The sequence below is a fragment of the Lissotriton vulgaris genome, chromosome 6 (assembly GCF_964263255.1).
Source record: "Lissotriton vulgaris chromosome 6, aLisVul1.2, whole genome shotgun sequence".
In the NCBI taxonomy this organism is placed as follows: Eukaryota; Metazoa; Chordata; class Amphibia; order Caudata; family Salamandridae; genus Lissotriton; species Lissotriton vulgaris.
In genome coordinates, this window is record NC_141694.1 from 854,120,397 (window position 1) to 854,264,575 (window position 144,179).

Consider the following 144,179-nt stretch of genomic DNA (forward strand, 5'->3'; position numbering starts at 1 on the left):
GAAATACAGCGATACTATAAATGATAGTACCTTAAAAGGCAGACAGTTTGAATCAATAACCACTCTAACTCACTGAATAAGGTATTCCTTACGATGGACTTTTGTGTTCAAATTACTCTGATAACTTTTCATCCTCATGGCACTCTATTGGGCCTGAAAATTATTATTTCTAATTAAGGATTTTAACTACTGGTACGGAATTAGTGGGGTATATGTCTAGTAGCTTACCATCTGTGCACCCTTCAAATACACCTAAAGAATCAGTGTTCCTGAGAATAAACTTGAAATTTTAACCACATGGCTGCTAGGCGTTTTCCCGTCCTGCGCTAAAAAATCTAAAACACCATACATCATGACGAGCTGGCCTTGTCATCCGCGCACGGCAGGTAAGCGCCATGACGAGCCCAGCTCGTCATTAGCTTCGAAGGGGTTAAAGAAGAACTAACTCAAAAATTGCTCTAATGATTGTACCGGACAACCTGCTGACTTTGTCTCTGAGGGTCATTGGTTATTGAAACCCGCTGAAAGCACTCTATGCAAGTCATGATACGGCTCTGTTGTGTTGTTAGTCACATGTGTTTTTTTTCATTCCCTTTTGTTGGTGAAGAGAGCCAAGCAGACTGGGCGCTCTTTACAAGAAGCATCCTGAATCTAATGGGGCCCCAGCAGAATCATGAGCTCTGCTGTAGCATAGTGAATCTCTTTACTTACAGATGGAGATTTCAGCTGCTGAAAGCATCTGAAATCTCTGCTTGAAAGTGCAAGGAAAATTAAGGAATTCATGGAGAATCAGACTACGAATTATAGATTATCCTGATAAATTCTCAGGATCCAACTTGTAGGGACTCTCTCCCTAGAGTTGCTCGAACCTCCATTATAGGTAGCTCTGGAGTTGGGGGAAATCCGGCCCTTTCAAATGCCATTCAATCCACAATCTGGAACATCAGCACACAGTTTGAGATGAATGGACGGTCAATCCACGTGCTCAGATTGTTGAGATTGATCAACCTTTATTGCCTTGAAGATCAAAGACTCACGCTCACCTCACGGATTGTTGACTTTCCTCCAGATCAGTAACTTTGCATGGACTTCCTCCACGTTCAATTACAAATATCCTGACATCTCTTTAGACCTGGGATTATTAGATCCGCACACACTTGGTCTGATAGTTCTGGACCCAGAGACAATGGACGCTGTTTCACACTGGTGAGGCCGCGAACAGGAGCACAGCCCAGCCCCATCCGACTCTTGCAGCAGAATGGGTAGAAGTAGGGACAGTACTCCGCATAGTAAGGCTGCAGCCGGCCCTGACACTATGCCAGAGTTGACACCTTGCACGGCTGCAAGACAGATGTTGGATGTACCTTGGTGCATAATACCATTGGCTTTGTAGTCATGGGTATATTTCTGTGTAATGTTTGGAAATATTTATACTTAGACAGATGCAATTATTAGACTGTACTTATTTAAATCAAATGTGTCATTTAATTATAGTTATGCCATTTTTTGAAGCACGCTTTTGTATTAAAAAAATACTTTTTTATCGACTCACAGTGCCTGTATGACCATTATCTTTTTGTATACTGGGTGCCTTTAGACCTCTTATCTCCAAATAAATACAATGGGGCAAGCTGTGCATTATCAGATGATTACCGAAGAAAACTATGTCAGTGGAAATTTGATGTCATTTTTAACAAGGATATGGATTCAGTGAAAGTGTAAGAGATTGACGGACTCTGCACTGTTAAATTCATTTTTAAACCAGAAATTCAAAATGAAATAATATCAACGAAGCCTGACTACAGCTGGGAGGGCACTGTGAGGATTTCGGAGTGCTTTGGGCAGATTCAGCAAAGTGGTAAGCCAAAATAATAAAACAAATAATAATAAGTGATCTGATTCATGCATCTGCCGCCTAGGTATATTTAACTAAACATTTGTGTGGTGTTGTGTAACTGCTGTCATTGATTCTTAAAAATATAGGGGTCCGATTCACAGAATGAATTTAAGACTAAATCCTAAACTTACTACAATTTGGTATTCACAGAATGCACTTACTACTATCTGGTATTCACAGAAAGCACTTACTACTTTCAGGATTCACAGAATGAACTTACTACTTTCGGGATTCAGAGAATGAACTTACTACTGTTCGGGATTCACAGAACAGACTTACGACTACTAACTTTACGTCCGCCGCCGGGCCATAATTTCCACCACCGGGCCAGATTTTACGGCACGTTGGCGGACTTTACGGCAAATTATCGTAGACTCCAATTACGGGCCGTAAATTACGATTACGGGCCGTAAATTACGATTACGGGCCGTAAATTACGAATACAGGCCGTTGGTCATGTTAGCAAGGGGAAACACCTGGCCAGTCCACCCATTCCCCAGCATGGATCAGCTGACACACAGCAGCCAATCCCAGCCAACAGCTCCATTTTGCCATGGTGTATGCTGCCACTGCCTACCATCCCCCACCACGCTCCAGCTGAAGCTAATTAACACTAATTGACCAGTACCACAAAACACATAAAAGCAGCACACAGTGAAGGAACAGGTTTGGCCACAGAGAGACTGTTATTACAACGCTTCCAGTGCCAGAGAACATAGAGATGAGAAGGAAAAAAAAATTCACAGCAGAGGAGACCACCATGCTAGTGGAATACATAGTAAGGCACCACAATCGCCTATATGGGCTACCACCATATTGCACCAGTGGGGCACAGAAGCAAGAACTATGGCACCAGATAGCCACTGCTGTCTCAGCCCTGGGGGTGAAGAGGCGAACTATACAGGACATAAAAAAAAAGTGGCAGGACGAAAAGCAGAGGGTCAAGGAAAAATACTCCAGGATAGAACTGCGCAGAGTCCTCCCTGTTGCATGCCCTGGACCCCGCATCCAGCTCGCCCCACTGGAGGAGGATATCCTGACAACAATACACCCCCACTTGGTCCATGGGCTGCCTGTCAGTGACGTCCGCCACGTGGTACCAGGTAAGTGGAATGAAAAGAAAATGTGCATGAAGAGATTGTCTGTGTTACACTGTTATAGTGATCATGGAAATTGTCGTAAGTGCATATAAATATATGGTTAGTCAGAGACTCATGTGTCACCCATTACGTAGCACCACAAGTCCCAGAATCCTTTGCATCAGAAAAGGCTAATACCCCCCTCACCCAATTAAAAACATGTGCACAGTACAGATGCCATACATACACAACCCAGCTAATTCAATAACTGTACATATTGACAGAAAATGTGCAATGACAAATGGAAATTTTAAATTAAGTTAAATAAATAAATTAGCTAAAGACAAACATTAGCAGGGAAGCGCCAGTACCAATGTGACATGTGACCAATTCAACCCTTGCGCAAACACTGATGTGTTGTGTACATATGGTGGTGCACTGTGGTGCAGGGATAGACAGATGTGTGTTGAATCTGATGGTGTCTAGGGGGGCTTTGCTGAAGTTGTGTCGCAAGAGCGTTGCAACTCCAGCAATATCCATGCACTGCCCATACCTAACGTGCTGTGCCACTCCTTACGTCTGCCTCAAGTATGCGTAAGGTTGCGTCACAGCAGCCTCTGATAAGTGATACTGTGAAATCATGTAGATCAGTGTTTCCCAAACTGTGCTCTGCGGACCCCCAGGGGTCTGTAACACATTTCCAGGGGGTCCGTAGGCAACAGTTTTAAAAGCACAGAAACTTTCTTGTATAATTAGCAGCTTTCCAGCAACAATAAAAGTGTCAAGAGAATGCCAGTGATTAATGTACCTGCTGGAGCATGAGGAGAATGTTGTTCAGTGGCAGATGTAATTTAACTAATGTAGAACAGAGAGTAAATGTGCCTACTGCAAAGAACGTATAAAATGCATCTTAAAAAGCAGTATTGTATGTACCTAGGTTTGTGGTTACTGCTTTTGTCACAGAGATTCTTTTGTTACTGTGCACTTCATGAGTGACAATCGTAGTCTAGCAAAGGGACCTATAAACTGTCATCAAAGAGCTGCTTGCAAACTGCATGGTACCAGTTAGTAACTTAAATTTTCTCCCAGTTATTAATTTTCCTGATGCTGCTTAAAAGAAATATTTGGGTGGAAAAACATTTTGTATGCTACAGCCAATACTAGCCACTGTGTCATGTTCTGAATCCTGAGTTTGTGCTTTTCCAGACCAAGCACTCTTTAAACATTTTATATACACACTGATTTACATGTACGATTCAATGTCTCTATATGTGTGTGATGTAAAGTGCTCTGACATTCTACATTGGTATGAAAGATGCTATAAAACAAATGAAAAACATTTGACAGAGTGCCTATTACTTCAATATAAAACACTAAGGGCCAGATGTACGATCGGTTTTAATATGCGCGAACGGGTTCGCTAACCCGTTTGCGCATGCAAAAACCTATTGGGCCATGTACATAGCCGATTTCGCGAGTTGCAATTTGTTTGCAACTCTCTAAATAGGTTTTGCAACTTGCTATTTGGAAGCGGCATTCCCTTCCAAATAGCGAGTCTCAAAACCATGTACAAATGTTTGTGGTCGCAAAACAGTCACAATTACCACCTACTTCAAGTAGATGGTAATGCATTCGCAAATGGGAAGGGGTCTCCAGGGGACCCCTTCCCCTTTGCAAATGCATGCACAATTATTTTTTAAGGGCAGGCAGTGGTCCCAGGGACCTCTGCCTGCCATGAGAAAATGTATAGACAACTTTTCATTTTCTTGATTCATTTTATTAAATGCATTGTACACAGGCAGCATTTTCTTTTCAAAACTACTTTATTTCAAAGCTGTCCCCGACATGGTGGCCTGCAGAGCCCAGCAGGCCACCATAACTGGGAGGGCTGGCATTCCCAATGGGCTTGCAAATTGCAAGAGGCTCAATAATATTAATGAACCTCGTAATTTGCGACCCCATTGGGAATCCCAGACAGTGTTAAACACACTGTTGTACATTTCATTTAGAGACTCGCAATTTGCCACTCGAAATGTGTCGCAAATTGCGAGGCGCTAAATTAAATGGTCGCACATCTTGCCCCACAATCCTTAGTACTTTGAGTATTTGTTTTGTGTGCACACGTGTGTATTTTTCTCAAATTACTGTTAAAATGATTGAAATTTAACTCATACAAATTGCATGGGGGTCCCCGGCTTCCAGTGGTAACTCAATGGGGGTCCTCAGGAGTCAAAAGTTTGGGAACCACTGATGTAGATTACACTGACTCACTTGGACGCGGCATATTCCAAAGGAGTGCACACCCTGCCTACCTCCAAGCTGACGTTGCGCAGGGCCTCACAACATGACGATTCACCATAGTAGCATCACTTTGCGAATAATCCTAAATGTGTTGTCTGTTGTACACCACAGTTGTGTCACAGAAGTGATGCAACAACAGTGTAAATATTTTTTCCCAGGGGCTTGTAAACCTGCCACAAAAGTCTCCAAAAAGTACATCACCATGTGCCGGCCTAAATCACAAAGCAGATGGTGAGAGTATCCTCTGATGTGAATATGTCCAACACCCATCCTGTTGTCCAATTTCCAATCTGCCACGCCATTACATCCCCAACACACCACTGCTCCTACCTGCCCCGTCTGCTGCAGTTAAACGCAATAATGTTATCACACAGAAGATATGGGCAAATCCCCGAAACGTTACACAAGCACATTTCCCATTTGTCTACTTTTCTCTCTTCTCAGCCATTGACACATCCAGCCAGAGCACCGACAACTTCAGTAGCAGAGGTCACCGCATCGCATAGGAGGAATCGGCAACGTACCGATGAAGGCATGTCAACCACACTAACTGGTAAGTCAAAGTGGACAGGAGATGGTCAAAATGCATACATCGTCAGAAGACAACAGAGGGACAAATAGTGCCCAGCTATGTAAGACAACCATTTATGCTACATTTGCTGCATTACAATTGGAGATGTCAATGGACATTCACCTTTAACATATGACATTTGTGAACAGCGAAAGACAAATTATAAAATGTCTTGCCTCATCATACCTTTGTAAATGTGGTACACAACATGTATTACACCAACAGACCCAGAACGGGGAAAGCAATCCTGTAATCGAGGGCCACAACAAGTCAAAAGGGTGTACACACCATATTGTAATAGTGTTTGTAGACCTAATCAAGAAGTAGCATTTGCACCGATACGGAAATGAAGACCAAACGGGGAGATACCAGTCTCTGTAGTATTGACAATGCATACACTGTCCAACTTCTAATCTTTCATACATACTTTGTTCAGCACAGTCCACACAGCTGATCATGTACTGCGTACATTGGATGGATAATTTCTGGACATCAACAAAACACGATAGTGGACTTTACCTCTGGATTCGTAGGCATGTCATTGTGATATAGGCAGCATCAAGGTAGTGGGCCCAATCTAAGTTATATGTGGGATCACTTATTACATAATGTATGACACACTTCTGCAACGGTGGTGACCATGACTGCTTGTGCCCGTCCTGTGCCAGGAATCCAATGCATCACATGTGGCAGCAGGAATATAAAGTTGCCAAACAAACTTATCATTGTAGGTCCAATGCGGTCCTCCCATAACCCCAGACGCCCACTGACTTCTGCTACTAGGTTGGACTTCACATCTGTCCAGGGACCACAGACTGCTCCGGTGCTGGGCCAAGGTAAGTCAAGCTTGCTGAATGCTTATTAACTGTGCCTTTCACCTTGACCGTATGTGTTGTTCAACACTGTTATCCTGCATCACAATATGCTCACATAGGGCATTTGAACACATGGCCGATCAGAACCTGGTGGCAAATGAGATGCTGACACAAAATGTATGCCAAGTGTGTGCACAATGGACATACGATAGAACAATGTGTCATAAGAAACGTCCACAACACAACAGGCTTGCAAGTCAATGATATGCTAAATCCCTAGCAAAATTAACATGGTCAAATCAATATGAAATTGGCATGGCTGAGGCACACACTGGTGCCAGTTGTGTACCTGTGAGATGGGTGTAGGGATTGCTAAGGTGATTCTTCATACAGTTACACCTGCAAAATTATTTTGCTGAAGAGCAACAGGATAATCCAGTGCAGGTGCGAAGATGCAAAGCTTCTCACCTCATCTGCAATGTGTGATCTAAACCAAATGTTGTCTTCTGCTTGCCTCCCTTCTACCATATTCACATGTAGAGGTGAGTGTATGAAATATGAGGTTTGGATGTCTGCTGCACACACAAGACACTATCTGTTGTCATGTAAGTAGTACCATGATGTTGGAAATGGAGCATGGGAACAGAGAACACTCAAAGGATGGACATTAGTAATCTGTGTTCTCTCATTCAATAAGGAGCTGTGTGACCTCATGGGTAGGGAAGCACATATGGGCAACATCAGGCCCCTGACAATTGCACATCTCACACATGAACTCCTTTCTGACTTGTGAACAGACAACATTACACCCATGAAAATAGTCAGTCACAATGGTAAGGGTGAAATCAGTAACCTTCTCATACAAGTCCGTCAGTTGATGTGTCATCTTATTGATGTCAGTGCCGCATGGCTGTAAGCTTGCAAATGCTGCTTGTGAGCAGGTGCCCACATGTTAAGTCAATGAGCTACGCATGCTGCACAGCGTCCTTGATTATCCACAAATGGCTAATGAGAATGTAATTTGTTCTCATAGCTACAATCTGTTGTACGAAAATATGGACATGTATTTCTCATCACAGGTGCTGACAGGATGAGACCACTGCAGCGGACACCATCCCGGGGGATGCATGACATCTTGGCTGCAGCTGTGAATCTGTCACGTACCTGTCCCTCAGGTAAATCGGGCATGAGGAGTGTCAACAGCTTAGATTACAAACCCATTACAGAGATCGAGATTCCCTTCTATATGGAATCAACAGTTGTTGATTACAAAGTGAAATACAGACCAGGAGTGACACATATGCATGTCTGTCATTTGGTGAGGCAGATTGTTGCGAAAGTTGTTACTACCCTCTACAGCTATGTCTACAACAACTATGGTGAGACAGGTGCAGCAGGATACACCAGGAGGGAACGCAAAGGGACAGAGAGTTGTGGCTGGAACTGGTGAGTTTGCTAGTATCATGTAGATCTCCGTGTAACACCTCAGGGCTATGGTGTGAGCGGCCATTTGTGGTGGTACCCAAACCAGATCACATGATCCTCATCTGCTGATGCAAGGTGCAGTAAATACAACCCTGGTGTTGCTGCACATGTAATACCTGGTCAATCACCAATACAGTTGCTACCTCTGTGTTTCAGATGATGCTTAGGGAGAGGCTGACAGACCGACAACCAGTGCTGGCCGACGGGAAATCCGAGGGGAGAATCCCCTGATCCTCAAGGCAGCAATGTCAGCTGCAACTCATGCCCGAGAGGAGGAGGATCAAGATCAAGAGGACGTTGCCTTTGAGGAGGATGATGAGTACATTTTCTTTGACTCCGGGGATGACAATACTGACGTCCCCGCCTCACATCTTCTGACAAGCAACGCCCGTCTGCCTCCTCTCAACCCATCAATACCACGGCAAATATCAAAACAGACACGGCTACCACACATCCACTCACAGATATCACTCACTCACAGCCCTCATGTCCGGGACCGACATGGTGGTTCCCCTAGCCACTCTTCCCTACGCAGTGAATCACTGCCATTCTCTCCACCATCTGTGGGAAGTACCAGCCCTGTTGTGGACCAGGTATCCCCTGGGAACCCTTCTCCTGCCCACAGACTTCTACCTGCCAGCCCCCCTGTTTTTGAACCTGCTCATCTCATCCCTGGCAGACACCAGCAGAGGGGGCCTGCACATGACGATGGTGGCCAGTGGGAGCAGGACTTCTTCCGACAGCAGGCAGATGTGAGGCAGGACATTCGGGCCATAGGGGCTACCCTGTCCAACATTTCTGGGTCCCTGCAGGACATGGCCCAATTCCCTCAGGTGGTGGACAGGGTGGGCCAAGCTTTGGATAGGATGGATAGCACTTGGCAGGAAATCTCTAGAAATATGAGAGACCTGATATCCATCCAAAGGGAAGAGAGTGCAAGACACCATGCCTTGGCCATGAAGATGATGGAGGGCATGATGAGAGTGAGTCTACCTTCACGGCCAATGCAGGGAGGGGAACAATCATGTCGGCCTGTAGGACAGCACATCCCCACACCTGTAACACAAACTGCACAGCACCACAGCCAAGGTACACAAACACACCCGCACCCTGCACAGTCACTCCCACCACCCCCACTACCTGCCTGAAGACCACCAACCTCTGCACAGTCACTCCCACCAACCCCACTACCTGCCCAAACACCACCAACCTCTGCACAGTCACTCCCACCACCCCCACTACGTGCCCAAACACCACCAAACTCTGCACAGTCACTCCCACCACCCCCACTACCTGCCCAAACACCACCAACCTCTGCACAGTCACTCCCACCACCCCCACTACCTGCCCAAAGACCACCAACCTCTGCACAGTCACTCCCACCGCCCCCACTACCTGCCCAAACACCACCAACCTCTACACAGTCACTCCCACTACCTGCCCAAACACCACCAACCTCTGCACAGTCACTCCCACCACCCCCACTACCTGCCCAAACACCACCAACCTCTGCACAGTCACTCCCACCACCCCCACGACCTGCCCAAACACCACCAACCTCTGCACAGTCACTCCCACTACCTCCCCAAACACCACCAACCTCTGCACAGTCACTCCCACCACCCCCACTACCTGCCCGAAGACCACCAACCTCTGCACAGTCACTCCCACCACCCCAACTACCTGCCCAAACACCACCAACCTCTGCACAGTCACGTCAACCACCTGATCAACCAGCCCTTGTCCAGCCACAGACACCTAATGTGCAGACACCATCGGCACATGCACCTCTTGATCAGCCTGGACAACACCCACAGACAGGAAGGCGACAACCTCGACCTCACCCCTCACCGCGTTCCTCCACCCCACAATTGCCGAAACGCAAACATGACCGCCATTGAAATGGCTTATTTGTTTGGGGCTCCTTAGGAGTATTTTGACAATAAATATCTACTACAGTAATATCCTGTTGTGTACTATGTCTCTTCTGACGATGTAGGCATGTGTGTGTGTGTGAGACAGGTACAAGTGTAACACATCATAGCAACACGTTGTAGTGTGCATAGCATATGACTTACTAAATGTGTGTCTATATTTGGGAATAGACATTCAAAATGAAGTCAAACTAGTCAGACAGTGTATAATTCTGCAAAGTTATTTATGTAGGAACACAAACAAACCGTCCGTTTGGAAGTGAGAAAGGAAAACAAATGATGATCTTAAAGCAGAAGGAGAAGGGAACTTAGACTTGGGTGGGGCAAAACAAATATAATACGTCAGGTAGCGTCATGGGAACCAGTCTATTCACAAGGGGAGAAAGAAATCTTTGTCCAAAACAATGTCTCAGTCCAACAGTCAAGTGTCTTTTTGGTCATCATCCAGGAGCACAATGTCTATATCCTCAGGGTCGGACACATCCACACGTCTGGCCGATGCAGGAACAGGCACCACACGGGAACGTGACACACGAGGAGTATGGGGGGAACCAGTGTGGGCCAACGGACAGGGGGACACATTGACGGTGGTATGGGAAGGCACTTTGGAGATGAAAGACGTAATGGCTGTGTTCAGGGACTGGACTTGGGTGCCGATGTTGTCCATAGATCGGACTAGGTGCGCTTGCATCGAGCGTATCTCCAGACACACCTGTAGCAAGATGCGAGCGGACATGTCAGGTTGACCCTCGACCATCCAACTAAAGTCCCCTGGCACAGCCACTGGAGGAACAGCACCGGCACGGGGGGGACACAGAAGGGACGTGGTGCCTCAGGTCCGGAGTGGATGGGTTTGGCTTGGCGGCTAAGAGGAGGGGGACAGGTATCAGGGGATTGAGCAGTAGCCCCCGATGGCATGGGGGACTCTAGAGGTACGGTGGGGCAGATGGCAGGCCCAGATTGAACGTTGGGCTGCCCCGGGGACACCTCTTTGTGACCCACTGGTGATGTACGTGTGGGTGAGGGGCCATCCCCCACATCATGGTCCGAGGTGTCCGGTCCTTCACCCCCCCTTCAATGTCCACAGCCTCCACCGGGACATAGTACCAGTGTCGTGTTAGTCTTCATCCCGGGTGGGTGAAACCCTCTGGCCTGCAGATGTTGATGGCCCCCCTCCTCCTCCTCCTCCTCCTCCTCCTCCTCCTCCTCTCCTTCATCGCTGGTGGAAAGAGGGTTTAGCTGTCACCAAACTGATGGTCTACTTCTCCGGACTTGTTCCTGCGGATCTCCTGAATCATCAACAGTGCCTGCAGAAGTGTAAGCAAAATCTTGATGTGGTGGTTGTTCCATGCATGACGCTACACATACATAGAATTGCCTAGGTCCAAATTTGTTTATCTCAGATCACACTGTACAGTTATCAGGGGGCGATTTACAACTTCTGGCGCATCTCCGCTAATATAGTAAATTACTATGGGGTAACCCAGTATCCCTCAGAACCTGGGCATTATACACAATATAAACAATGGTTTTGTTGAGCAAAAGATTTCTTCTAGTTTTCATGTATTATTTCATCGGTTTCTTAAGCTGCAGTGTCAACTTGCTTTCAATTTATCAAAAAACGAATATGAAAACGCAAATCCAAAACAACCAATAGGGTATGAAATGATTATTTTAAGAATTCAATGTCATTCATAGTAACACTGCATTCAATATATACATTTATAAATTCTACAAAAATGGCGCATCAGAGTAAGGTGACATATTAGTTCAGTGATTTATCGTGCAGTGAGGTTGTAAACAGTGAAATTTGTACAAGTGAAGGAACAATTGGGTGCTATCTCCAACAGCGTGATTACAAAATTTGTTGGGATCCAATGTGGTCTAGGTCTTCTGTCCAACGTGCTCCGGATCACTTCCACTGCATTGTCTTATGGGATGGACGTATAAAGCGAGGATACATCTAGTGTGACGAGTATCTGACTTTTGTTATCAAATGGCTGCCCTTCCAAGAGTTGAATTATGTGCGTACTGTCCCTTACATAGGATTTCGTTGTTGGAACCCAAGGCTGCAAGAAATGATCAATGAATTTGTTCAATGGCTCCAGGATCGAGCCACAGCCAGATATTATGGGTCTCCCAGGCGGTTTCTCCAGTCTTTTGTGCACCTTGGGTAGGGTATATGGTTGGGATTCTGGGTTCTTGTTGGTTTAGAATATCCCTTTCGCGTCTACTCAAAAAGCCACAGTCAATGCCCTCCTGGGTTGCCACCTCTATCAATCCTCTGATTTCTATAGTGGGATCTTTCGAGATTTTACGGTAGCTTTCCTGCACTCCAAGTTGTTGCTCAATTTCCGTGATGTAATCATCCGCGTTCTGCAACACTATCGCCCCGCTCTTGTCGGCTGCCTTGATTACGATGGCATCGTTCTTGGCCAGTTTGTTCAGTGCTGTCTTCTCGTCCTTGCTGGTATTGTATTTGATATACCTCTTCTCCTCCATCAACTGCATCACCTCTTCTGTGACAATTTTCTAGAATGCTAGAATCCTGTCGCTCATCATGAATGTAGCAGGTGTGAAGGTAGACGGTGGTCTAAATTTTGTGGCTGCACTCTCCACTGTGAAAGTATTTTTGGTGAAAAAGTATTTCAACCTAATTTTACGAAAACATTGCTGCAGCTCTAGTTTCATTTGGAATGTATCCGGAACTGCCGTAGGTACAAAGGATAATCCTTTCGCTAATATGCTCATCTCAGCTTGTGTCATGTTGTAATCCGATAGAATAATGATTGGGTCAAGGTTGGATATCCCAGCCTGTTGGGGTAATGCCACAATATTCTCAGTCATACTTAGGTTTCGAGCATCATGAACGTCATCGTCTGTGTTGACTTGATCCCTTACTCGGGTCTGGGCAGTTAAAGTAAGAGTCTGTGTCACTGTCACAAGATCCACTTGTATTTGTGGCACATCCTTCTCTGTCTGTTTGGTATTCTGTGTGGTCACTCGGGTATTCTGTTCCATTGCCTCGTCAGATTGGGGTGTATTAATGTCTGTTCTTATGCACCCCTCTACTGTGCCCGATGTAATTATCTCCGGGTTAGGCTGGACAGGTAATATATTGTGACTGCACTCAGCCCCTCTGTACAATTCACTAGCAGTATTTGGGATAGGTATGGTGCCTGGCCCTCTATGCTGCCAGACGGGGTCTACCATCTGTACGTTTGTCTCCTTGTGGAGATTTCCCCATGGCCCTCTGGTTGGTAAAATCTGACTCTGGAGGGTCTTTCCCTTCCCCATCTCCTTGGTCTGTCCCAACCCTGTTGTCTCCCGCCCCCCCTGTTGCCTCTGGGGTGGCTGTCTCCTAAAAAATGCTGGGCTCCCTGTTGTTCTGAGTTGCTTGTGGACGGTCTGTCTGGTTCAGAGTCAGAGCTGCTTCCTACCGAGGAGTCAGAGAAAGTGTTGAACCTCCTTGGGCCTTGCCTGCCCTTGTTCGTGAAAAACCCTTGACTATCCTGTTCATAATAGTTATCTTCCAGATACGGGTATGTGGCCTTTTTATCGTAGTTCCTCACGTCCTTACTCAATTTGTCCAATTTCCTGCCTAATGTGATGGTATTAAACTCGGCTAGTGTTTTTTCGGCGCGCTCAAGTGCCTCCTTGGCATTAGTGAGGGCAGAATCTCCCAGTATCTCACTTTTTAGTTCCGCAATCTCCTGCATAAGTTTCTTTACGTAGTCAATGGCCGTTTCAATTCCAAGCACCATCCAGTGCCTGGAACAGTTATTCGCCACGTAGCTAAAACCCTCACGGAATTTAGGTACGTCTATGAATATGGTGGGTTCGTTTCTCACCTGGAGGCCTTTGGGAATGATATTTGATTCTAGGTACTTGGTCAGAACATGACCATGGAGGCGAGACCTGATTAGCTTCTTTTCTAATCTTTCAATTTTAGCAAGTTTAGCACTTAGACTTGCGTCTGCAGGTAACCTCTCACTTCCCAAGAGGAAGTTAGAGGCACCCTGTTCCTGAATGAGTCTCGCTATATATTCCTCACTGTAGGACAGGGTTTCCTTATCTGACATGCTCAGAGATACATCAACTCACAGTTATACACACTTTCCTTTTTTTTGGCAAACAACACAAAGTGAGAGTAAAAAACCCTCGCAGGTATTTACCTGCACTCAATATAGTGAATTACTATGGGGTAACCCAGTATCCCTCAGAACCTGGGCATTATACACAATATAAACAATGGTTCTGTTGGGCAAAAGATTTCTTCTAGTTTTCATGTATTATTTCATCGGTTTCTTAAGCTGCAGTATCAACTTGCTTTCAATTTATCAAAAAGCGAATAGGAAAACGCAAATCCACAACAACCATTAGGGTATGAAATGATTATTTTATGAATTCAATGTCATTCATAGTAACCCTGCATTCAATATATACATTTATAAATTCTACAAAAATGGCGCATCAGAGTAAGGTGATAGTGACATATTAGTGCAGTGATTTATTGTGCAGTGAGGTTGTAAACAGTGAAATATGTACAAGTGAAGGAACAATTGGGTTTTAAAAAAGGTGGCCAAAGCAGTATTCAATTGGAAATATTCCTATGTGCCACTACAGTTGGCAATTGTTGTGGAATATTCCGTGTTGGTCCAAGGACTTCTTTATCCATCGGCGTTTCGACCCTGATGATGCCTGATTTGTGGCTCACAGCGGGTCTTCATCAGGACTGGGGGGATTATAGTTGGATAGGACTGATGTCGCCTGTTAAATTAATTAGAATGGAGTCAGGATTTGCTTATAATTTATGAGTCAAGGAGCGAGGCTAATCTTAATACTCGACTCACCTCTGGGGTGCCCGTATGTGATATGGGGCACAGACCCAGACTTCCACCGGTTCAATGGCAGTGTACTCTGGTTCCAGTGGGCATCTATGGAGACATATAGACCTAATTACTGTACGTCCCCTAACAAACTACTAGGTAGTCCTCGGTATCGGACTGGAGTGTTGCTTACCCTAGTTCGTAATTCAATGGCGCAGACTCTTCATGCGTGTGTCTTCTGTACCTCAAAAGAAAATACATAGGGGGGCCATTAGTTACATCCACCCGCACATTATTTTCTTAATGCATGTATAAGCTTCGTCAGACTGATCGCACTATTCAAATATCATGCGTATTAATCATGCGTATATTGAGAGCTGGAATAGGTTTAAGGTCATTCTCCCAATGATGATTAAGATTAGTTGCTGCCATGCATAAATCAGCAGTTTGGCCAAGCTAACTAAGCGCAACTCATGTAATTATTCAAAGTTAGCATTTGTTGGGTCTGAGGGGCTCTAAACTACCTTTTGCGATATACTTGGTCCGACTAGCGTTGCAGCGTCCCGTTTCCTTCTCGCTCGCAGCGCGATGCATCCGTCATTCGGCTCTCGGCTTGTGAAACCAGTCAGTTCCGGTAACCACAGCCTGGAGGACGTTTCTACGTAATTGATGGGACCGGTCGCCTAGCAACTGTAAACAACCCGAGTCTGTCAGGAAACTGACTACGTCATGCCGTCTCTCACAGGAGCGTTAAACTAGCTGTTAACCGGGATCTACTATTGATGTATAAGGGCCCCTTAATGTCACGGAATTGAGATACTTTGCCAGTTTGAGGCAGATCCTTTAAACAATTTATATTAACACATTGCTTAAAAAGTGCTTTACGGTTTTCACAAATTGATTGCATAATCACCTTCAGTCATACACATAATGCATTATCTTAAACGTACTCCAGTGCCACGAAAATAAAAGAAATTACTACCTCAGGGTACAAAGCGGCACACTGTGGCGCTTGGGTGGGCAGATGTGTGATGCATCCCCGGTGGAAGAGCTGAGCTTTGCTGGAGTGGCTTGGCAAGTGCGAACCCGCCTCCAGCAAGGCTCGGGGGTGCACGATCGCTAACATGCTGCGGCAATCCTTACATCTGCTTCAAGCAGGTGCGTAGATTTGACTTCGCTTGGCCCTAATAGTGACTGAGTGAAATCTTGTAGTTTCACTCAGCCACTTTTAGGATGCGATCCTGCACCGTATGCTTCACGTTGTAATAATCCAGCAGCATGACGCTTTGTGTGCTCCGCCGCTGCGTCACTAAAGTGACCCAATGGCGGTGCAAAGAGGCGCAAGTGCCTTGTTGATCTGCCCATCAGTCCTTATGGACTAAATGGTGGGTGGGAGCACACTGCCTCACAGTCCCAGCACAGTTTGCCCCTTTGCATCCAGGTATATGCTGTGTACAGTACTAACTAACTCCTGAATCATCTGTGTTTGCTGGGAATGCTGCCAAGTTATTCTCAGGTCACAGTAACACTCACAGGCACACAGCAAACCAAGATGATTTACTTTGCTCTCTTTGAAACTGCTGCTCTCTACTGATGTAGCGCTCATTCCAGGAACACATGTCTAGGGATATACAGCAAAGTCAGCAACAAATTTGGTGTATGACTCCAGATTATTCCAAAGTAAGTTTGGAATGTGTACTGCATTTACCAGGATGCTGGGACTGTGAGGCAGTGTGCTCCCAACCCCCATTCTGTCCATGCACTTACATTACATGTATGCACACTGTCATATTCTGATTTGAGTTTGACATGGACATCTCATGTGTATTTTTGTGGCTTGCGCAACTGCATTATCCAAACCTCAACCTTGGCATTGTTGTGATCTGTGTGTCGTGTCACTGCTGCATGAGTGGAGAAGCGTGGCTCAGTGGTTAGAGGCGGCAGACCCAGAAGCTGAGATCGGCCGTGGACCAGGGTTCGATTCCCCGCCTTGGCGGGTCTCGGGCTCAAAAATTCCACGGAGTCGACAATTCTCGCTCTGGTGCCTACTCGACTCACGGGGTCACACTCTGCGACTCTGGGCAATAGCTTGCTTAATCTCCACTACGGCCCCTCGTGGCGGGATGCCTGGCTTTCACCTTGTGGATACCCGGCCGGGGTATCTCACAGGGGAATACCAGGACGGGTTCCCTAAGCAAGCGCCTTGAGGCCCCTGGGTTAAAGCGCGCTATATAAATCGAAACACATTTACATTTACATTTACATGTGCCAGTTCAACTACAGATCTACCAGAGGAGAACATGAAGAGTCCAGATAAAATAGATATTGGCCATTGATATTGATTTGCAGCTATTTAACGTCTGGACAAGTGTCATCTGCTTTGTAGCATTGTATGGGACAAGACAAATGTGGGTCACACATCCACGTGGGGTCTGGAGTACTCCTCTAGCTACATTGTGTGTCTAGCCTTTTGATGTCCCCACATATCTTCGGACAATCCAGTGCCACATAGTGGCTTACTTGACTAACAAGGTAGTACAGTACACCGCTGAACAGTGGTGGGCGGTTGTGACAGCTACCTGTACATGTAAAATGTCATACAGGCCACTGAGGGTAAGACGTCTGTCAGTGGACACACCTTGCAGACCTATGAAAACTTGTGAGTGATGCAAGGATCTCAATATCTGTCTTGATTCCAAGGCACATGATGATCTGTCTCAATTGGAACACAACGCTACAGGTGCAATGCTAATCACAACGTCCAATCCCCTATGACCTGCCATGTGCAGACTGGACAGTCTCTGTACCATCGCTCATCCAATGCACACATCCGTTATGATAGACTTGGTACAATTGTAGTGGTGCTGGCAGAGCAGAATTCAATATGGATGCATGAGTGTGGCTCATTTACCCAGTTGTCATGAGAAAATGACGACTCCCAAACTGCACTCTGGCCTGTATACTCCATATGCCACAGTGTGCCTCTAGAAACTTGGTGACTGCTGCTTGGACATGGAATTGGATAATGGAGGCATGGGACACACAATGGTACAGCACTGTTTCACTCACATCATACTCCCAGACTCATATTGCATATGATGCACTTACTAGGTCTATGCTGCTCGTGCTCCTCCAGCTGAGCATGGAGGGTTGGCCACGCTGCTCGCAGGACCCTCCTGTACAGTGGTGAGAGGCGAGGACGATGTACATGGTGCTGGGAGGACAGGCCAGCCAGCTCCGTAGCCTTGTGACGGGTCCATTGCTTCAGGTCCTCCCAGCGCTTGCGGCACGCCCTAGCCCTCCTGGTGGACACTCTCACTGCACTGCAGTGCTCGGCGATGTTGGCCCATAGCCTGCCCCGGGCTGCAGTGCTCAGATGGTGCTCAGGGTCCCCATATAGCTGATGGAATTTCTCCAGCACCCCCTCCACCAAGATGTCCAATTCCCTGTCTGAGAAAGGGGGGGCTCTCTCCTCATATTCCTCAGCCATTATGGGGAAATTGGTCAGATGAGAGCAGCAGGATGCCTGAGGATCTGATCAGTGATAGAGGATGACTCAGAATGACCACAAAATAGCTGCCAAGTACTTCCTGTAATGTATTTCCTGTCTCCCACTTCATGTATTACCTTGCCTGTATGCAATGATGTATTCTAGTTTATTTTCGTAATTTACGGGCCAAATTCGTAGTTTCCGGTTCCGGAGCGTCGTTTACGCACACGGGCATTACGATACGCTGCCGGAAACTACGATTTAGCGCTGTAACTTGCGAAAATGACCCGGAACACATTATTTCATACAGGAAATGTTATACAGGTAGTAGAAGACAGGAAATACATCACAGGAAGTATTTTGCAGCCATTTATTATTCATCCTGGGCCATCCACAATCAGTAAACAAATCCACTGCCATCCGGTTGTTCTGATGTAGGGGAAAGTGAAAGGACAATGCAGGTGTGATTCATGATTATGTATCAAAAGGGGGAACAGTTCATTTCATGTCATTTATGCACTGACAGGGGGTAGGGGGCTGACAACATCCATCCCACTTTCCTATTCTCATACTTTGCATTATGGGACATGTAGTTCATATTGAGTACTCAGTATCAGAGTTGAAAGAAGTGTTATGTAACATTGGTGTGGAGAAGTGTGGATATGTCAGATACATATGGGGGCAGCTATACGACCCCTGTGTGCCCCAATTGCGCCACAGTAGCGTAAGTTTAGTGGCGCAGCAGCGCTACGCCAACTCCATGCTGTGGGGTATCTTCAACGTGACGCATCTGTGAAATGTGTCATATTGTAAGGCCCTGCACCGCAGTTGTGCGTTCCTGCACAGGGGGGGGGGGGCGTTCCAGCACACATACGCCTCCGAACAGTGGCAGCGTGAAATGTACAAAATTACACTCAGTCATTTTCATGGCCATGCTGCGTCCCAACCCTGCACCTGCTTGTAGGGGGCCTGAGAATTGATGCAGCATGTTGGGCATCGGCTCGCCGCTTGCCTTGCTGGAGCTACGTTGTGCTTGCGACCCAACTCCAGTGGTGCTTCACCTTTATGACAGCATATGCTTCACGCTTCTGTCTATACTTGGCCCACAGCGCACAGCTTTGTAAATGCGGCACAGCCATGATGGCGCAAGGGATGTCTGCTGTGAGGCACAATTACTAGGGCATCCGTGCTGATATGCAGAGATGCAACTCTTATTGTAAATCTGACCCATGGTGCATGATTATACCATGACATCATCACTCACATTCTGGGCCCATCATTTGTGGGGGAGTCAATTCTCTAGTGGTCATAGGCCTGAGTATGCAACCTTTTGTGATTTGGTGACCCATCCTTATGAGGTCCAGGTATGTCTCTCAGGACATGTATTGTTTGTCATCAGCGTGAATAGTTTGTTTAAGGGATGTCCACTATGCTGATCGCTGACATGGGCACGTGACCTGAGGCACAATCCACCTTTTGACTACTGTCAGCAGCTGTGATTTGCATGCAGTTAGTGTGGTTTGCAAAGTCGTCTCAGGGTGGGATTTATGGACACTGTTGTGTCTGTCCACATTTCATCATTGACAACAGACAGCAAACCACATGTTGTTGTGGCACTACAGGTTGCTCATGCAAAATACGTGGGAACTAGCAGATCACGGACTTGCATGCCCTGACGTCGGTCATGTGCAATAGCCCGGTCTCCCACATTCAGAGCTAGCCGAGGATCCAGAGGCATGTGTAAGCCATGCATTAGAGCAATGTTGTGCAAAACACAACAGGCTAGTATGATCTTGCACACGACTACTGGGGAGTACAGAAGCACACCCCCCGTACGGTCGAGACATCTGAATCGCGACTTCAACAGACCAAAAGTGCGCTCGATGATGGCTCGAGTACGTATGTGTGCCCTATTGTACCTACGCTGAGGTACAGTGTTAGCCCGCCTGTAAGGGGTGAGGAGATGTTGAGAGAGTGCATACCCAGCGTCGCCTGAGGAGGGAAGAATGGGCAGTTGTTAACATTTCACAGAACATGATCTATACGTTCATACATGCAGTGTCTGTTGGGCCATGTTTCTTATTGTACAATCGTTACTATTGGGGGGCATTTAGACATTTCAATGATGCATATCACTCATTTTCAGTGCTTGGTACTTACCCAGTAGCCACATGTTACCAAATTCTCCAGCAGCCATACGCCGAGCAAGAGGTGACATGCGGAATATGAAGCTGTCATGTGTACTGCCTGGGAACGCTGCATGCACATTGATGAACCTTCCACTGGCATCACAGACTGCTTGGACATTGATGGAATACCATCTGTGTCTGTTGCTGAAGATGTGTGCAATGTGGCGGGGTGGCTGAAGGGCCACATGGGTGCAATCTATTGCACCCAGCACATGTGGGAATTGTGCAAGGAGATAAAAATCTCTTGCTGCCCTTTGTCTCATGGCCAGTGTATATGGCATTTTGATGTAGTTGGGGGCTCTATCAGTGATGCATCTCAGTACCTGATGCAGGCACCGCGACTGGCTCGCCTGGGAAATGCCCACATGGTCACTGGTGACCCTTTGGAAGGACCCAGTAGCAAAGAAGTGGAGGGCAGAAAGGATCTTGAGGTATGCTGGTATTGCATGTGAGCAGCAGATCACAGAGTCAAGTTCCTGCTCCCACTCACATATCATTTCCAGGATTACTTCAGGTGGGAAACGGTACCTGGCCCTTACATCCTGGCTGGACATTCCAAATAGGTTGATCCTCTGCCTGTAGATCCTCTCTGCTCTCCTCCTCCTCCTCCTCAATAGTTTTGCCACATGGCAAGGGGTAGTGCTACAAACACGTTCAGTGACATCCTGAAAAGGGATTGTTTGTGTCTGCTCTGCATTCATACGTGCTGCAGGGCTGGGATTGGCTGCTGTGTGTCAGCTGATCCATGGTGGGGGATGGGTGGACCTTGGCCAGGTGTTTCCTCTTGGCTAACACGACAAACGGCCCGTAATCGTAATTTATGGCCCGTAATCGTAATTTACGGCCCGCAATCGTAATTTACGGCCCGTAATCGGATTTTGCGCTGATATGCCGTAAAGTCCGCCAAAGTGCCGTAAAATCCGGCCAAGTGGCGGAAATTACGGCCCGGCGGTGGAGGTAAGGTTAGTAGACTTAAGTCTATTCTGTGAATCCCGAAAAGTAGTAAGGTCATTCTGTGAATCCAGAAAGTAGTAAGTTCATTCTGTGAATCCCGAAAGTAGTAAGTGCTTTCTGTGAATACCAGATAGTAGTAAGTGCATTCTGTGAATACCAAATTGTAGTAAATTTAGGATTTAGTCTTAAGTTCATTCTGTGAATCGGGCCCATAGCGTTTTGCATGCTCCAGTATCATGAGCTTAAGTCTGGAGGCCCATGAAATAATTCACATTAATACGCAGTGACAGTAAATGTATGAGATACTTATAGGCTGATATATACAAGCAACACCTTTACTTGCCTGGAGAGAAGAACTGAGGGTATGTGCAGAGGTATATAGTCTTCAAGACACCATTATTTTCTGGACAGATTTTATTGAAACCTAAAGGCTCTGCCAACTGGCAAGCACAGGGCGACCTTCTAGGCAGCAGGGCTCTATCCAAGATTCCTTGCACAACCAGTTGAAATTGACCTTTAAACATTGATTTGACTCTGAGACAATTCCAAAGTGTGACATTGTCAAGCATAAGGCAAGATTCTGGTAACAGTTTGACATACTGATTTTTCAGACAATGAAAAAGTAATACCAATACCCCAAAAGTGAGTGAATTTGGAAACAATATCCATGAAGTTAGGCAACGTTTTCTGATTTCAATCAACTTTGCCTATGCAAAGTTTCCAACCCTGGGCTTACACAATATGGCTGTTTTCCAATTTAGGCTGAACCATGAAGCACCGGACAAGTTGTTGGATCCCTCTTCCGCGTTATATCGACATTCAGAAGGATAAAAATAATCTTTGCTTTTTCTAAACCATCTTTATGACAGGATATTAGGGCCATATGTATCAAGCCTTTTTTAATTTGCAAAGGCCGAAACTCGCCGAATTTCGGCCTTTGAGAATCGCAAAAGGCTACTTAGCATGAATTGAGATGTATCAAACAATCGCATCTTAAAGAACCGCAAATACTTGCGATTACTTAATTTGCCATAGCATTTAAGGAATCGCAATTTTTCGTTTCCTTAAATGCTATGTATGAAGCATTTTACTCTTGCGAATTCAGCTTAAGGAATCGTAATTTACCACCAACTTCCAGTTGGTGGTAAATTGCGGTTTCTGTTCAAAATACACTAATTTGTATTTTTGGTTGTGGCATGTGACGCACATACATGCCCATAGGGCATGTATGTGCACCATATGCACACACATGTAATTTACAGGGGTGCAGCAGGGTGTCCTTGAGACACCCCTGCACCCTTGCAATAAAAGTCTCAAATTGCGATTAGCAAATTGCGAATTCGCAATTTGAGAATTATTTGGAAATCATTTCTTTTGAGCCTCCTGGCCCATAGGAATGCTTTGGAAATTATTCCTTAATTGCGAATTCGCAAAATGCGAATTCGCAATTAAGGAAGATTAAGGAATCGCTAATTAAAAGCGAATTTCTTCATACATACCATTTTGCGATTCCTAAATAGCGATTTCTTAAAAATCGCTATTTAGGATTCGCAAAACGGAACTATGATACATATGGCCCTTAATGTCAAACTATATTTCTGTGTACAATATTGTGACATACAACTCTGAATCTAAATTGATTGAGTAGAATGCTGGTTGAATCAGAGAATCCCACACTAGGAAGGGAGTCGAGACTCTATGAATGATTCAGTGATGATGCGGCAGGGCTGCAGTGAAAGCAAGATGGCAGATGATTTTATATTTTAAAACCAAGACTGTTCAGATAGACACAGTTTTCCAGGGTGTATATTCTGAACCCTTAATCGTGAGCTACACATAAACAGTGTGAAAAGTGAATTAATAAATAAAGCTATTGTATTGAAATGAGCAAACATATTTCCTGCTGTGCTGGTGCCATGTTTAGTGTGTGTAGCTCACACATAGGGCTGTTTTTGGGATATAATTATGATGAGAGTCGTTGAAGTTACCTTTAGATTCTGTCTGGATCACAACAGTAACGTTGACTGGCAGCTGTCACTCCACAGGATAGATCCAAGACAGAATAGAGCCAAGGCAGGGCAGTGTCCTGAAAAGATACTGAGATAATTTGCAAAGAGACACTCATTGCACATGATTTCTGTCATCTTTTTGATGTGCGAGTACATGGAAGTTATTGTGTGCTTCTGTCATTACGCAAAGTACCTCTTGAAGAGGATCTGAACCCCAAGTTCACAGAACACCCGCAGCCTGACAGTACAATTATGATGCATTAGGGATTATACCTTTCAGGTCATTTGTAAAGTTGTCAATATTTCTTGCTTCTCTAACTCGCTTTGCTATGTGATGCCACCTTATTCTTCTTTCCCATTTTCATGAGTTCATTTGTTTATGTGGTTCCGAGTATATCAATGTTGCAGATGATATTTCTTGTACCTGCATGTGATTTTTAGCCTTTGTAGAGGCATTTCGAGGGGATGTATGACGGAACCAGAACAGCATTTACAAGGAATGCCTTTCTCACGAAAATGTAAATATTTTACAGGTAAGTATAAGCCCTTTTTATAAATATGTATACTTGTGTGTGTGTGCGAATCCAGTAGGAAAAAAAAACAAAGCACGGACTCCAGCGCTTCATTTGTTTTGAGCCCCCATGTGTGCCAGGTCCGTGGGAAATACATATTTATGTAGCGGGGCCAGCACCTCCCCGGGGCTCTTTGTAAAAAATGCATGGGGGTCTCCTGCCCGCCCAACCTGCCCCGGGGACTGCCACCTCCGCGGAACATTAAGTCATTTTGGGCGGGGGGCCTTGCTGACCCCCACAAGCGCCGGGGACTGCCACATCCTGGGGCTTTTCAAAATAAAATGTGTGTGGGGAGGCTCCTGCCCCCCCACACTGCCCCAAGGACCACCACCTCCCCGGGGCTACATGCTTTAAATGAGGGGACCAAGCGGCCCCTCCCCAGCCCTGGGGACTAACACCACCCTGGGGCTACCTTTAAAAACTATGTGTGCGGAGACTCGAAACCCCCAAACTGCCCCAGGGACAACCACCCCCCAAGGCTCGCTTTATTCAAATATGGTGTCCATTGCGGACCTCCGGTCCCGAGGACCAGCACCTCCCTGGGGCTATCTACAAGATGGGAGGGAGGCTGCGCGGACCCCCTCCAGGAGCCCTCCTTGGCCCTGTGGACCGCCCTCCCCCCCCCAGTGCCAGCTCCAGCAATGTCCCGGGTTGCCCAACCATAGCATAACAAACTTCTACTTTGTTTCATTCAAGCTGGAGCAGAAAAACTGCTCTTGTTTCTATGAAGCAAGAGCAGATTTGCTTTTGGGCAAAAGGAGCTGCATGTTAGCAGCACCTTTTGTCCAAATGCAATGCTGGCTCCCACAGGAGATGGGCAGCCGGAATGGACCACTGGGGAAATGGGGCTCCCCCCACAGTCCCCAACATGAGGCCAGTCTCCGGTAGACGGGGTCCTGGGCCCAAAAGTGGTCCAGAGAATGGGGGCCATGCAGCCTCCCTCACGTAAAATAAAAATTAAAATTAAAAAGAGGCAAAGCCCCGGGGGATGTTGTCCCAGGGGCTAAAAAAGGCCCCAGAAAGGAGGCCGCGCTGTCCCGCTCCTTTAAATGTAGATTTTTTTTAAAGAAATGTGGCCTGGTTGGGGTCCCGGGGGCCAAAATCAGCCCGGGAGGGAGCTGCCAGGCCCCGTTTCCCTTTAAAATATACGTCCCAGGCCCTGGGTGATGGGGTCCTCAGGGCCCAAATAATATTAAGAGAAGTGGGGCCACACAGCCCCTCTTCTAAAAAAAAAACAGGAAAGAAAATCCTGCATCTCACCGGAGGCCCGCCCCATCCCTGCACCACTCTGCAAACATGCCTCCTGGTGCATTCTGGGTTGGGGGATTAAGTCCCCATTAATCCTAAGGATCCTTAGGGGTCAACTAGCCCACCAGGTACCTCCAGTAAGCAGCACATAGTGGGATTGCTGAGAGGGGGTCCGAGGCCAAGCCCCTTTTTACGCCACTCTGCCAACGCACCTCTTGGTGCACTGCTGGTGGGGCGATGAGTTCTTCTTGTGTCCTGAGGACCCTCCGGATGCAAGGGGACTTCACCCCCCAACCAGGAGCACGCCTGGAGGTGCATTTGCAGAGTGGTGGAGAAAGGGGGAGTGGCCTGTGTCCACCTCTCAGCATTTCACTATCTGGGGCTTACTGGAGGTATCAGGTAGGACAGTTGGCTTTTAAGGACCCCGAACAGAGAAGAGGACTTTAATCCCCATCCAAGACAGCGCCAGGGAGCACGTTTGCAGACTGATAGGCAAAGGGGGGGTGGCCTGCTATGAGAACTTATCAATTCTCCTGTGTGGGACTTACTAGAGGTAATAGGAGGGGTAGTTGGCCCCTAAGGTTGTCCTTGGGGGCCAACTACCCTCTTGTTACCTCCAGTAAGTCCCACACATTGGGATTGCTAAGAGATCTTTGGAGGCCATGCCCCTCATTCTTTACCAATCTGCAAACACACCTCCTGGCAAACTACTGGTTGGGGGATAAAGTCCACTATACTGTTGAGGGACTTTGGGGGCCAAGAAGCCCTCCTGGTACCCTCTGTGAATCCTCTGCAGCAAAATTCCTGAGCACTGGTCAGAGGCCCAGCCCCCTTTCTCCACCTCTCTGCAAACCTGACTACTAGTTAAAGAAACATTAGCAAAGCACTAGGTCTTGCATTTGTGAGTCAGGGCTATTGGCGTTGTAAATGTAAAAGTTTGTTACTAATGCTTGTTGGAGTGGATTGGATGTACGTTGTGTGTAGTGGAATTATGTGGTATATTGTACAGTGAAATTATATGGATAGAAAGTATGTGGTATTCAGTGTATAGTAATTATGTATAGTGGGATTATCTGTTATGCAGAGTAATTAATTATGTGGTAAGGTAGTCTGTGTTGAGGAGTGGTAACCTCAAGTTTAGTCTTCTTCATTTCAATAGAAGCTAAACTATAAACTCAATGAGACAAAAAAAGAACAAACCACTGAGGAGCACTTCTGGACCTAGTGGAGGGATGAGCAGGGCCACTGGAATCACACGAATGTTCGCCTGCACCAATTTTCGCATAGTTGGACATTTTCCGCATTTGCCGCACAATCCATCATCTGCTGCATAATCTGCAGATTTGAACAAAAAAACCTTGTTTCTAGCTCAAACGGCTCAAAGTTTACCAAAAATTCAGTGACAAGTGTTACAGCATGGTGGAAGGCCCTTTGCAAACCTGGAATGGTCCACTGTTACTTATTGCTAAATGTGGTTGTTAAATTGGTACTAATGATTGCTGGCTTCTTTCTGTGCCTCCCTTAGCTCTTTCTACATTTCTCTTGCTTCTTTGTTCACATTTCTTCCTTTTTCTGTACTACTCTCGCCTCTTTCTGCACATCTCTACCACTTTCTGCACCTCCCTTCTTTCTGCACCTCTCTTGCTTTTTTCTGCACCTCTCTTGCTTTTTTCATCTGCACCTCTTTTGCCTCTTTCTGTGCCTCTCTTGCTTCTTTCTGCACTTCTCTTGGCTCTTTCTCCACCTCACTTGCTTCTTCTGCACTTCCCTTGCTTCTTTCTGCAGCTCTAATGCTTCTTTCTGCACCCTTTTCGCCTCTTTCTGCACCTTTGTTGCCTCTTTCTGCAATTCTCTTGCCTCTTTCTGTATCCCTCTTATCTCATTCTGTACCCCTCTGGCCTCTTTCTGCACCTCTTTTGCTTCTGTCTGCAATTGTCTTGTATCTTTCTGTACCTCTATTACTTCTTTGTGCACTTCTATTGCTTTTTTTGTGCACCCGTCTTGCCTCTTTCTGCACCTCTCTTGCCACTTGCGTCACCTATCTTGCCTCTTTCTGCAGTTCTCTTGCCTCTTTCTACACCTCTGTTGCTTCTTTCTACACTTCTGTTTCCTCTTTCTACACCCTTCTTGCCTCTTTCTGCACCTCTGTTGTTTTTTTCTGCACTTTTCCTGTTTTTTCTGCATGTATGTATGTATGTGTGTTCTTATATAGCGCTCGACTTACCCTAGGGCATCTCGGCGCTTGCCTTGGGAACCCGTCCTGGCTTTTCTCTGTGAGATAACCCGTACTGGGCATCCCCAAGGTGAAAGCCAGGCATCCCGCCGCTGGGGGGCCGTTGTGGAGATTAAGCAAGCTAATGCCCAGAGTTGCAGAGTGTGAACCCGTGATTAGAGTGGGCACCGAAGCGAGAATTATCGAGTCCTTGGACAATTGGGCTCAAGACCCTGCCGCGTCGGGAATTGAACCCTGGTCCCGGGTCTGACCTCTACTTCAGGGTATGCCTCCTCTAACCAGTGAGCCACACTTCTCCGTATCTCTCTTGCTCCTTTCTGCACCCCTTTTACCTCTTTCTGAACCTCTCTTTCCTCTCTCGCCTGTTTTTGCAACCCTCTTGCCTCTTTCTGCAGTTCTCTTGCCTCCTTCTGTACCTCTATTACTTCTTTCAGAACTTGTCTTGGCTATTTCTGTACCCCTCTTGCCTGTTTCTGCACATCACTTGCCTCTTTTTGCCCCTCTCTTGCCTCTTTCTGTACTTCTTCTGCCACTTTCCGCACCTCACTTGCCTCATTTTGCACCTCTCTTGCCTCTTTCTACACTTCGTCTGCCTCTTTCTATACCTCACTAGCCTCTATCTGCACATCTCTTGCTTTTTTATGCACCTCTCTTGCCTCTTTCTGCACCTCTCTTGTCTCTTTCATCACGTCTATTGCTTTTTTCTATACCTCTGTGTTTCTTTCAGCACTTCTATTGCCTCTCTGCACTTCTCGTACCTGTTTCTGCACCTCTCTTGCCTTTCCTCACTTCTCTTGCCTCTTTCTGCACCCCTCTTGCCTCTTTCTGCACCTCTGTTGGTTCTTTCTGCACCCCTTTTGCCTCTTTTTTTATCTCTCCTTCCTCTTTCTGCACCTCTCTCACCTGTTTCTGCAACTCTCTTGCTTCTTTCTGCAGTGCTCTTGCCTCTTTATGCACCCCTCTTGCCCCTTTCTGCACCTCTGTAGTGTCTTTCTGCACTTCTCTTGCTTCTTTTTGCACCTGTCTTGCTGCTGTCTGTAACCCTCTTGCCTCTTTTTGCATCCTTCTTTCCACTTTGGGCCCCTCTATTGCTTCTTTCTGCACCTCTCCTGTCTCTTTTATCACTTCTATTGTTTCTTATACCTCTGTGCATCTTTCAGCAATTCTCTGGCCTCTTTCTGTACTTCTCTTGCCTTTTTCTGCACCTCTCTTGCCTGTTTCTGTACCTATGTTGCCTTTTTCTTCAACTCATGTGCTTCTATCTTCACCCTCTTGCCTTTTTCTGCACCCCTCTTCCCTCTTCCTGTATCTCTCTTGCCTCTCCTTATACCAATGTTCCCTATTTCTGTACCTCTCCTACCTGTTTCTGCATCTCTCTTGCCTCTTTCTGTACCTCTCTTGCCACTTTCTACACCTCTGTTGCTTTTTTCTGTACTTCTTTTTCTTGTTTCTGCACCTCTCTTGCTTCTTTTTGCACCCTTCTTGCCTCTTTCTGCACCCTTCTTCCTTCTATCTGATCCCTTCTTGCCTCTTTGTGCCACTCTCTTGCCTCTCTCTGCACCCCTCCTGTCTCTTTCTACAACTTTGTTGCTTCTTTCAGCACCTTTGTTGTCTATTTCTACACTTCACTTGCCTGTTTCTGTGCCTCTCTTGTCTCTTTCTGCACCTCTGTTGCCTCTTTCTGCACATCACTTGCTTCTTTCTGCACCCCTATTGCTTCTTTCTGTATCCTTCTTCCCTCTATCTGCACCTTTCTTGCCTCTTTTTGGCATACCAGTTCTGTCCCTCGACCTCCCTAGCCCCAACCTAACCCTCCAAATACCCCAGAATGTCTATAGCGCATCATTCATGCGCTTGTGCCCTTGGAAAAGAAATATATTAGAAGCATATTGTGGTCCAAGGCTCCCCTTCTCCTTGCTCCCACCAATACCCCCCAGCTCAGCTTATGTTTGTCTGTGAGCACTATCCCCACAGCTTTCAGGAGCTATTGTGGGAGGCTGTGTCCTTGAGTACTGTCTCTAAAACTCCTTGCCTCTCCTGCGCCATTGTAGTGGCGTCTGGTCCCCTCAGTAGCGCCGGGAGGCACCTCCTCTGAAATCTCGGCCATTTTCCACGTAGGGGTTTGCGATCTGTATTGGGCGCTGTCTCCTGACTTGGATGTTCCAGGCCTAGAATCTTACATGCGTCCTGCAGGGACCTGAGTTGGTGGAGCTTGCCGTTCCATTTGAAAATCAGCCCAAAACGATAGACCCAGGAATATACCACCCCTGATCCAGCAGATGCACAGTCACCATCCGAAACTCCCTCCTTTTCTGTAAAGTTATTGGAGCCAGGTCCAGGTATAGGGCTATGGGATGGCCCTTGTACGTGAGCAGGTGATTCACCCTGGCTTCCCTTAGGATACGCACCTTGAATGGGAAGTCCTGCAGAAATGCCAGGATGTCAGGTGGGGGAGCGGGTACCTTTCTTCTCAACGCCACTCTATGTGCCCAGTCTATGCAAATGGTAAAATCCTCAGAGACCCTCAGTATGGTCTGCAACAGATACCGAACCATGTCCAAGCCCTCCTCGTCCGAAGGAACTCCCTTCATACGTATGTTATTCCACCTGGAGCGGTTCTCTAGGTCTTCCGCATGTGCTTGGAGGTCAATCTGCTGTTCCCGCAACCGCATAACTACTTGTTGGAGCTGTTCTAGTTCCTCTTACCTGGCTTGGTCTTGGTCCTCCATTGTAGCCACTCATTCTCCGACTGCATCCACTTCTCGTCGAATATCTTTCATCTCTCTCGCGAGGTCTCCTTTCAGTACCTGGAAGTTGTCCCGTAAGGTGTTAAACAGTGTCTCTAGGAAGGAATGAATGACCGAGGCCTCCGCCCCTCCACCTCATGATCCAGTTGCGTGGACGGCAACATTTTGCACTCTCCTCCGCCCGACTGCGGGGTTTTGGTCAGCATGTCCTTCAACGTCCGATCTTTCTTCCCTCGCAGCAAGGACATACCGGCTTCATGATTGTGAGCTCTGTCCGAGTGGCTCTCTCTCCCCCCTCTAAACCGTTTGTGTGAAGTTAGAGGCCTTGTGTTGTGCTGTTCTCAGCCACAAGGTTCTGTCCTTAGCTGCTTCAGTTTAACACCACCTCTCCCAGGGGATTCTTGGTCTTAGTCCTGCACAGTCAGATGCTGAGGTCCTGATCCTGGGATGTGTGGGCTGGCTCTCCACTCCAGCGCCCATCGTGGCCTCTTCTACTCTCGGCGGAAGGAGTGTGCCTGGCTGATCTAGATCTGGGAACCCCGGCCGCCTGTCATAGTGCCGTCTGTGCCCCCTCTGGTACCGCAACAGGCCGTCTCCAGGCGGATTTGGATTGGTCCCTGTTCACTATTGCCCCAATGGCGTCGGGCTCCTACTCCGGTCGGTGCCAGTGATGCATGGCCTTCTTGGCTTGTTGGGGTCAATGACTCGCCTCTGCCTCCCGAGGCTGCTCCGCCCCCCTCTACTTTGGGGATTGATGTGCGCTTCCAGTAGAGGGTCCAGCCACCTATGTTCTCTCATCTGTCCCCAGGATATGGTATCTCCTGGAGGCTCTTCTTTCCCTTTCCCCTTGATAGTGCTCTACCACCCCGGGTAGCACCAGTTTACCGTTCACCTCTTCCTCCCCGCCAGGAGATTCCCTTGGAGTGCTCCAATGAAAGGCCCAGTGCGTGTGGATCCCTTCTTCACCCCCATTGTGAACCCTCTTTCTGCGCGCTCTGTCTTCCCACGCTTCTTCTTTCTGCTCCAGACCCTTCTTCTGGCTGGTGCTGCCAGGTGACCCTTTGTGGTGTTACTTCAAGCTGATGAGCCCTGGTGCCGTGCCTCGCCGCTCCTCATCTCAACCCACCTTGAGGTCCGATGCATCCCGGCCGGCTCTGCAGTGGCCAACCGTCTCCCTGCACCCGGCCTCCCGCTCTCTGATGTCCCCTGGGCTGGAGCAGCGTCCTAGCTGCCGCACTCACCTATAGGCCTCCGTCTTCCTCTCCTGCCTGCACCGGAGGGATCAGCCACATCCCAGCCTCTACAATTTTCATCCGGAGTCCCCTTCAGAGCACAGCGCTGATGAGTTCACCTTGCCAGCAACCTCCTTCCATTGTCCTCCAGACCCGGATCTCTTGGCTCTTGAACTCCCCCTTCTACTCTGCGGGATCTCCGCCAGTCGAAGGCTCTGGCCGAATCATTGCCCGGTGAGTACTGTGTGGATGAATGCTCTGCTGTTGCCACTTCTCCTTGGCTACTCTCGACAGGCCCCAGTTCCTCGCAGCTCTTACAGGCCTCTCCTCTCCCACAGGTCATCAGCGCTGGGCCCCGCAAGCTATGAGCCTGCCACTTAGGACCCACTCCGGACCTCTGGGTTGAGCGTGGGCCCTCTCCTTGCCCTGACCTCCCGCTCCCACTGAACGCCTTCCAGAGACCTCCGGACCTGAGTAGCTGGGCTCCGTTGCACCTCTCGAAGAGTCCAGCACGGTGTAAAGCCCCCTCCAGCCTTCTCACGTCAGGCCACCTTTTTCTCTCTTTTGGCTCTTTCTGCACTTCTCTTGCTTCATCTGCACCTTCCGTCCTCTTTTTGCACATGTCCTACCTATGTTGGCATAGTTAGAAATTTTCATTTAAAAAACCTTAACCCCTTCGCTGCTCATGACGGCTCAGCTCGTCATGCAGTACACTGGTCGTGTGCTTATGACGAGCTGAGGTCGTCATGAACAATGGGGATCTGAATATTTCAGCACCCAGCGGGAATTCCCTTAGCAGCCAAGGTGTTAAAAATTCATTAAAAGAAACAGAGATTTCAGGGACGTTATAGTTAGGAATTAGAATTTAAAAAACATAGAAATTCACTGGAAAAACCAGAGGTTTCAGGGACGTTATAGTTAGGCTGACATATAACTCAGAAAAAAATAAAGAAATTCGGCCATTATAGTTAGATGAGCTAACTATTACTTGCGCCCCTGCAATGCAATGCTGATGATGTCACATATTACATCACTCATGACATCTCAAATGACACCACTGATGACATTATCCACTTAATATCTGATGTACCTCCTCACACCCTAATATAACCTTTCATGCACCCACTCTAAAATACAGACTACCATTCTCGAAACCATAGACACACCAATACCAGTTAGTACACATCCACTCACTGATTCATAGGTCTACACACACATCCACTCACTCACCTATACAGTCACTCATTCATGCAGTCACTCATCAATTCAGCCACTGATATATGCACTCATCTACCCTTACAGACACTCACATCTTGCCACTCACCCACAGAATTACTCACACACCTAGAAATTCACCCTAAGAATCAATCACACTGCCATTTACTCACCAATACAGTTATACACACACCACCTCATGTATTCATACAGATACTAATACATACTTACTCTCTTATACAATCACTGACACAAGCACACATTCATCCATACAACCAGTCTCACAATCACTCACTCTCACATATAGTCACTTATATACTCTAACACTCACATATACTGCTTTTCACATATGTAGTTACTCACACATATACCACTGAGACATCCATACACTCAATAACACAGCCATACACACAGTCACTCATCCATACAGCCCCTCGCAGATGCACTAATGAACCCATTCACACAGTAAATCACCCACTCACACATCTATGCAGGGAGTCACCCCCCACCCACCCACACAGACACTTAGGCACCCACACAGGAACTCAGGCAACCAATCATTAGCCTATATAGACACTCAAAACTACTCACCAACCCATGTGCCACTTACACACTAACTGACAGACTGATCCAGACATTCACAAAGATTAGTCATTCACTATGACACGTTTAATCCCTCCCTTATACAGTCAGTCAGGTGAACGTCATAAAACGTATTATTCCAATTATGCCCCCGGGGTGGGGTTTGCCATAGTGCATGCACCGAGACCTTTGTGACCGGCACAATCAATATGTCCTGATATCTGGCACACTACAGGGTCACTCATTCTGACTCCTGTCCAAATACAAACCAAAAACAGATGACCCCTTTTTCTTTGCAGAGGTGTGGAGACTAGCGGATATGATAAGGCCTGGGGTGCTTTTGTGAGGGGGCACTTTAAGACAGTTTTAGACCCTGATGCTGAAAAGATCTAGTGACTCCTGAAACAAGGACCTGAAGACAGCTGCACAGTTATGTCTACTAATAACTGACAATGATCTCACGGATAGTTGGTGCTTCTGACAAGTGAATAGTTCTGAGGGCACATATATAGCAGCTACACACATCACATGGTCACAAATTGACTACTGGTTGGCAATGCATGATATTGATAACTGGAAGCCTAGTGTCACGCACCTGCTGTGGACATTGTCTGACCATGCTCCAGTGGTTTTGTTGGAGATGGGCTTTGGTGACTTTTTTTGCACTCCCAACCTTGTGCCTTTTTCTGTACTTTTCCAATGTTTGCCCTCTGAACCCTTTTGCATTTTCATACTCTCATGTTCTTTTCCAATCTTGTTTTACACACCCACACTCATCAGCCCCACACAAACCAAGCCAAATACCACACTATCACTACCACACCAACAACCACATGCATGCATGCTACCAAAAAAGCTTTCGCTCGTCAAGCACACCACCAAGATCTGAGCCACACGCCGGGCATCCTCACCAAAACATGGCTCAACCCAGCATCAGCATCTGACATTGCCACAGCCATTCCGATGGGGTACAAGTTTACTCACCACAACAGACCCAAAAAAACAGGTGGAGGTCTAATCATCATTCACAAAGACACTGTGAAATGATCCATATCCACAGACACTAAGACACCATTCATGGAGCACATGCATTTCAAACTGCAAACAGATAGCAAAACCTCCACCAGGGAACACTCACATACTGTTTTCCTGGACCACGGACTGGCTTCAGCAACTTCTTCACAGACTTTATAACACCTCTCACCATCAGAACCAAAGAGTTCATCCTTCTATGTGATCTCAGCTTCTACCTAGATGACACCATGGACCCAAATTTCTCGGACCTGCTTAAAAGCCTAAACATCATTGGACTCTTCAAGCTCGTCCAAAGCACAGCACATACTGTAAAACAGACTCTAGACTCTCTATTCATATTCACCTCCAGCTGCAAGATCAAATTCAGCCATGCAACCACATCTACTCAATGCAAGTCACTGCTTTAGAAAGACACAGCGCACCTGGTCTTCCAGTAGAGGGTCCAGCCACCTATGTTCTCTCATCTGTCCCCAGGATATGGTATCTCCCGGAGGCTCTTCTTTCACTTTCCCCTTGATAGTGCTCTACCCCCTGGGTAGCACCAGTTTACCGTTCACCTCTTCCTCCCCGCCAGGAGATTCCCTTGGAGTGCTCCAATGAAAGGCCCAGTGCGTGTGGATCCCTTCTTCACCCCCATTGTGAACCCTCTTTCTGCGCGCTCTGTCTTCCCACGCTTCTTCTTTCTGCTCCAGACCCTTCCTCTGGCTGGTGCTGCCAGGGGTATACAACTGTTACAACAAAGTTTTTACCATGCACTACCATTACAACGCAGGCATTACCACGCATACCATTACAACGCATTGCGCTGGGGGGCGCTCTAGGATAGGGAATAAGTATAATTTTATATCCAACACCTTCCCTAGTATCCACGGGAACTGGAGTTGGAATATAAAATTATACTTACCACTATCCAGCACCTCTAAGCGCTATGCGTTGTAACGGTATGCGTTGTAAATACCGCGTCGTAATGGTATGCGTGGTAAAAGTATGCGTTGTAACGTCATACATCCGCTGCCAGGTGACCCTTTGTGGTGTAACTTCAAGCAGATGAGCCCTGGTGCCGTGCCGCGCCGCTCCTCATCTCAACCCGCCTTGAGGTCCGATGCATCCCGGCCGGCTCTGCAGTGGCCAACCGTCTCCCTGCACCCGGCCCCCCGCTCTCTGATGTCCCCTGGGCTGGAGCAGCGTCCTAGCTGCCGCACTCACCTATAGGCCTCCGTCTTCCTCTCCTGCCTGCACCGGAGGGATCAGCCACATCCCAGCCTCTACAATTTTCATCCGGAGTCCCCTTCAGAGCACAGCGCTGATGAGTTCACCTTGCCAGCGACCTCCTTCCACTGTCCACCAGACCCGGATCTCTTGGCTCTTGAACTCCTCCTTCTACTCTGCGGGATCTCCGCCAGCCGAAGGCTCTGGCCGAATCATTGCCCGGTGAGTACTGTGTGGATCAATGCTCTGCTGTTGCCACTTCTCCTTGGCTACTCTCAACAGGCCCCAGCTCCTCGCAGCTCTTACAGGCCTCTCCTCTCCCACAGGTCATCAGCGATGGCCCCAGCAGCTATGAGCCTGCCACTTAGGACCCACTCCGGACCTCTGGGTTGAGCGTGGGCCCTCTCCTTGCCCTGACCTCCCGCTCCCACTGAACGCCTTCCAGAGACCTCCGGACCTGAGTAGCTGGGCTCCGTTGCACCTCTCGAAGAGTCCAGCACGGTGAACATCATCACCTATAGTTACACAGCCCAACCCTCTTCCAAATATACATGAGACCTCTTGCAAAGATCTACAGATCATACAAAATACACATCATCTCCCACACTGATGATATGCAGCTCATCTTATTCTTGTCAGACAACACTAACACCACCAGGGACAACTTCAGAACTTGCATGATCAGTGTGGCAAACTGGATGAGAGAAAATTACCTGAAGTTCTACACTACGCGGACAGAAGTGCTGATCTTTGGGAACAAGAGTTTCCCTGGGCTTCCTCCTGGTGGCCCACAGAGCTAGGCCCCACATCAACTCCGATGAAGCATGCCAGAAAGCTTGGTAGGACTCATCCTAGACAACAAACTCACAATGGCATTATCTCCATGGTAGGAATACCACCATCTAAAAATGCTAACCATCTCCTGCATGAGTACCAGCTTGTCTTCAGATCAGGTAGCAGCATGTAGACGACTGCCTTATACATAGTATACAATGTCCTCTAGATCACAGATGAAGAGCCCTGTCTCCTGATATTGACAGACCTCTCAGCTGCTTTAGACCCAGTTGACCATTACATCCTTATACACACCCCAGCGGCGTGAGTAGGTTTCACCAGCAATGTCCTGCGCTGGTTCTGCTTCTACCCTTTCAAGTAACAACAATCAGCTCACATGGACATCTCTTGGTCACAAATGACTCCAGTGAAGTCCAGGATGGCCCCATGTTCCATAGCTTGGTTCTTTGAAAATTGAAAACTATTTCTTTCAAAACGTAACTTCAGAATTGCTGTTCACGCCTTTGTACTCTAACATCTAAGTGGTGGTAATGCCATGCTCCATGGCCTATGAGGATTCCACAATGGTAAAAAAAAAATATATATATGGATTTGTAAAGTGCACTTGTCACCTGGGAAGGTATCCAGGTGCCTAGCTGGTGAGTAGGAAAAGTTTAGTTGAAGAGCCAGGTCGTCTACATGCTGCTGCCTGATATGAAGGCGGGCTGGTACTCATGCAGGAGATGGTTAGCAACGATAGAATCTCGGAGTTGAACAAAGTCTGCTTTGTCAATGATTTTGCAGATGAATGGTAGATGAGTGGTGAGCCGGTATTTGGCATGGCCATCAGGGTCTAGATTAGTTTTCTTTAATAGTAGAAAAATCTGGCCTGTCTTGAGAGCTCATCAGAAGATGCATTGAGAGAGGGTGTATCTTGTGAATGAAGAAAGGCATTCTCAAAGTGTAATTTGAATGTCAGAGTTATCATTTGTTGTATGAGGAACTAAATATCAATAGTGTATTTTAAAAAGTAAGGTATGGCAGATTCACAAATTTGTTTTTGCTACAGACAATGTTTGTGGCATTATAAGGGAAACAACAGTAAAAACTGCCCACTTCGACATTGAAGGTGCTAAAAACTGCCTCACACATTGATCTGTCAGGCCAGCGCACCAGGCACTGCCTGTTTGCACTACAGTCCAGTGCAACCCTGTTTGTCACATTGTGCACAGTATGAAACCTCCTTTTCCTATAATGTACACAGGCCTACACTTTAAACGCCCCTTCCTATTATATTTCACATGTGGTCTGTTTTAAGAAATGCTTGTCAATAGGCCTAAACCTAGTGTAATAACAATCCTCTCATAAAGACCGACAAGAAATAATGCAGGCCTACTGCGCTTGTCATAATTTTTCATAATAAAGAGACCAGACCTATAGCATCTGACATAACTATTCCCGGTGAACCAAATAGGCCCTGCAGCCATGATCCTTGTCTTTTTGCCATAATTAACTGAGGCTCACAGTATCAAATATAATCTACACAATACAATCACTAAGTTTCAGTGAAAGCACACAACTTCTACTTAATCAAATCCTGTAAGGAGGAAGATCAACAAGTTGGCCGAGCCAAAGCTTCTTACTCAGTAGTGCTTCTTCAAGCTCTTTTTCTGTTGATCAGGTAAGGTCTGTACAGAGCTAAAATAGAGATGCACATCAGCGGCTTAATGAGTGTGTTCCAAACATTTACATCGTTTGGAAGGTAAAATATAAAAGTTTATCTGACAAATGCTTTAGGATGTATGCAAAATCTATTAGCAACAGAGCTATTAGGTTGTGCCTATAAGCACAATCCAAATACTAGAGGAAAAAATACACTTAGGCACCAAAGAAGACTTTCTGTTATTCGGAAGGGTGAAACAGTTGCTGCTTAGGTATGTGCTACACTAATATTCACATGCACACCTGCCCATGATGCTGTCTGTGATTCAAGTCATAAATGAGCTGTAGAAGTCAAATACATACATATGTGAGATGCAGTCAGAAGCTTTAGTACATGCCATGTTTTGCTAAAGTCAAAACCCATGTTATGCTAAAGCTTTGCTAAATGTATTACGTATTAGAACATTAGAATGTTGAGAGCTCCATTGAAGACAAAGGAGTAGGTCAGGGCTTACAATGACTGGTATAAGCACAGAGCACCAACTTTCCAATGTTTGTCTTCATATTTCGCCCTTTTTAATTTAGAACACTCTACCCATAGAGGGTGAATGTTCTAATAGCCCTATAGCCCTTCAGGCTTCAGCTATACATGTTGTTGAAGGCCCTCTCCCTCATTATAGTGCTTCGCCTTCGGCTCAGGCCCAAAATCCGTGTTCAGGGCTTTTAACAACCGGTATAGCTCTCGGCAGCGGGCTGTCATGATATAGACTTTGCTCATTCAACAGCGTTGAACAGAGCAGAAAAAACTAGTTGAAAACATTTAGGAAGAAAATGCACCACAGCGTTTTATTTTCTTTCTTCTATCAATGCTTGCTTACACAGAGGCATGGCTCTGCAGCTCACTATTGACCCCATTCCACGGTCAATAGCCCTTGTTCCACTCCAAAAGTGCCTGCAATCATTTGAAGTGCTTTAGCATATCAAAAGGTGTGTCATGAACCTCTGCACAGCTAACCGCCGTGTTTCAGCGGGATACCAATGTTTTCAGACAAGATGAATTGCAGCTTTAATGCTCTTTCACTCCCGTTCTCTGGGGCCGCAGATCTTGCAAACACAATGCCAGCCTCACGCCTTGATCTGAAAAGAGGGTGAGCGATGGGCGATGGAGTTGTTTTTAATCTAGTTTCAGATTCACTGAATTGCTGCTGTCTGGGTTTTGAGAAGGAAACGCTGTCACATTTCCAGCCACAGGTTTGTCTGTGATTAACCTACTACTTGGACTACAGAAGTTGTGAAAATATATCCAAGAAAAAAGAGCCTATTTTCATGGATTGTTTCTGAGGCATCGTTCTGTTTCAATCCATGTCATTATGCGAAATTGCAATAGATAAGTGCTATTCCAAACATAATGTGAGTTCAATATGTCACGTCCACGGCATCATGAGAGCATGCTGTTGCCATGGAAGCAGTGCTGCTTTCAAGCCAAATAGGTGTTCCTGTTTTTGAAAGGCGTGTGCAGGTCTATGCTTTAAAACCTACCAGAGGAAGCCCACGAAGGAAAAAAATGGCATGGAAAATAAGTTACAAAAAGAAAGTAACTAGATTGCATAGCATCGCCTATATTTAGGAACACCTTAATTTTTAAAGACATCTTGCAGCAAAAGTGTAAAAATAAGTTAAAGTATTTTCAAAGTTCAAAAAGCATATTTCATTACCATGTAGAATCTTTTCACCTCAGTACATCAGATAGCAAGCAGTGCATTGAGAAGTATTATTTTAGAGATAGTTTTCAAATATGAAATTAGAAATACTAATTCTCCCCCCCCCCCCACCCTGACAACGATGATAGTAGTAAACTAAGAGGCAAGCAAGTTTTCTTCTGTTTTCAGGGCAATTCAGCCACTAGATGTATATGATTTTCTTACCCTACATCCACCTTGCCGCAACCCCTCCCCCTACCAATCCCCCACCTAGATGTCATCAATGCGGCCCTTGGTCCCGTCACACACCAAACTTTTTAGCCCCTGGGAAAATGTTTGAGAGTACCCATGATTTATGGTATATATGAGCATATCTTATTTTGTTCAGGTTTTCAAGATGCTATCGGTTGGACGTAGGAGACTAGCTGAAAAGGTAAGAATGTAGCAATTAATATAAAGAAGGTAGAAACTTTTGAGAAACCTGGGTCAAGGCGATTCTTTAGGTAATATTATATTCTATATTGCTATTAATGATTGCAATGTTCATCCACTGAGTTTATATGTCGTAGAGTCTCCCACCCCATTGAATTCATTAAGGGGTCGGCAAGAGGTCACAGATAGAGTGCGCTATATTTTAATTAACTTCACCTTGACTCATCTTCAGGGTCACTGGAATTATAAGGCAGAGGAGGGACAAATTAAGTGGCAGGGTTGACTAAACTATGCTCCATTATTATTTGGAGATTTCTTCACTTTTGAACACTATCTGGGTAAAGGAAACACCTCATCAGTACTCATTAGTACTAAGTTAACACCCACATCCTATACCAAGCAACGGAAAGAGGACCAATCACCCTTTGTAAAGGGCATTTCATTGTTTGGCAACACGTGATGCAAAGTATTTAGAAGCGTTTGATCTGGTTGAGTTCCAAACGTTTATTTGTTAAATTCTGCAAACTACGCAGCAGCTGATGAATTATGTGCAAACCATTAATTGTGCAGGAAACCCATCAGTTGCAGAATTGCATAATTCCAGTGGCCCTGCTTATATTTTAGGTCCCCAGCATTACATTAGGGGACTCATAGTGACTAGTATGTACTATCACACAATTGTATTTAAGACTCCAGGCGCTCCCCCAATATGACTACACAATATCTATCACCCTACAGGTGAACCTCTTCCCTTTGCTGATGTACTATCTGACCTTCTTACTCAATCGACACTTTCTAGCTCTAAAAATCTCTTCCTAGGAGACTTAAACCTTCACTGGAACGTGCCCGAGGACCCCACTATCAAACTTTGCAATAGGCTTCTTGAGATTAATGACCTCAAACAACTCTGCCATTCCCCAACCCACTCAAAAGGGGCTACTCTTGACGCCATCATTGCAAGCAAAGATTTGGCATCCCTATCTAAGATCATCCCTATCGATTGGTCTGACCACCATCTCAAACTGTTCTCGACCTTCCCCTTAGCCCGCCCGCCCCATCTAAAAAAAACAAAAACTAAATTTCAACTAGAAACCTTAATCTTATCCCTCCATGGTGTACTGGAGGGCAAACTCCAAGCTCAACTTTACTGCACCCCTCCCTCTCTTAATGCAAATGAGCTCACTGAGCACTATATTAAAACTGTCTCCGAGGTCTTAGACCAACTTGCACCACTCAAACAAAAAACTAAAAAAATATCCCATCCAAATCATGGTTTAACTCAGACCTCAACAATGAAAGACGAGCACTTAGACTGGCTTAAAGAACTCGGAGACAACACCCTTCCCCCTCCAATCTTGTCCTCCTTCGAACTGCTAGATCTACCTACAAGAGACACATTTTCTTTGAAAAGGCATCCTTCTTTCGTTCAAAAATCGCCCGTGCCAAAAATAGACCCAGAGAACTGTTCAACATTTTTAGAAACCAAACTTCCCCCGCCCTCCTCAATTTGATGGCCACCACTAGCAAATCTGAAGAAATTGCGTACTTTTTCTACGAAAGAATCACCAGAATTGACCAATCCTTCATGTTAACTCAGATCTCTCCCAACCCCCAATATACCCCTGCTTCTACTCCAACACCCTACCCTCTGATCCTACCCCCTACCTCCTCCCGCACCAACTTTCTGCACCCCTCCTGAAACTGCCCTGACATAACACAGCCCAAAAACAATGCCTCCTGGCAGAATTTCCACCCAGTTTCCAAACTAGAAGTCTGTCCAAATAAAACTGTCCTCTCACACAAAAGACCCTCTCCTGTCTACCCTCGTCCAAGATCTTAAACACGTTATTGTCCCTTATTGGACCAATATCATCAACTCCTCCCTTTCCTCAGGGTGCGTCCCTGTCTCCCTACAACTCAGACAAGTCACGCCCATTCCGGAAAACCCTAAGGCCGACCCTAACAAACCTAATAACCTCCGCCCCATCTCAAACCTTCCCATTCTTTCAAAAGCCCTTGAAAAATGTGCCCTTCTTCAATTGGATGAACACATTTATACTTACAACCTACTCAAATGCCTAAAATCCGGCTTCCGTAAAGGCTGCAGCACTGAAACTGCATTGCTAAATATAATTGATGACATCCACCATACCCTGGATTATGGTGAGTCCTGCCTACTCATTCTGCTTCATCTCTCTGCGTCATTCGATACAGTTAACCAGTCAACCTTACTCAATACACTTAAACTTCGTTTCGGCCTTAATGGAATTGTCCTCAACTGGTTCACCTCCTATTACCAACACAGAACCCAGAAAATCAAAATCCATAGCTGCCTCTCTAGCCCTACTCATGTCTCTCTCGGTGTCTCCCAAAGATCTATCCTCTCTCCTATTCTCTTCAACATATTCATGGAACCCCTTACCCTCGTACTTAAACAAGCCGGTATTAACTTTCACCTGTATGCCGATGATACCCAACTGTACTATAAAATTAAATCCTACTCAGATGTCCTACACCGTAACACCGCCCTTGCTAGTATACAAACCTGGTTCTACTCCAACCATCTCAAACTAAATCCAAACAAAACTGAGATCATTCTTTTCTCCCATAAAAACAACCCACTCCCCATCCAAATATGGATCACAGAACTTAGTGCCCTAAAATGTTCACTCTCCTTATCTGAATCAGTAAAATCCCTTGGCATCACCATTGACAGTAAGTTAACACTCAATTCCCATATGAAAAACTCAGCGAAAGGCGCACTTTTCACACTCTAACATCTCAAAAAATTCAAACCTTTCATTCCAGCTGAAGATTTCAAATCTGTTGTCCAATAATTAGTCCTCTTGAAAATTGACTATGGCAACTCTCTGGCTACTCTCGGGATCTCCCAAAGTTCACCTTGCCGCCATCAAATCTGTTGGCAACCTAGCTGCCAGGCTGACAACTGACTGCAAGCTCTCTGACCACATCTCACCTGCACTTAAGACCCTTAATTGGCTTTCTATCGAAGGCAGATCCTCCTATAAAATAGCCTGCATTACATACAAAGCCCTTCATCAAAAGACCCCGCTTTACCTCTCAAACAAACTCAATAAAGCGGGCAGTACCCGACTGACTAGAAGTATCAACTCTCTCCTCCTTGTCCTCCCTTCATTAAAAAAGAAAGCTGCACAATCGTGTTCCTTCTCTGGTAAGGCTGCCAACATCTGGAATGCCCTCCCTACAGATCTGCGACTCAACCCTTCATATACCATTTTCAAAAAAGACCTTAAAATGCACCTACTCAACAAATACTGGGGTCCCTAATCCTTCAATTACCATACTTGCTACACTCTCCCTTCCGTTTTTAAACCCTGGCCTTCCCCCCTCTCTTCACCCCGCTTATGTCGACCTCACCTATTCACCCCCTTCCCTACCCTTCTTCACCTTTTTCTCCCCCTTCCACCCCTTTTTCGAACACTTAAACTCCCCCCTTTTTCTCTCCCCCAACCCTTACTTCTTCACAAAATAATGAGTCTACCTCCTTTATACCGTTTAGTTGTAATTACACTATTCACGTTTTGTTTCATAAATAGTGACTTCTTTACAATTTTTATTTGATTCAAGCTATATTGCTCAATGTGTTCCCTTAGTCCACCGTTTTCTTAATGCTTCATTTGGATACCTCTGTTTTGTAATCCATTTACTATTGCCATTCCAAAGTAAAGAGCTCTGATACCTCCCGGGTGGAGCCAGCGATATATAAAAAAATATTTTAAATAAATAAATTCTGTGGCACTGTAACTTATGCGTGGGCATCATTTAGCTATTGTAAGGGGTTCCAACTGTTATTTCCACGCCTACCTCAATTTTAGCTCACATGCATGCTTATTTTCTGCCTAATAGAATTTAAGGTGGGTCAAGGCCTGTATGTAGTCAAATTCACCAGGACCAATAATCCCACGAAGTGACTTCATTTTATGTCATATGTGAGTGTAAACATGTGGTTTGCCACTTTATCCAACCCTAAAGATTTTTGAGGTTTAGAGTTTTAGTTTAATACTTATTGTTTAACTATAAGCCTTACAATAGTTAAAAACTAGGAACAAAACAGTAAAAAGTTCAAAAACATATGCAATGCAATCAACTGTATGACATAATAACAGTTGAGCAATGTATTCCATTCCAATAAAAATAATCAGATAGTTCATCAATACATAAGAGAAATAAGTAAAAGTGCAAATACAGACACACATTTAAAAGAGCATACAGTTCCGACAATAATTAGCAGCTTAATGCATAATGGTATGTGTGTAAAACCACATAAAGAGAGAAATAACTCTGCATAGGTTATCTGGAAAGGTTGATGCCTAGAATGGTGGGCAGGTCTCTCAAGCGAACACACGCACCACGTAAAAATGATGCTACGGAGTTAAAGGCATATATGTCACCCGACCTAATACAAAGTGTCAGTGTCAATTTAATACATTGAACTCAGCAGAATTTAAAAGGTGGAAGGAGTCATTGTCACCGTTCAAGGTCGTATTTTTTGTAAAACAGAATAAAACGAGTTGATTAGTCCAATCCTCCAGAACTACAATCACAGTGGTCAGATCCAGATGTGTTCCTATGTATTTGAATTAAATATTCCCTGGTCTGCAGAATACCCAGCAAGGATGTCACATACAATGCCCTCTTCAGTTCCAGGTATATCAGATCCAGATACACAATGCAAAGAGAACCATAAGCGTTATTGAAGTTATTACACAAGATAGATCCTGGCTTCAGTCGGAGGAGCATCCCAGAAAGGCGGCAGTGATGAGGCAGGCACAGCTGTCGGGATTATGCTATCTCTTTCCAATGTCTTTTTCATGACGAGAACCCTGCCATGAAAAAGTTCTCAGAAAGGGTTTTGGGGCCCAAACAGGGCCCCTGGCCATTGTAGGCCAATGGACAGTGTCCCTGGGATCACATGTAGTGTTCCCACTCACCTACGGGGACCTTGTGCCATGGACAACATGGTGCATGGCACACAGTGCACTGATGTGCAGAAGGTGCTGCATGGTGCCAGCATGTGCTGTTGCCCTTTTCCATGGCCGCAGCATGCCGTTGCCATGGTCCTGATGACATTTTGACCACTAGCTCAGCAGTCAAATCGAAATACAGCAGTCAGACCACCACATGCTTATCGGCCAATCTCCCAACCGCCGGCTGCTATTGGCTATCGGCAGTCTGACTGCCGACATTAAAATCAGGCCATTGGTGTGGCATCTTACTTTATGGTGTTTTGAGATTGTGCTCTTCCCCAGCCTAACATGCCTTTTTTAGGCTAATCTTCGAAAACCATTGTGGTGTCACTTCCTATCTATGGGATCGATCTGGGTTTTCCTGTTCCCACACTTGTCTAAGGGTTACATGTTCCCCCCACCAGTGATCTGTCAATCAGTTGCTTCAGGCCTAGGTCGAAGTGCCTGTGTGACCACCTATTTCTGACCCAGGGTTGAGCAGGAGGTCATATCGGGTGAATTAAACAACGGAGATGCAAGTTTATTGTTATTCGCACATATATAATGGTGTACATCAACATAGTATGTATCAATATTAACACTCTGAGCATGAGTGTTGTGTGCCAATCTGCAACCTATCTTGGAGAGGGCCTTAAGCTGTGTGGCTACATGTTGGTACAGATGGACTCTCTTAAGAGATATATTCACTTGCCTTGCAAGTATCTTGTATGATTATATACCCAACAGTACAGATATGATTTATTGAACTCACATTGTGACTTGACGATGGAAGGGGTCAGCATCTCCAGGTACGGGTGTGAGGTGCAAAATAAAACTGCATGGCAATTTAAGTAGTTAAAAAGTTCAATTGGTTGAAGGATATTGATTACTTTAGTTATAGTCTGAATTGTTTTTTAAAGTTTGCTCCTGTGCGAAAATGGTTTGTTGTTTGAGTGGGGTGTGAAACCTGCTCAAGCAACAGGAACAATCGCTGTCAGGGTGAACCACAAAAGCCACTAACCTAACTTGAGTTTAACCATATGGTTGCTTGTCACAAAAGCAGTCAGGCTTAACTCAGAGGAAATGTGTAAAGTATCTATGCAGCACACAAACAGTAATAAATACAACACAAGAAAAATCCCACATCAATTTAGAACAAGATAGAACATTCTAATAAATAATTTGACACCAAAACAACAAAAAACTAATCAGTAGAACCAGAGTTGTGAATTTTTAAAGTTTGAGGTAAAAACTAGTGCCTAAAAAATCAAAGCACCAATGACAAATATAAAGTAAAACAAAATATGGCCGACCGTAATGGAGCCAGAGTTAGATATTAAAAGTGGATTGGGCCCGGTCAGCAATTACCTTTGGGCTTAGAAGAAATCTGAAGAAAACATCTATGAGAAGGTAGAAGTTTGGGGAGACAATGGACAAATTTGCAGTGAGGATTTAGAAGCTTGAATGTAACCTCTTTTTTGGAAGTCGAAAATTCTCAGCGGGACGAGGCTAGAGACTATGAGAGTTCCACGAGGATGGATACCCCTTTGGTGAAGGACCACTGAACAGGATATGCTGCTGCAAAGAAAAAGCATCAACATGACAGCTTACTCGAAACAACTGCATTGGCCACCTGTGAAAGAAAGAATTCTGTTGAAGGTCTTCACTAACACATGGAGTTTTCTATGGGCTAGGACCACAAAAATCTTAGAGCCAGATTCAAACATTATGTCACCAACAGATAGCTGAGATATTCTAATACGAACCTGCTACAAATTCACAAGTTTCATAGGGCTAGAGCACAAGGTAGATCTTTTGCCTATTGGGCCTCAAAAGCATGGAATAAACTCCTCTCTTAACTCCATTTAATGAACTGTTTAGTAAGGAACTCAAAACCAGTCTTTTCGCAACATTTGCGTATAATAGCTGTGGATGGTCTTCATTTCTGGACAGCGTAGGGTCACCTACCAGGTTAGCTCTTGGAGCTTTACAAATACCAGTTAGCCATTCATTCATTTTGAAGTTTTTAATCAGTTTAATTCGTTGAATATTTATTTAACTTGTGATGTGACTAGATATAGCTTTATAATGAGATTGCAATATTTTATTTTTGATTCATATGTTAAGTAAATGTGGTATGTGGTCAGAAGGCTGCAAACCGTGAAGAATGCTGCTGCCCAACTTTTAATAACATCCCTAAGCATCAGTCTGACACCAGGGATCTCAGAGACCTCCACTGGCTTCCCGTGGAATGCTGAGTACAGTTTAGGAACCTTTACATTATGCACAGGGCAAATATCAATAGAGGCCTTCTACTGCTAAGATCTTTAGCCTCCCCATATCTACCTGGGAGATCCCTCAGATCCTCTTCAGCTTACCTACTGATGGTCCCTAGGATCCATAGAGTCTGATGAAGTGCTAGATCTTCCTTAATTTTGGCACCCATACTCTGAAATTGACTACCTCTGGCTTTGCATCTCCTAGAGCTCGAGCTTCCCTTTTGCAAAGCTTTGAAGACATGGCTATTTAGCAATTATCTCCCTCTCAGCTATCTATGATCCACCTGTGTCTGTTTGCCTCCCGTTAGCCATGTGTTGTAAAAAAATACCATAGTATTTGAATTAAATTTTTCTAAAAAAAAGCAATGGTTGGTAAATGTATGGGTTGTTAAAAACAATAACAAATGTTTTGTTAAAGGGGAACATCCTTTACGACGCGGATTTTACTCCGCAGTACCCTTTCAACGCGTCTTTTACAACGCAAGTTGTAACCACGACTTGCGCTGGAGGGCGCTACAGGACAAGGAATAATTTAATTTACTATCCAACACCTTCCCTACTGTACGTAGGCTGGTGTTGGAATAGTAAATTAAAAAATTCTTAAGTCCGCACCCCTACAACGCAAGTTGTGGTAACGACTTGCATTGTAAAAAACGCGTTGTAACGGTACGCGTGGTAAAACCATGCGTCGCAACGTCGTACATCCTCTGTTAAAATATGTATATATTTAAAGTTATTAAAACTATTTTTGTTCGTTGGTGTTGTTTTCAATATGTTTATTATTTTCTACATACTTAATGGAATTGCTATATTATTTTCTCAATATTATGGTATTTTAGATATTTTTTACTGCAATCTTTTTGTTAGCGATATTTGTGTGTTTCTTCTTTGAGTATAGAGTGATATTTTGATAACCTACAATTATTTAGTGGTATTATGATAATTCAATATTGTGAATTTTGCATAAGCACGGAAATTAGCAATCTTCTGAGGTGCTCCCATCCACATCTTTGTAAATTACCCCAAATGTCACAAAAATATGCAGTGTTTCATTTCTTTTTGGGGCATTTTCAGTGTAGGGAATGGGAAGGTATAACAGAACCAGATTCAAAGGCAGTTAGCCACAGAGATAGGCAACAAGCGAAAAACAGCATTCCAATAAGAGAGAGAAAGAGTGAGGGGGAGGGAGCGAGAAAGAGAAGGAGAGAAAGAAAGTAATAGAGAAAGAAACCAAGAGGGAGGAGAGGAATACAGGAACAAGATACAGGGAAAACCACTCAAAGAGAGATCTACGGGCCAATTATGATCTCGTCCAGAAAGCATTCTTACTGAATCGGTCCCAGAATGCCTTCCGGGCGACTCGGATTGGGTGAGTCTGAATGGGCGATTTGGATGTATACGGATACTTCTGGGTATGATTCAGTCGGACTCCCATTGACTTCAATAGGAACCTGTGTTCCGAAGGAGAATACAGGCTCCCATTGAAGTAACGGGTGGCTGGGGAAAAACTTGCGCCCTGTGGCAGGCACCCCATGGTGCCTTGCGCACTGTGCATGGTTGGAAATAGGGGTCCCTTGGGTACTCTCACAGGCGGCCCGATCTGGAGGCCTCAGGTGAAGGAGTGCCTGCTACAGGCCCCCAAAGACAGATTCTGGCAGCTGATTCATTCCTTTTAGAGAGACTGATTTGGGATGGCTGTCCGATTCAGTCATTGTAATCGCTCACTCGGAAAATGAGTCCATATAGCTGTACGATTCGGCTCCGAAAGACCCAAACTATCTGAATGCCTCTCGGAACCAATTTGGACAGCCCTACTGGTTTACGGGCATCGCAACCGGTCGTTGGGAACTGTATACAATTTGTCGGTAACAAGGGTTCCGAATTCGATTCAGCAAACCCAAATCCAATTCAGAACCCTTCTGAGAGTGATTGTATTCAACCCTTTAGTGTTCTATCCAGTTAATGTGAAGATGAAGAAATGAGATGTGCAGTATCCTGTCGTGACAATGTATATCTGTGTTATTACAATGGAGTGAACATTGAGCTATGAGGGACTGTGATTGTTTTGATAGTGTTTGGAATGTTGTGTGTGGTTAGTTGGGTGGGAGAAAGGTCATTTGGGACAGTTGGAGGAGGATGCAACTGTTAGAAAATGTCCTGATGTCCAATATGACCTTTCAACTAATTGGGTACATGTTACTCTACATAAGCCAATGATTCTTACAGTTAAAGCTTCCAAAGCTGCTACTAAATCTTGGTGATAAGGATGGGACGCTACGGATGCATGCACAAGATCTCTAGGAAAATGGGGATGGTGTTCTGGGACTTTATGGAAATGAGCCCCAGGACCAAAAGTGATTAACCAAAGGAGTTTGCCCTCAAGTCCACCATCAAAAGTCATCAACATTTTCTGCCAGGCTGGAGAAGTCCAGTGAGAAGGACAGTCTGAATGGAATTTCCCTGGTGTTGCTAATGGATGACGATGGCCAGTGTTCTTTAGGTCATTTAGATATTTTCCTCTACTACATTTACGATGAAGAACAGCTCTGTAGCAGAAAGTAATTAATGTGTTTTTGATGATGTTGTCACTTATTGAGGAGCACTTTGTGGGAAGTATTTCGCCTACTCTAACACCTCATGACTCCAACCTATAAATTAAGACTCCCAACTACACCTTTACAAACAAATATTTTAAATTCTACAACCATTTCATTACTCCCTTGCTTCCCACTCCACTTAACTGCATTATGACCTGAGCCTCTCTGGCAACAGCCTACACAATCTGCTCAGAAGCCTTTATCCATTTGACTCTTTTGGCATCCTCTCCCTGAACACTACTGTCCTCATTTATGAAGATTTGGCGTAGGGCAGGATTGCATCCTAATTATCTAATTCCTGTCCTTTCCCCCAGCACTGGCGTCATTTCAGCAGCCTAGCGCTAACACAGGACCCTCCTCACCATGGTGCAAGGGTACCTGTGTTATTTTTCAGGAGTGTGTTGGTGCATGAAGGGGAATTTTCCTTCACAAAAACAATCCTGAGAGGCTTTTCACTCTTTTTATGTGCACTGCCGAATGCAGCTCACGTGCAAAGAGGAAAAAAACAATGAGAAATAAAGTTATTTTTCCTCGGTAAACCTTCCCTGGGGTAAGGTTTTGGTGCATTTCCAGGTTACATGTTATTCAAAATCTCAGGAAGTGTTAAAATCCATGGGTGTTGTGTGGGAACACCCACTGCAACACCCATGGAATGCCTCCCTATTACAAAGTAAGGAAACACCACCCCACTTGGGACCCAGCCATATGCAAATCAGTCTTGACCCTGCTCCAAAATGGAAGAATTCAGCCCATACTGCCAAGCCAGGACCTCCATGGCCCAGAAACAAGCATCCTGGGACTGGTTTTGGGGTTGCACATGACTGACTCCAAACTGGGGTGGCATGTTAAGCAAAACAAATGATGGATCACACCCAGATCTTTGTGACTGGGGGTGAATGTTAGTATTGTTCAGATTTCTGTCCTTCATTTGTTCTTTTTGCTTTTGTTGCCCGAGGTGGGAAGGGTATACCCAGACATGGATCATGTGCTCACTATTCCACTGGATCCAAGATAGTCTGGCTGATTAGGTGTGATGCCCGAAACCAGCCCCAGGATGCTTGTTCCCGGTCCAGGTAGGACCTGACTTGGCAGTTTAGGCTGGACTGTTCACATGAAGAGAAGGGTCAAGACTGATTTGGATATGGCTGGGTCCATACTGGGGTGGTGTGGTAAGCCAAACAATGATGGCTCAAATCCAGATCTTTGTGACTGGTGGTGAATGTTTGCATTGTTAAGCATTCTGTCCATCATTTGTTCTTTTTGCCAATGCAAGTCTTTAAGCATAGCAAGTCTCAAGTGAACTTCGATTGGCCTGTTGTAATTGTGATTTACCAAAATAGTCTTAATCTATTCCAATCCATTTAACTTCTAAATTAAAGATGTAATTATGTATGCAACACAACCTCAGTAAAATCGACAGGTTGAGAGATATGCATAGTGCTCAGTTAATGCAGTACTTAGGCCAATAAAGGACCATTTGGGAACTAACACTTGCATAATAGAGTAAGCCATCCAATTCCCAGTTTTAATGCCCTGATTACTAACCACTCATCTTTGTTACTTCAAGTAATATTCTTCCTCACGCCAGTCCAAATACAATAAGGCTTCTATCACTCACACAGACTTCACCAATATGAGAAACAAACTACAGCGTTGCCCTTCCAATGCGGCCTATGCAGGAAGTTGTCAATTGAGAATTGTATGGGAGGAACTGATCTGTGTACACATCCTCAAACTACCAAGCTTTTGCAAGCAGTAGTAGTTTTTCCCTCATCCTCTCCAAATGAGGGAGGATGAGAGGGAAACCTAGTACAGTGACGAGGAGGACTATGATTTAGAGTAATTAAGATAAGCATTGAGTGAACAAGGCATTATCTTCCTCGTCCGACTTCCTCCTCCCAATCTTAATACAATTTGAATTTTCCCAAGTCCATATGCTAAAATAATTGCTTAAAATAAACCACCATTGAATGTGAAAGTACAGAACACTGAGGATTTATTTGCAATTAATGAAACAAGAATCCATAAGCAATAATGGGACTGTTGAAAGAACGGAACCTTTAAAAGAAGAAGAGATCACATTCCCAATTCTTAACCTTAATGGGAGATAAATGTGTGTGGAGATGACCAGATGCGGCCACACAAATGTAATTTAGGGAGGTCCCCTTGAAAATATCCCAAGAGGAAGCATCCCTCTGGTGGAAAGGCCCTGAACACTGGTAAACAAAGAAACTACTGCCTTCTGATAACAGAACTTGGGTCATGCTGGAGGGTTTGCTGGAATAGCTAGTATCTGCATGAATTTGTCAGCAAAGGGACTACCATTACCACGTCCCCTGCCACAAAAGGATTGATTGACACTTTTAGGAGCGGAAGCCCACCTCCGAACTGCAAGTCTGCAAAGACAAGAAAAGACACCATCGTCAGTGATTGACCAGCAGCGGAAAAGACTACGTGGGAGTCGTCATCATTGGGTTATAATGTTATTTGCAAACTGTATTTCCTGCCGCAGGTTTCGGACTTTCTTTGGTTGACTTTTCACTAAGTTTGGGAGGGATGTAGTGACGCACAGTCAGCATTCTAGTGTTGCAATATGGTGTAACCCACACAGAACACCCACCCACCACATGCGTCATCAGTCAAATGACCCTGCTAATAAAAGGGGCTGAAGGCACGGGCTCAGGGCCAGTTGTACCACCCCACTTCTGTGTCCTGTGTGTCCATTATTAGCGATGCGGGACTAGGGCCCTCACATCAACACATGCACCACGCTTGCAATATGATTACGAGCTAATTTAACCTCTTCATTTGCAACAATTATTTCCCAGTTTTTAAGGTCCAAATGCATAGCAGAGAACACATGTCTGTGAAGCTCACCTCGTCCGGGCGCACTTTAATTTAGTGCATAGACAGCAAATTACTTCCCCCTTCTTCTTGTCTGCCAGTCTTGAATTCAAAGGTGTTAATGTGTATGGGGTTTGAAAAGAGCGAGGCAGGGAAAAAGTAAACCCAGGCATTAGAAAGAGACTCGTTTGTTTTACTCTTGTTGGTGGTCTCCATTAAAATAATGAGGAGAATGCTTTTCTCCCTTTAACCCCTTGCATGCTGATGACGGCCCCCATCCGTTATGCACTGCGGCGCTCATGTGCTGATGACGGCTGGGGGCCGTCATAAACCCGCCCACTCGCGATTTTGCCGCACAGGCGCAGAATCGCTGCAGCATGCAAGGGGTTAACGTCTGTTGCAGCGTGCATCGGGTCTACTGGCATGTATCGGACTTGCAAGTATGCTACTGCAGAAACGGATATCAGAAATGCAAATATACGTTTTTTCCTTACCTGTCAGGAGCACATTGAAATTGCTATGGCAGACAGAGAGAGTGTGACAAAAATGTTGTGCACTTGCCTGCAGAAGCAGGTTGCTGGTAGTCAGTGCTTTACCTGTACTGAGTACCTGCACTTCTCACCTTTCTTCTACTGAGTACTGGGACTTCCCCTTGTGTCAAGAGAGTACCGGCTCTCCTAGGGGCATGCTGGGATTGAGCTCTGGGGTATGGGCGCGTGCATGACAGTTAATGCCGATTGTATTCCAGAGGCATCTTGCTCCTGCAGCCTTACACTCTAAGTGACAGCGTGACAGGAGTAAGGACAAGTGGCTTGACGGCTAGAGCTCCTGACACTGTCAATTATAGTATAAGGTTGCATCACTGGAATACACTCACCATTATCTGTCAGAGCACCTAATACCCTTCATCCAATTTCGGCTTGTGTGTGCAAGGCACAATTGATACTTTTTTGCAGTTATATATAGCGCACATTTAACAGCAGGGCATTCAAGTGCTTTACATGAGAAGCAGAGGTTCTACATGAAACCATACATGATTCTGGGCAAATCACTGACATCTCCTTGTGCCATAAAAACAAAAAAGAGTCTTTTTTCACATAAAACTGCTGCTTGTGATGTAAATGCCCTCGGGTCAATTTCACGCTATATAAAATGACAAAAAATACCAATTATGCTGTGCATATATGAGCTGAACTTAGCCAAAATTATAGCGAAGAACAATGGTACTCAAAAAGGCCACATGGTCCTCGGGTAGCCTAGGCTAACACTACTTTGAAAAGTATTAAATCAAAAAGAACTGACAAAAATAAAATGTCCAAAAGCGACTTCTTGCGCAGTATATGCAGGGACAGAAGGTTGAAATTATCTCACATTTATTAACGGCATAAATGGAGTATCACTTGTTTACAGGGTGTAGTTCCGGTGCTCATACAAAATAGTGGAGGTGCGTGAAGTGAAGGCTTGATGACATTTGAAATTACATCACATTGACAACAATAGATCAAAACTCCAAATAATTCAATGCAATTAAGGAGTTTTGGTTGTAAAAAGAAGTCAACGGCGTTTCAATCTCATTTTCTAGAGATCATCATCAGGTCAACAAGAGTGTGGGCAAGAAGATTCAGGGTCCGCATGGGGTAAACGTGCCTGGGGGCCCCCAAGGAAGGATAAAGCCTTAGGATACGGAGAAGTTGCGGCACGCCGAGCAAGGCGTAGGGGCGTGATGTCAGAGGAGTTATTTCCACCAAAGGGTTCAGTAAGATCAGTCTGATTTGAGACAGGATACGGAGCAAGAGACTCGTGGGATAAGGCTAAGCACGTCCTCTGCGGTCGGAGGCGTGGATTAGTCAGACCGCAGAGGAGGTGCTTTGACTTATCCCATGCACCTCTTGATGCGAGTCCTGACCCGAATCAAACCAATCTTATGGAACCCTTTGCTGGAAATGCAAGGCGCCACCCCCTTAGGGGAGTGGCGTCGTTAGTGGCAGCCAAAGGGCCGACCCCGTCAGTGAGTCACTTCCGGGTCATTCGACCCGGAAGTGAAGGCAAGCAAAAAGACCAATGGAAGCAGGGCTTATTAATGCCCCGGAAGTAGTCGGGGGGCGCGAGGCTTAAAAGCCTGCGTCCATCTTGGGGACCCCCTCTTCGTCCACTGACCGCCCAGGAGTCGGACGTCTCGTGAAGAAGGCATCGTGGGACAAGGCATCGCGGGACCGTCGCGTCGAAGTGTAGGCAGTGAGGGTCTATCCGACTCGCTTTAGGTTAGTGGGCCATTGCAGTGTGTTGCGTGAGGGTGCAGTGGTATGCACGCGTGAATGGCGTGCGAGTGTTTTGATGCGCGAGAGAGCGCGAGACGGAGGTGGGGAAGCGTGCGGCTCGGGTGCGCGTGTGAGCGTGAACGGGTGGCAGGCATCGCGAGTCGCGTGCGCACGAAAGGCTTCGGAGGGTGTGCGTGGCGGACGCTTTGCGCGGCTAGGGTCCTTAGCGCCAGCATCTCCCTAACTTACTCCGTTAATATTTAAAATAGTATGGATCAGTATGAAGCGTTGTGTTCGGGGAACCAGCGCCTTATGTAAATCCTAGGCTCCGCCCAGTAAATGCAGCCATCAACACGATCGTTAAGGTAGCGGAGGTCACTGGGTGCAGCTTGTTTACATTAGCGGATCAGCCTCCAACAGTCTACCAAACCTAGTGTATCTAAAAACCCACCTAACTAAGACCGCGACCTGGTGAGGTCTCTGGGGGGGTAGCGATCTACACTACCGGAGACAACTGAATTGAAATCTCCGCCCAACACCAGGATACCTTCCGGAAGCCCCAGCACCACAGGCCCAGGATCAGCAAAAGTCAAGGTCTGTAGACCAGGTGGGACATATACAGAAACCAGCGAGACAGTCCTATCCTCCAACGTTCCTGTGAGAGCAGCGTAGCGCCCCCTGTCGTCAAGAATCATGTTGTCTATTTCCAAAGGGAGAGAGTTGTTGACTAGGATGCCCACGCCCCTTGAACCAGTAGTGAACCCAGAGTGTACAGCAAGATGATATCCTCGCCGATTCATGGCTTGACAAGTGTTTCCAATCAAGTGCGTCTCCTGCAACAACACAACATCAGGGGAGAGGCGTCTCAACAGTTGCAACACTACTCCCCGCCTTATCCTATCCCCCAACCCATTGACATTCCAACACAGTATCTTCAACCCACTACCCTCCATCCCGGAAATGAATGCAGAGTCCTCCCCATAGCGAACACAGTACCCAGATACAAGAGTAACACAATACGTTACCTTGAGAAAAAGTAAAACATGCCCAAACTCCCCCTTCCACCCCCCAACATGAACCCGTTATAATAACCCCCACACTGCATCCCCAACTTGCAGTGTGCCTGTCGCCCTAACAAAAAATTAGTCTACAAAAAGAAACCCGGAGGAGTAAAGAGTCCCACTTCCCCCAGCCACCCTCGGGTATACCATCATAGATCACATAAGTATGAAAGAACTGAAACCGAGCTGTATGGTATTTTAATTGTTCGGAAATCAGGGACCACATTGTCATTCTTGCTCCAGCACGCCACCCTCTGCTCCTCCCGAGTGCTCCATTTGATCGCTCCGCTTTGGTAATGTATCCAGCCAGTCACTCACATTCTCAGGACGATCAAAGAAAAACGTCTGGTCCTCATATTCAGCACGGAGCCTGGTTGGAAATAGCATCGCATATTTCAAGTCCATGTCTCTCAACCGTCGCTTCACCCCCTGAAACCCCATCCTCTGTCTCTGAACGAACTGGGTAAAGTCCGGGTAAAAGCTAACCGTTGTGTTTTCAAACTTCACGGGGCCTCCCACCCGCGATGCCTGCAGGATAGCGTCTCTATCTCTGAAGTTGAAAATGTTGGCAATAATCGGCCTCGGAGGGAGGAGGGGCACCCGCCTTCGGCTTCCCATCAGGTACTCGGTGCGCACGTTCCACGGCGAAGAATTTACTTAGGCCTCTGGGGCCGAGGTGATTTAGGATGAGGTCCTCCCCAAGGAGATCAACAGCAGGATTTTCGATTTTTTCAGGGACCCCAATAATATGTACATTATTGCATCTGGCCCTGTTTTCAAAATCCTCAAGTCGACGAGCCATGAGATCATTGGAGGATCGCAGATTGCCGACCTCCGTCTGTAAGTCAGACACATCGGTCGTAAGGCTGGAGGTCTTTAGATCTAAGGATTTGACCTTCTCGTTAGTCTTCGATAAGTCCGCTCTAATCAAATTGACGTCAATGGCCACAGTGTCGAGCTTAAGGGCGAGAGACTCATATTGCTGGCTGATGGAAGACTTTATACCAGCAATGGCGCCAATGACATCCTGCAGAGTCGACGCAGCCGGGTCTCCGCCCACATCCTCCAAAATCTTATTCGTACCACCGGGGGACCCCTTAGGCTGGGTATATCGATCCATGACATTCGTTTGAATAGTTCCCTCCCGGAGAGGTGTCTTGGTTTTCCGCTTCTCGTTGTCGGGTCTGCCCACCATATTGGGCAATGTGCCCCCGAGGGGCCTGTGAGACCTGGTGAGAATGGCCCTTCGCCGTCGACCCACCGGCTTCTTCAAAGGTAGGCGTCAGCAGCTGCAGCCCAGCGCACAGATGCTCGCGACCGTTGGCATACGGTGGAGTCACAGAGTTTGGAAGACCTCGAGTGACCAGGTCAATCTTGGGATAGGATAAGGCCAAAGACCGAAAGCGAAACCGAAAGGTAACTCCGAGGCAGTGAGCCGAGCCCGTCGGGCTGTTGTTGTTCAACTACTGCCTAGGCATCTGAATGACTCGAGCCCCAGGCGTCGCCATGGGGTGGGCCTCAAAAGTTCAGGTTGTCGTAGCAGCGGTTCGCGAAGTCCGAATCAATTTTTTGAAAGCCGCTAGTTCATCAGCTGAGTTTCATCTCCAACAACCCGTCTTCGTAATCAGGATATCGTTCAGGATATATGCGGAGGGTGGCAATGGTCTCGAGAGCCCTGTGCACACGCGGCCATCACAGATGCGCGCGAAGCTCCTCCCCGAGAAAGTAGTTCTTTGTGTTAAAACATGTGCAGGCCGTGAAGTATCTCAAGAGAAGTACTATAGGCAAAACAAATAACGCAAACTGTGGTTCGCTGAGCAATATGGGTGGTCCTAGATACCAAAATTAAATGAAAGAGAAACGTGCTCATTTAGACAGTGGTGCTACATCTGAAGGGATACACAACCACAGAAATAATATTTACTGGTCTTTACTTTTCAATTTAGCACTTTGTTAAATTAAAATGCCAAATAGCACACCCCAACAACGTTATTGATGGCAATGACAACGTATGCCGGGTGGAGTGATTAACATGATCTCCTATGTCTCTATGGGAGAACCTTGTGCGGTTGCATTGTAATTAGGCGGTCCCCTTTCTGCCATGGTGTCGGTATGAGGAAACTCTGACCAACATTGTAATAGGCCCTTAGGTAAGAGGTCTTAGGTCAAGCCCAGAAACCACAAATGTATCTCAGTGCTTACACCGTATGAGTAGACATACACAGATATATAACTTGCCATGGTTGTGATGTTTGTTCTATACACCCTGTTAGAAAGGCTAATTATTTTGTTTAGATGCACCTACTTATTATAGCAGCACATTTGCTTCATAGTAGAATAGATGATAGTTTCAATAATTGTATTGTAAACTTCCTTTGTGTCTTTCTTATGTTTACTCGAGGCATGCATGAGAGAGTAAGCTAGTAATGAAAAGGGAGGATCTGTTTATACAGTTCCCTTGGTGTCTAGAGTATCATGTTTGAGGTTGCCGAAATCATCTGTTACTTTGGGAAAGTTAGGAGTTCAGGTGAGGCACAGTGAGCTAACCAGGATAGGGCCAACAGTGACAGACACTGTAGAGAGACTGAGTCCCTGTCGTCCTGACACACAGTTCTGATTTACCAGCAGAATCCATGCAAAGCTGACTACTTTTCATGTGTGTCAATACAGTGTCATGTTTACAATATTTGGGCAACTCAGTATACCCTTTGTGGGCTTGTGTAAACTACTGTTTGGTATTCCCAAGGTAAACTTAGACCAAAAGTGTAGCTTTACTAGTAGTAACCTACCATTGTGAATAGCAAAAAGTAGCAAGATTACACTTTTGGTCGAAGTTTTCCTTTGTGAATACCGAAAAGCAGTAAACTTTGTGAGTTGAGCCCAAGGTATCTGGCATTGACTGCTGACCTTTTGACTTTGCCAGTGCTTATTTTGTTTTTGAATAGTTTTTGCATGAAGATACGTGACTCACAAGCTACCCAGGAGCACTGCAGAGGCGCTGTTAGCTCTTTTACTAAGTAAAACAAACATTATCAAAAAATCCAAAAGACAAATTATTGTAAAAGTACACATTGCAGCTGTAGTTAATTGCAGCAAAAGGAACTACTTATTGTGCAGATTTGCGCGTTGTGCTGGAGTAGAATGCTGTTGCTCGCAATCATGTAAGCCAATGGCTGAGGTTGGCTGACACTGTGTTCCAAGCTATATGCTGTGGTGGAAAGAGGCACAATGTGAATGACAAAACAGAACACCAATGGTTGACGTGACATACTGAAAGCCCCTATTTGTGTAATATATATATCTTTATTAAAACCCAACATGCCTGGATACCAGCAGATCTAAAAACCACAGAAGAGCTTGAGTAGCAGTGTCACCTCAATGCAAATATGACAGACAGAAACATTGGTATGCCCATAAACCATCAGTGGGTGTTTAAAGGAATAAGAAATGCAAATATAACTGGACCAGGAAGTGCCAAAAACAGAAGAACATTTCTGTGGCAATAATGGTAATTTACTTGTTGGACCTGAAATATTTTGAAAAAAGATACATTGGGCTTATTTGCGATGTCTGTCAGACAAGTGTCCTTCCGACACTGTTGCGGAATGGAACCGCCCAAACATAGGTCGGCGGTTCCACCCACTGTGTTTGGATGCGACTCTATGGGCAGTCAGAAACATCAATTTTTTAATTGCAGCTTGTGCGGCAGGCCAAAAAGGGCAGCACACAGGCTACAATTGAAAATGAATGTTTACAAACACCGTGCACAGTGTGGTAGGCACCATGCGGTGGCTGGCACGTGGTGCAAGGATGTTTAGGGGGCACCCTGGCCCAATTGCGGAGGGCCACGGGGGAAACAGACCCTGCTAGGGGCCCCTAAAGTTACTTTCCGACTGCTTTTTTATAGCGGGCGGACTGCCATGAAAGGAAAGGTGGAAACTGATTTTGTAATCCAGATGGCGGAGCCGAGGCTGGCTTTGCCGTCATTTTGGGATCACCATTCCCCCCTGGGTTTCCCTCCGACCGCCAGCATTGTGATACAGTGGTCGGACGGAAACCATTGATGTAATTAGGAAAGCCTCCAACTAGCTGTCTGAGGGCTTTCTGTCCGTCATCGAAATCAGGCCCTTTTTATTGTTTGTTGGGTTAGCCATAAAAAAAAATAAGCTGTTCCGAAGTGCAATGCAGGTAACTTTATTTAAAAGAATGTCATCATATTTTAGGCCACACGAGGGGATTTTGAACTTAAGTCAACATGCACGGTCTGAAATAAGTCAAAGTTTCTCATAACAACTATGGTTTAAGTGTTGAAAATTATTGGCAGATGGCTGCAACTGTGCAGGGTAATTTGAGTCTTATGTGAAAAATGAAAGTGCTATACTTGTGTTGAAAAACAATGTCAGAACAAACGTTGTCTTACAAGAGCGATTCAGACATTCAATACAAGCTGAAATTCTAAGAAATGTGTTTCATCCTCAAACGGAATATTACACATTGGGCCATTTTCCAAACAAAAATGTTATAGGCATTTATCACAATTTAAGGGCTAAATTTTAATACTGTGTTTGCACAAGTTCAAAATTATGACTTGGGTGATAATTACCATTCTGACAGTTTTCCCCTGAATAATTCTGGTAGGTAAATCTTGCATACCTTTACAAGTGAAAAAGGCCCCAAAAATAGGCATAATTCGGTGAGTTCAAAACCGAGGCTCATTTATGAGGAACTGGCCTAGGGTAGTGTTGCAAATCTTCTTGCTGCGCTGCCCTAGTCCAATGTGAAAAGGCAGGAATGCACCGTATTTATGCACCATATTTATGAAGCATTCCTGTCCATTCCCACTGGGCTAGTGCACAATTTGCTGCCTAACTCCAACGTAGGCACCATGGTGCAAGGGTGCCTCTAATGATGGCAGGATCCTTTTTGTGTAGAAAGGCGCACTTTCCTTCCTGCACAAAAAACAATACAGAGAGGTGTTTTCCTCTTTTAATGGGTGTGTTGAGAGAGCAAAAAACATATTTCGCCTGGTCTTCCGAAGCGTAAGGTTTTGGCACTGCCCAAGCTTACATCATTAGGTAAATCTGGGGTAGCGTCAAAACCCACTGCAATGCCCATGGAACGCCTTTGTGGCGCAGTGTCAGGCAACAACGCAACTTGCTCTGATTTGTCTTACTCCATATCTCTGAGGCTATGCAAAGCCATGCAGAGTGGCTTTGCATGGCCCGAAAGATATGATTGAGAGACATGCGCCACGGAGCATCAAAGAAATTGATGCTCAGGTGTGCAAGCCTCTCATGAATAAGCTCCAGAGTCTGCATGTTATGTCCGATTTTCCTTTAAAAAACTTAGGGGTATATTCTCAAGGAGCTATCGCCGTGTTATCAGCACTTTATCACACCCAAAGTCGCGATAAACTTATCTCCCCATTTACAAGTTGGTGCTAACAGCCCATATCACCAGTTTACCTGTGATAGGGGCTGCCAAAAACATTGCTACAGAGGACCCCCGCAACTATCGCTAATGAGATGCAGAGTGGGCGTTCCTGTGCCAAAAGCCGCGACAACACCACTCCGCAACATTCTCAACGACCAACCAAATTGGCGATAAGATCACAAAACATGCAATAAGGTGCATTAGCAGTAGGAAATTAACACCTGCTCTGACCTGGTGTAAAGTCGGACTACAGCCTGCACCAGAAAAGGAAGCCCAGCCCACAACCACAACAGAACTACAACAGATGCCATGGGGCCACTGATAATGCAGCTGGGAGCCCCAACAGGGCCACAACACCCACCGCTATCACCCTCAGGACCCCCCTCCCCGGGCACCCCCGGTCAAAGACATGCCACATCAATTACACGGAATCATGTACCAAATAATCCGCCTGATGTCACACAATCACATTTAGTGACATGCATGTGTTGTCACAAAAATGAGCATCATACATTCACCTTCAAGTTAACAAATGAAAATGTATTCAAATAAACACAGAACAGAAATGAAGACACATGGCGGCTCTCCTAGGAACAATCTGTAGGTTACAGCCTGCAAGACAAAAATCCAGATGAGAAGGTGTGTCTTGCGCACATAAAAGGGGAGAGAGAGAGCGAAGGAGAGAGAGAGATACAGCGAGAGAGAAAGAGAGGGAGAGAGAGAAAGACAGAAAGAGAGGGAGAGAGAGGAAGACGGAAAGAGACGGGGAGAGAGAGAAAGACAGAAAGAAAGGGGGCGAGAGAGAGAATGATGGAAAGAGAGGGGGAAAGAGACACAAAGAAAAAAAGAGAGGGACAGGGAGAGAGAGTGCTGACACTGCGCACCCAGGCCTCACTGCTCACCTGCTGACACTGATGTGTCTCCAACCACGTGCCGGTATGTAGTGCAGTTCACCAGGTCCCACATCTGAAACAGACCCATCATCTGAAACAGATTTCCGAAACATGAATGGCAGAGTACAAGCAATTGCACACGCCATCATCCCCTGTCTGCCCCTGCGCACCCAGGTAGCTGCACCCCAGCCACTGCTGCCACCCAGCGGTGCATGCCAGCCCCTGTGCACCCAGGCCTCACTGCTCACCTTCTGCCACCGGCGTGTCACAATAAGGGCCCACCACGTGCTGGTGCAAGCCCCAAACCCAGGGCCCATGAACATGACACCCTCCACATCATGCAGCCCCGCTCCCCAGGCCACTAGGTCTCCTATTTGATTCTGGGTCTTGATTTTGCCATGGCAGAGGACACATAAGTGCACCTGGCATCATCGGCGGTTGCACACCCGCTCAGCACTTAAGGTGCCCCTAGCTTAGTGCACTGAAAGTTACCATCCTGTGGCGTTGTGCCTGTGCCGGTCACAATGTATCCGGTGCCACCAAGTCTGTAACCAGCACGTCATGGACCCTGTATGATTGGGTATTTCTGGTGCGGCCGCCATCATGTCACATCCGGGCTGGGGGAATGTGATGTTGCAGGGCCCTAGGCCCTCATGCCTACATGAACACCACACGGATACACCCAGATAGAAAGTGGCAATGGTGTCGAGCACGTGCTCCTGGCCCTTTCTATTGGCAGGGTCACATTCCTGTGAGGCGTGTGCTGGATGGGTGTGGTGTGGGTGTACACCAGCCATGAGGGAGTGGCTGTGGCATGCTGATAACTAGACCTGTGACCAGTAGATCACTACAGAGAAGACCTGGGACATGTAGCGTTGCCGTCCCCCCCCTGTGAGCGTAAGCAGAGTGGGCTGGCGTATGCCAGTACAGCATAAGGGTGTGCACAAGGACCCCAGGGCCCTGGGCGAGAGTCCTTCAGGGAATGACAAGCCCAAAGGAAGAGGAAGAGCTCAGTCCACAGTCTGTTTGCTGTGTCATTGGCGATCAAACGCCATATGGCAGTTGTTAGAACTGGCTATTTCTGGTAGGCTAAGGCTGACGCCAAAGCCAGGCAGAAACCACCATTTTAGTCAGGGCAAGGAAGTCACACGCCAAGATAACCCCTGCTCACCCCCTTGGTAGCTTGGCACAAGCAGTAAGGCTAAACTCGGAGGCAATGTGTAAAGCATTTGCGCCAGCACACAACAGCAACAACATACTAGGCACACCACAAAAGGAACTCCACACAAGGTTATATTAAAATAACTTTTGTATTGTCAAAACACATCAGATAGTATCACACAAAATACATGGTGCCAACTGGCACGGGCAATATTCACATGGGATTATTTACAAGACAGGGCCACATGGGCCACTGTCATAATCAACACTTTTAGAAATAGAAATACTTGTCAGAAATTAGAAAAAAAGAATATAATATTACTGTAGCACAAAGTAACAGTTATAAATCACATCCAGTAACTACTGGGAACAGGTAAGTACACACTACGCAACCCTAAACACCTTAGGAGCAGGTCACGCAGGGGACCAGGACCTCACTAGGACCACCTGTACTAAAAAGAACAACCACCTAAGTATCACACAGCATTTAGGGGTCTAGGAAAGAACACATTACCCATGATGCATAAATATACATTCAGAGGAGTAGTAAAGGGAAACACATGATGCATAAACCTACACATTCAGCGGTGTTAAGAATAAGGCACATGATGCATCACAAACACATTCAGAGGTGCAGCGCTAGGAGACACATGACGCCTAAAACATTCAGAGGTGCAGCGCAGGAAAGAAAGGAAGACACATGATGCATAAAAACATTCAGCGGTGCCAGAGCAATACAATAGCGCAAAAATCACATGATGTCTAAAAAGATTCAGAGGTGCAGGAATACCACATGATGCAAGAAATCACATTCAGAGGTGCAATAACCATACAATTGCGCAAAAACTCACATAAGTCACTACCTGTGTCAGTCCCTAGGCCAACAGGCCTTGTTGGGGCTAAGACGCCCTGAGTCTCAATGTCAGGGTGCGCTGCCATGCAGCGCCAGTCTCAGCACAAGCCTAAACGTAGCAGGTGCCCACTACTTGCTGGGCACCTGGGAACATCCCAAAACCTAAACGGTGCAGCTGCCCACTAATTGCTGGGCAGCTGGGGAACTTCAAAACTGCGCCAGGGCCCTCACTGACCCTTAGGCGCAAAATGCGCCACTGCTGGAGCCACACAGGCTCTGGGCATCGCACGTTGGAGCCACACAGGCTCTGAAGTAAAATATGTCCCATGGAGCCCTCAGGCTCTGAAAACAATTATGCCCCCTAGGAGCACTCTGGCCCCTCAAACAATTAGGCACCTTGGAGCCCTCTGGGGCTCTAGACAACGTTGGGGCGACCCGCTGCCAACCGGGGCCGCCCTTAAACGCACCAAAGTTAAATATGCCCCTACGAGCCTCTCTGGGCTCGCGAAACAAGATGAGGCCCCTTGAGCCTCTCTGGGCTCGCAACACACGTTGGGGCGACCCACTGCCAACCGGGCCCTCATGGCTTCATATTGTCAATTAGCACGTGCTCGCGCTACTGGGGGGGGCGGACACCGACAATGTGTCCCGGCACCCCTCCCTTCTCTTCTGCCCGGCCCAGCCCAGACTCACCGGCAGCCCATCGCGGGCGGGGCGACGGCAGGTCTCTGTTCCTGGGGGTAGCAGCGCAGCGCTGCCCTCGACTCCCTCAAGCAGCGCGGGGCTCTCCTCTTCCACCGGAGCCCCGCCTGCACTCTCAGCCGCTCTTCTCGCTCCCAGCAATTCCGGTCTCCCTCGGTGAGGTCAGCTCACTCCTTCCCGGGCCCGGCGGTGATCACACGGCACTTCGGAGATTCCCTCGGCGAGGACGGGGTCGAACGGCTGACTCGGCTTCCGGCTCCTCGCTGGGGTGGCTTCAGGCAACACTCCTCGGCGGCTTCAGTGCTGCGGGCCAATCCGGTTGAGGCCCCTGTGTCGAGCCTCCAGCAGCACCCGGGAGTCAGCCAATGGCAGTGCGGCTCCCGGGACAGGCCTTCCATGACGCTCCTCTCTTCGACCAATCACAGCGCGGCAACCAGGATGACGCCGCGGCGCACGGGCCAATCCCGTCGCGGCGTTAGCAAGGGGGGCTCGGCTCCTTCAGCCAATGGGAGCGCGGCGGCTCCGATCTTCGCCGCTGCAGCTCCTGAACACCGAGGCAATTTACAGAGGGTGTTTCTGGCCCCGGGCCGCGTCGGTGATTTGGCGGCAAGAGTCCTTTGGGGCCGTAGATCGCGGCAGAACATTACTTTTACCAGCAGAGCGACAGGGGGAATCCTAGTCACAGGAAAACACCACGGTCTCTCCTCACCCCCTGAATCTGCGCCGATGAGCACAGCGATCACTCCACACCGCTGGCAGTTAGGAAACACGCGTTTGGACAATCTACCACACGATCTCCTCAGCAGTTCGTGGCAAAGCTTTAGGAATAAAAGAGGGAGCAGCCTAGCCCCCAGCAGGAAAATCCTCCAGCATCCAGGGAAAAGTCCATCAGGCGTACAGGGGCTGGGCAGGGCCCAGGGATTCCCCTGAGCCCCAGCAGCAGCATGCCCCTGGCAGATTCAAGTTAGAAACAAGAACATTTTGGAAGGGGACACAGCCCCTTCTTATACACAGAAAAGTCTTTGAAGTCTTTGTGTAATGCAGTGTGAGAACCAGCTAGAACTGGTTATAGGGAAGTCCTGTCAGTATCAGGGACAGAGGTGACAGTCGCCCATCGGGAGGTGGAGCCAGCTTTGTAGTCAGGCAGGCACAGCCCTTCTCTATCAGGTGCCATCTCCTCCCACTTCCCTTGCAGCAGATGCTGCCTTTCATCCATGGGCTGACTCAGACAACCTCCTGGGCTCTCCAGCCCCTGTCACCCTCAAACCAGACAGTCAATCCACAAGCAGGCCCAGGCACTCCTGACCCAGGCTCACCAGCCAATCACATGGCAGACACAAATTACACAAATATGCCAACTTCTAAAAGACTAGACACACTCATGCCGCATATACCATTTCGCAGCATTCAGTCTCACGAGTTCTCTCATACCAAACTCGCCCCTGCACTCCCCACACATCAGGAACTACCATGGGCATACATATTCCCCATTCATTCCGATGGGAGGGCAGGTCACTCACCACACATACACAGAGAGCTCAAGCACTTTACACTGTACCACAGTGAAAAAGTGCACAGAGGCCTAAAATCACCACCACCAGGTTCCTGAAACAGGGTAGGAAAAAGCAAAAAGTCTCGGGGTGAACCTGCCCAAAGGGCCGGGTCCAACAGCAGTCCATGTTAAGGTCCAACGTGAGTGTCGCAGAGTGCATCTGGGGACAGTGGACGGTGATGATGCAGACGGCTGAACCAAGCAGAAACAGGACATATGGCAGAGATTAATGCTACTGTGTCCTTACCAAAATGGCATATTAATCCGCATCTTCATCCTCTGCTGTTGCATGTGCCTCACCTGTGGGTGGTGTTTTTCTGTGTGTGGCAGTGACACCTCAGGGTCTTGGGCTGGAATGTCTGCCACACTGTGTGGCACTGACACTTCAGGGGAAGGAGATGTGGATGTAGTGGTAGCAGCAGCATGCATCAGTGCCAGGCCTTGTGGCAGCAATGCCATGAGGATGGTCTTGAGGTCATTGAGGAACACAGCTACCACTCGCTGGTGTGCAGCAGTGGCAGCCGCTCGTTCCACATTTGCCCTCTCCTTGGTCTTCATTAACTTCCGCATGTTTCCCAACTCCTGTGTGACATCGCTAGAGCCACTCTGACTGGACAGTTGTTCTATTGTCTGAGTCAGGGCTCCAGCGAGGTCTGACATGGTACATTAGAGACCATGAACTGGACTGTGGGTGTCTGTTAGGAACTGTGAGTGGTCCCTGATGGGACTTAGACACCCACGTATGGCATCTAGTTTGTCTGCCATGCGGTCAAAGCCCACCCGCACCTGTTCGGCCAGATTCTTGTGGCACCCCAACACACGGCATTGGAATGCCATGTGTTGTTCGTGGGGGTCCTGGGAGCTAGCCTTGGGGGTGGGGGCTGCCTTCTGTGTCGTCTGTGTAGGGGGTGGGATCTCCTCGTAGCAGCTGGGCTGCCCTGCTCCTGGAGGTGGGCTGTGGAAGCTGTCCACGAGCTGTTCAAGGGCATCGGAGTCGAAGCTGTGGTGGTCCTCTTCGTCATCAGAGAAGAGAGGTTCAGCCTGCTCTGCATGAGATGTTGATTGTCCCTCTTCAATGTGAAGGGAAGATGCAGTTTAACAATGTATTCAAATGTATGTTGCCACATTGTACATGTTTTCATACAGTCTGCATGACTGTGTACATTGTGGCTGTTTGGGGGGCACTGCCTGTTTCATGGGGGACAGTGGACATTTTGACAACATGACGTGTGTGTGTTTGTAGTTGTACAATGTCAACTCACTTTTCCCTGCAATGCCAAATGTGATTGGCCAGTGTACACCCAGTTGGCACCAGTTGAGTCCTGTGTTCTGTTGTGGATGTGTTTGCGGTTTGTACCACATTGTTGTCAGTGTTGATGTGCTCTGCATGTTATGTGTGTGTGCTGGATTTCAGGGTAGTCGCCCCTGCAGCTCTTTATTTGCTGCCCCTTATCCCTTTCATGCGGTGTGTCTTTGAGTTCTCTGCTTATACAGTGCTGAGATGTTGCATACTTGGGTACATTGGTATCTTGGTGGGAGTTGGGGGCTGGGGCATGGTTTGTCCACAGATGTGCTCAACTGAATTGTACATATGTGCCATTGTGCCAATCTCTCCCGTCCTCCCAGTCCCTGGTAGTTACTCACCCTGATGCTGTTGTGTCCGGTAATGTTGAGCAGTGTTCGATCCCCCAACTCCTGCCACCGTCTCCCCACTTATGACTGTGGACACCATTTCCTCCATGTCGTCTAGCTCATCCTGTGGCGCAGGACTCCCACCTCCAGTCTGCATTGCTGCCTTCCGGTTGTTGGCAAGTTTCAGCTTGGTTTTGAGCTTGACATCATTCCAGCGCCTCTTGACCTCTTCTATTGTCCTCTTCATCACTCCGACTGCATTCACCTTGTCCACAATGGACTGCCATGATCCATTTTTTGTTGCCAATGACACAGTGGAGGTGACGAATAGTTGTTGATGGTGTTCTACCACCTCTGTTATCAGGATCCTGTTTTCCTGCAGACTGAAAAGCTTCTTCCTACTCTTATTCTCCTTGGCCTTCCCTGAACCCGAGATCCAAGGCAGGTCCTCCGGGGAGCTTGTGGGGTTCTGGTTCTCCTCCATACTTGCACCTGCAACATTCATTGTGCTTCGCTGTTGTTTGGCATTTGTTTGACTTTTTTATTTTACTTTTATGGTGATTTGTTCCGGCTGATACGTGTGCATTGCAGGCCTGTCGCTGGTTTTCGATGATTTTTGTATCGCGATTGGCCTCATCGCAGCTTTTTTTGCTTTTGTGTTTCGCATTTTTGTGGCGTCGCGTTGGTTTTAACTCGTCATTGACGCGTTATCATGAGACTATCGCATCGTATCGCCGTGTTTTGCATACTTAGTTAACACAGCTAAATTTTCCCAAGATAGACTGCGATGTTGAAAGTCGCATTAAGCTAATTTTGCGATAGTTATCAAACGTTCTTAAGAATATCTTTCTTCGAAAAGAAGATATTTACCACATATGTAAATAGCACACCCTCCGGTAATGATATCTACTGTGTGTGGTAAATACCCCACCCTATTCTGACAAACTCATAATGAGGGCCATAGTGTTAAAGAAGCACTTGGTTAAGTGTGGTAAACAAATATGAATAGAAAATAGAAAAATATAAGACATGTGGCTGACATTTCTGACAATGTCAAATATTTAAAATTCATGCTAAAAACATCAGATGGTTACCTAGACTAGACTAGACCTTGAACGTGATAAGAACAACACTAAAGTCTATAATATTTAGAAGGGATACGTTTTCAAGGTCCCTCACCGAAGAGAATAAAAATGTAGTGAATGATGGTCAGTACAAATTAAATAATAGGGTAAGTACATATGGGCAAAGAAACAAAGGTGTGCTGTACTAAGAAACAGGTTGCAAATAATGGGTATAAATTACACTTCAACATTATGAGACCTGTCTATGATATTAATTAGCGACCCATGTACTATCAAATCACATTGCGAAAAGTCTATTCACACGGGGTTGCTTATTGACCTGCTCTATTAGTATTAATTAAGCATAGCATTCGTTGTGACCTCCTGCGATTGGCTACAAATACTAGGATAGTGCCCTGCAAGCAAAGGTACATCACTATCGCTCAATTCGCGTTTCTAAATGGGAAACTAATTTTTTTCTTAAAGCAGCTCCTGTTTCTCAAAGAAACCTGGTGCTGCTTTAAAACACATTGTTTGGAAATCATTTTTAGGGGGCAGGCATTAGTCCAATTTAAAATTAAGTTACCACCTCCTTTGAGGTATCTGTAAAGTTTTAAAGGATTGCAACACAATTGCGGTCACAAATCACTGATATATTAAACTGTGAATTGCAATTAGGAAGAAGGTCCCTTTCATGCCCTCTCTTAATTGCGATTCTGAAGGTGTGACAAAACCAGTTTTGCCATTTGAAAGGGCTTTTCCGAATTGCAAAAGGGCTTTGGAACAGTAGAAGATACCACTTAGGGTTGCAAATCCTGTGATTTGGGGAACCACAGTGTTTACAAACACTTGCCCCCACATGCATCAAGCATTTTTGAAGTCGCAAACGGTGCGATTCCTTAAAATCGGCCGTTTGCGATTCCAAAAATGCTTTTTCAGATGCATCATTTTTTTGTGATGAAAATCGCTAATTTTGCGACTTTCCAGAATGCGATTGCATTTAAGGAATCGCAAATTTGCGATTCCTTAAATGCAATGCATCATTCTGAAATCAAATTGCGAATACAAAGTTTGCAAGTGCAAATTACCACGAGGTTGAACCTCGTGGTAAATTGCGAATTTTTTTTAAAATGTTCTAATTTACATTTTAAACAATGTCATGTTACAGACACACGTGTCCTTAGGACATGTGTGTGTGAAACATCCATTTAAAAATACATTTCAGGGGTGCAGAGGGGGGTCCTTTGGACCCCCCCTGCACCAATGAAATGCATCAACATTTGCGAATTCAAAATTGCGAATTCGCAATTTCCATTGATTCCTATGGGCCTTTTGGCCCATAGGAATCAATGGGAATAGCGAATTCGCAATTATGAATTCGCATAATATTTGCGATTCGGTAAAAATTGTGATTTTTACCGAATCGGAAATATTTAGCACTTTCTATGATGCATCCCGTTTTGCGAATCCATATTTGCGATTCGGTAAAAATCGCAAATTTGGAAACGCAAAACGGGAGTTTGATGCATGTGGGGGAAAATGCTTTTGTACATCATGCCGAAAGTCCTGGAAAATTTCAGGAGAAACCCCAAACATTATCAGGCCCCTGTGCATTAAGCCAAAAACCTAATCGGAAATCAATGGCTATTAAAGCAAGGAGGTGTTTTTTCTTTTTTTAGCAGCTATTAATGGCTATTAGACTGCTTCACCTGCAGCCCTTGGTGCTGCAGAGTTTCACTTTTCCTTCCGCGTAGTTGGACCTGCGCTCTGGGACACTGCTTGCATTTATTTGCAAGGGAAAGCAGTTCCTCACAAACGCTCAAACTGGGCTTTGTTAAGCAGACCCATTTTACCTCCATCATCAGTCTACAATGATATTGACCTTAATGAGTATTAGGTACTGCTTCCTTCTTTACGTCTGCAGGTTTTTAATTTATTCTGTAATGATATCTTGACCAACTAAGATTTCTCTCTTTTTGAGTGAATTTTGCATTAAAATTAGTGCATTCTTTGAACTATGAAACCTTTTGCCTTTAGCTCTGTTCTATTCTTATCAGTAGATTTTAATTTGATTTCCGTCTTCCAGATTCACCATGGAAGACCAGGAGAGTTCGTTTAATTTGTTATAGACTTGCATTGTTGCTTGAACAGTCTCAGAACAGTTCATCAGGGATGAATATTTACTGCTGCAGTGGTGATTGGCAAGTTAGCTCTAAATATCGATTGGTTGTTCTTTATGTCCATTTCTAAATTATTTACGGACTTTATAAGCAGTAATGGCACCAGAACTGTTCCTGGGTCCTGCAGCTGTTCACTTAAAACTAGTCAGATAATGTACAATGTATCACTACGTTCTGTTTTCCAGGAGAAATCCAATTACTTATCCACTTACTGATCAATGTGCCAGACTCATTGATTGACCTTCCTTTGACTGGTTTTACATAGGAACTGGAGAAAAAAAAAGCTTTTGCACAGGTCAGATAAATGATCTGAACATAATAAGCCTTATCTGCCTACAAGATTGCTTAATCCAAAAAGCAAATCAATTTTTGACACAATCTATTGGACCAGGCGTGCATCAGCTTGACATGAAGTGGTATTTTTCACCTTCTCTTAAAAATGTAGTTATCTTATTCCTGGTAATGTTGTTGATTTCATGCTGCTTGCCTGCGATGGAGTTCTGGGTTATTGATCGCCTGTTTCCTGGGCATTGACTCCTGTTTTCCTTAAAGATAAATGCATCGATATACAATTCAGGACTTCCAATTGAATAGCCAAATGTGGCTAATTTGAAAACAGCTTGAAATTGTTTGGACTTTCTGTAGGTTGTGAATTGGAGGACAATCAGCCTGGTAACCAAGTAATGACTTGTAAAAATGATGACTGCCACTAGGTGTAATCTTTGCTCCACTGTGGATGAATTATTAGGCAGAATTGCAACAACCAATTTTATATAGTAGTCCTGTTTCAATATCAGTTCCTATGACCATGTGACCTGTTATGCAGTGTACAGAAAGAAGTGTGCAAACTGCTGTATTCTGCTTTGTCAGAGCAAACTTATAATCATGGATTCATTCTGCCACCCCCAATTCAGAGAAGTTGCTGCAGGAGATTACTATGTACTAATCACAGACCAATCATGCCCAACAAAGAACGGGCTTTTGTTTTTGAAAAGAATACAATTATTTCTATAGCATGTCAATTTTAACCCCTTTGAAAATATAATTGCGATGTAAACAAATCAGATATACTACTTTTTAAAGAATTTCACGTAAATTGGTGGACACACTTAAGGCTAGCTCACACCATATTTTACACCTATCTAGTAACCAAAAATGCCCAAGTAAAATGGGCAGCATAGTGGGGCCTCATTTGAAGAGCGCGCTTTTTCACTCACTTTATAGTAAAAAAAAAAGAAAAAAGAAAATGCTGCCATTTGAGATAGGAGAGATGTCGGTGCTTAATTTGAGCCAATTGATTGACGGTGGGGGCCGCGTCACTTATTTGTGGAGATGGCATTTATCTGTATGCATCAAATATTTACCGAGTGGAGGAGCGGGAAGACACAGAGATCAGAAAGACAGGGCAAGAGAAAGACGCCAAAACAGTCACAGAGGAAGAAAACAGGAGCCTGCAAGAGTGAGATGAAAGGGCATGGGCTGTCTGGTAGTTATTTAAAGAGGAACAAGGTGTTTTTAAAACTACCACCCTTGGAATTAGACGGGTCGAGAGCTTCTAAGCAGATCATTTGGCACCAGCAGTCTTTATTTGATGAATTAAGCATTGAAAGGGGGTATGCTCATCTGCAGTGTTGTCCATTGCATGTATGTCCTTAGTCTTTTGAATTGTCACAGTCAACTATTACCGCGCTAGCAGGAACAATGATTCAGAGGTAGCTCTACCTTGTGTCGCTCAGTGAAGAACAGACGGGAAACCCTCACATTTCAATAAGGTTGAGGTGCCATGATATAACCCTCAAGGATTTTCTACATTTATCAGTGATACTGGTAAGGAACTGGTGATTTTTTCTGGGCTTAGGGATCAGGGATATTTTGACTTTCTTGAAGTCAGGATTCAAGGCACCATGTTTGCCTGTAGCCGTAAACGCTCTGCATGACAGAGGTTCCAACATCTTAACGTATCTTATTGGTCTTTTACAAGGGCCATTCCTGTCCACATCTCAACAACCAGCCATATCAATCTCATCCTCAGAAAAATCACTCCCCAGATACTGTTTAAAATCTACAGTTTTTTTTCAGATAAAGACCAGACAAAAAGGGCAGCTTCTTCTGCTGTAGCTTTAGCATTGTTTAAAGGAAGAGGTGACATCATATACAATGTCAGGTAGGTGGGTCAGTTTATCCTGAATTGTTGTTATGGTATGTTGATCTTTTTTTTTATTCAACTTTTCAGTCTTTAAGCTTCTTCCTTTTTTGTTCTGTTGCGGTCATATAAATGTATATTCTCACAGAAGTCAAAATATTGAGTTAAGATCATAAATTCCATCATCGAAGATCTCTGAATCTAAGACAGAAGATTAAATGTGTCTTACTGTAAGGTCATTTGTTAGGCACACTAATATGGAACATTTAAACAATGAGGGCCGACTTCACAAAGGTAAAGTTAGACCAAGTTTTCAAGTTTTCACCAAAGGTCAAACTTTACTACTTTCGCTATTCACAAAAGGACTTACTAGTAGTAGTAGCCTTATGCCTGTGGAAGTTCTGAACTCAGAGTGGAGGTTCTGCACAGCCTCCAGTGTGTAATTTCATACACCTGTAGATAATGTATGGCACCTGCAAATCAATCACTACCAAAAGAAAATGCCCTGGCTCATCCAAGGCTCTGGTGTTGCCACATCCATACTTCACTTGCCTGTTATGCACACAAATGTGCCTTCTCCAAAGTCTTATACATACTATCAACTGTCAACTGTTATGGAGCATAGGGAAACACGCCTTGCATGCTACATTTGTTGTACCTGTGCAAACCAGGCTTGGATATAACCTTTGCAAAGATGTGAGTCAATTTCTTATATGGTCTTTGGCAACATCAGATATTCTAGATGGCAAGGGTCACCTTTTACATGACAAGATTGCTTTGTTTGTGCTACACTCTTAAAATCATATGTGCTTACCTTGTACAGCTACCTATATATGTGAAATGACATTCGAGACACTGATGAGAAAATGTGTTCATTTAGTACACCTTGGATATGTTTGTACAATTTTGACTGAGACAAGTGCCACAATGTCTGCCTTTACCTCATTTTACAACAAATAATAGCTGTTGAGGAAAAAGTACACTAAAAGCATGTGTTATACATCATTAATTAATTATTTCACCCATTACTCAGATAAAGTGGAAAGTGGCAAAAAACACAGACCAAAAGCATGTATGATACAACATACAACACACACAACCTCACATACTGACCATAGACATTGTCTAAGCCATTAATTCACCATAGCAAACAACAGTTATATTGCCTTTAGTTGTCTAGTCATGATTATGCAGGTGGAGTTTCCCCCAAAATACAATGGTAATGGAAAACTACCCAGTTGTTTTGTGAACATTACAAGTCTCAGAGGGCCTTCAGAAAATATAATTCCAATAGCTTAACTGATGCCTAGACCTAATAAATATTGAAGCAATCAATCGGATTTGTGAAAGGTGACAAAAAATACATGATGGTACTCTCTTTCACCACTCAGATCATACTTCGAGACCCATAATGCAGTTCATGCACTTATAATAATAATAATTCACATTTGTAAAGCGCAGACAATAACCCAAAAGGATCTCTAGGCGCTTGGGGCCGTCGGGAAGATTAATCAAGCTACTGCCCAGAGTCACATGGTGCTGGGCTAATCTGCTGCCGGTACTGGGGATCGAACCGTGATCCCCAGATTCCGGAGTCAGTCGCCCTGGCCGCAGCGCCACACCTCTTCCCGTACCCTTACCAGGTCTGTGCTGCTAAAACTCCTCTAACTGAGCATGGAGAGACAGCCAGATTCTCTTCAGGACACTCCTGTACAGAGGGTCCATTGTGATTATGGGTAGGAGGACACACCCATGGTGTCCTGGGCCCAGTATCGCAGGTATTTCCAGGACTTCTGACATACGTTGTCCTGCCACTGGTACACACCCACTGCACAGCAGCGCGCAGCAATAACACACCAGATTTGTGTGTGCATTGCATTTCTCAGTTGGTTATCAGGGCCACCATAACGCTGACGGTACTTATCAAGCAACCCCTCAGTTAGGATGCACAATTATGACTCACTTCAAGGGGATGCCTTGTCCTCAAGCTCCTCAGCCATGTTTGGGGCAGGTTTGATAAACAGAACAGCAGAATGGCTGAGAATGTTGCTCGGAGGTGAGGATGGAGCAGAATGACCATAAAATGACTGACTTCAGACTTCCTGTATTTCATTTTCTGTATTTCACTTCATGTGTGTTTTCATTGGTTTCCGGCCCGAGTGCGGGACCTCCGCCGCAAGTGTATTTGATGGCCTATTTTTCAGATGGGGTCTCGCAGCCTAAAACCTTCCGTTCAGCTTTGGTGTCAATTGAGAAATTGCCTTATACAAATATTATGTGAGTGCCATATATGTAGCAGCCATGTTTTCTAACCACCATACAGACCTATCTTACCTGTTCATGATGCCTGAAGGGCTAGGATCCCATATGGTCCATTTCTCTTGCCAGTATTGCATGCCCGGACCCTGTGTGCCCTTACAAATTCCAGGGTTGGTTCAAAAGTAATTTTAGCCAGTTCAAAGATAAAGACAGTGAGGAAGAATAACATGTTGTATTTCTCAAATTTTTCAGTATTCCTAAAAAGCTTAAATAAACTGTCCTATATCTGAACTCCAGATCAATGTTCTTCTTGTTCAGATGACACATTTCTTGTTCCTATTACTGGAATTTAGCAAATTTTGTTTTCCACAATTGTCAGTCTGCCTTCTGTAACATGCTGGCCCAGATTTACAAAAAAGTAACTAAAGTTGCTGCGCTGTGTTGCTTGAAAGGAAGAGAGCTGAACAGCACCATTGTAACAAAGATGAGGCACTGGTTTCCTCTTTGCTTGCTCTAGTGCACCTTTGGCTGTTATGTGCCAAAGGACACACCCTTGCGTCTTAGGGCCATATGTATCAAGCCGTTTTTGAATCGCAAAGGCCGAAATTCGCAGAATTTCGGCCTTTGCGACTCGCAAACGGCCGTTTTGCACGTTTTGGAATGTATGAAACATTCCCAAAATAAGGAATTGCAAACTTGTGCGATTCCTTATTTTTCCATAGCATTTAGGCAATCGCAAATTTGCGATTCCTTAAATGCAATGTATGTAGCAATTTTAGCTTGCAAATTTTATTTAAGAATTCGCAAATTACCACCAACTTTCAGTTGATGGTAACTTGCGAATTCTTCCAGAAATGCACAAATTGGCATTTTTAAAGGTGGCATATGATGCACACACATGCCCATAGGGCATGTATGTGTGCCATATGCACACACATGTTATTTTCAGGGGTGCAGCAGGGTGTCTTTGAGACACCCCTGCACCCTTGCAATAATTCTCAAATTGCGATTAGCAAATTGCGAATTCGCAATTCGAGAATTATTTTGCATTCATTCCTATGGTCCTCCTGGCCCATAGGAATGCATTGGAAATTATTCCTTAATTGCAAATTCGCAATATGCGAATTTGCAAATAAGGAAGCTTAAGGAATCGCAAATAAAAAGCGATTTTGTTCATACATACCATTTTGCATTTCCTAAAAAGCGATTCCTTAAAATTCGCTATTTAGAAAATGCAAAATAGTTTGATGATACATATGGCCCATAGTCCCTAGGTGTGTGTGTTCTGTAAGGAATGCTTTTTGTACTTTAACACTTTTCCTGCATTTATATGTGTGCTGTACATTTCAGTATGCATGCACAGTAGAAAAAACGAGGAGAAATGAAAAAGAAAATCTTTGATGCACTGGCCTTAAGGAGGCATAGGATTCTGGTACAAGTTCATAGCAACAATTGTTTGTAGTTAGGATTTTGCATCAAAAGCCATGAGTGCTTCCATGGGAACGCTTATGTACCATCCAAAGGACACTCCTGTTGGCACCGTTTAATGAAATTCAGCAAATTGGACAACTTTGTGTTACTTTGGGAAACTATCCAATGCAAATCCTGATTTTCGCAGGATAGAAAATCCCCAAATAACACATTGCATTAGGTTTAGTTACCAAAGTCTCACAACCCCAGCACAAAGAATAATTTAATCAGGGCCCCAGTTTTTTACTGAAGGATGTAAAATTATTCTTGTTCGTTTGCAGGACATTTGCTGTATTTTTCCTGCAAAAGTCTACTGTTCCTATCATTAGTTTAATGTCCAATTCATTCTTTTATCAAGATATCAAGCATAACCTCTGTCAATAATATTATGAAGACCGTTTTGAAACTTATTATCAATGGCTTTAGAAAAAAAGAGATTGTCAGGCTGATCTTTGTTAGACAGATGAAGAGTTGTAAAACGAATTGGTGCACCTCTGTATGTCCTCTGGTGGCCCCTCATTATGCCAATTTAATTCTCATCCAGAAAGGCATTTAGGTACAAAGGGGTTATGTAGGTGAGCTCAGATCAGGTAGCACATGAAAGACGGTAATGAAAGGGCAGTATTCGCATGTCCATTATGATTCCTGAAACCTTGCCTACATTTGATCAGGCGGGTTGGACAGATAAAATTCTGATGAAATACACTAACCAAATTTGCAAGAAAGTAATATATTGGGTATTGAGTGTGTTCTAAACTGAAGGAGATTGAGTAGCTTTAAAAAAACAACTAGCAGGGTCAATTTATATTCTTAAGCAATGCTGCCGTACATTTGTAAGTGAGACATAAAATATGTACTAATTGTTTTTGTGGATAGTAGGAGACTCAAGGAGATTTAAAAGCTTTCAAAAAACATCTAGCAGGATCAGTTGACATTCTGAGGCAATGCACCCATTACATTTGTAAATAAGTCATATAATATGCATTGATTTTGGTTTGCGGATACTAGGAGAATAAGTAGCTCTCAAAATACATTCAGCAAGGTCACTGTGTTCATACAGAAGCTATGTATGTGAATCATGTTGCCTGTTAAGCATACTTTTCAACTTAACTATGCACAAATGCAAAAACAAAAATAGATTCTGCCACATTATTGCAAATGACTTCTTTCTGTGTCGATCGGTTTGTTAGCCAAAATTGTTCCTATCATTCCTTTCTGCTATAGGGCCGTATAGCATAGATGCCTCTGTGCCCTGTTCACTTCCCTCTGCTCACTAGGGGTGTTCATAACTCCCCAAATGATGTGTAGTGAAATCACACACTGTACTGCAAAACTTGCTAAATTATTTGTAATTATACAAGATTGGTAAGGCGTATGTCAGGTCAAAAAAATTAGTGTGACGAATTTTGCACAGACAAAATGGAGTGAACTGCATGTTGTTTACTCCAGCCTGCTTCTGCCTAGTCATTCCTGCGTGTTTCCTGCTCTACAGGCCCAATCCACCACATTCCACCCCCTTCTGCTCCACCATCATACTTTTTCCCTATATTTTTACATATTATTCGTTTTACTCTCCCCCGGTGTTTTTATTTGAATATTTTATCCCGTTCATTTCTTTTTGCACCCACGCGCCCTAACCCTTCTCCACAGCTATGGCCGAGGTAAGCAGTGCTGCCATGCAGTACTGCACTCAAGAGGGTGACGACGACGTCACCACATTTTTAGTGAGGAAGAGGTGGTGGCGCTAGGGGCCTTATTTATGAAGGCCTTGCGTCAGTTTTGCGCCGCCGGTGCGTCACTTTTTGTGACGCACCAGCGGTGTAAAAAATGCGCCTTGTTTCGCCATATTTAAAAAGTGACGCATCTAGGTAGATGCGTCACTTTTTAAACGCCTGCGCCACATTATACCTGCGTCAGGTATAATGTATGCAGAGGGGGCGTTCCCCGGCAAAAAGCCTCGTAATAGTGACGCAGTAAAATCTATGAGATTTCACTGCGTCACTTTTAGGACGCTGTTGCATCAAAATATTGCGCCTGCCTCACAGCAGGCGTAAGACTGACGCAAGCCCTTTCACATGGGGCTTTCCCCATGTGAAAGGACGCATTGCTGGAGTTGCGTCACTTTTGTGACACACTCCAGCAATGCGTCACTTTTGCGCTTACAGATACGTCAGAAATACTGACGTATCTGTAACTCCTTGCGACATGATGCGTCATACAATAAATATGACGCATCAGGAATGTCGCAAGCAGTGCGCAGTGAAAAGTGATGCATCGCTGTTTTTACGCAGCGATGCGTCACTTTTCATAAATGAGGCCCTAGATTTTTTGTGCAGTGCCACTCACCCTCATGCTGAAAAGAAGCGGCACGCTCGGCAAGAGCTACGACTGGGGAAGCAACAGCAGTGACATGGGAGAGTGCTGCATTGGGGGTGCACACTAGTGTCTCCCACAACCAGCTGCAAATTACAATTAGAGTGGCTTCAGGAAGAAATAGTGAGTCGCTTTCTTTCTCATTCGCGAGCCACAATGAGGAGCACCATCTCCGGAATGCAGGAGAGGCTGAGGGCTGGAACTTTTCTGAACCCGATATGCAGCACAGTGAGCCTTTTTATTTACAACTTGCCCCTGTAATATGGATCCTACTTAAGGAAGCTAATTGTGAAAAATATTTGCATCAGCAGCGCACCCACTTAGGGGAGATTTTTGACTCACCTTAGGACTTCATGTCCCAGGAACATTTGGGAGGATTAGCATAAATAAAAACACCGGGAATGCTAATCAGTAAGTTTGTGCTGATTTTGTAATCACTGCCCAGGAAGAAGAGGCGCAGAGCCTTGAAACGCGTAGGCATGAAATAATTTACCAGAAATGGGGGCAGGTTGGAGGACAAGATGCCGGAGAACTGGCAAGCTATCGTGTGCCCTCGAAATTTGCTTTCGGGCTTTGCTACAACATATATATATATATATATATATATTACCTACTGGCGGTCGCCAGTAGGTATATATAGTTAGGATTTTTTCTCTATGGGATTTTTGAAAATTCTATGGCTAATAACTTTGGCGTTTGTGGACGGAATTGGCTGAAATTTTCAGGAAAATGGAACATTTTGTTTCTGAGCAGCCCCAGACAATTTGGGGGGGTTTCATCAAGGGGGGGGCGAGAAAAAAGGGGGTCCCAAAACACGTTTTTCCCATGTTAATTTCCATAGGGCGGTTGGCCTCACTTTTAGCTCGAACGGCTGATTTGCACGAAACTTGGCAAAATTGTAGGAACTGTTAGCCCGATGTGCCTTTGCTAGGTCTCAATATATGTGCTTCAGTGGATTTTGAGTAATTTAGGTTCAAAAAAAGATATATATCTGGGCGGAGCCTAACCACACATCTGATCTGATTGGCTGTCAGCACTTCATCCAAGAAGTGTTGGCAGCCATCTTGGGACCAATATACATGATAGCACCTCATTAAAAAGCATTGTAGTTAATAGAGGGTTTTAGGACTTTAGTTACATTATAAATCATTTGTTGATGGTACCATACTCGTTTTAGGAATTGTGGTGGGTTCTAAGGTGATTTTACCATGTGAAAAAACCTTCTGCTGTGATATCATGAATATTGTTTGAAAGAAAACTAATATCTCATGATTTTCCCACAGTGGTTTGGAAGGGGATCTATAAGCTAAACTGAAAGCATATTTTCTGTAAATTCACATTATCTTTCTCAGTCATGTGAAAATGAAGTCTGACATTCTCAGTAAAACATGTACATCCAACAAGGACAGAGACTGTCATTTGATTCCTTTGTGTTCTACTGCAGCCTCCTAGAGTGTTCTAAAGAACAACTAGAGCGCTAACAGTCCTACTTATTACAAAGGTATGGCACACCTGAAGCCATCTTGATTGGAATAAAGTGGTAACTCTTAAAACATTTAATTTAAAAAGAAACAACATGAGGGGGTATATTTTTGGATTTGGATTGGTATTTGTTAAGCGCAGGCGGTCGCTCCGGAAGGAGCATCATGGCGCTGTAGGTCCTGATTCCAGTCAAGGGGAGGAGTGGGGGAAGCTAGATGGCGGCTTTAGACCAATCGTCAGGAAGCGTGAAGATCCAGGTTTTGAGCAGCTTCCGGAAAGGTTTCTCAGATGTTTGAAGCCTGAGATGCCTTGGCATACTATTCCAGGCTTTTATGGCTAAGTTGCTTAAGGTTTTGCCGCCTTTGGATTTAAGGTTGATTTTAGACAAGGTCATGAGGTTGTCTTGTGAAGATCTTAGAGGTCGGCACGGAGTGTAATGGGGGAAACGTTTGGTTAAATAGGAAGGGCCAGTTTTGTTGAAGGCTCGAAAAGCTACAATGAGAATTTTAAAAAGAATTCTCTTGTGTAGGGGGAGCCAGTGCAGTGCCCTAAGGGCTGCGGAGATGGAGGATTTACGTGGGAGTTTCAGGACAAGCCGGGCGGCAGTGTGCAAGACACTTTGCAGTTTGGCGAGGGTCGATTTTTTGGTCCCTGCCATGAGTCCGTTGCAGTAGTCAACTCGGGACAGAATGAGGGCTACTGCTACCGTTTTTCTCGCTTCGAGCGGGAGGAAGTCAAAGAATTTCCTTAATGATTTTATTATGCCAAAGCATTTACCTGCCGTGTTTGAGGCGTGGAGGTCGAAGGATAGCTCGGAGTCGAAAAGGACACCAAGGTTCCTAGCTGATGAGACAGTTTGGGGAGGGGCGGCAGAGTTGTCCGGCCACCACAGGGCAGGGCAGAAGGATGCATCCTTTCCGATGGGGAGAATCTCGGTTTTGTTCGAGTTACAGCGCAAGTGATTGGTGTCCATCCACTGGAAGACTGCTGTAAGGCAGTGTTTCAGGTTGAGCTCGGCCGTGTTGGTATTATCTTCAAGGGGGATGATCAGCTGAGTATCGTCGGCATAAGAAGTGACAGTTATGCCGAACGATTCTATGAGGGTAAGAAGAGGGATAAGATAAATATTGAAGAGGAGGGGACTCAGGATTGAACCCTGGGGGACGCCGCAGAACACCTTTTTCTCCTTGGATTGATAGGGGCCAAGTGAGACGGTCTGGAACCTGTCACTAAGGAAAGAACTGATCCAAGATAGGGCAGTGTTGGAGATGCCGATATCTGAGAGTCTCTTGATCAGGATAGAATGAGAAATGGTGTCGAAAGCTGCCGTGAGGTCGAGAAGGATCAGGATAGCCTTCTTCCTCTGATCTTGAAGGGTTTTAATTGTGTCGGTCAGCTCGATCAGGGCCGTCTCAGTGGAATGTTTCGGCCGGAACCCGGATTGTTGGGGGTGAAGTGAATTATTTGAGTCCAGAAAGGTTTTAAGCTCCTTGTGGACCAGTTGTTCCGTTATTTTACCTAGTGCAGGTAGGAGGGTGATCGGACGAAGGTTTGTCAGATCGGTGGGGGGTTTATTCGCCTTTTTCAAGAGCGGCTTGACCACCCCTTGTTTCCAAGAGCATGGTACTAAGCCGGTTGAGAGGGATTGATTGATTATGGTGTTGATGAAGGGGTTAATTTCGTCGATGATAAGGTGGAGAATCCTAGGTGGACAGGGGTCAGAGGGGGAGCCAGATTTGCAAGCAAGGATTGCGTCCTTGGTCTGGGACAAGGTAACCGGAGTAAAGCTTTTGAAACTATTAGTGGGCTGGTTGGAATGGTCAAGGTCCCATGGTAAGGGAGCTGGGGATGGGGGAGGGAAATTATTGTGGATGAGAGTGATTTTGTCATCAAAGTAGTCCGAAATTTTGTCACAGAATTCTTGGGATGGGGGGATTTCCGGTTGAAGAGCTTTGGGTTTAGTAAAGGATTTAACTATAGAGAAAAGGGTTTTTTGCCTTTGGCTAGCGTTATTAATAGCATTAACGTAGTAGATTTTTTTTGCTGTTTTGATAGCTGCAAGATAGGTTTTCCTTTGTAGGATGTAGTTCCTGCGGTCACAGTTGTCGTAGGTACTACGCCATTTCCTCTCAGCTTTTCTGCAAAGGAGATGGGCGGCGGTTAGGTCCGGTGTGTACCAAGGGGCCATGAGTTTAACTGTTTTCGTGGCCTTGTCCCGTTTGTTGGGGGGGCAGCGAGTCGAGAATTCGTGAGTGAGCCAGTTGTTGAGGCCTATAGCGTCTCTATCTATATCGCCAGAGGGAGAAGGGGCATTAGATGGGGAAAAGGGGTGGAGAGTGAGGTTTTTCTGGACAGTATTCCAGTTGATGGAACGGGCGGACTGGCGAAAACGTTTATTGCCAGTGGGGATGACGCCACTAGAGATATGAAAGGGGATTAGACAATGGTCAGTCCAGATTTGTGGAATAGGGGATAGGGAGGAGAGGGACGGGAGGTTAGAACAGATACCGTCCAAGGTGTGACCTAGGGAATGTGTGGGAAGCTTGACGCTTTGTTGAAGGTTAAAAACGTCCAGCGACTGTAGAAAATTTCTGGAGTGCGGGTCTGCTATGGATTCAAGATGTATATTAAAGTCTCCAAGGAGGGTGAAGTGTGGATAGCGAAGGAGGAAACTACCAAGAGCGTCGTCTAGCGAGTCTAGGAATTTCGTAGCATTTCCAGGTGGACGATAGATGAGGCCACCGGTAAAGGAGAGCGTTTTGCTAAGGTTTATGCAGAATCCTAAACCTTCTGTGTCGGTGAGGGGATCGAGGCTGAAGGTGTGGCAGTTAAAGGTGTTCCTAACGATAATTGCAATCCCACCTCCTCTACCCTTCTGTCTATCTTGTCTATGAAAGGCGAAACCCGGAGGGAGGGCAGTGGCAATGTCAGGGTTGCTGTCATCAGTTAGCCAGGTTTCGGTGATCATTAGGCAGTCCAGGTCGTGATCAATGATGAGATCATGGATGTCCTGGCTGTGTTTACACATTGACCTGGCATTTATTAAGGCCCCTGTAAAGAAAGGTCGTGAGGTATTGGGGGGGGTTGACCGTTCTGCTTCTAGGTTGAGGGTCCAGTGGCAATTCATGCAGGTGGAGAAGGCTAGTATTGTAGCTAAATCGAATTTGCAGGGGCAGTCGGGCTTACCTCGGAGTCGGTGGAGGTCGCTAGAGGTGTACTTAAGGATTGTAGGAGTTTGGGCAAGGGGTCTGGCGCCTGGCGCGGTCTTAGCGCGGACGGGCGCAGACGGGCTTGCCTTAGGCGCGCCTTCGGCGCGTAAACGGCGCTCCCGCTGCGCTCGTCCGCTGCGCTTCCTATGCTGGCACATTTCTAGGGGGAGTGGGCGTGGCCTCTAGTGGGCGTGATCGGCGAGCGCGCCAGGTGCAATGGCGGCCGCTTTTGAAATGTTAGCGCGACAGCGTCAACAGCGCTGTAAAGTACAAATAAATGCTTTTTAGAACGTGCCTGGTAGTTTTAAAAGCGGTGAATACAAATAGTAAAGTGACACTAAACAGTTAAAAAGTTGTTGCAGACAGGGTCTGAATCGTACCTCCAGCTCCCGGCTTCCGCCTCAGGACTGGGTCAGGGATGAGAACGTTGCGCTGAGAGGTCAGCGTTTATGTAAGGTGAACAAGGGGGCGTGGCCTCTAGTGGGCGGGGTCGGCGAGCGCGCCAGGTGCAATGGCGGCCGCTTTTGAAATGTTAGCGCGACAGCGTCAACAGCGCTGTAAAGTACAAATAAATGCTTTTTAGAACGTGCCTGGTAGTTTTAAAAGCGGTGAATACAAATAGTAAAGTGACACTAAACAGTTAAAAAGTTGTTGCAGACAGGGTCTGAATCGTACCTCCAGCTCCCGGCTTCCGCCTCAGGACTGGGTCAGGGATGAGAACGTTGCGCTGAGAGGTCAGCGTTTATGTAAGGTGAACAAGGGGGCGTGGCCTCTAGTGGGCGGGGTCGGCGAGCGCGCCAGGTGCAATGGCGGCCGCTTTTGAAATGTTAGCGCGACAGCGTCAACAGCGCTGTAAAGTACAAATAAATGCTTTTTAGAACGTGCCTGGTAGTTTTAAAAGCAGTGAATACAAATAGTAAAGTGACACTAAACAGTTAAAAAGTTGTTGCAGACAGGGTCTGAATCGTACCTCCAGCTCCCGGCTTCCGCCTCAGGACTGGGTCAGGGATGAGAACGTTGCGCTGAGAGGTCAGCGTTTATGTAAGGTGAACAAGGGGGCGTGGCCTCTAATGGGCGGGGTCGGCGAGCGCGCCAGGTGCAATGGCGGCCGCTTTTGAAATGTTAGCGCGACAGCGTCAACAGCGCTGTAAAGTACAAATAAATGCTTTTTAGAACGTGCCTGGTAGTTTTAAAAGCGGTGAATACAAATAGTAAAGTGACACTAAACAGTTAAAAAGTTGTTGCAGACAGGGTCTGAATCGTACCTCCAGCTCCCGGCTTCCGCCTCAGGACTGGGTCAGGGATGAGAAAAGAAAGTATGATTAGTGCTGCAGAATGAAAAATTAGGGCACATTTTGAGTGACTTCTCAAATCCTTTTCTATTTCATTAAAACATTCTGACATGCAGTCTCCCAAAATGGCCACCAGAGACAAAAGAGCCCAAATGTAGCCCAAATATCACCCAGATGTAGCCCAAGTATAGCCCAATGACAGAATGTCCCAGAGTGTTCTAAAGAACAACTAGAGCGCTAACAGTCCTACTTATTACAAAGGTATAGCACACCTGGAGCCATCGTGATGGGAATAAAGTGGTAACTCTTAAAACATTTAATTTAAAAAGGAACAAAATGAGGGGGTATATTATGCAATAGAAGGTATTATTAGTGCTGCAGAAAGAAAAATTAGGGCACATTTTGAGTGACTTTTCAAATCCTCTTCTATTTCATTAAAAAATTCTGACATGCAATCTCCCAAAATGGCCACCAGAGACAAAAGAGCCCAAATGTAGCCCAAATATCACCCAGATGTAGCCCAAGTATAGCCCAATGACAGAATGTCCCAGAGTGTTCTAAAGAACAACTAGAGCGCTAACAGTCCTACTTATTACAAAGGTATGGCACAACTGAAGCCATCTTGATTGGAATAAAGTGGTAACTCTTAAAACATTTAATTTAAAAAGGAACAAAATGAGGGGGTATATTTTGCCATATGAATTATGATTAGTGCTGCAGAAAGAAAAATTAGGGCACATTTTGAGTGACTTCTCAAACCCTCTTCAATTTCATTAAAAAATTCTGACATACAGTCTCCCAAGATGGCCACCAGAGACAAAAGAGCCTAAATGTAGCCCAAATATCACCCAGATGTACCCCAAGTATAGCCCAATGACAGAATGTCCCAGAGTGTTCTAAAGAACAACTAGAGCGCTACCAGTCTTACTTATGACAAAAGTATGGCACACCAGAAGCCATCTTGATTGGAATGAAGTGGTAAGTCTGAAAACACTCAATTTAAAAAGGAACAACATGAGGGGGTTAATTTTGCCATAGAAAGTATGATTAGTGCTTCAGAAAGAAAAATTAGGGATCATTTTGAGTGACTTCTCAAATCCTCTTCTATTTCATTAAAAAAATTCTGACATGCAGACTGAAACATGCACTTTGAATACCAGCAGCAGACGTCCCTGGTGAGCAGTAGCTTTACTACAGTGATCTAATGTGCAACTAGAGTGCTAACATTCAGAATTTATGGCAAATGTGTGACACATCTGAATGCCTTCTTGATGGAACCAAAGTAAACAAGCATTGAAAATGCAATAGATCTCGCCCTCGTTTAAGTTAAAGCCATTCTGTTTGTAATGAGGTGGCTTTTTAGCTTTGCTTTTATTAGTGTTTTTTCAACTTTCATGTAAATAACATGCATCTGTATGCATATAAGTATATGTATGCATGCATTTATGTTTGTATTTATATAGATATACAGATGATATATGTTTATATATGTATGTATATATATATATATTCACTGAAAAAACCATAGGCTATAGACCATATATAGTTAGGAATTAGCATTTACAAAACCTTGAAAATTCACTGAAAAAACCATAGGTTATAGACCATATATAGTTAGGAATTAGCATTTACAAAACCTTGAAAATTCACTGAAAAAACCATAGGTTATAGACCATATATAGTTAGGAATTCGCATTTACAAAACCTTATTTTACTCACACAAAACCATTGAAATTCCATATATAGTTAGTTGCACTAACTATATATCGCGCACCCGCAATCCACTGCTGATGATGTCACATATTACATCATTCATGACATGGTCAGTGACATCACTGATGACATCACTGATGACATCTCAAATGACATCACTGATGACATCTCAAATGACATCACTGATGACATCACTGATGACATCTCATTTGACATTACTGATGACATCACTGATGATATCATTCATGTGATAATACGATGAACCTCTTCAGACTCTAATATAACCTTAGATACAATCAGTGTAAACAGACACTCACAGACTGTCACTCATCCATGGAGTTACTCACACACCTAGTCAGTCATGCAAAGAATCAATCACACCTCCATTTCCTCAACTATACAGTTATACAAACTTTACTTATTCAAACATATACTAACACATATTTACTCTCTTATACAATCCCTGATACAAGTTCACAATAATCCATACAGCCACTCACACATTCACTAGCTCTTATGCACAGTTATTTATATATGTCAACTCTCACATGTACTGTGTTTTACATATGTACTTACTTTGACATGTAGCACTGAGATATCCATTCACTCACCAATACACTCATGCACACAGTCAACCGCCCATACAGCTGTTTCCACATGCACTTTTGAAACCATACATCTAGTGAATCAACTGCTCACACATCTATGCACAGAGTCATACACCTCCCAGCCACCCACACACACACTCAGTCTCCCATACAAATACTTGGGCAACCAATCAATAACCCATATAGTTACTCATATAGCTACTTATCAACACATGCAACAGTTTACAGAACAACAGACATAATGATGCACAAATTAAGACAGTTTAGTCACTAACCCATGCACTCAGTGAGACACATTTAATCACTCACTCATACAGTCAGTCATGCACCTACTAAATCCTTTATCCAGACACTTATACATCCACTCATTCTTCAATATGTAAGACATATTTTAACTTTACAGAAACATACAGTCACTGGATGTTGTCATCAGTGATGTCATCAGTGATGTCATTTGAGATGTCATCAGTGATGTCATCAGTGATGTCACTGACCATGTCATGAATGATGTAATATGTGACATCATCAGCAGTGGATTGCGGGTGCGCGATATATAGTTAGTGCAACTAACTATATATGGAATTTCAATGGTTTTGTGTGAGTAAAATAAGGTTTTGTAAATGCGAATTCCTAACTATATATGGTCTATAACCTATGGTTTTTTCAGTGAATATATATATATATATATATATATATATATATATATATATACACATATATACAGACATATTTGATGTTTTAATAATGTACTTTTACAATGTATATGACTTTACCACACATGCATTTGCGTTATAATGGCATACATGATAAAGTCATATGCTTTGTAAAAGTTTTAGAAATGATGTCTTTGCAGAGTAATAGCCCCGCGTTATAAAAATTGCAGAGTGATGGTATGCAGGATGTTGGTATGCGGAATATCATCACATATTACTGGGGGAGGGATAGTCCCTTTCTTGCTATTTCTGTGGAGGCGGGCCTTGTGTCCGGATGTGCGTGGCCCGAGGACTGTGCGCAACAGAAGTGGAAAATCTCCTCTGTGCGCTTCAGGCGTCACCGGAAGTTAAGGCGAGATTACATTTCCTGCACAATGGCACCTGTTTGCGGTCCTTCCGGTCCTTGGGAATAGCACCATGCCTGACCTCCATACAGTAAAGCAGGTGCACGTCACTAGGAGCGCGGGGCAAGCACACCCTGAGCTGGAATATACAGAACCTGGGAAGAAAAAACAGTGAAATATTGGGCACAACGCTCGCTTTTTTTTCCCGCAATCCCGCCCCCCGCACACGCCCACGCCCCCAGCACACGCCCACAGCACACGATATGAGACATGGCATGAAGGGCGGAACGTACCACACGCCCTCAGGGTTTGTCACGCCCACAGCACAACAAAGACACGCACACAAGGGACTACTTTGCTGGCATGGTTCTTTTAACTTTTAAATGTATATGGTGGGCGTCTGCATAGCCTATGTCCTTCTGCTGCAACTGCCTTTTCCAACGCTGTATTGGGTGTTGTGATTGGTGCTGTGGTTCCTGAGATTACCCGCCTCAAATGTTTGGGCTCTCTCTTTATTATATTAGTATCGATAGATGCAAATGAGTTAATGTAAACATACACAATCGTAATCAAGTAACATAATCTCAACATTTCTTGTTTTTGTTATCTTTAATTTGTTCTTAGCTATTTAGCTTTTAGCTAATACGTGTTTCGTTGCCAATGAAGCCAATCCTGCGACTTCGTCAGGGCTAGAAGACGTACAAATATACATTGCTAAAGTGCAACTTTTAATTTTAAGTCACTCTCATCTCAAATGAAGTGACTTCCGATGCCTGTGTTAACAGCGTTCCATAATTATGGTGGCATAACATTGCCAACCCATGCACTGTTTCTAAGAACTAACACTAAAATTATTACCTGTTTGAATTTTCAATTGTCATTGCTTCTATTGTGGAGAATCCTTTCACCTCCTTTGCGCTGTTTATTTATTACATAACTATATGTTTTATATATATATATATATATATACATATTCTATAAGTTATTTTTAATTTTCAATCTTCAATCCAGGGTCTCCTGGTGTTTTTGTTGTTTTAAACGTAATCCAAATTGTCATATTTCAAGCATGCAGCCCAAGATTATCCCCCAGATTTATCAAAGTGCCGTTTTGTGAGTCCTTAATAGCGATTTATAAGGAATGGCTATTAAAGACTCGCAAACCGGGATGCATGTAGAAATCGCAATTATTTTACGATTTCTACTGCTTCCTTATTTGCAATTCGGTAATTGCTAATCGCAAATAAGGAATGGCTTTCCCATTCATTCCTATGGGCCTAAAGGCTCATAGAAATGAATGGGGAGTCATTCCTTATTTGCGATTCGCAATTAGCGAATCGCAAATAAGGAAGCGATTTCAAGGGTGCCAGGGTGTCCAAAGGACACCCTGTAGCACCCCTGAAATGCAAATGTACACTGGTGTTGCGCACACACATGTCCAAAGGACATGTGTTTGTGTAACATACAACTTAGAAAAATGCACTAAAGTGCATTTTTCTAAGTTTTCGCTATTTACCACGAAGTTACACTTCGCGGTAAATAGCAGCCCCATATTGCGAATTCGCAATTTTAAAAAGGTTCATGAATAGCATTTAAGGAATCTCTAATTGAGATTCCTTAAATGCGATTTTTCGCAATTTAGCATTTCTCTAATTGCGATTTTTGCATTTGGGATGATGAATCCCAAATGCAAAAATAGCGCTCGCAAAGGGCCAGATTCTCAGAATCTGGCCCTTTGCGAGCCGATTTCAGCTTGATGAATCTGGCTGAATGTCTTTTGATATAATTGAATTGAGTGAAATACACCCTTATTTTGTGACTGTATAACATCCTTAATTGGTCTATAAAATTGTACCTGATTCTTTCAGTCTAGATTTCTGAAATTACATTTGAGAAATAGACAGTTTAGTAAATTCTGACATCTTTTGCATTGCTAAGCCATTTGTTGGTTTTAACGATTTACAGATAAGCTGGCAGGACACTCTAACCTTAGTGCCAGTTCTACTTCTGCCCTGGTATTCCCAAATGTCTATATGTTGGGTCTGTTTTCTGTTTTTATTCAACATAGGCGTTGTAGCTTCAGCTCCGCATAATCTGTCTTGACGGTGTATCGTGGTTCTGTGAACCAAATTGGAATAAGCAGTCATCAGGTTAATTAAGTTAAGTCTCCTATAGCAAGGAGCTCAGCATGGTCCTTAATACGTACTAATTATGATTTTCGAGAATTTACGCTTAACTGGTGTGTTTGCTGTGTGTCTTCCCGCGGTGCGAGCGAGTACGCTCTAACGAGTATAAGGGGAAGCCGGTGTTAGGTCCTATTAATGACTGCCAATAGACATCATAGAAAATGGACTATTGCTTACCTCCGATTTCAGGACCACTGAAATACAGTTGCCATATTTGAGTGCCTTAATTCAGTTGTATCTTATATTTAAAACTCATCTAGTTGTTTCTAACTTTTCTAACTTAACGCGAGGTAGTGTCTGTATTGTCTACTGATTCTCAAATCCTGATTTTATCCATGCTAATGTCCACATTTGTATTATGATTATAGTTCTGATGGTTAAATAGAGGAATTGTGTGTTATTCACGCCCCAAATTATTTCTTGAATTCTCATTATCGATAGTGTCCACAAGCTATTACTAAGTGATCATGTCAAATTAATTGTGTGATATTCACACTAAATATTCTGGATCTCATTATTTATATATTGCTTATTAATGATCATAAAGGTATTCCAAGTATATTGAGCAATGTTAACATGCAGTGGTATATATAGGAATCCCAATGAATTTCACAGTGAGTACTAATATTTCATTAGCTTTTATGATGATCAATGATTAAAGTGCAAATCAATTAAAATATGTGTTGTGCTTCCATAGCACTAATTTGATTTTTACACATGAAACTCAATGTACCCATAATGGTGACTGATGTAATTGGCATAATTTTATATCATACTACAGTGATCAACTTTTGATGACAACGGTATATGATTTCCTATCTACAGCATATAAATGTTCAACTCACCCAGAGAGTATTGACGTTGATGATAATATTGCTGAACTATACATTTATCACAATCTTGTAGCATACATCTGTGGTCAACACTTGATAATAATCATATGCGATCCCCTGCTAACAGCACACATATCTTATCATTCTCCCAGGAAGTATAGGGGCTCATGATCTGTGTTGAGGGCCCAGTTCAACACATTTCAAGCATAAAATCCACATTGCTTCCTTCCTTCTTAGGATAAGTTCCCTGTTTCCCCCACTGGGGTCCCTGGGTATCCGCTCAATACCATAGAAGTTGAAGGATCAATGTCTCTCTTGTTTTTAACATGTAGTAATATGTGTCGCTATGGGGTATCTCATATCATTGTGTATGACAGCTCTCATGTGCTCGCTGATCCTCTCCTTAAGGGTTCTGATAGTGCTACCCACATATCTCCATTTACATTTAAATTCTATTGCGCATATCACAAATTTAGTATTGCAATTGATATTAGAGCTGATTATAATCATCTGGTTGTGATCACCCCCAAAATCTTTCTTCTTATCAACTGCCAATTTGCAAACTGTATTTCACTCAATTCAAATATATCAGGAGACATTATCTTGGGCTGCATGATTGAAATATAAAAATTTGGATTACATTTAAAACAACAAAAGCAGAAAAACAGAGGAAGACCCTGGATTAAAGATTGAAAATTAAAAATAACTTATAGAGTTTATATATATATATATATATATATATATATATATATATATATATATATATATATATATATATATATATATATATATATATATATATATATATATATATATATATATATATTATATATATATATGTTTGAGCAAAGCCCTGGAGCTTCAGAGGAGCACTCGATGCTGTCCCTGGCTTAAAGCAGCCTGTGTTTGCCTCGCTGTTGTTTGCTTCCTGCGCTTCTTCCCTCATTATTACAATCCCTTTCTGACGCGTTTCGAGGCTGGAGCGCCCCGTAGTCATGGAGTGTTTCACAGAATAGTTAGACAGCAGCGCTGTATTTACATCTTTTATTAGGTTGAATGTATCCTCCCTCAGTGGGCGTGGCACATTCTGGAAGCATGGAACGCTGGTGAATGAAGTCCTTACAACGCTGCTCAGTGCGTGCCTTTAGTAGGTTCTGACTTTTTGTGACAATTGTACACATTTATGTTCGTTAATACCTTGAGTAGGCGGGAATATCCAGGCATGCAAACGATTAACACCCTTGAGACAGCATGCTGATGCAGAGAGGAAAAGTTCCTTTCCGTCGCAGTTTTAGTTTTGATCAAAGGTGATCTTGCTGAAACTGGTGCCTCCTCTCACGTCCAGGGTAGCCGTGTGATATGTGTTTGAGCAAAGCCCTGGAGCTTCAGAGGAGCACTCGATGCTGTCCCTGGCTTAAAGCAGCCTGTGTTTGCCTCGCTGTTGTTTGCTTCCTGCGCTTCTTCCTTCAGTCCCATGCTTCCAGAATGTGCCACGCCCACTGAGGGAGGATACATTCAACCTAATAAAAGGTGTAAATACAGCGCTGCTGTCTGACTATTCTGTGAAACACTCCATGACTACGGGGCGCTCCAGCCTCGAAACGCGTCGGAAAGGGATTGTAATAATGAGGGAAGAAGCGCAGGAAGCAAACAATAGCGCGGCAAACACAGGCTGCTTTAAGCCAGGGAGAGCATCGAGTGCTCCTCTGAAGTTCCAGGGCTTTGCTCAAACATATATATATATATATATATATATATATATCTGCCACTCCACTCCGCAAGCAAGACGCAGGCGCTCTCTTCTCCCGAAAAGACACATGGAGCACAGACCCAAGTGGAAAAATTGTCGGTTTATTGAGCTGTTACTCAGTCGGCCATTATGCGTTTCGGTACTGACGTACCTTGATCACATGACACAGTAAATGGTCACCTGGTTTCTTATATACCAACATTTACATTTTTTTCTCTTTTTTTGGTGATGCAATTTTAAAGTGACAGTGCTCTAGTAATTACAAATCTGTACATTGGTTGTTATAACATTTTTAGGCTCTGTGACGCATTTTTGCGCGACATTTCATGTCGGTCTAAATACCATAAGATACATTCACATAACAATATATACATGTTCAAGTCATATTTACATCTGTTCATGTGCAAATTTTGCAATAAAGTGCATTTGATCACGGTATAAATACCATAGAGCATATTATAGAGAGTGTTATAAATATATAAATAAATAAATATATATACATTCGTTAAAAGAACTCATTTTCTTTACAGCTCTATTCCTCTTTATATAAGACGTGCAAGGTCGCATGTGCAAAATAATGCTTGTTCATGGTTTCATGTTATATATTTGTGGTATCTTTGAGATTGATTTTTTAGAGCCACTTATATACTCAGGACAGATTGTAGTGTGATTTTAAAAAATTCCTATTCAGAAGCCTCTGATAAGGATGTTTTTGTAAAGAAGAAAAAAAAGTGTTGTTGTGTAAACCCTGATGACAAAAAGCAGAAAAAGAAAACTCCCTAAAAAGTGTTACAACTTACAATTCATAATTTTTTATATATATGAATTGTTTTGTTAAAAAGCAGTTACCAATAAAAACTTTTTATTTTCTATTTCTTGTTTTATGTTGAGGCTCTATTTTTATCGTGATACACTTGGATTTCATTTAAGTTTACCGGGGGATGTTGTTTTTGTGTATATCTTTTGTTTCAGTCTATTTTGATATACTCCATTTTAAGAATATTATTGTTACATACTTTTTGACTGTTCTTATAGGCTTGTATACAGATCTTCAGTTATATTGAGCCCATACGGATGTTTAGAATCCAGCTTTAATATGAAGCAGGTTTCTAATCTTCTTAATTTTTCATCCCGATCCCCCCCTCTCTTACTTGGGGGTATTGTGTCAATAAGGTAGTATTTGAGTAATCTAACATCTCCCTGGTGTTTTTCATTAAAATGACGGGCAACTGGGTAACTAGGGTCTTTGTTTTTAATTGCACGTATATGTTGCAATATTCTTTTATGTCCCTGCAATTTTGTGCTTCCCACATATTTTAAATTGCAGGGACACTCGAGGATATAGACCACATATTCCGTTTTACACGTTAGCATGTGTTTGATTTGTTGGTCACCTTTCCCAAATGCTAAGGTAAAACTCTTTTTATTCACTCCATTTAAGCAAGCTTTACACGTTTGACATTTATAGAATCCTTGTCTCTGGTTAAACCAGTTCTTTTTGGGGATTTCTATTGGATTGTTCACTACTAATCGGTCTCTCATATTTGGTGCTCTCCTATGAGTGACCGTTGGCTTTTTTGGTAAATGTGGACCTAGTATTGGGTCATTTTTTACCAATGGCCAATTTTTTCGAATAATTCGACTGATTTCTCTATTTTGTTTGTTGTAGCTTACAATCATTCTGAATTCGTCATCTTTTGGTATCTCTGTTTTTGATACTTTCGTGTTTGTCTTTGCTAGGGCTGATTCTAGAAGTGAACTTCTGTCTACCTCGTTACTTTTTGTTATTGCATTTTCAATGCATGTTTTTGAATACCCTCGTTCTAAAAATCTGTTCTTGCTTGACTCTTGTGCTTTAGATAGTTCTTCCGGTGTGCTGCATATGCGTTTGATTCGTAACATTTCACCATATGGAATGCTTTCTACTAGATGTTTTGGGTGATGGCTGGTTGCGTATAAGATGGAGTTTACAGCTGTTGGCTTTCTGTGTATTCTTGTCTCCAAATTGCCATGTTCTATGTACACCTCAACATCTAGGAATGTTACTTTTGTGGGGCTAATGTCTGCAGTAAAGTTCAAGTTGATTTCATTTTGGTTAAGTTTATCAATGAATGTTTCAGCCTCTGTTTTCGTGCCTTGCCATATAATAAACAAATCATCGATATATCTCCACCAACATTTTACATGGTCACTCAGTATGTTATTGAAGTTACGATGGAGAATCAGTTCTTCCCACCACCCCATATGAAGACAGGCGTAGCTAGGGGAGAAACTAGCTCCCATAGCTACGCCTCTTATCTGTTGGTACAGGCTATGCTGGAAGAGAAAGATGTTATTGTATAAACAGAATTCCATCATATCTAATAACATTTTGCTGTGTTCAGCATAGACAACGTCCCTTTGTTTGAGATAGAATTCTGTAGCCCGCATGCCATCTCTGTGACTAATACTCGTGTATAACGAGGTAATGTCCATTGTTATCAGCAGGAAATCTGATTGCCACTTTATATCTTTTATTTTGGCTAGAAAGTCTCCTGTGTCTCTCAAATATGAGGGTAAATGTTGGACATGTTCTTGTAAAAAGTGGTCGATATATTGCGACATGTGTTCTGTTAGGCTGTTTATCGCAGAAATGATCGGCCTGCCAGGTGGGTTCAGATTATTTTTATGATATATATATATATATATATATATATGCGCGCCTGCAATGCACTGCTGATGACGTCACATATTACATCACTCATGACATGGTCAGTGACATCACTCAGGACATCACTGATGACACCATCCAGTGAATGTGTGTCTTTCTGAAAAATTAATATGTTTTATATATGTGTATGAAAAAGGTCGATGGAAGAATAAATGTTTAAATAAGTGTCTTAATTGATGTTTTTAAAAAAAAGATGGATTGGTTAACTGGCTTATTGTTAGCGAGTATTGTTTACATATTTAAATGTTTGTATCAGTGTTTCACTTTGTGTATAAGTGGCTGCATGGGTTGGTGATTAGCTACATGTGTGTGTATATGGGTTATTAGATGTTTTTTTAGTATCAGTATGAGTGTCTGTATGGTTTGGTGGGGGTGTTACTTAACACATAGATGCATCAATGACTGACTCACTGTTTCTATGTGTTTTGAAGACAGCATATGTGCAGAACTGTATGGGTGGATGTGTGTGTATATGTGTGTGTTAGTGAGTGAATGACTGTCTCACTAGTGTCTTTATCAGTAACTACATATGTTTTAATCTAGTATATGTGAGTATTGATGTATACAAGTGAGTATATGTGAGAGTGAGAGATTGTAAGAGTTCCTGTTTAAATAAGTATGTGTTTCTATAAGTGATTGTTTAAGAGAGTAAGTATGTGTAAGTTTCCTTAGAATTAAGGTGGTAGTTTGTGTATAGCTGTATATGCAAACATCAAGCACCAGCTCCAAAAGAAAGCAACCCACTCCATCGGGACCAGAGGCAAGAGAGACGATCCCTTGCATTCAGCCACGGTTTGGGGATTTCCGAATAACATGTATTCATTGTGGTAAGACCATCTCCTATGAGGAACTGAGCATAAAGCTCATCGTCCTTGCTGGGGACAACCACAAATGCCCAAAAAAACCCTAATTTTTTCTTATTTTTTTTTTGTTGCTCCAGTTGAGCCATTTTCAATTCCCTGTTTTTTCGTTTCTCCCCATAAAAATAAAAATAAAAATATAAAATAGTTCATAAAAGCCAAAAAAAGTACAAAATGTTGCTAAAACACTAAAAAAATATAAAACAACAAAAAGAAGAAAAAAAACAGTTCTTTTTAGAACTACCTCCAATTTATAAAAAAAGCTACATGTTTAAAAAACTCTGTCATTCTTCTTTCCCCATGGGCCGCTCCCCGGTCCGCTCCCCGGTGCGCGTACCAGACGCTCCCCCCGCGCAAATCAAAAAAAAAAATATTTTGCACCGCGGGGCCCTTTTATAGCCCTCGCATCAAACCTAGGGGGTCTACCCTGTCCCCTTATGGTCATTTCCCCCTTATTTTTTTTCCACCTCTTGTGTCTCTATCCTACCGAGACACAAGATGGCGGCCAGTCCGGACTGTTTCGAATGTTTACAGACACCCGAGAGCCAATCAGCTTTCCGTGCGAACCGCGCGTGTCGCGCCCGCTGCGCTCCCCGGTGCGCGTACTGGGGCGCGACCATTGATATATATATTTTTTTTAACCTAAATTACTCAAAATCCACTGGAGCACATATCTTGAGACATAGCAAAGGCACATCGGGCTACCAGTCCATACAATTTTGCCAAGTTTGGTGGAAATCCATTCAGTCGTTCGGGCTAAAAGTGAGTTTGACCACCCTATGGAAATTAACATAGAGAAAACACGTTTTGAGACCCCCCTTTTATCTCGGCCCCCGCTTGACGAATCCCCCCCAAACTTTCAAGGAAGGACCGGAGCTCCGCGAGGCAAATTTGAGGAGGTTTTCAGGCAGATTCGTCAACCGGCGCCAAAGTTATTCACAATAGAATTTTGAGATTTTGCATTGAAAAAAATCCTAACTATAACTACCTACTGGCGACTGCCAGTAGGTAATATATATATATATATATATATATATATATATATATATATATATATATATATATATATATATAATTCAAAAAAGAGTTACCCCTTGAGGAAAAGCCGCTTCAGGTAGATTTTGATCGTTTCTTTATTTCACTTGAAGGTTGCATACAGGTAAGCAAGGGGTCCATCAGAGTTTCAATACTGCAATTTGCCAGACGCGTTTCAAGTCAGTTACAACCCTTCTTCAATGACAGCAGTGAGATCGCTTCACCAAACCGGAGTCCTGCAACTACTTTATTTGACTTTGTCCTCCCCAGTGGGTGTGGCCATTTCATAGGCCTTCTGGTCTTTGTAGTTTGCAACGTGTTACTCTAGTGAGTCCGTTTTGCTGAGACACTCTTGTTCATAATAAAACCACAGTGGGGGGATGCGCACCTTCACTTTATCTGTTGCACAACTTGCTCCTTCATGTGGAAACCCCCACCTTATTCATTGGCGACGTTTTTCACCGGCACCAAAGGAACGCTGAGTTCACAGCTGGGCTTCTCCGCGACCGAGGCAGGCCGCATTACATAATTCAAAAAAGAGTTACCCCTTGAGGAAAAGCCGCTTCAGGCAGGTTTTGATTGTTTCTTTATTTCACTTGAAGGTTGCATACAGGTAAACAAGGGGTCCATCAGAGTTTCAATACTGCAATTTGCCAGACGCGTTTCAAGTCTGTTACAACCCTTCTTCAATGGCAGCAGTGAGATCGCTTCACCAAACCGGAGTCCTGCAACTACTTTATTTGAATTTGTCCTCCCCAGTGGGCGTGGCCATTTCATAGGCCTTCTGGTCTTTGTAGTTTGCAACGTGTTACTCTAGTGAGTCCGTTTTGCTGAGACATTCTTGTTCATAATAAAACCACAGTGGGGGGATGCGCACCTTCAATTTATCTGTTGCACAACTTGCTCCTTCATGTGGAAACCCCCACCTTATTCATTGGCGACGTTTTCCACCGGCACCAAAGGAACGCTGAGATCACAGCTGGGCTTCTCCGCGACCGAAGCAGGCCGCATTACATAATTCAAAAAAGAGTTACCCCTTGAGGAAAAGCCGCTTCAGGTAGGTTTTGATCGTTTCTTTATTTCACTTGAAGGTTGCATACAGGTAAACAAGGGGTCCATCAGAGTTTCAATACTGCAATTTGCCAGACGCGTTTCAAGTCAGTTACAACCCTTCTTCAATGGCAGCAGTGAGATCGCTTCACCAAACTGGAGTCCTGCAGCTACTTTATTTGACTTTCTCCTCCCCAGTGGGCGTGGCCATTCCATAGGCCTTCTGGTCTTTGTAGTTTGCAACGTGTTACTCTAGTGAGTCCGTTTTGCTGAGACATTCCTGTTCATAATAAAACCAAAGTGGGGGGATGCGTAACCTTCAATTTATCTGTTGCACAACTTGCTCCTTCATGTGGAAACCCCCACCTTATTCATTGGCGATGTTTTTCACCGGCACCAAAGGAACGCTGAGTTCACAGCTGGGCTTCTCCGCGACCGAGGCAGGCCGCATTACATAATTCAAAAAAGAGTTACCCCTTGAGGAAAAGCCGCTTCAGGTAGGTTTTGATTGTTTCTTTATTTCACTTGAAGGTTGCATACAGGTAAACAAGGGGTCCATCAGAGTTTCAATACTGCAATTTGCCAGACGCGTTTCAAGTCAGTTACAACCCTTCTTCAATGGCAGCAGTGAGATCGCTTCACCAAACCGGAGTCCTGCAACTACTTTATTTGACTTTCTCCTCCCCAGTGGGCGTGGCCATTCCATAGGCCTTCTGGTCTTTGTAGTTTGCAACGTGTTACTCTAGTGAGTCCGTTTTGCTGAGACATTCTTGTTCATAATAAAACCACAGTGGGGGGATGCGCACCTTCAATTTATCTGTTGCACAACTTGCTCCTTCATGTGGAAACCCCCACCTTATTCATTGGCAACGTTTTTCACCGGCACCAAAGGAACGCTGAGTTCACAGCTGGGCTTCTCCGCGACCGAGGCAGGCCGCATTACATAATTCAAAAAAGAGTTACCCCTTGAGGAAAAGCCGCTTCAGGTAGGTTTTGATTGTTTCTTTATTTCACTTGAAGGTTGCATACAGGTAAACAAGGGGTCCATCAGAGTTTCAATACTGCAATTTGCCAGACGCGTTTCAAGTCAGTTACAACCCTTCTTCAATGGCAGCAGTGAGATCGCTTCACCAAACCGGAGTCCTGCAACTACTTTATTTGACTTTCTCCTCCCCAGTGGGCGTGGCCATTCCATAGGCTTTCTGGTCTTTGTAGTTTGCAACGTGTTACTCTAGTGAGTCCGTTTTGCTGAGACATTCTTGTTCATAATAAAACCACAGTGGGGGGATGCGCACCTTCAATTTATCTGTTGCACAACTTGCTCCTTCATGTGGGAACCCCCACCTTATTCATTGGCGACATTTTTCACCGGCACCAAAGGAACGCTAAGTTCACAGCTGGGCTTCTCCGCGATAGAGGCAGGCCGCATTACATCATTCAAAAAAGAGTTACCCCTTGAGGAAAAGCCGCTTCAGGTAGGTTTTGATCAGTATTGAAACTCTGATGGACCCCTTGTTTACCTGTATGCAACCTTCAAGTGAAATAAAGAAATGATCAAAACCTACCTGAAGCGGCTTTTCCTCAAGGGGTAACTCTTTTTTGAATTATATATGTATATATACATATATATATACTAGCTGCCCGTCCCGACGTTGTCCGGGTATGAAATAGAATGTGTGCAATGTGTGGAATAGGCAAGGGAAATTTATTTCATAGTCATGTGTGTGCAGATACTGTGTGTACCTCGAGTAAGAAGTATTAGCAGATGTCTCTAGTCTGTATGTACTCCACTTCCGTAGGTAAGCGTGTGTGAAAGTGCATTCAGTTGTAAATTTCGTGTCCCCGCAGGCACGCTGAATCGCGCCGTCCCCCGCTTGAGGCCCGGCTCCAGTTTTGTTTGATGTTGTGCTTGTGGTGTAAAGTCTTTGATGCAGAAAGTTGAGCTAGTGACAGCGCGCGCTGGAGACGCTGCTCATGTGGGAAAGTTCAGTCAGTTCAAAGGTTAGTGTCCCAGCAGGCGCGCTTAGTCGCTTCATTCGCCGCCTGAGCGTGGATCCAGCCCTCGTTGCTGTTGTGCGCCTGGTGTCAATTCGTTTATGCAGAGAGTTGAGTGTGTGACAGCGCGCAGGAGACTCTGCAGTTAGTGTCCCCGCAGGCACGATCCTTTATTCAGAGAGTTAACTGGCTGACAGCACGCAAGATACTGTGCAGTTATTGTCCCCGCAGGCACGATCAGTCGCGTCTGCCCCGCCTAAGCCCTGGCAATTGCTGTGCCCATCGGCCACGCCCCTTGCAATCGCGCAATTGGCGCACCCATTGGCCTTGGCCACGCCCCCAGCCCAACGCACACATTTGTTTTCCACACGCGATCAAAGCACGTTTTTTTGGGGGGGATGTGCCGGGGCGATTGTTGCCGTTTGTCGCGCCCATTGGCCACACCCCTTGGTGCTGCGCAATTGCAATGGCCGCGCCCATTGGCCTTGCTCACGCCCCCAGCACAATGCACATGTTTAAGGAATGCTTTTTTTATCATCATGCCACGCTCGCCCAAGCCCACGCCCACAAGGGACTACATTGCTGGTAAGGTTGTTTTACCTTTCAAATGTATATGGTGGGCATCTGTATAGCCTATGTCCTTCTGCTGCAACTGCCCTTTCCAATGCTGTATTGGGTGTTGTGATTGGTGTTGTGGTTCCTGAGATTACCCGCCTCAAAGGTTTGGGCTCTCTCTTTTTAATATTAGTATGGATATATATATATTTAAGAACATATGTTTATATAAGAAATAAACTACACAAAGGATGTGACACGATTCTCAACAATAGAAGCAATGACAATTGAAATTCAAAATTACTTATTGTGATAAAGATTCGAATCTTTGTGTTAGTTTTTAGAAACTTTGCATGGGTTGCAACTGTTATGTCACTATATTTATGGAAGGCTGGTGACACAGGCACAGAAGTCACTTCATTTGGGATGAGAGTGTCTTGTAAATTAAAAGTTTTACTTTAGCGATGTATATTTGTATGTCTCTAGCCCTGTGGAAGTCGCAGGATTGACTCTATTGGCGACGAAACATGTGTTGGCTAAAGATCTAGAAACAAATTAAAGAATACAAGAACAACAAGAAATTTTGAGATTATGTTACTTATTTATGTTACTTGATTATGACCGTGTATGTTAACATTAGCGTGTGCTGGTGGATTTAAATTCATTAATATTGTTGGCCATTGGTCACTTAATTGGGGAGTAGGTGATATCCCTACCTCACAGAGCAACGCAGATTAAAAGGGGACAAAATACAAATGTGTACAGAACTTTGAGAGCTATATCCCTTTGTGTTGTTCACCCATCCTAGTCCAGTTATATTATTATATACTTTTTTAGCATGTTTCACCTGCACCACTACTTTCCTCCCAAATCCCAAGGGTTTCACATGGTAGTGCCCTAGTACATCAGCCATTATTATTATCAATATTATTTTTTATTTATTTTTATTTTATGTTTCCCATTTTCCCAACATCCATCAATCCCAAGTCTGCCATATGTGCACAGCCGCACAACATCATACATTTCCTAAGGATTATTCCATTGTCACTTGCACCTCCCTGAGTGCCTCATTACAACTTGATGCACATAAAGCAATCAGTTACTTCTGTATGTCATTGCTCTTTCTTATCCTTCATGATTCTAAAAAAGAGTTTATGTTGGGGTGGTTGTACTTTTGAATGGTTACACTGTATTTGTGTTAATTATTTATAACTTAAGTAACCACACTAAAAGAAATTGTTTGCACTACTAATTCAAACATCAACATTGCCTTATGTTACTCCTGCTTGCTTGCTTTTAGGGACACAAGAGAAAAGATATCACCCACAGTACTGTCAGACAGAAGGCTGCATTTGACCTGTGACCATACAACAAGGACATCTCTTCAGCTTGTGAAGCTAATTGTCACTGCCAACTGACAGCTTCAAGATGACCCTAAAGAAAGGTGCTATCAAGAAAGTGGTCAGCGATAAGAAGACGCTTACCACCAATATTATGTCACCACAGGCCCTTTTGGGCAACAGTGTGTGCCTGCCGTACCGACCCCTAGGGAGCAAGCTGGGAGCAGCACTCCTTCATCAATGGCCCCATCCCAAACTTGGTCCAAGCCCATGTCAGGCACAGAGGCAACCACTCTAATCATGGCAACACCAACAAGCAATGGGGTATCCTTTTCCAAAGTAGTACCCAATCGTTGCAAGAAATTCAGCTAAGTGGACAACAACAGCCACAGCCAAAAAGCCATATTTACAACAAGGGGTGGTGAGGGACAGAGTCTCTGAATTAAGCAGAAAGCTCTCACCCAGTCAAGAGATCAGGGCTGGATCCAACACCATTTTTTAGCTCACTGCACCATCCCAGTTTCAGAACCTGGCTGTATGCAAATTAGTCTGTTCCTGTCCCAGTGCATGATGGGAACAGGGCAAACCAAACTACAAAAGCCAATTCTTACACTGGGAAGGAAACAAGCTCCCGGGGACCGGTTTCTGGCATTACAGCCGTCTTCGGCCCGGTTTGCTTGAATCCTGATGGTGCAATGAGCAAGGGTCTCACATCTGAGAATACCCTTCCACGCTTAGGGTGGACAAAAATATTTACAACAAGGGGTGGTGAGGGACAGAGTCTCTGAATTAAGCAGAAAGCTCTCACCCAGTCAAGAGATCAGGGCTGGATCCAACACCGTTTTTTAGCTCACTGCACCATCCCAGTTTCAGAACCTGGCTGTATGCAAATTAGTCTGTTCCTGTCCCAGTGCATGATGGGAACAGGGCAAACCAAACTACAAAAGCCAATTCTTACACTGGGAAGGAAACAAGCTCCCGGGGACCGGTTTCTGGCATTACAGCCGTCTTCGGCACGGTTTGCTTGAATCCTGATGGTGCAATGAGCAAGGGTCTCGTATCTGAGAATACCCTTCCACGCTTAGGGTGGACAAAAATATTTACAACAAGGGGTGGTGAGGGACAGAGTCTCTGAATTAAGCAGAAAGCTCTCACCCAGTCAAGACATCAGGGCTGGATCCAACACCGTTTTTTAGCTCACTGCACCATCCCAGTTTCAGAACCTGGCTGTATGCAAATTAGTCTGTTCCTGTCCCAGTGCATGATGGGAACAGGGCAAACCAAACTACAAAAGCCAATTCTTACACTGGGAAGGAAACAAGCTCCCGGGGACCGGTTTCTGGCATTACAGCCGTCTTCGGCCCGGTTTGCTTGAATCCTGATGGTGCAATGAGCAAGGGTCTCACATCTGAGAATACCCTTCCACGCTTAGGGTGGACAAAAATATTTACAACAAGGGGTGGTGAGGGACAGAGTCTCTGAATTAAGCAGAAAGCTCTCACCCAGTCAAGAGATCAGGGCTGGATCCAACACCGTTTTTTAGCTCAGTGCACCATCCCAGTTTCAGAACCTGGCTGTATGCAAATTAGTCTGTTCCTGTCCCAGTGCATGATGGGAACAGGGCAAACCAAACTACAAAAGCCAATTCTTACACTGGGAAGGAAACAAGCTCCCGGGGACCGGTTTCTGGCATTACAGCCGTCTTCGGCCCGGTTTGCTTGAATCCTGATGGTGCAATGAGCAAGGGTCTCAAGTCTGAGAATACCCTTCCACGCTTAGGGTGGACAAAAATATTTACAACAAGGGGTGGTGAGGGACAGAGTCTCTGAATTAAGCAGAAAGCTCTCACCCAGTCAAGAGATCAGGGCTGGATCCAACACAGTTTTTTAGCTCACTGCACCATCCCAGTTTCAGAACCTGGCTGTATGCAAATTAGTCTGTTCCTGTCCCAGTGCATGATGGGAACAGGGCAAACCAAACTACAAAAGCCAATTCTTACACTGGGAAGGAAACAAGCTCCCGGGGACCGGTTTCTGGCATTACAGCCGTCTTTGGCCCGGTTTGCTTGAATCCTGATGGTGCAATGAGCAAGGGTCTCACATCTGAGAATACCCTTCCACGCTTAGGGTGGACAAAAATATTTACAACAAGGGGTGGTGAGGGACAGAGTCTCTGAATTAAGCAGAAAGCTCTCACCCAGTCAAGAGATCAGGGCTGGATCCAACACCGTTTTTTAGCTCAGTGCACCATCCCAGTTTCAGAACCTGGCTGTATGCAAATTAGTCTGTTCCTGTCCCAGTGCATGATGGGAACAGGGCAAACCAAACTACAAAAGCCAATTCTTACACTGGGAAGGAAACAAGCTCCCGGGGACCGGTTTCTGGCATTACAGCCGTCTTCGGCCCGGTTTGCTTGAATCCTGATGGTGCAATGAGCAAGGGTCTCACATCTGAGAATACCCTTCCACGCTTAGGGTGGACAAAAATATTTACAACAAGGGGTGGTGAGGGACAGAGTCTCTGAATTAAGCAGAAAGCTCTCACCCAGTCAAGAGATCAGGGCTGGATCCAACACCGTTTTTTAGCTCACTGCACCATCCCAGTTTCAGAACCTGGCTGTATGCAAATTAGTCTGTTCCTGTCCCAGTGCATGATGGGAACAGGGCAAACCAAACTACAAAAGCCAATTCTTACACTGGGAAGGAAACAAGCTCCCGGGGACCGGTTTCTGGCATTACAGCCGTCTTTGGCCCGGTTTGCTTGAATCCTGATGGTGCAATGAGCAAGGGTCTCACATCTGAGAATACCCTTCCACGCTTAGGGTGGACAAAAATATTTACAACAAGGGGTGGTGAGGGACAGAGTCTCTGAATTAAGCAGAAAGCTCTCACCCAGTCAAGAGATCAGGGCTGGATCCAACACCGTTTTTTAGCTCACTACACCATCCCAGTTTCAGAACCTGGCTGTATGCAAATTAGTCTGTTCCTGTCCCAGTGCATGATGGGAACAGGGCAAACCAAACTACAAAAGCCAATTCTTACACTGGGAAGGAAACAAGCTCCCGGGGACCGGTTTCTGGCATTACAGCCGTCTTCGGCCCGGTTTGCTTGAATCCTGATGGTGCAATGAGCAAGGGTCTCACATCTGAGAATACCCTTCCACGCTTAGGGTGGACAAAAATATTTACAACAAGGGGTGGTGAGGGACAGAGTCTCTGAATTAAGCAGAAAGCTCTCACCCAGTCAAGAGATCAGGGCTGGATCCAACACCGTTTTTTAGCTCACTGCACCATCCCAGTTTCAGAACCTGGCTGTATGCAAATTAGTCTGTTCCTGTCCCAGTGCATGATGGGAACAGGGCAAACCAAACTACAAAAGCCAATTCTTACACTGGGAAGGAAACAAGCTCCCGGGGACCGGTTTCTGGCATTACAGCCGTCTTCGGCCCGGTTTGCTTGAATCCTGATGGTGCAATGAGCAAGGGTCTCACATCTGAGAATACCCTTCCACGCTTAGGGTGGACAAAAATATTTACAACAAGGGGTGGTGAGGGACAGAGTCTCTGAATTAAGCAGAAAGCTCTCACCCAGTCAAGAGATCAGGGCTGGATCCAACACCGTTTTTTAGCTCACTGCACCATCCCAGTTTCAGAACCTGGCTGTATGCAAATTAGTCTGTTCCTGTCCCAGTGCATGATGGGAACAGGGCAAACCAAACTACAAAAGCCAATTCTTACACTGGGAAGGAAACAAGCTCCCGGGGACCGGTTTCTGGCATTACAGCCGTCTTCGGCCCGGTTTGCTTGAATCCTGATGGTGCAATGAGCAAGGGTCTCACATCTGAGAATACCCTTCCACGCTTAGGGTGGACAAAAATATTTACAACAAGGGGTGGTGAGGGACAGAGTCTCTGAATTAAGCAGAAAGCTCTCACCCAGTCAAGAGATCAGGGCTGGATCCAACACCGTTTTTTTAGCCAAAAAGCCAGCAATAGTAGTTCCTCCCGAAATAGGAGCACTTCAGGATATCAACCTTACCCTATCTCAATCTGCTCTAAGGGGTGTGGCACAGTTACCATTACTTCGTAAACAAAGTGTAATCCACTTGGATGGTGGTGGTGATCCCTACTGTGGTGGGGAGCACTCAGTGTTGTTTAAATACCCCTCACACACCAACAGGCCCCTTGGTGTCATGCTTCATCATCGGGGTCTTTGCACCCCTCTCCAGGATGCGGCGTGCTGTGACCGACGACTATGTGGGAGCACTATTATTGGACTATGTGTGGATGTGTGTGGGGTAATAAATGTTAGTGAGTGGTGGGTTTATGGTGGTAATAAGTGATGGTTAAAAAATACCTGGCTCGTGGGGTGAAAAATAGACTTTTATTAAACCCCCAACTGGTATCATTAAAAGGGGGTGCAGTGAGAGGTTGTTAGTGTATAATTATGTACATCAACCTCATATGTGCGTCTACATGAACATGTTTCAGAGTTAAAAAACTCCTTCTTCAGGACGGGGTTTGCACAAAGATCCCCACCTTACTCACATAAATGTAAATGTAAAAGTGTATTCTACAAAAAGGAAGTGAACTATAGGTGTTATGTACCTAGTTTGTAGTTCAGAATTGTTGTCTCTCATCGCCCAATTGGCGTATATTAAGGACCTAGAAGGAGAAAAAGCATATTAGATACTATTCTCATAATAATCTATAACTATCTTCCAGGTTGCGGTGACCTTAGGAAAAAGTGAAGGGTTGGCGATTTCAACATACATATATTATGCCTTAAGTGATCGTGCACCCTGTAAGGCAAAGTGACAAAGACTGGACAGTACACACATGTAACATTAAAAACACACGTATTGGTTTTTGGCATTCCGGTAATGTGGGGAGGAAAAAGCAGGAAAGGGATTGTTTTACTTTTTGATATTGGTTATAATGCTTCATGAGCCTTTTACATATATTGGGGGTTTACATCTTGCCAAGTTATAGCGATCTGAAAATATGAGAAAAACCTGTTTGAGTTCACCTACTTACAGAGCCCTTCTGTTGCCCTCCTCTTTCAGGGTTTTAGTTAACTCACGGTTATTCAGGATGTGATCTATCCTCTTCCCCTCAACGCGGCTCCGCTGGTAATGCCGCTGTGGGGAGAGGTGTGCCCTTTTATACTTTCGCGGTGCATTCTAAATTGCCAATTGAAGGCGGATATATTCCCAAACAAGGGTTGCTCGATACTTTTGTGTCTTCGTTTACCGGTAATGCGCGAGTGCTCATTCTTTCCGTTCTGCGCATTCCCAGTCACTGATGGCCCGCGAAGTTAACAAAACGCATGTGCCAGGCTAGAATGTTATCCCGCGCACGCGCGGCATGGGAAAACACTGGCCAGGGTATTTTTTCAAGCAATCGGAGCTGTCCTTTCCTTGGTGCGGTAGGGATGCTCACTATCAGGCTGGGACGGTTCCTGCATACAGATGTGGCACCCGTAGGCTGAAAATTGTATAAAACGTTGATATTGGTTCAATGGTTTGCAAAATAAAGAATATATGAAAAAAACGAGTGGTCCTTTCTTATGTGGGGGAGCTTGGTAACCTCTCCATCCGCTTTGGCGTGGGTATTGTGGTCTTTGCTGTTTGCTGTCTATGTAGCAAAAAACAACATAAGTGACACAGACAGTGTGGGATCAGATGGCAGCTCTTCAGGTTCCAACTCAAGCAGCTACCAGGAGAATAGATACCAGAGAGGAGAGTACAGACAGCAAAGACCACAATACCCACGCCAAAGGGGATGGAGAGGTTACCAAGCTCACCCACAATACAACCAATTTCAGCGCCAACCCCAGTACCCACAATACCAGTACGGCCTTCCACCAATGGGCCCAATGTACCTTCAATGGGTACCCAATTTCTCAGGAGGAGCCCAAAACCAACAGCCTTTTTTAGGGTGGGGCCCAGGATCACGACGAGGCAGGAACAAGAAAGGGAACAATGTGACCTGGCAACCAGAAGACGATACGGACCCCAGGGTATACACCAGGAGCATGACAGGGGCCCTGGCCAATCAAGCCTCCACGAGCAAGAGGGGAACCTAGTGATCAATATCACTCCATGGCCACTCACAGAGATACAAAACCAAGTACTGAATAAAGGACTTGGGTATGTACCCACAAATAAATTGGACACTTTCAAGTTACATACAGAAGTACAGAACTTCATCAGAGGCATCAAATTGAAAGCGTACTTCAGTAATCGAGATATAACACCAGACAGTTCAGACACAGGTTTAAAACCCAAGTCAACATTCACACCTCCCGACAATGCACTCCCAGTGGAAGTATTGGCGTTCGAAAAAGCTTTGATGGTATAACTCAGTAAGCTGGATACCACCAATCACAATAACTTTCATAACATGAGCAAGAAGGAGAGTGAGGCGATAAAAGAACCATCGTTAAACAAGGAACTGACAATCAAGTCAGCATATAAAGGCGGGGCAGTGGTGATTCAGACCACAGCTGCATATGACCAGGAGTAATAGAATGCAAGTTAAAGCACTCATACAGGAGGTGCCACCATGTTGAACTCAACTTATTACATGTTGCAACATCTGTTTGAGCAGTACCGACTGATCAATTAATATATCATGGAAAGACGGTATGCAACTGTGAAGGGCATAATCATTGTAATGGACCAATGGGACCTACTCTAATACCTGGCGGAGATGCTGCTTCCTTTTGAGGTATTCAGATTGAAGTCACCAAGGAGGACAGTACAATGGGCCAAGCTTTCCAGTTGATGCATATATTACAGGACAGAGATGTGGGTAAAAAAACGGATGTGCATGAGTTGTTGGAGAGCTTAATCCCTCACTTGGCTGTTAATACAAGACTGCAAAGAGATATTGTGTCATACAAATACTGCATCTGTGTCACAGATCCACAGTACAAACATTTACTGGCCACTTTAATTCCTTTTTCAGATGAAAATGTTTCAAATTACAAGCCAGCAACCTAGAAAAAGAATGGCTAGAAATTAGAGGCTCACTCCCAGTCAAAAAAGTCTAGGATGAAACTTTTAAAACCCATAGACCCCTATAGCAGTGCTGTTGGCTCATGGTATCCAAAACCAATAACAAGAGAATCAGCAACAAACACAACAGGAACAGGAGCATCAGCTCCAAAATCTGCGTTTGATTGGTTTGCAAAGGCAGGGCTTAAATCCAATACAGCGGTGAAGAAAAAATATGTTGAGCAAGTTGGAGCACCAATGAATATTGAAAGGATGGTCCAGGACTATCTGGCTCAAAACCCAGTGGTGTATTATATGGAAAGAGGCGCCAATGGTTCATGCTTACCAGGCTGGCGATAAAGTTTTTGGCTTGTCTGGTAGTCAGTCTGTCTACTGAGTGTGTGTTCAGGGCAGCTGGTGCAGTTGTCACAGTGAGAAGGACCAGTCTCTTGCCCCAAAAATGTGGAGAGATCAACAATGATCAAAATGAACCCACACTTTATACCACCCAATTGCACCGTACCTGAAGTACGACAGGAGGAGGATGAGTGGTCATGGTGGTGTGTTAGCTTACCAACTTCTGGGTGAACCACATGAGTTTGAGGGAGAACTCTACTTCCCGGACTATTGAGTAGGCCTGGGCCATAATTGAACTTTCTATTGCCAAACTGCTTTGACAACAAAAAAAAGATAGAGCTAGGGGAACATTACATTATAATCATAATTGTATTTGTTTGTATCTCGCAGACTAATGCAGCCCTACCCTTTTAGACACATGTATGCCACAGATTGGAGTTGGACTAGTGTGCAGTGAAGAAGCCTCCCCTCATTCACTTCAAGGACATTGGAGAGATAATGCCTATCGCCATCCCATACCTATCCTTTCTTTCATCCCCTAGCAGGACTGCCCCAGAATCTTTGACATGCAAGGCTGGCCAATGTATGTTGCATGAATCAAAGAGGTTCGGCAATGTACCACTGTGCTTGAATTCAAACAGGTAAGTAAAGCACTAATGAGTGATATGTGAGTGAATGTTTGTGAGTGCTGAAATGCAGATGTGGTGGCACACTAGGAGGATGGATGTTCAATTATAATTTATAAGCTTGATTGCGTTTGTGATGTTTACTATGTGGGTGGCCTAATGAGTGATCCTTTTTTTCTGGAAGGTGATTTTTTGCTTCCCCGTTGACACTTAGAGAGATTTGTTTGCTGAGTTCACACTACTTTGTTTTCTGATTCTCACTTCTCAAACACCCGACAGTCCATGTAGCAAACAAACACAAATGAAGTCTACTCTCAAAAAATTACTCAATGTTTCTCTTGTTTTTTATCAACAGCATTTCACTACACTACAGTTGGATCTCTCATTTGGGTCAAAAGTCAGAATGGAGCTGGTCACATTTGTTACTCGGAGTCAGGAGGATAATGGAAGAGCTCAGGGTATGACTTCCTCAACAACTGTCAAAGAAAAAAGTAATCAACTTCACAGAAACCAACATGGTGATGACTCTAAGAGGTCTACTCAACTCTGTGGACTGGTGACAGGCGCATTCAGCCATTATAATTAGAGATCAATTTGAAATCCGCACCTCCCCTATTCCAGTCATGGCATGTGAAGCCATGCATTTTATTATAAAATTCACCCCTTCCTTCAGTTTTAAGGGAGTGCTCTTATATCGACCCCCTGGGTCCAGAGCAGCGTTCCTAGCCAATCTGGGGATTATAACTGAATCCATAGCCACAGATGACTCCACCACCATCATGGGTGATTTTAATTTCTATCTTGAACAAAAGCACGACAAGGACTCTATTTCCCTTACATCAGACCTAGAATTAATCGGCCTCAGGCAATTGGTTAACACCCCAACCCATCAAGCAGGACATACGCTTGATGGCATATTCACAAACATCGAAGATCTACATGTCACCGACACTCTTCCTATGACCTGGACAGACCACTCGGCCATCTTCTTCAACATGACCATTAAAGAACAATTGAGCAAAAAGACCTCTCACCTTAAGCCAGGTCCTTTCAAAGCATGGAAGGATTTAAACTATGATAGCTTAAACATGCTATTAAACAAACTCAGACCGGATTTATCCAATGACCCCAGTGATGCTACACACCAATTCCATGAATGGCTGAGTGTGGCCACCTCGCAACTAGTACCTATTAAGTCTCTTTCGAGAAACAGGAGTACCCCGACTGCCCAATGGTACACAAAAGAGCTAAAAACACAAAAACAACTAACAAGGAATAGGGAAAGGCATTGGCGACGAGCTTATGACAGCGAAAGTAAGGACAAATATAAAGACGCCCTAGCCACGTATAAATCCATGATAACGGCAGCAAAAAAGCTCTTTTTTTCTAAACACATAGAACAAGCCAAAAACTCTAGCAAACAGTTATACAATATTGCTAAAACATTATCGGGTAACACACCTGATTTAACACCTCCTCCCTCGCAATCACTATGCGATGCACTGTCAGAGTTTTTCTTTGCGAAGGTAAACGATATATATCAAGCTTTTACCTCAGAATCATCTCCCATCCCTACCCATCCTCCTCTGTCTGCCCTGAGCAATTCTCTGACAAGTTTTAATCCTTTAACTACTGATCAAACTAAGATCTTACTGAAATCAGTTAAATCAGGTTCAGCCTTGGACCCTTGCCCTACATCAGTGCTGACTATGGTCTCAGACACTATCATTCCCACCCTTACCCTAGTCTGTAATACCATCTTGTGCTCTGGATCCTACCCGGATTCCTTGAAAAATACTCTGATCAAGCCCTTACTAAAAAAAGCCAATCTCGACAGACAAGAGCTGAAAAACTATCGACCTATAGCAAGTCTCCCATTTTTAGCGAAAATCACGGAGAAAGCTATGAACCAACAGCTGTCAGATTATATAGAGAGATATAATCTGCTCGATGATACCCAGTTTGGGTTCCGCAAATACCACGGGACGGAAACGGCTCTTATTAAAGCAGCGGATGATATAAGAGCCATCCGAGACCAAGGAGGGACAGCCCTGCTGGTACTCTTAGATCTTTCCGCAGCATTCGACATGGTTGACCATAAGACCTTAGTCAACCGTGTCGAAAAAATGGGTATCCAGTCCACTGCGAGAAACTTGCTGGCCTCCTTTCTGGCTAACAGAACCCAGGCTATCGCACTGGGCTCTTTTCAATCTGCCAGCCGGTCGTTACCTTGTGGGGTTCCTCAAGGCTCATCCCTAAGTCCGACACTTTTTAACATTTATGTGTCGGACCTTGCTAGTGTCATCAAAGCCCATGGGATGAGCCTAACCTCTTACGCTGACGACACGCAGCTGGTGCTGGCCATTAAGGGCGACGGTCAGGAGGTAGCTGGACGGTTCCAATCCGGCATGTCTGCCATAGGTGAGTGGATGGCAGGTAACTGCTTGAAGCTAAACTCCGAAAAAACGGAGGTAGTCATCTTCGGTAACCTTTCACCATCTTGGCCGACAACTTGGTGGCCATCAACTTTTGGCACTCCACCTTGTCCCACCTCTAAGGTCAGAAATTTGGGAGTTATATTTGATGACCAGCTCAACTTTATGGCCCATGCCAATAAGGTAGCTTCTACGGCCCATTTTAAACTCAGGATGATCAGGAAAATCCTGCCTTTTCTACCTGACACGGCCGCTAAGACTCTGGTCACATCACTGGTCCTTACTACTCTGGACTATTGCAACGGCCTCTTCCTGAACGCTCAAAAAAGAGTCACAAAAAAGCTTCAGACGGTACAAAATGCGGCCGCACGTCTGCTATCCAAAACGCCCAAATTTGCTCCCATCTCGGACACTCTGAGAGCCTATCACTGGCTACCGATCCAAAATAGGATAAAGTTTAAAGCCATGTGTATAGTCTACAAGGTAATGCAGGATCAGGGACCTCGTTTCCTGAAAGAGCAATTAAAACCTTACAAACCAGTCAGAGCACTCCGCTCCCTAGGACTGAAGCAACTAATCACCTCACGTAGTAAGACAGTCACTTGGGGCGACCGTCGCTTCCATGTTGCAGCTTCCAAGATCTGGAATACCTTACCCTACTACGTTAAATCCAGCTCTTCACTCCTACAGTTTAGGAAAAAATTGAAAACGTGGTTATTTGACCAGTAACACATTCACATAGCCTTCTGTTCCTACTTCTAAGGAGAGACATTACTGCAGTCTAGCGCCGAGACACCCAAGGGTATTTGGTTGCGCTCTATAAATGCCAGTAATAAAATAAATAAATAAATAAAATAAATTCATTACTTGGTTTTGGAAATACAATGCTGCTGAGTGTGTATGTGCTGGCTGACTCAAATTTGAAACTAAGTGGTTGGGTGGTGGTCCTGTTATTGTAGGTAATTGGAGACATACAAGTGATGTTGTCACATCACATCATCACATTATGCATGCACTAGGTTAAATGATAAGATGATGATAATGACAGTTCTGAGTTTGATCAGATCGATACATGCAGCTACTGGGCTGTGATTGTTGGTTGTTGTAATTGCTCTCACTTAATTGATCGTACATGAGTTATAAAACAAATGATTGCAAAGGACTATGCACATGCTCTGATGCAGAGTTTTCTTGGTACATTCCACATGAAGCTTACCTTTTGTTTTTCTACTTGACTCCACAATGTCATTTTGTTTTACAATACAAAAGTCTTCTCTTCTCCTGCACAACAAAAGACAAAAGCACAACACTCATGCTTACCTTTCCGGGCCACTTCAGCCAGACAACCAGGATTAATGGACTATTCAAGAAGAATAAGATGTACCGCCCAATTTAAAAATGCAGTATCAGTTTTCTTGTGGGGGTTAGCTTCACTCATTCATAATTTATATTTACTATTTTTCAGTCCTAGGTCACAGAACATTTAGATTTGTAATAATATAATAATTTTGGACTTGGGGCTGACAGACTGTTTGCTATCTATTTATATTAAATGTGTCTTTCTCATTCCTTTATTTCCTTCCAGAACAGATTGATGATAGTTGGCTGCTCATTTCTCAGATGAATATATTTTTTGTATAGTGTGTGTCTTTGTCACATTTTCCCCAAATCCCCTTTCCCATCCATTCATCAAATCCCTAACCCTCTTCAACCGGGGTTGTGTGATTTATTGAGGTGTGGCTTAATTTATGCCATTAATTGATCACACACTTGGTGGGGTGAATGTGGTGAAAGCAACACCAAGGCCTCTATGAAAGATTTATCTAACCTGCGTCCAATATCCCTCCTACCGCTCCTGAGCAAATTGTTGGAAAAACATATTAACAATCATCTATCAGTCTACGTTGAAGCATCAAATTGCCAGGATGTGTCACAATCAGGCTTCAGGCCGAAATATAGTACGAAGACAGCCCTAGTGGCAGTCATGGACAATATTAGGCAATCACAAGTTAGAGGACAATCCACCTTACTTGTGCTTTTTGACCTCTCTGCGGCATTCAACACCGTCAGCCATCAAATTTTGCTCAGAAGATTAGAGGAGTCCGGGCTAAAAGAAAAGGTATTGCAGCGGATGACCAGCTTCCTCTATGACGCTCCCAGACAGTTAGCTTGGGTCCCTATAAGTCCAAGTCTAAGAAGTTGTCCAAGGGAGTTCCAGAGGGCTCCTGCTTAAGCCCTACTTTATTCAAAATCTATATTGCTCCCTTGGCCAACCTTATGAGGACATACGGATTTGTTCCAATATCTTATGCGGATGACACCCAACTTACCTTCTCCTTTGATAAACACTCCATAACAGCTCAGACCAACTTCTCCGCTGGCATGTAAGCAATATCTCTGTGAATGAGTACCAACTATCTAGAACTAAATGCCGGGAAAACAGAGATTATTTTTTTGGAGAAGCCACCTTGATGTGGACTCCAGAATGGTGGCCCAAGGAGTTGGGTGTCCCTCCCGCCTCGAAAGCATCAGCAAAGAATCTTAGGGTGTAGTGTAGTTCCTATATTCCCAATAGGTTCTGCGCATAAACATGACAACTTTGTTTCCCAAGAATAAGAAATCAATCTCTAGAGTTGTGGAAACAATAGATAACTATTTTACTCAGTCAATCGTACATGCTTCGTTTCACCAGAGGTTCTGAGAAAATAGAGGAACAGGCGTTTTCAATAAAAGGTATTTATTGAACAGTGTGAGGACGCGCCTGTCGCAGACCCACAAACAGAACTGTTTCCCCATTACCTGTCTCCGTCTTCGCTTGTATGTTTGCAGACCTTACCGGAGTGTTGCCTCTTTAAGACCCCGGGACAAAAAAGTCATGTGACTTCTCGGTGCTCAAGAGCGGTGATCTGGAGGAAGGACTGCGTTTGCCAGGACCCGGAGAAGAAGGACGCCGAGAAGAGGAGATCAGAGTGAGGACCTTCCTTGTACCCCCACGGAACGTTGTGGAAATTGCAGCAGGAGACAACACGGACATCGGAGAGCAGGAGAAACCCTCCCCACGTGGCAACAGGCACCCAAGGAACAGAAGGGTAGCCAGACCCCACCTGGCACCGCGAAGACGCCAGCCACGGCCCCGAAGGGACGTGGCTAAGCAAGGTACGGGGATGCTTTGCGCTTCCTTGGGCCCACGAGAGGGGGGAGAGTACTGGAGGGGCTGGGGGAGGAGGAAGCAGCACGTAACTAATCCCAGGCACGATTCACGAAGTCACTGGTGAAGGATAAGGTGCATTGACTCCTCCCGCTCGCCTACACTCCCTGGCTTCCCGCGACACGACAAAAGACCCAGGCTCTCGTTCTTATGTCCCTTTTTCTGTATTTTTTTTTCTCCCGCCCCCCCCCTGCTAGGAGTGACCGGCAAGTCTCTGAAACATGACAACAGCGGCTCAAGACCAAGTACAGTCCAGCCGGATAAGCGAAAGAAGACCAGGAAAGCACCATCATTTCCAGATTTCCTTGTGTTAAACCTTTAATAAAAACCCTCACTAGTTAAACCACATTTCTTTGTCCTGGTCTGCTTTTCCACCTCGCTACACGTGGTGTCAGAAGTGGGATTTTGGTCGCCTCACCATGGAGAATCTAATACAACAATAAATACGCGGCCAGGCGAAACTGGAGTGGGCGGTGGAAAAACAAATGTCTTCAGCTCAAGCCGACCGGGACATTCTAAAAGACAGTCTTGCTAGCCAGCTGATCAGCTGTTAAAAGTAGCAGACAACCGCCGGGAGTTAACCACACAGTTAAAAAATTTGGCCAGGAACAGGTCCTAATATAGCCCTGCAAAAGTATGTAACAGGAGAAGATCCCAACGCCTTCCTCCTGAATTTCGAAAGGGCAGCAAGGGCCTCTGGTTGGCCAGAAGTTAAATGGCCTTTTTTCTTAGCCCCGCTTCTTACAGGAGAGGCTCAAGCGGCATACCAGGTAGCCAATCCTAATGGTAATACTCCTTATTCAGAGATAAAGGAGTTGATCCTTGACCATATCGGAATAGACGCAGAGGCCTATAGGGTCAAGTTCAGGAGAGAATGGGGTACAACAGTGGACAACCCCAAAACTCTGTATTTTAAATTGAAAGCCACAGCTGACAAGTGGTTGAAGGCAGAAACCAATTCAAAGGAGGAAATCATGGCAATGATATACCTGGAGCAATTCCTTGAGGCTCTGCCATATCCTATACAAAGGTGGCTAAAACAACATAAGCATTTGAGCCCTGAGCAGGCCGTAGAGATGGCCACTACCTTCTATAGGGCCCAGCCCCGTGTTCTACCTTTGGAAAATGACAAAACCGTAAAACAGACAAGTGTTACAGGAAAACAGGAAAAGAAACCGCTGAAACCCTCTTTTGATGTGGTAAAATCCAAACCTTTTCATCTGGAACCCCCTCCTCTGCGGAATCCACAATGCTTTGAATGCGGAGAATGGGGTCATATCTCAAGGAACTGTCCAAAAAAGAAACCTCAAGAAGAACCGATGGACATTGGTTGTATTCCCCGTTCCATTCTATACTCAGCAGAAATGGGACTGAGCTTCCACGTAAGTGTACTGGTAAATAAAGTATGGGTAAAAGCATTGCAAGACTCAGGGTGCAGACAGTCAGTGGTCCTACAGTCAATTGTAGCCCTTTTAGACCCTACAATCATGGGGACAGTACCCATAAGGTGTGTACACGGGGATGTCAAGGTATATCCTTTGATCACGATTCCCGTGACCCTTCCCACCAAACAATCCCTGGACGTCAGGATTGGGGTAGTCCCTTCCTTACCCGAACAGATGATCATAGGACAGGACAATCCCACCTTTCTGCTCTTGCTAAAAGACAAACTACAGGGACTCCTTTCTCCTAACCCTTCCTCTTCACAGTCTACCTTCCTGACACAAGCTCCATGGATAGGAGACAAAAGCTTCAAGTATGCTCAGAAAAACGACCCAACCCTTCAGGCAGCATGGGAACAGGCTCAAAACACTTCCCAAACAACTCCGACTACATTTCCATCATTTCAGATAGCATACGGGTTGCTTTACAGGGTAGGAAAACTAGGAGATACACCCCAATTACTAGTGCCAGAAGCCTTTAGGGAACAGGTTCTTTTTTTTGCCCATTCGCAATTATTAGCCGGACATAGGGGCGCCCAAAAAAACCATACAAATGTTGTTACAACACTTTTACCGGCCCGGGATCTTTTCCCATGTTACTCGGTTCTGTCAGGAGTGTGAAGTCTGCCCAAAAAAGAACCCATATGTACCCCCGGCTGTTCCATTGCAGCCACTTCCGGTTGTAGGTAACCCGTTTGAAAGGGTCGGAATGGACCTTATCGGTCCTCTTCCACGTACCAAGATGGGACACATCTATGCCTTGGTCATGGTGGATTATGCCACAAGATATCCTAAGGCTTTTCCTCCAAGGACCCCCACAAACAGAAATATTTCCGAGAAGCTATTTGAGCTCTTCTCCAGGGTGGGGGTTCCCTCGAGAAATTCTAACTGATCAGGGGACCCCCTTTGTGTCAAAATTAATGGCTCAAATATGTAAGTTCCTAGACATCTCACACATTAAAACGTCCGTGTATCACCCCCAGACAGACGGACATTGTGACCGCTACAATGCCACTTTAAAAAAACTCTTGACAGTTGAGGGAAAGGAGTGTGACATGCTGCTTCCTTTGGCCCTATAAGTAGTGAGAAGTCAGATACAGGCCAGCTTAGGATGTTCTCCCTTCGAACTCCTTTATGGTAGAGAACCCAGGTGTCTTCTAGAAATAACAAAGGAAGTCTAGGAACGGGAAAAAGAGGAAGAGACTAAATCCTTTCTTGACTATACCCAGAGCTTGCACACCCGATTACAAAAGAGAATTTGCTGATTTCAATCTGGAAAAAGCCCAAGTAAAACAGCAGTTGTCATATAACAGAGGAAAGAAGTGGAGACAACTAAACATAGGAGATTGGGCGTTGGTACTTCTTCCTTCTGCTATAGGCAAAACCAAGGCCGGATGGCAAGGACCCTATATAGTCACATAGAAAATAGGTTTAACCTCCTATCGGCTATAAGTTACCCCAAAAAGAACCCAACTCTATCACATAAACCGTTTGAAAAAATGGTTAGGACCCCCTCCCAGAGATGTACACAAGGTAGAAAAAGTGCTCCAAGACCCAACCACACTGGGACAGTTGATTATCAACCCTGACCTAAGTAAAGAACAAAACAAAACCCTTCAAGACAGCCTAACCCCCTTCCAATTGATATTTTCAGATCTCCCGGGGAGAACTATGCTCGCAGAACATGCTATTGATACTCAACCAGGTAAAATAGTGAAGCAGAAGCCCTATCGTATTCCAGCAGCACATAGGGATGCTATAGAGCAGGAGGTAAAAAGTATTTTTAGACCAGGGGGTCATAAAACCATCACGCAGCGACTGGTCCTCCCCTATAGTCTTAGTTCTGAAACCCAATGGGTCGGTTCATTTTTGTATTGACTTTCGCGCTGTTAATTCCATATCAAAGTGCGATTCTTATCCCGGACGAACTGATTGAAAAGCTAGGTGAGGCCCAGTTCATCACTACTCTTGATCTGACCAAAGGATATTGGCAGGTGCCTCTGAAACCAGAAGACCAGGAGAAGACAGCCTTTGCCACTCCTACATGGTTGTATGAATTCACAGTTCTACCCTTCGGGTTACACGGAGCACCTGTCACATTCCAACGGCTCATGAACCAGGTACTGAGACCGCACCAGGAGTATTCGTCGGCATATCTTGACGACATAGTCATTTTCAGCCCCGATCGGGAAACACATCTTCAGCACTTCTCTCAGGTCCTTTCCTCACTTCAAAAGGCAGGACTACATATTAATTCCAAGAAGTCAAGAGTAGGGTTCCAAAAAGTGAAATATCTAGGGTAACTCCTAGGCAATGGTATCATCGAGCCCCAATTAGAGAAAGTAAAAGCTATAACAGAAGCTCCGGTTCCGTCCACAAAGAAGGAAGTGAGGCCCTTCTTAGTCTTCTTGGCTATTATAGATGCCTCATTCCCCAATACTCAGAACTTACAGATCTGCTCCAGAAAAATGTAAAAAAGCAAAGACTTCTTGCATCCCAATCCCACTGCAAGGAAAGCCTTAAGCGATTTAAAAATCGCTATAACCACTGCCCCGGTTTTACGTTCTCCTGACTTCACTAAGCCTTTTCTCTTACACACAGACGCTTCCGAACATGGGTTGGGGGCCGTACTGTCTCAAATGTCCCCTACAGGAGTGGAACATCCCACCCTCTTTATAAGTCGTAAGCTATTTCAACGGGAACAGCGATATCTATATTAGAGAAGGAATGTCTCGCCATTAAATGGGCAGTGGACAAACTCAGGTACTATTTGCAAGGAGCCCACTTCCTCCTTTATACAGATCACGCCCCATTGCTTTGGATGAGCCGCAACAAAGGAAACAATCCTAGGATTCTTCGATGGTTCTTTTCCCTCCAACCCTTCTCTTTTGAGGTGAGACATCGAAAGGGTACTGACAATGGGAACGCTGACTTCCTTTCCCGCCTTTCCTTGTTCCCCAATCGTGAACAAACTGAGGTAAGGGTGTGTGAAGACGCGCCTGTCGCAGACCTGCAAACGGAACTGTTTCCCCATTACCTGTCTCCGTCTTCGCTGTATGTTTGCAGACCTTCCTGGAGTACTGCCTCTTTAAGACCCCAGGACAACAAAGTCAGGTAACGGAGTCACGTGACTTCTCGGTGCTCAAGAGCAGAAATCTGGAGGAAGGACTGCGTTCACCAGGACCCAGAGAAGAAGGACGCCGAGAAGAGGAGACCCGAGTGAGGACCTTCCTTGTACCCCCACGGAACGTCGCGGAAATTGCAGCAGGAGACAACATGGACATCGGAGAGCAGGAGAACCCTCCCCACGCGGCAACAGGCACCCGAGGAACAGAAGGGCAGCCAGACCCCACCTGGCACCACAAAGACGCCAGCCACGGCCCGAAGGGACGTGGCTAAGCAAGGTACGGTGACGCTTTGCGCTTCCTTGGGCCCGCAAGCGTGGGGAGAGTACCAGAGGGGCTGGGGGAGGAGGAAGCAGCGCGTAACTAATCCCAGGCACGATTCACAAAGTCACTGGTGAAGAATAAGGTGCATTGACTCCTCCCACACGCCTACACTCCCTGGCTCTCGTTCTTATGTCCCTTTTTCTTTTTTTTTTTTCTTCCCCCCCTGCTATGAGTGACAGGCAAGTCTCTGAAACGTGACAACAGCGGCTCAAGACCAAGTACAGTCCAGCCGGATAAGCGAACGAAGACCAGGAAAACACCATAATTTCCAGATTTCCTTGTGTTAAACCTTTAATAAAACCCTCACTAGTTAAACCACATTTCTTTGTCCTCGTCTGCTTCTCCACTTCACTACAAACAGTCTTCTTTCTCAAGCATAAGAAATGTACTGTTACAATCGTAATACTGGTTATAAAGTACAAGGGGCCAGATGTAGGACACCAAATACCGGTCGGTAACGGACGATTTCGGCCGTTACCGACCGGTATTTGGTGTCTGATATGTAGCAGGCCAATATTTAGAGAATCAGTATATTTACTGATTCAGTAAATTTACTGATTCTGTAAAATACTGAATCGGTAAATTTACCGAATCGGTAAATCTATATGTAGGTCGCACTGTAAACAGTGCCACAGGCCCTTCTGAATTTGTTTTTTACCATGACATACTATGTCATGGTAAATAACGAATTCCTGTGTACATGCACATCTGTGCATGTACACCTGTGCCATGTGGCACACAGAAATGCCCTAAGGGCATGTATGTGTGTCACATGGCACACAAGCCAGAATCAGGGGGGCAACAGGGTGTCAAAGTGACACCCTGTCCCTCTTGCAAAATCGGTAATTTTACCGAATCGGTATTTACCGATTCGGTAATTGACATTGATTCCTATGGGCCTCAAGGCCCGTAGGAATCAATGGCAATTACCGAATCGGTAAATACTGATTCGGTAATTACCGAATCATACAGATTCGGTAAAAATTACCAATTTTTTACCTACATCTGATTTGCTGAATCTAGAATACCGAATCGGTAAAATTCGGTATTCTAGAGTCGGTAAATCAGATTTACCTACATCGGGCCCAAGGTATATATTACGAAAAGTATTATAAAGTAGTACTGTAAAAGCATGATATGGTTTCTAAGCCATAAATTGCCTTAAAACATATAATATACATACAGTAATAAAATAATGACTAATAGTAGTCAACTGGTTCTGCTAAAATACGCCTACCCCGGTGTACCTAACCTAAGTCTAGTACGAAGGAAGAAGTAAGTGAGGTGTAGCTCAAGTTTAGTATTCTTTGCCAAGAATATATTCCAAGAATTCTCTAAGGGTCTAATCAGCTCCGTACCTTGGTTTTAGAATGAAGGAGGTCTTGTATCTCTCTCTCAGGACTCGATTTCCCAACAACCCGCAAGGTAGCCTGGAAACACTGGAGCTGGATTTCTCGGCTGGAGAAAAGACAGCACCTCTCAGTGCGTCAGCTGGAGGGTCGGCTTCCTTTGGCACTTGCTGCTGCAGGGCGTCGGGCAAGTAGTTAGTCGATCTGCTCCAAACCACTGTGTGTTTGTCTGGGCAAATGTAGGCATATTTATACTTAGAAGGTGCCGAGTTTGACGTATGATTGGACTTAATAACGTCACTCAAAGACTCAGTTCTTTGAAAACTCCATGATTTCCTAGATAAATTAGTATTCCGACGAGGGGAAGCTGCTGAAGGCTGGTTTTTCTAAGAAATTGTTGTTGATTCTTGGAACTTAGTGGAAGTAGCCATGCCGTATTTGGGCTGTATAGGCTCAGTCAAAATATGGTAATGATTTCTATGCCTATATAAGGATCGGGTAATTTATACCTATATAAGGGCAAGAATCGGGCAAATTACACTAGGGTCTTATATTCATTTACAACAGGGGTGCGCATTGAACAGAGTTTAAACATGAAGGAACAGGTGTCTCATATGGTAAGCTCATGCTTTCATGTATTAAGCCTTGTGAGGCGTGTGTTTCTGTTTCTCCCAGATCATACACTGAAGACCCTTATCCAGTCTCTAGTCATAAGTCAACTCGACTATTGTACTGCTTTACTGATATCGGCCAATGAGTCCGCGTTGGATCGTCTGCAGGTGGTGCAGAACACAGCAGCGCGTCTGGTATTGAACGCCTCCTATAGATCTCCGTCGAAATTGCTACTGGGGAAACTGCACTGGCTCCCGGTGCGCAAGCAAATAGAATTTAAGATCTGCTGCATCACCCACAAGGCAGTATACGGCAATGGGCGTACATATTTCACTGAGCAGCTTAGTCACTACACTCCCCTTAGAGATTTGCGATCCAGCACAAAATCACTTCCTAAAGTCCCGCGCATTTACAAAGCGAGGACCGGGGGAAGGCTTTTTTTTACCTTGCCCCACAGAACTGGAACTCGTTCCTGTTAACACTGAGGCAGTGTACGTACTATTTTCATTTTAGAAACTCCTTGAATTTTTTTTTTTCTAGACGTCTTACTAAGTATTAGCATTCTGCTACGTGTCCGCAAGCCTGGAGACACCCCTCAGGGGGTGATTCAGGTGCTCTATAAGCAAATATATAAACAAATAAATAAACTCACTGCAGGATATTCACTTCTTTTACCTAAACAATAGCCCACAGTGGGCCCATTTACCCACCGATGCATAAAAAGTGATTGACATTTTAGATATAGAAGTAAATCATTCATCAGCATCATCATTTAGGCATTGTGTTGTGTAAACGCTTAACCTTTTCCCAATTTAGTTGGCTGCGAGGAATATTCCTTCTGATTAATATTACAGTTGGAGTTCACCTAGGTGGTAGTGGGAACTCACTTTTGAATACTTCACTGTTAGTGTACTAGCCTGATACTACTATCTCTACTGTGAGTAAAGAAGTGGGCACTAGACACAGCGGGCCAGGAGCTTTCTGAGATGCCCCTCCATTTGTGCCTGCTTGGCTATTATGCTGCCATCCTCAGCACGACAGGGCGTTGAAAGGTGCAGTCTGGAAATGAGGGAGGAGTAGTGATGAAACAGCAGCAGGCGGCTACTAGCGGACTGCGGGACTGGTGTTGCTGAGAGGCAAGAGGCACTGGCTGATATCCGGGCCTTAGGCAGCACCTCCTCTTGGGCCACCAAATTCTGGTACTCTGCCATTATGGCCTCAAGCTTTTGTTGCCACAGATGGGCTCCTATATCCTGCAGAGATGGGCCAGCAGAAGTAGCTATATCAAGAAAAAAAAAAGACAAATGTATTTATTTAAAAAGTTTGATAAAGCGTGAGCATGGCCCATATGGGTAGCAGAGCGATGTACAAAGGAGCGGAAGTGAAAGGAGGTAAAAGCATGAATACAACACGAAAGGACCTCAAACAAGCACAAGCAACAACCCATTTTGTTGGACATGTAAGGTACCAGAAAAGCAAAACGTCTTGTGGAGCACGTAGAAAGACAAACATTACAACATTGAACAGAGGAAACAACCCATCTTGTGGGACATGTAAACAACAAGAAGAGCAACAAATCTTATAAGGCACATGGAGAGACACAATTAAAACTTTTGAACAGAGGTATAAAAGAGTGTCAACAGGAAACAACAGGAAACAAAAGTTAGTTAAGATGGCTTTGGGACTATTGCTTTAGATGGTCAGGAGTAACAATTTGAATTTCTTTTGAATGAGGCGATAGAGGGGTTTTGTCTGATCTTGGGCGGAAGAGTGTTCCATATTATTGGTGCAAGACTAGAGATTGAACGTTTGTAAGTTATTTTCTGTTTGCATTTGGCTCTGTGCAAAACGCCTGTTTAAAATTATGTAGTGGCATTGTAGCAGTACATTGCTGGTCCCCTAGGGTCATTCGATTTTGATGTCATTAGAGTCACAGCCATTACCCACATGTGCCTCACATAAAACTAAAGGCAAATGGCAAATACACTGTCTAAAAGGAATGAAGGCAAAATAAACAGCACACTGGTGTAAAAAATTGTGTTTATTCTATTGAAGGATTTCCTAGTTAAAAAAGCTAAACGGAAGCTGTGTGTGTAAAACTACAAATAAATTACCTCTCATTAGTAAGGCATTATGCAATATGGAGTACAAGTATTCTCTCTCTTGTTGTGCTAAATTAATGGAGGCATGCTAGTTGGCACCCTAGTCATACTTGCTAGTCATACTTTTCTACCCTCTGCAATGTGCAGCTGGGGCCGCTGTATAAATGTCTTTCAATTTTACCCTGAATGCAAGGCAGACGAATTGCAAAGAATGATACACGTCACATATTCAATCCTGCAGGCATCCTGTCTACTGTAAGTAATCAGTGGGAAAAGCAAAGGACTGCAGTATAGGTAAAGGATTAAGGAAATGGATATAAATTGTATTTGGCATGTTCGTCACCGACCATTCAATCTGCAAAATCAAGGTACTTACTTAGTCCTACTTACTCCCTGGCCTTACCCTCCACCACACTTCACAATAATTTCTTCCTACAAATATATTTGCTTGGCAGTAAGGAAAGGAAATTTAACTTAATCTACTGCAAGGTAGGTTAGAGGGATTTGGCTGGGTAAGTAGCGTTATACTACAGATTAGTGGGGTTTCACTAATCATCATGTGCCTAAGGTTTGGCTAGTGAACTACTGTGGTTGACAAAGGTTGAAAGGGAAAAATTTGAACAGCCTGAAATCCATTATGGAACCAATGATGAAATATAGCACTTCGTCAAAATAATGAGGCGCATGCCAAGAATGGATTTTTAAATTGCTTGAGAAGGCTGGGACAGAACTTAGAAAGAAATAAAGGAGTGAAGTACTAGGACTAAGAGGGCACCTGGAGGGAAGAGAAACACACAGTGTTGTCGCATTGCAATACATTGAAAACTTTGTAAATGCTACATTAACTGAAGCAGACGCACACTGCACAGCCAACACTGCAGTGTCAAATTCAACCATACAGCAGTTAGGTCAAAATGCCATGGGTAGGGAGGGTGGTGATGTTTGCTGATGGGTGGGATACATAATCCCTTGCTTGCAAAATACTGTAAGTCAATGGAGTAGACAGAAATATCACCCTAACCCTTTGAATCAAAGCTTTGATAAAGCCATTCCAAGCAGATATTACTAAAATTGAAGAGAGCAGCATTGAAGTGCGCAGTGACAAGGACAGAAATTATAAGTTTCTTGACGATTCTCCAGGGGCACAGTGCATTGATGCGTCCAAGGGGGTCTTTGATGGCTCTACTTCTCCTGGCATAATCACTTCTAACTTAATTATTTCAGATGACAGCCAGGAGCAATATTTAGGAAATTCACCAGGGGAACGACGGGGGCAACAGCTCCAAAGAGATGTTAGAAAAAAGATATTAAATACAGCTGTGGATTCTTTAAAGAGAGATCCTAAAACCAAACATACCAAAGACTTGAAGAAAAAAATAAATACATCTAACACAGGTGGGGCAAAGGAAAAGAAAATACAGGCTAAAGAAGATTTGAAGAATAGCCCAATGAGGAAATGGGTCAAGGCCAAAGGTGGAATAAAGAAGGTTATTGCTAGACTCTCTGATGTGGAACTTATTGATGGAGGAATAGAAAGTGTGCCTGGCAGGTCAACGGTCGGCATGGACGTGGTGGGAGTCAAGGTTTTGGGCTCCTCGTCCTCTAAGACAATCTCAAACCTGACAAAGATATCTGGCAGATAAGGCAACACTGTTGGATTTAATGGAAAAGGCAGTGCCGAGATCTCTCCAGCTCTCACAGCCCCCACATCTAATCTTGATTCCCCTTCTTCTGTGCTTCTTTCTCCACCACCAGGACTATCGTCTATGCTCCCAACCTCCGATATATCTCACTCAGAAGAAGATTCTCAGGGCATCAGCACTCAGGGCAACAAAGCAGCTGTACTTTCTATGATTTTGCAGGCTCTGAAAGAGCAGAGGGAAGAAACGCGAGAACTCTTTGCCCAAGTTAGAGCGGATAATGGAAATATCCAGCAAACATTGAAGGAGGTTATGGAGAAATTCGGGTCTGTGTCGGAAGAAATCTAATTTAGAACCGATAGCTCTGTCGCTCAACATGAGGAACAACTCTGGAATGTGCAGACTAAACTCAAGGACCTCGAAATTAGACAAAGGAGACGGAACCTCAAGCTTTTCGGAATTCCTGCGGGACAGGAGGGAGCGGATCCCAGAGCTTATACAGTCCAGATTATGCAAAAGGCATTTCCTGATCTGGGAGACTGGGGCCGGGACTGCCAGATTCAGCGGGCACATAGACTCCCAATGGTACAACGTCGACAGGACTTTTAGTATCCAAGACCATTTCTTCCTTACTTTGGCAACTTTCTGCTTCTGCAGGCGGTCTCACTGAAGGCTGGTCCCAGAACACCAATAGCTGTTGATTCGGTTTCCATATTCTTCCGTTCAGATTACTGTAAAACTATAATGGATTGGAGATGGCAGCTGAGGCAGCTAATTGATCCATTGAAGGAAAAAGTCTTCTTACAGGAGCCAGCACGCTTGAAAGTTGTTAGAAAGGGACATAGCTATTTTTTCTCTTCTAAGTCTGAGGTGACTGAAATGATGCAGAAATGGCAAAGAGAAGGTGTGGGTCAGAAGTAGATGCAGGCGATAATTAATCTTTTTCTGTCTGCTTTCTCTCCTATGTATATATAATTCCATTATCATGGCCTAAAGTATAGAGGGGCCCCAGCTCGGGAGTCAAGGGGGCGGTCCAATCCTCAATCGCTGCCATTACAGCGGCAGCTGATAGAAGAGGATGATTCCTCCTACTAGAAGCAGGGTGGGGGGGAGGGATGAGGATTGGAGTCTAGGTGTAGGGGAGTGTGTACAGGGGGGCAAAAAAACACAAAAACCAACATAAAAATATCACAAAATAAGAGGATGAAAGCTAGGACATTAAAAAGATTAATCAATAAAAAGGAAGCAAGAGTTGTATTATTTTTTTCAATTAGATGGAGTTAGTGAAGTGTTTAGCTTGGAATGTTGCAGGGCTCAACAACAGAAGCAAGAGACGGCTGGTAGCAGAAGAATTGTGGATGCATAATCCACAGCTAGTGCTGCTGTCAGAAACTCATATTTCTTACAAAGATCGAGGTCTATCAAAACAGTTGGGATACGAGGTGGTTGTTAGCTCGGATCAAAATACCTCAACTAGAGGGGTAACTATTTTAAAACATGAATACTTTATAGTTAAGTTTGATAAAACATTAACAGACAAAAGTGGCAGATGGGCTATAGTACAGATGGAATTAGAGGGTTGAAAATATGTCTTTTGCGTAATATTCGGCTCAAATATAGATAGATTAATCATGGAATTGTAAAATTGAGAGGGTGGTGATGGGTGATTTTAATTGCATTATGAACTATGAGATAGATACCACCAGATGAAGCGCTTTTCAAAGGATGAGAAAAACACGGGCTGCGATCAAAGGGCTTGGTCGATTGCATGCTATCAGGGATGCTTGGCAGGTATTATATCCAAATATACCGGGCTAAACTTATTGCTCGGCTGCACATAAATGATGCTCTCGGATAGATATGGCCTGGGTTTCAGACGAAGTTTTAGATTCGAGCATAATGGAGATATGCCCAAGGGTCACCACTGACCACAATCCCATGCTTCTGTCATTAAAAATTTCAGCTGAGAGAAGGCGAGTGAGGATCTTCCCATTTCCTAGATATCTTCTTTTCGATGAAACCTTTATAGTATGTATTAAGAGACATCTGAAAGAATTTCTTGAAATAAATATTGATTCTGCAGCACCTACTGTAGTATGGGATTCATGTAAGGCCAGTATCAGAGGATTCTCCCAAAAATATATCTGGAGACAAAACAGGGAACACAAGAAAGAAACAGAAAAGACGATTAAGGATATTCTCATGGCCGAGAACCAACTAGCGGAAGCACTATTAAGGTATCTCCCGAATGCAGATGCTTTAGGGTCTGCATTGATCGACTTAAAATCTGCGCTTAAAAAGGTACTTAGAGACAAAAGCCCTGCCAAACTGAATAAGTACTGGATATCTCATATAGGGTGGCAGATGATAAAGCTAAGTCACACATAAAGCTAATTAAAGGGCCTAATTATGTGGTGTATGAGCATCCAAACCAGATATTAGGGCAGTTTGCCAATTAGTATCAAAAATTCTATTCCCCGAAGGCTCGACCAGAAATGGCTGATATACATAAACACCTGCAGACCTATTTAACGAAAAGTGTGGGCGCCAAAGTATCTGATTTATTATCATCTGATATTACGAATGAAGAAGTTAAGCTTGTGATAACTGCTTTGCCTTTGAGTAAAGCATCTGGTGAGGATTCTATTCATCTAGAACTACACAAGCTCTGTATGGATGTACTACTTCCACTTTTCACTCAGCTGATTAGATTTGTCGGGTCAGGGGGAAACGCCCCTGATTATTGGAATGTCACTCAGATTGCCTTTTTTCTAAAGAAGAACAAACCCCCAGAGGAATATGGGTCATATCAACCAATATCGCTCATAAACACCGATGCAAAAATCTATGCTAAAATTCTTGCGACTCGCCTTGCCCCAATAATGCCCGAAGTGGTGTCCCCTCAACAACATGGATTCATCTCAGGGAGGGAAACTACAGCCCATGCGAACATGGCGATAACAGCATTTGATGTGGCAAAGATAAAGTCCACCTCACTCTGGATGATTTTATTAGATGCTGAGAAAGCATTCGACCGAGTGGGGTGGGACTTTCTCTGGGCCACATTAAAAGCATTTGGCATCAAAGGCAAGTTTCTACATCTGATTAAATCTTTGTGCTGCCATACTAGTGCTAAACTAGTTTACGCAGGATTACAATCTTCTACTTTTCCAATATCTAGTGGCACCCGTCAGGGGTGCCCTTTGTCATCGCTATTATTTGCACTGTCAATAGAACCTTTTATTTTGGCTCTACAAAGCCAATCTCAGATTATTCCTTTTTCATGTGGTTCGAATAGTCTTAAAGTCACGGCATATGCTGACAATATCGCTGTATATTCGAATAATGCTAAGGGAGCATTGAAAGCTGTTGTTGAGGAGGCAAAGAAATATGGTGCAATATCGGGCTACAGACTTAACACTAACAAGGCTCAAGTTTTATTAAATTATAAATCTTCTGAACCAGTATCTGGAGTCTGTAGCGTGGCAACTTATTTAGGGATTAGAATTTCGGCTGAAATAGACAAGATTATTGTATTAAAATATGAGGATCTTTTGAAGGAAACTGCTAAATCTCTTAAGAAATGGCATAAAGTGCCTATTAGTATCAGCGGACACATAAATATAATTAAGATGAAAATCCTGCCAAAATTTCTATACTTGTTTCGCTCTATCCCTCTACAACTAAATGCTTCTTTTCTTTAAGCACCTACATGGAGTCTGTAGCGGGTTTATCTGGGGCTATAAGAAGGCGCGCAGAGCTATCGATTTACTAAAACTTCCATTCAATCAAGGGGGATTGGACTTCCCAGATTTCAAATTGTATGCCTGGGCAGCTTTTTTGGGATGTCTCCGCAGTTTATTAAATCCCACAAGCAATTCCTTTTTTATTTAGATTAATGCTAGGAAAAGATCATAATATGTTTCTTTTTAGAACCAATGACCCGAATTATTTCAAGCGGGTTAAATTTAAGACCGCACGTGACATAGTAAACATTTGGCGCACTATTATGCTTAAATGCAATACATTGTGCTATCCCTGTAAACTTCCTCTGTGGGGTAACCCGGGTTTACCAGAGATTTTTCAAGATGCAGAGGGCAGACGATGGACTAGCTCTGGGATAAAATGTCTAGGAGATTTATATGACTATAATGGGTTTATCTTGTTCGAAAGGCTGAGCAGTTACATAATCTAACATCAGATATGCAATTTAAATATTATCAGATTCAAGACTATTTTATACGTAGTATGAAATTGATAAATGTATTGGATTCTGATATTTGGAAATGCCTGTACGAGATAAACGAAAAATCTATGATTAGCATTGGGTATAAAACCCTATGTACTTATAAGGAAGACGACTGTGCTAGATTAGCTGAGCACTGGAGTCACAATATAGGGACACCAGTTTCAGCTAACACTATATCACGTGCCTTTATCAGTATCAACAATTCAGTTCATTCTTCTAATCTGAGGCTGCAACAGTATAAAACAATTTGTCAATTATATCATACACCGGAAAGGATATCGAAATGGTCATCTCACAATTCTTTCAGTGATTAAACTAAATACCTGAAATGTGATTTGAATGCAGCTGATCTGAAACACATGCTGTTTCTATGTCCTGTACTAGCAGAATTTTGGCAGAGGGTGACCCAAATAATGTCTCAGAAACTTGGGAAAGATATCTTAGGGAAAGTGAAATCTGGCTCTCCAATCGACCCTCTCCCAATTTCTGTACGCAGACTCTTGGACACTCCACAACTTTCCGTAATCTGCCAGACTCTGAATTTATCCCTCTCCACAGCAAAGGTCCCGTCAATGTGGAAACATGCCATGGTCTCACCACTGCTAAAGAAACCATCGGCAGATCCTAAAATCCTGGCCAATTTTCGTCCTATATCCCTCTTACCTGCTTTCTCCAAAGTTTTGGAGAAACATGTCCATGGTCACCTTGCTCGGTACACGGAGTTGAATGACATACTTCACCCCTCCCAATCGGGTTTTCGCCCTGGCTTTTTGACAGAGACAACACTACTTGGGGTGATGGAAAATCTTCGCCTTCTGGTAGAAGAGGGGATTCCGCTGCGCTGATCCTACTTGACCTCAGCGCAGCGTCGACACCATCTCCCACAACATTCTGTTAAAATCGCTCTCTGCCTTGGGCATCAGGGGCAAAGCATTGGACTGGATAATATCATTTTTGACACTAAGGACATTTCAGATCACTTCCAACACCTCAGCCTCAAATGTCCATCTATCCCCCTATGGAGTCCCTCAGGGCTCGGTGTTGAGTTCTGTGCTTTTCAACCTATACGTAACCCCTCTCACCCAGATAGCCGAAGCGGCAGGTCTAAACATGTTCACCTATGCGGATGATTCGCAGATTGTCTTTTCACTCTCTAACGGAGATCAGGATTCCTCCTCTCTCCTGCAGTTAGGCCTTAGGAAAATTGCAACTTGGATGAGCGACAATCTGCTCAAACAGAATGGTAGTAAAACGGAGGTTTTAATACTGGGTCCAAATCAGCATCTCTGGAAACTAAGACACAGGCCCTCTGAAATGGGTTCCTTGCCCACTCCGTCGCACCAAGTACGCAATCTGGACATTATCATCGATAATGGCCTAACAATGGAGCCCCAAGTCACTAACTTAACATCTACCTGTTTCACCACTCTGAGGTGGCTCAGGAAAATCATCTGGATGTTGCCTGACGACACACAGAAGTCTGTGGTCAATGCTCTCCTGTTTAGACTACTGAAATGTCCTCTACTTGGGGTCATCACAGGCAGTTATGAGACGCCTTCAACTTGTGCAGAATGCCGCTGCAAGACTACTGTGCAAGTGTCACAGAAGGGAGCGCATGTCAAGTCATCTTAAGGCACTCCATTGGCTAAGAATTGAAAACAGAGTCAAATTTAAGACACTGAGCCTCATGCACAGAATCAAATGGGGCATTGCCCCCAGATACTTACAAGCCCTCGTGCACACCTACACGCCGGCTCGATGCCTGAGATTTTCATCGCAAGGCCTTTTCTGTGTGCCCAAAGTGCGCCGAGCTAGGATCGGGGAAAGATCGTTCTCCCTGTTGGGCCCCAAGCTTTGGAATTCTCTCCCTCTGAATTTACACCTGGAATCTCGTTACACCCACTTCCGCAGAGCCTTAAAAACATGGCTTTTTAATCAGTAACTTGCTCCTGCCTCTCCTCTGAGTTTTATGATCTGCTCATTGGTTTAGTATCTTTCAGCGCCGGGAAACCCTTTTTGGGTAGCTGTCGCGCTTTAGAAGCCCAATAAATAAATAAATAAATACATTGGGAAACTGTTTGTGTTTTCGACAGTAGATGTACTGATGGGTGGGCAGAATATAGTAATTAGTCAGGCGGATTTAATTACTATTTTATTAGCTTGTGCTAGGCTGGCAATTGCCCGGGTCTGGATCTCATGTGTACCTCCGTCCGCTCTTGAATGGTGGGGACTGGTCAAAGAAACATACGATATGGAACTCGCTTTGGCTAAAATAAGAGGGAATTGCGCATTAGGCAATCTTAAGGAAGTTTGGGGACTATTGTTTTGAGGAATTTATGAAACAGTGTTGAATGTTTCGGCTTGATGAGCTTTGTGTTCTTTTTCCCCCTAGTGTAAAAGTGTAAACTTGCATTAACGATTGTTTATGTTAAATGTATATCTTGCTATTTGTACTTTCTAAAAATCCAATGTTTTTTTTTCTTTTACTCTCTCATTTTTATTATTTGATTTTTTCATGTTGGTAAATAAAAACATTTTTTAAAAAAAATGAAAACCATCCATCCATACATATCCATCCAGTCAAACATGGCTTTTAACAAACCTTTCACCAACATCCATTTACCCGCCCATGTATCCTTTCACACATTCACCCATCAATTTCGATTCCAATTGGCTGTAACATATTCAGCTGGTCAGAATTAAAGCCAAAGATGGTGGTCAGCTTGTAGCCATTGGAGTAGGCAGTTTATAGCCTTTCACCTTTCTCATTGCGTTATCTCTCACCCACCCTCTGATCTTCATAATTGGTAATATATTTAACTCTTTGAAGGGCCTGCTTCACAGCAACCTCATTTCCTCCCAACCACTGGGCCCGGGGGCTTTCCAGATGCAATGGCCTCTCAGGGGTACACCCACCGACTACAGTTGAAAGGACATGCAGTGCTGTTAACTCGCTTGCATGGGTGAGGTTTGGTTTGAATAGCATTGGGTTTATTCATGCATTGTTCTTTTATTTTTCCCCCCAATACTTGTTTCTTATTCTCTTCACCCCTCTCCTTCTCCTCTGTTTTCTTCCCCCCCTTCTTTTTTCCCTCCTGTTTGATCTTGTCTGCCCTATTAACATCCCGTAGACTGCCAGCGGGGCCTGGCTAACCTCTCTGCCTGCCCAACATCATTCTCAAACCTCAGACTTCCCCCTTGGTTCTTGTGATCTTCTTGTCCAAGCACACGCCCTTGCAATTTATTTCCCGGAACATCAATGATCTTACACATTACACCAAGCGTAAATATGTGTTTTTTTAATCTCAATTCCAAGTGGCTGACATAGCTGTCCACCGGGAGATGCATCTCACAGAGGCAGAAGTGAGAAGTTCCCGCGGGATTGGGTGATCAAAGGGATATACAGTTGCTGTCCTCTACAAGCGGGAATGACCGACCGGCTCCCCGGAAACATGGCATAGCTATTTTGATTTGGAAAACATTACCCCATGTTTTGCTTAAGACCTGGGTTGATCCGGAGCATTTATATGTGTTTTCCAAACTAAAGATCAATGCAAAGGTAATGTGTGTAGGTTCAGTGTGTGCGTCCATTGGTCTGAAACTTGTCTTTCTTCCTCAACTCACTTGTCCATTGACAGAAATAGATACTGCATACATCCTGATAGGCCGTGACTGGAACCTGGCTTGGGATGAGGTCTTAGACCACACTGGGCAAACTGACATTTCCAATAATGCCGACAGAGCCCTCTTAGGAGATCTTGGGGCTGATCATGGCATGCAAGACATATGGAGTCTCTTACATCTAATGGACCGGAAAAATACATACTTGTCCCCTGTTCATGGAACTCAGTCACAGTTGGACTCTTTCCTAATGGCTCACCCCACCCCTTGCTTTCCTTTCTTTATGAGACTTCAATACTAGAGGAAGCACTTTCAGACAACTGCCCCATTGCCCTGCAGGCTGATATGGGCTTTTCACAGAAAATGTGCAAGCTCTGTCATATTAACTTGTCACATTACAACCACCCAATGGGCAAGAACCAACTTTAACCCTCATGCATACTTACAGAGAGAAAAACAATGGTTCGGTTGACGATGCCCTGACATAGTGGGCAGGGGCAAAATAGATCATCTGGGGTAGCTGATGAGGGATGTAGCCATGTTGAGCAGGGAGTGGGAGGAGTGTCAATAGGCACTGGGAGTGGGTATAGCCCATTTCACACATGCTTACAATGCCCCCCCCTCCAGCTATTACCACAAGTGGCCTTGAAAAGAAGCGCATAGTACTCAATGCCCTTTTACCTACAAAGCTGAGTATTCACTGCAGTGATTGAAATACCAGCGCAATTAACAGGAAGACAAGGGGAAGGCAGGATGGCTATTGGCAGTGCCGCTCAGGAAGAAGATGCAGAAATTACCATTACCGCTATCATCACTGGCACGGGATACCCTCCCCCAAGCGGCAGGAAACTGCAAATGTGTTCACATTTTACTATATGGCCCTCTACTCCCTGGAAATTGTCAAGGGACCGGCGCAGATGAATGCCTTCTTGGATGGTATTCACTTACTGTGACTCTCAGAAGATGCCAGGCAGCTACTTCAGGGAGCGATCTCAAAAGACGAGATTGAGCAGGCCATTTTAGATCTAGCCTATCACAGAGCCCAGGGTGTGGGCAGCTTTTTGGCAGAGTTCTACAAGTGGACTAAGTCCAAAGTGAGGATCTTTTCTGTGACGCCTTCGCTGAGGCTAATTGCGTGGGCACCTTGAGTTTACTGTCAAACAAACCGCTGATTTTGGTCCTTCCCAAACCTGGAAAGGACTCACTTTTTTGAGGCAGTTATCATTCCATATCCCTGCTCAATGTGGATGTGAAGGTACTCAGCAGTATTCTAGCTGCCCGCCTCAAGCAATTCCTCCCCTCAGCGAGTCCTCTCTTCTCTTATACACCATTCTCAAGTAGGGTTTGTCACAGTCTGCTCATCTCATAACCATCTGCACATGTTATTACATGTAGTCTGGCTAGGAGTGGACCTTCCAAATGAGGTTTTGGCATTGTCGTTGGATGCTGAGAAGGCCTTTGACAGGATAGAATGGGACTACCTGTTTGCTGCACTGATCAGACTGGATCATAGATATCCTTATGTCTGGAGATCTCTCAACACTGTAGTTATACATAGGGGACATCTTGCTCACCCTGTTGGCCTTACCATCTTACAACCCAATGGTGCTTAAGGCCATTGATGCTTTTTCAGCAATATCCGGCTACAAAGTGAACTGGGTAAAGAGGAAGGCATTACCACTGTTGTGAATCATCACTTGTGCTGCCATCGCTGGTTATCCATTCTAATGGAAGAATATCCACCTCAGGTATCTGGGCATCCTAGTTAATAGGGGCCTGTAGCAAATTGTGGCAGATAATCTGGACCAGCTGATGGAGTGAATGCAATTGGACTTCGTGAAGTGTTCCCACCTGAATCTCTCTATCTGGGGATAGACTCAAGATGTGAACATGGTTACCCTCCTTCGAATCACGTATGTGCTTGGCATGCTTTCCCAATTAATACCCCCTCGACCCTCTGGTAAATAGACAAGACCATTATGGCTTCCTCTGGATTTCAGCAATACCTTGCCTGGCATTTTGGAAGCTTATTACCCATAGATCAGCAGGGATAATGGGCCTGCCCTCAGTGGAACATTACTGTCTAGCCTTAGATTTTGCACAAATGGCATACATGCACCCCCAAGTTCAAAATCCCCTGTTAAGGTTTGCGGACAAAGGCCGACTCCAGGAGGGCTCATTGGGACTACAGGCCCACTATCGTCCTTGCCCCGCCATGTTCAGCTGAATCATTACCTGCTTGTCACTGACCTTATGTTATGTTATGTTAAGAGTTTTATAAGCGCAACAGCTGCCCCAGCAAAGAGGCGTCCCAGCGCTGCTAGATAAAAAGAGACAGAAACTCAGGGCTACCAAATCATAGACAGAAGAAACCTATAATGGTGGAAAAGAAAGGTTTTAATGGCTTCCCGAAAAGCCAGCAGGTTCTCCATACCACGAATGTGGATCAGCAAGGAATTCCATATTTTAGCCGCCAAGACTCAGCGTCTAAACTATGGAATTCCTTGCCAGTCCCATTATAGCTTCCAAGATCTAGATTCTGCAACATTGTCATTTTCCACAACTGCTGTCACATGAGGAATGGCTGCAGAGATGTACAAGAGTGCATCCTATGAAAAGCTCCTCCCATTGCTTTGTCTATCTCCTGGTCACTTTTCATTTGGTTTTGGAACCGGAAGGATCTCTCTTTGTATCTGCTGCATATATACCATTTTAAGGACTTTGTATTTGGATTTCACAAGTAAGTTAAAAACTGTTGTATAAGGGTTTTGCTAGTTTGATAGAGAGCATGCACCAGGATGTATTTGTACTTGTATTCTAATATTAAAATGTAATGGAGTGGGTGGCCTGCAGTTCCTGTAGGGGCCTAGTTACTTCTTTGAATCTAATTTATGTCCTTTTATAAGGAAAAATATTGCATAGTTCAGTACATTTCTCCATGTTATTTTAATCAATGTGCAATAATAATGTAATTCACTATGTGGCCTAGTCTGCCAATGGCGCTTCCAGCCAGTAGGTCCAGTACTAGTCATGAGTGCATGACACACCTGTTTTCTGTGGTGTTTACTGAATTGAAACATAATTTAGGCCATGGATGGCATTGGACTAAATCAAAAATTTTGTTTTTGGGGGGTATTTCATGTTGTTTTTTGCAAACAGTGTATAAGTGGGGTAATATATTTGATGCCTTTGGAGGATGTGCATTGTTGTAAAAGACATTTCAGGCAAAATGTTGGGTTTTGGCATTGCAGAATTAATGCAGTTTTTTCCTGTCTTACCATGCCTCTTTTATCAGGCCAGTGTGTGAGTGTGTTTGCCATTTGCCATCATTCAGTCCCCGTGCAATGTTGCCAGAGGGCATTTTGTAAAGCCAGTGTCCATAGGCCTTCATGTGCTCTTTGTTTTCCAGGCCTCAATCCTTGTTGTTTGACCATTTTGGGTAGCCGGCCAGTGGCTTTTCCCATAGGCCTGGTTGTGTTGTTCTTCTATCAATATGTTGTGGCCATGCCTCCTTGATTGCAATTTCACCATGTTGGCATGGCCATTTCGTGCAGGCAACCAGTCTGCTTGTGCCATAGACCTGCATGTCTTCTCTTTGTTTCCAGTGCCCACTTGCTAAGTGTTTTTGTTGATGACCATGGCTTGCAGCCATTTTGTGTGTCCTGCTAGTGTGGCAGTTTGCCGTAGGCTTGCATGTATGGTGGAGATTTAATAAATGATATGCTTGAGGATAATTTCAGGTATTTTGAAAAACAATCTTCAATATTAGGATTTTCATTCTTAATTGTTTTTTGTTATCATTTGTTATTGATTTAATTTAATTTTGTATTAAATTATTATTATTTGAATTTAATTTTTTAATTTTTTATTTTAAATATAATCGTTTTTATTTGATTTTTTCTTATTTTTTTAACATTTTTTCAATTTGTCACCTGCACCTCCCTGAGTGCCACATCACATGTAATGCACATAAAGCAAACAGTTACATCTGTATGTTGTTTTTGTTGCTCTTTCTTGTCCTTCCTCCATGTATACCATGAAAGTTTATGTTGATGAGATGTTACTAATGGATACACTGTACTGTAAATTATTTATAATAACTTAAGTAACCAGTGACGACACTAAATTATATTGTTTGTTTGTACTATTAATTGAACTGCAACAATGCCACGTTTCACTGATATTCGTCTTGTTGGTTTGCATTTAGGTGCACAAGAGACAAGATCACCCACAGTAATGTTAGTAGAAGGCCTGTGCACGATGTGATGTGTGACCACTTACAAGATGGCCCCAAAGAAAGATGTTATCAAGAAAGGAGCTCACCACCAATGGTATGTTGACCCAGACCGTTTTCGGGCAAAAGAAACAGTTTGCTTGCAAAACCGGCCTCCGGGGTCCAACCTGGGAGCCTCACTCCCGCATCAGTGGACCCACCCCAACCTAGACCCAAGCCCATGTCTGTCCCAGAGGAAGCCAATCTAATCAAGGCAATGCCGACAAGCAGTGATGTTGAAATGGACTTATCTCTTTTGCAAAGTAGTACCCAATCGAGTGCAGGAAACTCAGATAAGTGAAAAACAGCCAGCAATAGTAGTTTCTCACAAAGTAGGGGCAGATTAAGAGAGTTTGTTTCATCCTGAGGAAGTAGAAGATATCACTCTTTCGGAAGAACCATTGTGTTCCAGATTTCCAGCAAGTAAAAAGAGAGTTAGTCTACCATGGTTTACTCCAAGCCCCAGTGTGATGATCAAAACTCCACTTGGATCCTGCCTTAGTCTGAGAATTAGACACGCCATGAGAGTCTAGGAAAAAGGAAGGTTCCCGAAAGCCTTAGACTTATGGATGTAGAAGCGTAGGATGACAACGAGCCAGTCATCATTGATATTAGCCCAGCCCCAGTGAAGACCAACGTTAGCACCAGAGATACCACCACCAGCTGCCATATTTGCAAAGCACCAGCAGCAATCTACATCCACAACCACCACAGTTGACGTAGGTACCGCAGTTAGCCAAACGTCAAAATGCCCACCTACCACCAGTTTATCCGACAATGGCTATGGCATCAGCATCAGAAAGGGAGCCTCCCCAGTTTGGGACTTCTTTACCGTTAGAAAGAAGCAACCGAACATTGCCATTTTCACCATTTGTGGAGCAAGTGTTGGTCTGGGTAAGCTTGGGTCAAACTATGGTGTCAGAGGTCAAACCAATCATTTAAGAAAACACCACATAATCCAGTGGGAGGAGCACTTTAGTGGCCCATAAAACAGAAGTGATGTTGGTGAAGGGGCTGAAAGGCTGAGCAGGGAATTCGATCTGTTCATAGTGGACCAGTTACAAAGCCACTGATTACATCTGCATCTCTGCACACTGGATCTCTTTTTTGGGGGTTAGAGAAATTACATCTGCTGGTTTAGACGCTGCTGAGATTCTTAATGGCACTCAGAAGCAGGCAACAGTAGCCAGGTTCGCAAGGAAAAATCCCATACTGCTGTAAACATCTTGTAAGACTTTCACAACAAGTTCTTTGAATGGCTGTGACCACGAGAGCTTGACGTTGGATTTGTTGCCACGGACGACAATGGCAATAATAAAGTTGAGGCTCTGGCAAAAGGTGGCTATTTCAGGGTCCTGTGTTTGGCACACTGCATCAACATAATTGTACAGGAATTTCTCAAAAAAGAAGACAGAATCAGCAAATTACTGTCCACCTGCAGAAGAATCTGCACTAATTTCAGCGATTTTGTTTAAAGCCTGGATGCAGCTGAAGGTCATTCAGGGCGATAGTAGAATACCAGTTAAAGCACTCATACAGGAGGTGCCAACACGTTACTACTCAACTTACTACATTTTGCAATGTCTGTTTGAGAAGTAAAGACTGATCAATGTTTACTTCCTGCTAAGACGGGATGCAACTGTGGAAGGCATGTTCATTGAGAAGGATCAATGGAGCCTTGTCAAATGCCTGACAGAGATGCTGATTCCTTTTGAGCTTTTCACACAGGACGTCAGCAAGGAGTATAGTACCATGGGCCAAGCTATCCCGTTGTTGCATATGCTACATGAACAGCTAAAGGAGGTGTCTGAAATGTAAGCAGGTGTAGACGAAAAAAGATGAGCATGAGTTGGCAGAGAGCTGTTTGCTGGCAGGCAGGAATAGGACACTTTACATGACATGTATGTACAACGCATGCGATTACTACGCAGTCATTACACCAACGGTGTTGTTACATCGCAGTACATTACAACACAAGTTGTTACATCGACTTGCTATAGGGGGCGCTCTGGAGTTAGGAATAGTCAAATTTACTATTCCAACTGCAGTGTGCGCAACAGTAGGGAAGGTGTTGGAATAGTAAGTTATAATATTCCTTATGTTAGCGCGCCACCCTACAGCAAGTCGATGTGATGATTTGCATTGTAATGTACTGCGAAGTAACAACACGTCGTTGTAACGACTGGGTTGTAATCGCATGCGCTGTAATGCATGCGATGTAATGGCTGTTTCCCAACAAGTAGCTGCCTGCAGACTTTGGCATTGATTTTGTGCATGAGAAGCTAGAGATGCTGGTCTGAGGCAAGGCTGGGGCCCTGGGCAGCTGCCTCCTTCTCCTGGGCCACCAGCCACTGGTACTTGGATTGTATCGCCTCCAGCTTCCGCTGTTGCATCCGGGCTGCTGCATCCTGGAAAGATGGGCCCTGGTGACAAGGAGGAGCTAGAAAGAAAAGAAATATGTTTCCAATTATGTAGTAGGTGGCACAATAGCAGTACATTGATGGTCCCCTAGGGTAATTAAATTTGATGTGATTAGAGTCACAGCCACCATGACACGCTCTCATAAAGCTAAAGGCAAATGGAAAATGCTTTAACTGTTTGAAAGAAATTAAGGCAGAATAAACACAGCAACACACCAGTTTTTTCTTTTGAAGGATTCCCTAATAAAGTGCTTAGATAGTTTAGGGCTTCACGAATTAGGCCCATTTACTAATGAATAGTCTAGTTTTAGCTACGATATTGATTCTGGTATGATCAGACAACTTGAATTTTCTTTTAGCTTCTCTAGTCTGATCTTTTCATCTGCATGTTTTTCAAAAGAAACCAGTCCACTACAAACTGTCCAAAGTGATTGGACCTGGGTAGCTGCAAGGTTTGGGAAGCCTGTTGGATCTTGGGTCAAGGTATTTTGATTTTCTGTTAAATAGCTAGTCATATAAGCTGTCACCAGCGATTGCCAAACAAGAATCCTTCTGTTGATATGTATTGTTAATTTTGTTATCACATCAGGTCTATTTAACCTTTAACTTCCTCAGTTATAACCTACATCCTTTTGATTAAAATGCCATGCAGGATTTTGAATTCCTATGTCTAGGCATTATTATTTTCCTATGTTGTCTATAACAGATTGCCCATGTTCTACTCATGCGATGCACATGTATTGTGTACTTGATTATTAACTAAAAATAAACTAAACACCAGACAATTTGTGTGGAAATTGAATAATAAAAACAAATGACCTCTCATTAAGGAGAAAGGCATTATGCACCATGGAGTGCAAGTATTCTCTCTCTTGCTGTGCTACCTTAATTAATGGTGGTATGCCTCAGCTGGTGCCCTAGTTGTACTCGTTGTCTCTGCAGTTTGTAGCTGTAATAATAAATTATCTAATTCAAATGGCCCTGCTTTTAGTTTTACCCTGATTACAAAGCAGATGAATAATAAGAATGATACCCGTCACATATAAAACAAATCACCCATCCTGCTTTGCCTTAACCCACACACAGACATTTCTTTCAACCATGCACCCACCCAAGCAGACATTCTTCTAGTTTCACCCATAGAAACTCTTTCAACCATCCTTCACCCAGTCATGCACATTGATTTCTAATATCATAACCCAACTATATGCATCCTTTCACTCACTTATCCTTTCTCTCATATATTACATACATGCTACACACATCTTTTCATCCTCTTTTGCCTTTCCCATCAACCAGACATTCTTAAAGTTCATTTATGAACCTTTGTCAAATAGAAGAGGACAAACTTACTCAACTCCCACTGTATCTGCTAAAATGGGTTGTTAGTCATGATTCAGTCAACACCCTTGCAGTAAGTATATTATTATTTGTCAATAAGTAAGCAATGTGACTTACCACTGCTGCCCCTGCTACCTCAAGGACTCCCCCCTCAGTGGTGACCTCTGTAGCTGTGTCCCCTCCACTGGCGCCATTCCTGGCACTGGTGGTCTGTGCAGCTAGAAAAAACATCACACATTAATAATCTTAGATGCCAATTACACATCCCCTATTTTTTTGAAAAGCAATATACAACCACAAAACAAAACATCAGTAGAGTTTGGTTGCAGTATCTTGTTGGTTGGCAATTCTTGAAAAGCTGGGTAGTCAGGCCAAACAAATACTTTTGGTAATGGAGGGGCAGGGCTATAATGAATCTGAGTTATTGAAGTGCAATGAAGAGGTGCAATAT